The sequence below is a fragment of the Lepus europaeus genome, chromosome 9, assembly GCF_033115175.1.
Source record: "Lepus europaeus isolate LE1 chromosome 9, mLepTim1.pri, whole genome shotgun sequence".
Taxonomy (NCBI): domain Eukaryota; kingdom Metazoa; phylum Chordata; class Mammalia; order Lagomorpha; family Leporidae; genus Lepus; species Lepus europaeus.
Genome location: NC_084835.1, coordinates 26,029,280 through 26,162,846, shown reverse-complemented (window position 1 = coordinate 26,162,846; position 133,567 = coordinate 26,029,280). Strand labels below are relative to the sequence as shown.

Sequence of the window (133,567 nt, the reverse complement as noted above, 5' to 3'; positions counted from 1 at the left end):
GACATTGGCCTGCCCCAGCGACCTGCTCAGCTGCCCTCAGGAGCGTGGCTGCTTGAGGTGGGTGGTCGGCTGCTTGAGGTGGGTGGTCGGCGGCCTGAGGAAGTCTCCCTCTGGCTTGGGGTTCCCCAGGGGCAGTGAGGGGAGGCCCTCTCCCGAGTGGGCACTGGTCTGGTCCCAGCTGCTCCTCTTCTGATCCAGCTCTCTGCTTCTGGCCTGGGAAAGCAGAGGAGGGTGGCCCAAGACACTCCCCCCCCCCTTTTTTTTTTAATTGTTTAAGCTATTCTGTTTACGCCAAGCAACTATCTTGGTTTGTTTTTTTTTTAAGATTTATTTATTTTTATTTATTTGAAAGGCAGAGTTACAGAGAGACAGAGGCGCAAGGAGAGAGAGAGGGAGAGAGGTCTTTCATCCACTGGTTCACTCCCCAGATAGCTGCAACAGCCCAGGATGCACCGATTTGAAGCCAGGAGCCAGGAGCTTCTTCCGGGTCTTCTACGTGGGTACAGGGGCCCAAGGACTTGGGCCATTTTCTACTGCTTTCCCAGGCCATAGCAGAGATGGATCAGAAGTGGAGCAGCCAGGACTTGAACTGGCGCCCCTTTGGGATTCCAGCACTATAGGTGGCAGCTTCACCTGCCATACCACAGTGCCAGCCCCAGAAGGCCTTTCTCTCTCTAACACTACCTCCCAAATAAATAAAAATCTTTTTTAAAAATTTAGTAATTTATTTGAAAGACAAAGTATGGGAGACACAGATATTCCATCCCAAATGGCTACAACAGCTAGGGCTGGACCAAGGCAAACCCAGGAGCCAGGATATCTATCCAGGTCTCCCCTGTGAGTGGCAGGGACCCAAGTACCTGGGCCATCATCTGCTGCTTTCCCAGGTGCATTGGCAGGAAACTGGATCAGAAGTTGAGCAGCTGAGATTCAAACATACCTTCTTACATGGGATGCTGGCTTCACCAGCAGCGGCTTGACCCACAATGCCAGTCCTGCCCAGAGCCTTTCTGGGGCCCTGCTGAAGTCCCTGGGGTTGTAGAGAGAAGAGCAGGGACCCTCGCAAGACCCGGAGCAGCCTTGTTCTTGCCTGTCCCCAACACTGGTCCCTACCTAGGCAGGGAGACAGCGCCATGGCTCCCATGCTCCTGAGCCAACTGGGCACCTGGCATCCCCAGGAGGCAGGCCTTGGAGGAGCAGGGTGGCAGATGTAACGCCCTGCCTCCTCCCTGCACAAACCCTGTTTCTTTCCTTTGCCCAGAGACTCCCTCTCTGTGCCCGCTTAGAAGCTGCTGGGTGTGGGGGACCCACAGACTGAGCAAGCACTGAGCACCTACTAGGTGCTGGACACCACTGGGCCCTGGGGGTACCGACAGAAGATCCCTGCCTTCGGGACACTGGCCTTCCAGCAGACGAGGAAGGCCTGTACAACAAGCCATGAAGAAATTGGGGTGGTGGTAGCAGTAAAAACAATCAGTTCTACAGCTACAAGGGAAAACAGGTGGCGTACAGGCTAGGGCGGCCCCAGTGTGGGCTGCGAGGTTTGTTAACAAGGTCAGGGAAGGCTTCGTGGAGAGGGAGAGCAGGGACTTGACAGGGACGGAGGGAGGGGCCACATGAGAAGGTGGGAAAGTGCTCAGAGACAGAAGGCACAGGTGTTCAATGGCCCTGAGGCGGGAGAGTGGACGGGTTGTCCAGGCGACAGCGAGGTGGCTGGAGACAGGTCCTGTAAGACTCTGGTGGCCACTGTGTAGATGTGGCTTTGACTCCAGTGGCACCTGTGGAGGGGTCTGAGCAGAGGAGGGACCCCAGGCGTCAGGTCTGAACAGGTCTCTCCAGAGGCTGTGGGGCATGAGAGCAGTGGCAGGGCCATCAGAGAGGAGGTGGCAAGGGTTCAGGCCCAGGCCTGAGACGCTGGGGGCCAGGCAGGCTGGTGGAGGCGGAAGTGGAGGGATGAAGGGGCCAGGTGGAGATGCAGCGTGCGAGGGCCGAGTGAGGAGGCTCCGCCAGGGTCCCAGCGGGGCCAGCTGTGCGGCCGCCCCAGGAGCCACATGACTGTGCTCCGCTGGTACTAGGGGAACCAGAAATGCAAAAGAGGAGTTCCTGTTTCCAGCAGAGGTGACCAAGCCGTGGCCAGGCAGATGAAGCCCCAGCCTCCTGCCCACGCGGCTCTGCCCCTTGGGAACATGAGCACCCATAGAGCTCTGGGGCCAGGGCCCCGGGTGGCAGCCTTTGTCCTGACAGTACCCATGGGCAGGTGCACAGGAGGGAGGGGAGAATCCTCCTGGGATGTGGGAGGGCCCTGGCGTGGGGGGCAGCACAGCTGGCCCCATCTGGAGCTACCTTGAGATCAGACCTCTTGCTGACCCATGGGTGGGCTCTGGGCCTTCAGTCTGCCCTGGCCTCCCACAGGAGATGCGGGCCTCTGCGGGAGTGGAAAGAGGAAGGGGGAGGGGCTGCTTGCCACTGCCCTATGCAAATAGCCTCTGACTCAGCACGCCCCTCTGCTCCCTCCGGGGAGTGGGGGACAAGAATGAGGACACTGTTGTAAAGCTCACTTCCTCTGAGAGCTCTCACCCAGGTGTGGCTGCCCCGACCCCTGGCCAGACCCCCGAACGAGCCCCGGCTCCGGTCATGGTAGGACGGCAGCTCTCGGCTTCCTGGGGAAGGGGCAGAGGGTGGGCCTGGCAGCTGTGGGCAACAGTGGAGGGGGCTGTCACCCACGTGGCCCAGGGGACACTCAGGGGACCCTGCGGGTGTCAGAGCAGAAGACTTTCTCTGAGCCGCGAGACCCATACCTGTGTGGCGGGTGAGGGGCAGAGCCTAGGGCTCTGTCGGTGGGTAGCAGGGGCTACAGGCCCAGGGCTGCCCAGGCCCTGACCCTTTGCTGCCTGCCGCCCCTCTGATCTGTTCTGACCACAGCAGGTTTAGGGCTCTCAGTCCAGGTGAGACGGACAGAGGCTGAAAGCTGGCAGAGCCCATGGTAGCCCAGGGCCCTGGGTGGCAGCCTCATTCCTTATTGGGCAGAGGGCGGGAGGGAGAGGCTGGTGGGGGTGGGCAGAGAGGGGGTTTCAGGGTGGCTGGAGGGAAGGGATCCAGCCGCCACCTTGCTCAGGAGGACAGAGAAATGGTCCCAGAGCAGGGAGGGGCAAGAGGGCGAGAGGCCCAGCAGGCCTGAGGGCTGCTTAGCAAAGAAAGCTCCAAACGCTGGGTCTGCACCCCAGGCTTCAGCCCTGGCTCTGAGCCGCGGAGCTGGCTTGGTGATGGAGCGCACGTGCTCTCGGGCCTGGGGGGCGGGGGCGGGGGGCTGTGCAGAACAGGCGGAGGTGGAGCTGGGGCCTGGACCCTCACCCAGCCCCCTCCTCCCCACAGTGTCCCTGCGGAGGAGCCCCGCGGCCCCTGTCGCTGCTGGTGCAGGCTGCGGTGCTGGCTGCGGCCCGGGCCCTGGGCACCCTGCCTGTCTTCCTGCCCTGCGAGCTGCAGCCCCACGGCCTGGTGAACTGCGACTGGCTGTACCTGAAGTCCGTACCCCGCTTCTCGGCAGCAGCGCCCCATGGCAACGTCACTAGCCTTTCCTTGGCCTCCAACCGCATCCACCAGCTGCGCGATGCCGACTTCGCCCAGCTGTCCAGCCTGCGGCGTCTCAGCCTCCAGTGGAACTGCCCGCCAGTCAGCCTCAGCCCCATGCGCTTCTCCTGCCACATGACCATCGAGCCCAACACCTTCCTGGCCGTGCCCACCCTGGAGGACCTGAATCTGAGCTACAATGCCATCACTACGGTGCCCGCCCTGCCCAGCGCCCTCGTGAAGCTGTCCCTGAGCCACACCAACATCGTGGTACTGGACCTCACCAGGTTTGCTGGCCTGGACGCGCTCCGCTCCCTGATCCTGGACGGCAACTGCTACTACAAGAACCCCTGTGGGAAGGCCCCGGAGGTGGTCTCGGGGCCCCTGCATGGCCTGGGCAACCTCACCCACCTGTCGCTCAAGTACAACAACCTCACGCAGGTGCCCCGCGAGCTGCCGCCCAGCCTGGAGTTCCTGCTTTTGTCCTACAACCGCATTGTGCAACTGGAGCCGCGGGACCTGGCCGGGCTGAGGGCCCTGCGCGTGCTCGACGTGGGTGGGAACTGCCGGCGCTGTGACCACGCCCGCAACCCCTGTGAGGAGTGCCCCCGCCGCTCCCTCTCTCTGCACCCCGACACCTTCAGCCACCTGAGCCGTCTGGAAGGCCTGATGCTGAGGGACAGCTCCCTGCACACGCTGGACCCCAGATGGTTCCGCGGTCTGGGCAACCTCACCACGCTGGACCTGAGCGAGAACTACCTGTACTTCTGCATCACGGACACCACGGCCTTCCAGGGCCTGGCCCGGCTGCGCCGGCTCGACCTGTCCTTCAACTACCACAAGAAGGCGTCCTTTGCCCAGCTGCGGCTGGCGCCGTCGTTTGGGAGCCTGCTGTCCCTGCAGGAGCTGGACATGCACGGCATCTTCTTCCGCTCGCTCGGCGAGGGCTCGCTCCAGCCGCTGCTCCGCCTGCCCCAGCTCCGGAAGCTGCACCTGCAAGCCAACTTCATCACCCAGGCCTGGCTCGGCGTCTTCGGGGCCTTCCAGGGCCTGAGCTTCGTGGACCTGTCAGACAACCGCATCAGTGGGGCTTCCGGGCTGGCGGCCACCACGGGGGAGACAGGTGGCACGCAGCAGGTCTGGCTGCCGTCCGCGGACTGGGCTCCAGTCGCCAGAGGTGGCCGCGGCTCTGAGGACTTCATGCCCCACTGTAGCAGCCTCAACTTCACCTTGGACCTGTCCCGTAACAACCTGGTGACGATCCAGCCGGAGGTGTTCGCAGGGCTCTCGAACCTCCAGTGCCTGCGCCTGAGCCACAACAGCATCGCGCAGGTAGTCAACGGCTCGCAGTTCCTGCCGCTGACCAGCCTTCGGGTGCTGGACCTGTCCCACAACAAGGTGGACCTGTACCACGGGCGCTCATTCACGGAGCTGCCACGCCTGGAGGCCCTGGACCTCAGCCACAACAGGCAGCCCTTCAGCATGCGGGGCGTGGGCCACAACCTCAGCTTCGTGGCCCAGCTGCCCACCCTGCGCTACCTGAGCCTGGCCCACAACGGCATCAGCGGCCGTGTGTCCCCGCGGCTCTACAGCACCTCGCTGCGGGCGCTGGACTTCAGCGGCAACATCCTCAGCCGGATGTGGGCCGAGGGAGACCTCTACCTGCACTTCTTCCGAGGCCTGAGGGGCCTGCTCCGGCTGGACCTGTCCCAGAATCACCTGCACACCCTCCTGCCCAGATGGCTGGGCAGCCTCCCCAAGAGCCTGCGCCTGCTGCGGCTCCGAGACAACTCCCTGGGCTTCTTCAACTGGACGGCGCTGGCCCTCCTGCCCAACCTGGAAGCTCTGGACCTGGCAGGAAACCACCTGAAGCTGCTGGCCAACGGCAGCCTGCCCAACGGCACCCGGCTGCAGAGGCTGGACCTCAGCTGCAACAGAATCCGCTCGGTGGCCCCCGGCTTCTTTGCCCTGGCCGTGGAGCTGCGACAGCTGAACCTCAGCAACAACGCCCTCCAGACCATCCACTCGTCCTGGTTCGGGCCCCTGGCAGGTGCCCTGCAGCTGCTGGACGTGAGTGCCAACCCTCTGCACTGCACGTGTGGCGCGGCCTTCCTGGACTTCCTGCTGGAGGTGCAGGCCGCCGTGCCCGGGCTGCCCAGTGCTGTGCAGTGTGGCAGCCCGCGCCAGCTGCAGGGCCTCAGCATCTTTGCTCAGGACTTGCGCTTCTGCAAGGATGAGGCCCTCTCACGGGCCTGCTTTGGCTTCTCACTGCTGGCAGTGGCCCTGGGCCTGGCCGTGCCCATGCTGCACCACCTCTGTGGATGGGACGTCTGGTACTGCTTCTACCTGGTGCTGGCCTGGCTCCCCTGGCGGCGACAGTGGGCTGTGGACGCCCTGCCCTACGATGCCTTCGTGGTCTTCGACAAGGCAGAAAGCACTGTGGCCGACTGGGTGTACAACGAGCTGCGGGGGCAGCTGGAGGAGCGCCGTGGGCGCCGGGCGCTGCGCCTGTGCCTGGAGGAGCGGGACTGGCTGCCTGGCCAGTCGCTCATCGAGAACCTGTGGGCCTCAGTCTACGGCAGCCGCAAGACACTGTTTGTGCTGGCCCACAGCGACCGGCTCAGTGGCATCTTGCGTGCCAGCTTCCTGCTGGCCCAGCAGCGCCTGCTGGAGGAGCGCAAGGATGTGGTGGTGCTGGTGCTGCTGCACCCGCCTGCCCACCGCTCCCGCTACGTGCGGCTGCGCCAGCGCCTCTGCCGCCGCAGCGTCCTCCTCTGGCCCCGCCAGCCCAGCGGCCAGGGCAGCTTCTGGGCCCAGCTGGGCACGGCCCTGACCAGGGACAACAGCCATTTCTATAACCGGAACTTCTACCGGGGGCCCACGGCTGAATAGCTCAAGAGCCACGGCCGGGAGGGGCTGCACCTCCGCAACTCCTGACCTCCCTGCCTGGCATCCTGGCCTCTCACAGCTGCCATACAGCAGGCACTTAATAAATGCTGCCACAGGAGTGAAGGGAAAATCGTCACGGGAGCCAGGTAGCAAGAGCTTTTCCAAACAGGGCAGGTGCGGGGTGTGGTGGTGGGGATGCTGCTTGGGTTTGAGTCCCAGCTCAGCTCCTGACTCCAGCTTCCTGCTAATGCAGGCCCTGGGAGACAACCAGGTGACGACTCAAGTAGTTGGGTCCCTGCCACCCACAGGGGAGACCTAAGCTGAGTTCTCAGCTGCCGGCTTCGTTCTGGCGCAGCCCCAGGCAGTTAGGGGAATGGGTCAGTGGACGGAAGTCTCTCTTCTCGGCCTCTTTGTCTCTCAAATAAATAAACAGAGTTGGGAGGCCGCTGGGAAGCACGACTCCAGCTGCTGCCTAGGAAGGTGAACCCAGGTGCACGACTGTTGGCTTCTAGCACAGGTCACTGCCCCAAGCTCACAGACGCAAGACGCACTTCCGGAGGCCTCGCACCCCTTGAATTATGGACACCACCTCCCCGGGTCTGCAGACTCCTCCCCATCTCCCATGAGCGCCCCCCCACCTCGCCCATTTAAACCTCACGGCCTCCCTGCCTTCACTGGACCCCAACCAGAGCGATCCGAAGCGATGTCTAGTGAATCACACTTCCTAAGGCCCCCATAAAAGTCCTTCTGACCTTGGTAGTTTCTCCCTTTGAATGGGTCCACACTGCCGACAGCCACACAGCTGGCCGAGGCGTGAGTGGCACCAGAGATGGAATTCTCCAGGCGTCCATGGAGCGAAGACAGACAGGCAGCTGCCTGGGGGAGCTGCCACCGCACAGGACGGTCTGCGGGCTCACGGCAGCCTAGCTCATGGACGCCTTTTCTGGGGAGTCTGGAAGTGGTCTCCTTCCTGGAGAGCAGGGGCAGATCCTCCGCCCCTCCCTCCATGTATACACATGCACACACACACACACACGCACACATGCTCACACAGGGCCAAAGGCCAAAGCCAGTGCTCTGCTCTGCTAGTCCCAGGCACAGCTGGGTAGCCGGGCTGTCATATATTGCTCTCGGGCGCCCGTCTCCATCACCTCCTAGGCTGAAAACGACTTGAGAGCAGAGACCTTGCAGGCCTGGTTCATTTCCAGCTCCCAGCAAAGTCCCTAGATGAGGAAGCCCAGAACAGTCCTTCCAATGCCTCGGGTAACGTAAGGTGCGTCCCGGGGGACTGCGCCCTCTGGTGGCCGTGTCTTTGGGCCACCAAAGACATGAGCCTCCCTGGGGCACGGTGCTCTTGGAACCACAGGGTGAAGTCACCACCGGTCTCTGTGTTTCCACCTAGAGGTGGGAGCTGGGTCTCTGATCTGATATCAGAGGGAAGCCTCAGTGAGCGGCCTCCTGCCTACAAAGGTAGAGACTGGCTCTTGCCTCCCAAAACTGCAAGAGCTTGGGCTGGAGTCCCAGCCACATGTGACCTGGACCATGTGTGTGTTTCAAGTTTGTTTGTTTGTTTGTTTTTAATTTACTTTATTTGAGAGGTAGAGCGACAGAGAGAGGGAGCTCCCACCTGCTGGCTCACTCCTCTCCTCAAATGCCCACAATGGCCAGGGCTGGGCCGAGCTGAAGCTGAGAGACAGGAAGTCAGTCCAGGCTTTCCATGTGGGTGGCAGGGACCCAAGCACTGGAGTCTTCACCTGCTGCCTCCCAGGGTCTGCAGTTAGAAATTGGGCCATCATGTGGGACATGCAAATTCTTTTTTTTTTTTTTCCTGGACAGGCAGAGTGGATAGTAAGACAGAGAGACAGAGAGAAAGGTCTTCCTTTTTGCCGTTGGTTCACCCCCCAATGGCCACTGCGGCCAGCGCATCGTGCTGATCCGAAGCCAGGAGCCAGGTGCTTCTCCTGATCTCCCATGCGGGTGCAGGGCCCAAGCACTTGGGCCATCCTCCACTGCCTTCCCGGGCCATAGCAGAGAGCTGGCCTGGAAGAGGGGCAACCGGGAGAGAATCTGGCGCCCGGATCGGGACTAGAACCCGGTGTGCCGGCGTCGCAAGGCGGAGGATGAGCCTGTTAAGCCACGGCGCCGGCCATGGGACATGGAAATTCTAACTGCTAGGTCAAACACCTGCCCCCCCCCCCCTTTCCTACAAAGATTTATAAAATCTAGGGGACAGGTACTGTGGCTCAGCAGGTTAAGCTATTGCTTGGGCTGCCCATATCCCATGTCAGATCTCGGTTCTGTGCTTTTGATTCAGCTCCCGGCTAATGCCCCTGGGAGGCAGAAAATGATGGCCCCAGTGCTTGGGTCCCTGCACCCTCGTGGAAGACCGGGATGGAGTTCTGGGTTCCTGGCTTTGGCCTGGCCAGGCCCTGATTGTTGGGGGCATTTGGGGATTGAACCAGTGGATGGAAATCTCTCTCTCTACCTTTCAAATAAGCAAATCTTTTAAAAAGATTTGAAATTTCAGATCTTTAAAATTTGAAATTTTATATAAGGGACAGAGAGGAGAGAGGTTGCAGTTTTTGATAGGCCACATAGATTTCAGCGCACAGCTGGGAGCTCCCTGCCCACCGTGTGGAGACCGCCCATCAAGGTGTGCACCCCACAAGCGTGTATGGAGTCGTGGGTAGTGACAGGCCCGGAGCCCTGGAGGAGCATTGTCCTGGGCCGGCAGCCTGCACTGTCCCCACAGCCACACCTGCTCTTTGGCGACAGCAGAGCCAGGCCTGAGCCAGCAGGAGAGTGGAGTCAGCATGGCTGGCCCAGGCCACTTCTAGGCCTGCTGCACTCAGGAATCTGGTGGCAGGGCCGGCACTGGCTGCAGACAGCTCCCTCTGTGGCCTGGCTGTGGCCAGCTCCTGGGAAGGGCTGCTTTGTCCTCCTTCCAGGGAATAGCTATGAGACAAGTGTAGGCCATTTTCTTCTTTTAACAGTCTTCTTAGAAATAGTGTTCACTGTATTTGAAATGCAGAGAGAGACAGAGACAGAGCAAGAGCGAGATCTTGCCTCCACTGATACATTCCCCAAATGCCCACAACAGCCAGGGCCAGGCCAGGCTGAAGCTGGGAGCTGGGAACTCCATCCTGGTCTCCCACATGGGTCGCAGGGACCCAAGCACTTGGGCCATCTACTGCTGTTTTCCCAGAGTGTGAATTAGGAGGAAGCTGAAACAGGAAGTGGAAGCCTGGAGCCCCACATGGGATGTGTGTGTCTCAGGTGGTCTCACCAACTCGGCCAGACGCCCACCCCAACTTCCTGTTTCGGGCCTGGGAGCAGGGCTTCTGGCGGGTGAGGTCCCCTGCTCTCTGCCCATCTGAAAGACAGCAGGTATTATTTCCTTGAAAAGAACACAAGAGCAGTCTGCTCCCCCAGGCCAGAGTCTCAGGGTGGCCCTGAGACTGTTCTGGCAAAACCAGAGCAGGCAGCAGGGTGCTGTCCAGGGCGCCACACGTGCTCGCAGGAGGCACAACTGCCTACCCACTGGTAGCCCCAGGTGGCAACCCCCCTACCCCCACGCTCCCGGGCCTCGTGCTTTGGGGGCTTTGGGGCAGGGAAGGGCCCTTGGAGATGAAGTCTCAGGACTCGGGTAGGGGGGAGGCACATGGGGCTGGGGTTGCATGAGTGGGAGGGTCCCCGGCTCTGCACCACCCCTGCTCTCAGGGCTGGCGGGAGGAGGCAGATCCACTGCTCAGCATCAGGCAGGTGCCCGCCGGGCTCAAGGCTCTGGCCTCTGCTCTCCCAGCCTTGCCTGCCCGTTAACCCTGGAGGCAGAGGGAGAGAGCTCAGACCTGACTGTGGAGCGTGGACCCTGCCTCTGCCATTGCGGTTGTTGTGGGCAGTTTGCCTTCTAAGGAGGGTCTCGTGGCTGCTGACGGTCTTACCGCCCTGAGCCAGCTCCCATCTGATTGCCTAAGCTAAGCAGGCTCGGGCCAAATCCCACGTGGGTGCTCACCTGTCATACATCTTGGTCGGTGAGGGGGCGAGGCCAGAGCCACTTGCAGGCCACTGCTGGGACTCGCGGGCACGCGCATGAAAGGTTGGCGTGCAGGACCTGCAGCTGGTCTGGCTTCTGGGTTTCTCCCTTCACCTGGGTGGTGATCCTCCCGGGCCAGGGCTCCCTGCCCGCAGCACTGACAGCTCTGAAGGCATACAGGGTTCAACCCAAGGCACACAAAGCTGGGCCAGCCTCTGGCCACAGGAGCAGCACTAGAGCTCCTGGCAAGGCCTGTTTGGCGTTGGCCCCCAGGGCATGAGGCTTGGGAGAGCCTGAGAGGAGGAAGGCTCCATGCCAGGAGTCTGCCTGCTAAGACCCGAACACACTGTCTGCGCTGTCCCCGCAGGGCCCTGCTGGGTGATGACACTGGACAGTCTCACACCAGAGTCGCTCAGGAAAGCCCCATTTCTGGGGTCGGCACCATGGCGCAGTGGGTTAAGTCACCACCTGCCAATATCCCAATGGGTACCAGTTCTAGTCCCGGTTGCTCCTCTTCCAGTCCAGCTCTCTGCTGTGGCCCGGGGAAGGCAGTGGAGGATGGCCCAGCTGCTTGGGCCCCTGCACCCACCAGGAAGAAGCACCTGGCTCCTGGCTTCGGATCGGCACAGCTCCGGCTGTTGCGGCCATTTGGGAAGTGAACCAACGGAAGGAAGACCTTTCTCTCTGTCTCTCTCTCTCTCTCTTATTGTCTGTAATTCTACCTGTCAAGTAAATTAAAAAAAAAAAAAATGGAAAGATCTTTCAGACACTGGTTCACTCCCCACAATAGACAGGTCTGGGACAGGCCAAAACTGGAAGCCTGGAGTTCAGCTGGGGTCTCCCATGTGGGTGGCAGGGACCCCCGTCCTTGTGCCCTCACCTGCTGCCTCCCAGGGTGCACATCAGCAGGACACTGGGTGGGAAGAAGAGCTGGGGCTTGCACCCAGGCACTCCCACATAGGACGTGGGCATCCCAAGCCGCATTTTAACCTGCACCACATGCTCGCCTGCACTGACTTCTCAGTTGTAAGCAGTTCACTGGCCCCATCTTTTGACCCCAGATCCTTCTATCCCTCACTGTCCTTGTTTATTAAAATTTTTAAAATTTATTTGAAAGGCAGAGTTACAGAGAGAGAGAGAGAGAGAGAGAGAGAATCTTTTATACCCCAAACAGCTGCAAAAGTCAGGGCAGAACCAGGAGCTTCATTGAGGCCTCCACAAGGGTGCAGGGGCTCAAGCACCTGGGCCATCCTCTGTTGCTTTCCCAGGCGCATTAGCTGGGAGCTGGATTGCAAATGGAGCAGCCAGGACTTGAACCCGCGCCCCTACAGGATGCCGGCAACATGGGCGGCGGCTGACCCTGCTGTGCAGCCCCAGCCTCCCCTCTCCCCATCTCCAGGACAGAGCCGCTCAGGCCTCGCTGCCCCAGCAGGTTCCGAGGCTGGCAGAGGGAGAGTGGGTCTCCCTAAGCATTCGGGCGGGAACGGGAAGGAAAGGAGGTGGCGAGGGTCCTGGGCGTGGGAACACGCGGGACAATGGAAGGCCTGAGCGTGCCTCGGAGGCAGAGGGCTGGGAGAGCTGAGGCGTTCCCTGAGCAGGAAGGAACCGATTGGGGTTCCGAGGTGATGTGACTTCCTCCATGCCTGTGGCCTGCCTGGATGTGTGGCTTTATCTGATCGGACTGTGACTCAGCCGGGTTCTCCCGGTGCCGGTCCCACGCAAGGCGTGGACCCAGGAAGTGCAGTGCACTCCCAGGCTGCTGGGAAGGGCGTGCAATGCAAGTCTGTCCAGAGAGCAGGAAGCACAGCTGCCCTTTCCAGAGCTGCAAGCCGGGCAGCCAGGCTGGGACGCTCTGACCTCCTGCAGTGGGCTTTTCTTCAGCAAACCTAGCTGGTTTTTTTGTGTTTTTTTGACAGGCAGAGTGGACAGTGCAAGAGAGAGAGAGAGAAAGGTCTTCCTTTGCCGTTGGTTCACCCTCCAATGGCCGCCGCGGCCGGCGCATCTTGCTGATCCAAAGGCAGGAGCCAGGTGCTTCTCCTGGTCTCCCATGGGGTGCAGGGCCCAAGCACTTGGGCCATCCTCCACTGCACTCCCTGGCCACAGCAGAGAGCTGGCCTGGAAGAGGAGCAGCCGGGACAGAATCCGGCACCCCGACTGGGACTAGAACTTGGTGTGCCGGTGCCGCATAGAGGAGGATTAGCCTATTGAGCCGTGGCGCCAGTCAACCTAGCTGTTTTTCTTTCTTTTTAAAAAGATTTATGTATTTGAAAGGCTAAGTGACAGAGGAGGGAGGGAGGGAGGAAGGGGAGGAGAAGGAGGAAGAGAGAGAGAGAGAGAATGAGAATATATTGATATTCCATTGGCTGGTTCTCTCCCTAAATGACTGCAACAGCCAGGGCTGGGCCAAACTGAAACCATGAGCCCGGAACTCTATCTGGGTTTCCCATGTGGGTGCAGGGGCCCAGCCACTTGGGCCATCTTCCACTGCTTTTCCCAGGCTCGTTAGCAGGGAGCTAGATCGGAAGTGGAGCAACCAGAACTCACAGTGGCACTCTGATATGGGATGCCAGCGTGCAGGAGGTGGCTGAACCCACTGCACCACAATGCCAGCCACTACACCTGTTCTCTCTAGTTCAGTCAACCTGGGAGTCCTCACTGGGGCCCCCTTTCTTTCATTCTGCACACGCTAGCTCAGCACCTACTGCACAGCCAGGGCCTACCGGGCAGCAGGTACTGGACTGGACTTGCGGATAAAGAGACGAGCAGACAGGTCCCTGACCTCAGGGAGATGGCATTGCAACAGGATGACAGCACAAATGATGTATTCAAAGGGCAGCACAGCAGGGGCCATGCCCAGACAGGAATGCCTTGGCCACTGTATGCCCAAGGGGCTCTTGTCCTAAGGGAAGAGCTAGGAAAATCCAGACAGAAAACACAGCTCACGCTGAGGCCTGGAAGCTGGAGAGGACCTGGCTCTGCGGCCCCACTTTGGCCTGTGCAGCAGAGTGCATGAAGGAGGGCAGGTCAGGAGCGAAGCCCGTTCAGTCAGCCTGCCTGGAGCACGTGGCCTCAGCTGAGTGCAGCTGGAGGGTCCCACAGGGGAGGGACATGCTGTGTTTCTCCAAGGTCTCTGGGGGTGGAGGTAGCATGGCTGTGGAGGCCGGAGGAGGAGGGGCCCAGCCTGGGATGGGGTTTTGAGAACTCCGAGGACTTGCAAAGGTGCTGGTGGGGAACACGGTGAGAGGCCCAAGGACCCAGGGTGGCAGTCAGTGCTCCCTGCCTAATGTGGGTCAGGTGCTTATCTCATACCCAGTGGGCAGTTGTCCAGAGGGTCGTGAAAGCCCAGGACTGAGGTGGATTCCATGGGCTGGGGTCGTGAGTGTCGGGTGCAGTTCAGACAAGCCCAGTGGGCCATCAACATTCTCAGGAAGATGCAGCCAGACCAACTGGGAAGGACCAGCTTGGGAAGGAGAAGGAGTTGGCAGCCCAAGAGCCTAAAGGAGAAAGCTGTAAAAAAGCCAGGGTCGACCACCTCCAGGCCATTGAAATGCAGTGGAAGGCAGGCAGAACCAGCTGCTAGGTTTGGCAACACAGAGACTAGTGACAACAGCAGCCTCCATGGGGAACACGGAAGAGAGACCGACCAAGGAGGCTACACGGAGAAGAGGCAGGACAGAGGCGGGAGGCAGCTGGTCTGGATCTTAGAGGAGGGGAGCTTGGGTGTTTTTTTAAAAAAAAATTATTTTCATCTATGTGAAAGGAAGAGCAAGACAGAGCTCTCACTCACACATTCATTCCTCAAATGGTAACAACAGTCAGGATCAGGAACTCCATCTGCGTCTCCCATGAGGCTGGCCATCATCTGCCTCCCAGGATGCATCAGCAGGAAGCTGGATGGGACATGGACAGCTGGGACTTAAACTTGCAACCCAGCATGGCGGGTAGGCGTCCCAAGGGGCGGTCTAAGCTGCTGTGCCACGGCCCCAGCCCCAGCGTGTGTTTTTTGGGTGGAGGACGTAGCCTGCTACAGGCCAGAGAAGAAAGGAGATGGTCGTGGGAGCAGGCAGGCAGGCGGCGGTCACGGTGCGGCGCACAAAGCCCTTTACTTTGGCTGGAGGATGTGGTGAGGCAGACAGCCTGCCCCTCCTGACAGGCCTGACTTTCCCCAGAACTCCGAGGTCACGCAGGTGCAGGGCGCGCCTGGGCGGCACCAAGGGCCACACCACTCATGAGCGGAAAGCATGCAGCGAATCCGGCTGTTCCCAGGCCGTGCAGTGCTGGGGACTTGAGGCATCAGAACGGGAGGGTCGGTCGTTCCAGTGGCCTCCAACGCCATTATACAGTCTCTATTTCCCTACAATACAGGCTGAACTTAAAGGGAGGAGGAAAAAATCACCTTTGATTCAGAAGCCAACAGTGTAGAGACCCAACACTTAATCAAGAATTTATTTTCAGGACTGTTTGTATTCTAGATTAAACTTTAATTAATTCACTTCATTTATAAAGACAACTGTGGTGATTAGCTGGTAGGACGATGGCTGGGGGTCAGGTGCGGTACTGGAGGTCACGCTCAGGCCTGAGCAGACACCAGCTTGCTCATGCCTGAGAAGTAGGATTTCTCTCTCTCGCTCATCACTTCGAAATGCAGTGGCCTCCTGCAGAAGTTACACTCTGCAGAGGAATGCGGCTTCAGGTCCAGCCCCACCTGCTTCCACGTGGCCAGCAGATTCTCTGTGGGGAGCAGGTTTCAGACATTGAAGGGAGTATGAACAACAACCTGTGTCCACACAAAAGCTCGCATACGGCGTTCACGGCAGCATCACTCATGACAGGCACACAGTGGCAACCACCCCAGTACTGTGGCATAGCGGGTAATGCCACCGCCTGCAGTGCCGTCATCCCATATGGGTGCCAGATAGAGACCCGGCTGCTCCACTTCCGATCCAGCTCTCTGCTATGGCCTGGGAAAGCAGAAGATGGCCCAATTCCTTGGGCCCTTGTACCACGATGGGGACCTAGAAGAAGCTCCTGGCTTCGGATAGGCCCAGCTCCACCCTTTGAAGCCACTTGGGGAGTGAATTAGTGGATGAAAGACCTCTCTCTCTACCTCTTCCCCTCTGTAACTCTGCCTTTCAAATAAATAAATAATAAACAAATAAGTAAATAAATACAATGTAGTCAGTCCATACGACAGACTTGGCAATGACAAGAAATGCTGTGCTCACCGCCGCCATAGGGTGGGTGGACCTGAAAACCCGACACTATGAGCAAGCTGGGCGCTCACACGGAACGTCCATGGCGACCGAGGGCAGCGCGGCGGTTCACAGGGCAGGAAGGGTGAAGGGAGTGGCCACTACTGGGCTCAGGGTTGGTCTCTGAGGTGATGGTTGCATAACATGGTGACCTTACCTAAGAAGCCCTGAACTGTATACTGTGAGAGGGTGGAGCTTCTGGTACCGGAAGTATATCTCAACAGGCTGCAATAAGCAGACGTAAAAATAGAGAAAGAAACAGAAGCTAGACTAGGGCTTTCTTTCACAGGCCTTCCGGGAAAAAGCCGCTCCAGTATCATCACATGGATGCTATCTATCTATCTATCTATCTATCTATCTATCTAAAATTTTAAAGCTAGAGCAACAGAGAGATCATCCACTTCCTGCTTCACTCCCCAAATGCCCACAAACAGCTGGGGTTAGGCCAGGTCAAAGCCAGGAATTCCACCCAGGTCTCCCATGTCAGCCAGGAACCGTCGGCAGGGGGCTCTGTCAGAAGCGTGGGGTAGCTGAGACTGGGATCAGGCACCCTGAGAGGGAATGTAGGCATCCCACGTGGCAGCTGTACCTGCTGTACCACGGCGCCAGCCACACACACTGGCTCCGCTAGACTGACTGCTTCTAAGGGAAGCTGAGCAGACTTGGGAGGGCTGAGGGTGATATGCCTTTGGGGCAGGGGCAACCTGTGGCTAGAAGCCCCCTCAGCCCGAGTCTCTGCCCTTAGGCTGGACAAGGAGGTGAGGCTGGGGCAGTACAGAGCCATGAGCAGCACAAAACATGGAGCAATCACTCTCACCAGAGGGGTTTGGCGTGTGTAGTTCAAGGCCCACATGACGTCAGGGAGTACAATGGCACAGACAAGTGTGAACCAGACTCTGGAGGGCCGTGGAGACCCAGGCCTGCCACAGCTGTCACTGTGCAGGCTCAAGTCAGGGACAAGGGCACCGCGGAAACACCAGGCAGATTAGCAGGCTACCCCGGAGCTGCCCAAATGACTGCACCCCTTACAGTGAACCAAACGCTAATGTCGCTCAGAGACCTGCAGCCCCGAGGGCATGCTAAGCTACCTGGGAAAAGCAACAGCAGAGGGCACACAGCTTGGAACAGCTCCCTGGTACTCACCGAGGAAGTAGCTCATCATCTGTGGCGTGTGGTGAGGGGTGGGTGCGATGCGCAGGAGCTCCTCCCCCCGCGGCACCGTGGGGTAGTTGATGGCTTGGACATAGATGTTGTGCCGGCTCATCAGCTCGTCACAGACTGCTGTGTTTTTGGCGGCATCTGCGACCTATGTTTGATGGCAGGAGAAGGCAACATCAGAATGACATGGACCACGTTGTAGCAGATTCTGGTGAACATAGGGCCCCCAGGGCTCAGGTCGAAACCAGACTGGAGTGGTGCAGACAAGCCTGGGGGTCAGGTCAGCACTGCTGGGACACCTGCCACTTCAGCGAGGCCCAGATAGGCTGACAGGCCTCGCCTGGGAAAGCACCGCTCCTGGTCATGCCAGCTGACCTTTGTACAGGATGCAGGCGGGGCCTCAGAAGCTTCGGGGATATTTCCAGGAACCTTTTGAAGTCCCTCATTTGTGTAACCCAGCTTTGGTCATGGCAGCTGTCATCAATTATACTAACTCAGCTGTGATGACCAAGAGGCCACCACCTACGGTGGGAAAGGCAAAACATTTTGAAATTTACTAAATAGAAACTCACATTTCAAAGCTGGCAAGCTCAGACTTCTAGAACTTTCCAGATACAAACTCTGTGCTCACTCTGAAGGTTAGAGCTCTGGAGTAGGGACCACTGGTTCTAGCCCAAGGGATTCAAAGGCTTCCTTCTCACTGTGAGGTCAGCCAAAGGTGGAGTGACGGCAGAGGGCTGCCGCTGTGGCCCCCACCCCAGAACACTCGCACCTTGTCCCACCACAGCCGGGCCATTACCCGCACAGGGATGATGTGGCTCGGGCAGTGCACCACCGGGAGGCCAGCATCCATCAGCATCTGCCTCATGAGCTTGACGTTGCGCTGGTGCTGGCGGCGCAGTGCCCGCCCCTCGGCGCTCTTCAAGATCCGCACAGACTCCAGGGCTCCAGCCAGCAGCATGGGTGGCAGGGACGTAGTGAAGATGAAACCAGCTGCGTAGGACCTCACGGTATCGATCAGTGAGCTTGTGCTGGCGATGTACCCTCCTACACAGCCGAAGGCTTTGCCTGGGGGGAGACAGCACCATGTATTACAGCAAGAGCCTCTAAATGCATGTGGCGAGATGCTGCAGAGCCTTGAATTTGCTTCTCCCTGCTCCCCCTTTTTTTTTAATTTAAAAGGCAAAGATGGAGATCTATCTGCTGGTTCACTTTCCAAATGGTCACAACGACCAGGGCTGGGCCAGGATGAAGCCAGGAGCTTCTTCTGGGTCTTCCACGCAGATGCAGGGGCCCGAGTACCAGGGCCATCTTCTGCTGCTTTCCCAGGCGCACTAGCAGGGAACTGGATTGAAAATGGAGCAGCCAGGACTCGAACCAGTGCCCTTACAGGATGCTGGCACTGCTGGATGCTCTATTTTTTTTTTTTTTATTTGAGGTATACAAATTTCATGTCTTTAATGTATACAGATTTAGGAATATAGTGATACTTTCCACCCTACCCTCCCTCCCATCCACGCTCCCACCCTTCCTCCTCCTCCCTCTCCTATTCTCATTCGTATTATCTTTCACAAAGATCTATTTTCAGTTAACTTTATACTCATAAGATTGGTCCTATGCTGAGTACAGAGTTCAGCAAACAGTATCAAGAAAAACAAAAACACTGTTCCTCAGCAGAGGAGACAAGGGCTGTGAACCCACTACATCTCCTCCCCGTCTTCTCTGCTGCTTTCCCAGCTGCGTTAGCAGGAGCTGCATCCAAAGTGGATCCAGGACTGGAAGCCAGGACTGGAACTGGCACTCAGTTTGACATCTGCCAGTGTTGCAGGTGGCAGCTTAACCTGCTGTGCCACAATGCCAGCCCCAGGCTACCCATTTTTAAAGGGAAAAAGCTGAGAAAAGTGTTGAGAGAGTCTCGCCCAAATCACATGGCCAAGTCGGTGTGCGACCAGGATTCAAACGCAGGCCAGCACCCCAGTGACTAGTCCAGTGTGTCTGAACATCAAGCTGCCGCCTCTCTTCCCGACGTTTGATCCTTAGCTGCCTTCCTGCCCAGGTGAGCCGCGCTGTCAGTGGCAAAGCTCCATCTCCCCTGCTCTGTGCGCTCCGGGGTGGGCCTGAGTGGTGGTGCCCGCACCATCCTCTCACCGTGCGCGTCACTCCTGGGGCTGGAACACAACCCCGCTAAGCCACCAACTCTTTTGGTTACTTAAGTAAGCACAAAACCTGACAATGAGTGTTTGCGAGATAAATAGGAAAACTCAGAACCTGTTAGGGCTGATTAGAGCCAGACTTGTTTTTCAGGGCTGGTCAAGTCCTTCTTACGATTCTGTGTCTCAAGTTTCAGGATTAAGGCCTCCAGAAGAGCACTTGAGATCTTAACAGTGCGTCCTGCAATTCACATTGTTGCTGGGACCACGGGCAGGGCTGGGCTGGTGTGAATTCCGACAGTGGAAAATTTCAGGACCCACCTTTCCCCCCCTGCCAACAGCTGCACCTTCAAAGAGCCCAGGTCAGGAGAGCCCCTTCACGAGGCTTTCACAGCCTCGACAGCGCCCAAGGTCGCTCTTTCCCTCCTGTCCTGCCTTCCCCGGGGCAGCGCTACACCCTGGTGCTTCAGCCAACACTGCTCTACTGACTTCTGCCGGTCTACAAAAGTCCTCCCATGTGCATAACGAACATGTCCCTCTCTGTAGGGCTCTCCAAGGCAGAGACGAGGTCTAGAGTGATGACCAACCCAGATCTCACTTCTCCACACCAACTTCTGATGGAGGCCCCACTGTGTCTCCACTGGACTAAGGAAACAGAAGTGCAGGGGTCAGCACCAACCCAAGATCACAGGACAGGGAGGTAGGCCCGCAGTACTTCAGTCCAGACAGCACAGGCCCCGTCAGGACTCCCGGCAGCTGTGAAGCATCTCTTCTGTATGACGAGGGGCAGAGAAGGGCCAGGCCAGGCCAGGCGGAGACACTGCCTGTGCTCGGCAGAGCTCAGCACCTTAAAATGCCTGAGCCTAACAGCTGCTCTGGCAGAGAAACAGCACAGTTCTTTTTTCTTTTTAACTGAGGGGCACGAGTGTGGACATTCAGTTGAAAAGTTAAAGACACCTACGTCCCACGTCGGAGCTCCTGGGTTTGATTCCTGGCTGACTCTCAGTTCCAGCTTCCTGCTAATGCACACCCTGGGAGAAAGCAGAGATGGCTCAAGCTTCTGCCACCCACGTGGGAAACCTGGGTTGAGTTCCTGGCTCCCGGCTCTGGCCCCAGCCCAGCCCAGCCCAGCCTCGGCCTCAGCAGACATTTGGGGAGTGAATGCGGGTCAGAGCTCTGTGTCTCTCTCATCAATAAATAACTTAGGGGAACAAACAGAGTCAAGACTCTTGCATGGCATGCAGCTAGAGCCCCAAATACATCTGGGGTGTGCTCAGGTGGCTAAGGGATATCTCTGTAGTGTTTAGCTGTGGGACTCTAAGCTGGGTCACCACTCTCTGGGACAGAAAAACACTCAAAAAGGGGGCCGAGGCTTTATGCCTCCTCAATAGATCCCAATCCCCAGGCCATCTCTGGCCTCGTGAGGGCAGTGTGCCCCATGTACATACCAAGAGTTCCAGAAATGATGTCCATTTTTGGCATGACTCCGTCCCGATCACCAATTCCTCCACCTCGAGCCCCATACAGCCCCACTGCGTGGACCTCATCCACGAAGGTGATTGCTCCAAACTCATGGGCCACATCACACAGTTCTTCCAGGGGGCACACTGCTCCTAAGGGAGGACAGAGGCTACTCTGCAGAGCTTGCATTTCAGAAATTTCTCTTGGTTAGAGACAGAACAAAGCAACTTAACACCCTCAGGTCTTTTTTTTAATACTGGGAAGGAAATGAGCCTCCCTCAGTTTCTAAGTTATCTTGGGGTCTTCTAAGACCCTACAGCCAGAGTAGAAAACCCAGAGTCACCCAAACCTATACAATATCCACCAATTACAGAATCCTAGCAGGGAGTGAAGGGAAAATAAAATGCAAAAGCAAAATGGAACAGCTTCCCGAGCAGCGCAGGCCTGGGTCTTCATCTCAGGCCCCGCTGTGCCTCTGTTCAGACTTACCGTCCATCGAGTGCACGGTTTCAAACGCCACGATCTTGGGCAGCGCGGGGTCGGCCCGCCGCAGCAGCTCCCTGAGGTGGCCGGCGTCGTTGTGGCGGAAGATGTACTTTGGCACTCGGCTGTTGCGGATGCCCTGGATCATGGAGGCATGGTTCCCAGAATCGGAGTAGATCTCACAGCCTACCGTGACAGAAATGCTATTTATTTGCCATGAGCACCAACGACAGGTTGTTTCCTAGACAGAGACAGCATTGTCTGCCCCTGAAAATGCCCAGCAGGAAAAACACATCACGTGCCAGGTTCTTTACGACAAAATAACGGGCTTGTGCGTCTTCTCTAAGGAGGCCCAAAGGGGTGCAAAAGTCCTGTGGCAGGCAATTCATCTGCTTTTCCTCCAAAATCAATCACAAGATAACTAACAAAACCATTAAGAGATTTTTCCAAAGGGTCTTAGAACACAAAGCACACCTGGGGCCATTAGCTTAAGGATGTGACCTTTCAACTTTGGATCTTCCTGGAATCGCGTTCTAATGGAACTCATTAGGCGCAGTTAGCATTTCACACTCGACCCAAGAACAAATGTCCCAGGTGCGACCATCACCCTCACCTGAGAGGTTCTGATAAGCTTGCTTTCTTCTCAATATTCTTATTACTAAGAAACCCCCAAAGCTCTAAGGCACTCAGGCCTGGCTTCCTTACCTGGCATCATCTTAGCCAGGGTGAACAGGGTTGAGTCGTTGGCCACAAAACACGAGGAAAACAAGAGGGCCGCATCTTTCCCATGCAGATCAGCCAGCTCCCGCTCGAGATCAACGTGGAATTTACTAGTTCCAGAAATATTCCTCGTGCCACCTGCCCCAGCACCATGTTGTTTTAAAGTGTCCCTGTTTTATGAAAAACAAAACACACAGAAAATAAAGCTCATGGTTCCAGACACTGTGTGAACTGTGAACTGATCTTTCTAGGACCCAGGAGACTGGCACTTAGGTTAAGCCAGGTACTCTCACTGTGAACCTGCGGCCAGAGCTTTTCACTGACTTCACCTTCAAGCCAGGTGGGACAAGGTGTCCCACTGGGGTGATGACAGATCTGCAGGGATCATCAGAACAGTGCTCACTGTGAGGTAGGTAAGTACTTTGAACAGGCCAAGTTACTCTGTTGTGAGGTTTCCTTCCTCTGGGAAACACCATTCTTTTAAAAATATTTATGTATTTATTTGAAAGCCAGGAGACAGGCAGAGCTTCCATCTTCTGGTTCACTCCCCAGATGCCTGCAACAGCCAGGACTAGGGCAGGCCCAAGCCAGGACCTGAGAACTCCATCCAGGTCTCCCACACAGGTGGCAGAAACCCAATCACTTGAGGCATCACCATCACCTCCCAGGGTCTGCAGGAGCAGGCAGCTGGACTCTCGAGCCAGAGCCAGGAACTCAACCCAGGTACGCTAAGCGGGATGTGGGTTTCCCAGTCTTAACCACCAGGCCAAATACCCACCCTAGGAAACATGATTCTTGCTAACAACACAGCATCTTAAGAACCAGCAACCGGGGCCAGCATTGTGGCATAGTGGGTAAAGCCTCCAACTGCGACACCGGCATCCATCTGTTTATATCCTGGCTGCTCCACTTCCGATCCAGCTCCCGGTCAATGGCCTGGGAAAAGCAGCAGATGGCCCAAGCGCTCGGGATCCTGCACCCATGTGGGAGCCTCCTGGCTTCCACCTGGTTCAGCTCTAGCCACTGTGGTCACCTGGGGAGCAAACCAGCAGATGGAAGATCTTTCTGTCTCACCTCAGGCGGAGGCTCAGCCTGCTAAGCCACAGCACCAGCCCCTCTATGAACTTTTTAAAGACCCTTTGTATACATGGATTTCAACATTTTTTGCACCAAGATAAACTTCTTTTAATTCAATTTTCTGTGAACTTTTAGAAGTATCCTTGAATATCTACACTGAATCTTGGACAGGACTCTTGTTAGCAAGCCTCTGAGGGTTTGGCAAGCAACTCTCTCAAGCCCTGGCAGCCCTGGCACTCCTCCTGGGGGACATGGAGGATGGGATCTGCCAGCCTTGTTAACATGTCCCTTCGTACAGATAGAAGAGCTCGCCACATGCCCACAACGGCCAAGAGCTGAGAACTCAACCCAGTTCTCCCAAGAGGGAGGCAGGAACCCAGCCACTTGACCAACTATTACACCATTGCTTCTCAGGGCATGAGCCAGCGGGAAGCTGCAGTCAGGGGCCGAGGTGGTAACTGAATCCAGGTACTCTGATGTGGGACATAGACAACTTAACCATTAGGCTAAATGCCTGCTCCCTAACATGGCTTGTTTTCTTCCTTTTTTTTTTTTTTTTTTTTAAGATCTACCTATTTATTTGAAAGGCACAGTGAAAGAGAGGGAGAGACATAGATCTTCCACCTGCTGGTTCACTCCCCAGATGCCTGCAACAGCCAGCACTGAGCCAGTCATAAGCTAGGAGCCAGGAACTCCATCTGAGTCTCCGATACAGCTGGAATTCTACTACAGATTCAGCTACTGGACCTATCATCTGCTCAGCTCCCAGCTGTGTTAGCAGGAAGCTGATTTGGAAGATTAGCCAGGGACTCTGATATGGGATGCAGGTGTCCCAAGTGGCAGCTTAACCCAATGTGCCATAACGCCCCCACCAAACATGTCTTTGTACCTAGCTTTTCCTCAGGTGTGCTGGATTTGTATTTCTTCACCTGCATCCACCAAGGCTGTCTCTGCAAGATTTCCTGGTATTCAATGCACAGTTACTTGTGGAGTGGCAGGAAGAGCACTGGGCCCATAAGCTGGAACCCTCACTTTGAGGCTCCACCAGCACCTGCACATCATAATTTCATTAAAAGCAACCTCTGGGGTGGGCACTGTGGTGCAGCAGGTTAAGCTACCACTTGGGACACCTGCATCCCATATCCGGGTGCCTGGGACTGAGTTCTGACACCATTTCCCAACCAGCTTCCTGCTGATGTGCATGCTAGGAGGCAGCAGACGATAGTTCAAGTGCTTGGGTCCCTGCCTCCCACATGGGAAACTCAGATGGAGTTCCTGGCTCCTAGCTCCAGGCTCCCGGCTTTGGCCTGGCCCAGCCCTGGCTGTTACAGGCATATGGGGAGTAACCAGCAGATGGAAGATCTATCACTCTTTCTGATGGTTTGGTTTTCAAATAAAATTTAAAAATACACAAATAAACTTTAAAAAAAAGTGATCTGTAGGTATTTTCAAAAGTGAAGAAGAGAATTTTGCTCTGGCACATTTTGAGCTGTTGCAAGAATCCCCACACACAAGATCCAACAGCTATAAATCATCAGTGCTTTGCCAAAGAATGCCAGTGGTATCTCAAGTCGGGAGCTACTTACATAACTGCCGCACACACCCGCGGGTGGCGACTCATGCCTAGGTAGTCGTTACTGCACCAGACCGACACCTGCTTTTTGGTGATGAGAGAGTCCGAATAGTCATCTGCCATGGGGAAGATGTGTGCCCTCCGGTTCACGGTTTTAAAAACTCGGTAGGTGTGGTCATTCTTTTTCTCATCAATTTTCTTCTCAAAGAAACGATCATACTGAAAAGTGGAAACAGCTAAAAACCAAAGGAAACACAGCACAATCTAATGGTTAAGAAGCCATCTTGCTCAGAATCTGGGTTCAGTCAAAGACAGACCTGAGTTCAAATCCCAGCATGGCCACTGAGCAGCAAGGAGATTCCGGGCCAGTTACTCGGTGCCCTCACCCTGTGAGGGTAAATGAGGCCATCCACGTCAAGCACCTGGCACTGCCCGGAGGGTGGCAGGTAGGTGTGAAGAGGGAGAGGGCAGGCTACCAGTAGCACGTGCAGTCACCACAACCAAAAGCACCTGGCTGCTCAAGCGAGGGCCGTGGCTTTCAACCCTCCACTCCCTGTGCAGCTTCATGTCTGATGTACGTGTAAGTGTGAAACTCTCTCCCACATCAGTGAACGGTGATGAGACTTACATTTTGGCAAGTTATCTTGAAGAAGGTGAGACACTTTTTCGGGTCTTTGCTTTCGCATAATATCCTGGAAGTTCTTCAGCAGTCCACTGGGGTCCTCTCCATCAGTCTTCACGCTAATCACACTCGTGTTCACTGAGCCTTGGGCAACCTCTGCGACAAAAGCCAACAGGTGGCCAATGGAACTGGCATTCTCCTTTGCTGTCAAAATGGCTTACAGCCTGGTTCACTCAAAAAGCTGATCATAGCCGTTATTTGTAACTGAGTATGTCAAGCATCTCTTCTATTTTAGTTATTGTAACAATCAGCTCTTGGCACTGTTTTGTGTCTAAAGCTACCAGCCCGCTTTATTTAAATATTTGAAAAATTTTTTAAACAATGTATTTTTTTTGAAAGTCAGAGTTACAGAAGGAGAGAGAGAGGAAGAGAGAGATCTTCTATCTGCTTATTTACTTCCCGGATAGCTACAACAGCCAGCACTGGGCCAGGCTGAAGGCAGGAGCCAGGAACTTCATCTAGGTCTCTCAAGTGGGTGCAGTGGTCCAAGTACTTGGACCATCCGCTGCTGCTTTCCCAAGCCATTAGCAGGGAGCTGGATTAGAAGTTGAGCAGCCGGGACACGAACTGGCACCCATATGGGATGCCCATGTTGCAGGTGGTGGCTTTACTTGGTATGCCACAGTCCAGCCCCTACCAGCCAGCTTTAATGAACACTGAAGTTCAAAGCTTTGTAGCTGGTTGGACACATTCTCACTCTACCCAGGCCCCCTGTCCTAACCTCAGTTTTCTGCAAGGAAAATAATTTTTACTGCATCATTTTTGATGATGAGACTTTCGTGGGGTGGGTACCTTGGGTGCTATGTGGGTGCAGTCAGAGACGGAATTCAGGTTGCCACTCAAAGACCATGGGGCGCCCACAGACCTGCACTACACCACTGGGTTTTACCTTTCATCCTACCGGACTGGGGGAAGACCAAAGGGACCAAGGTAACTGGTAGCGGCTCAGGACTACAAAAGCTGGTCACATCCTACACACCTACCAGAAAGAAAGTCCCACATTTTCTAACAGTCCTCTAACTGTCTATCTGGAGGATCTTCCTCCCTGATCCTAAAAGGGAAGGTGTTTACACAAATACCATCCTAATAATAGCACAGACGCAAATCTGAGGGTCGCAGAGAGCCAAAGGCCCGCCCACCCTTCCCAGGGGCTGCCGCCTCGGCCGCTACCTTTCCTCACGGCATGCATTTCCTGCACGTCCTCCTGGAGCTCCAGGCTGGCTTTGCGGACGACACTGCTGCCCCCCTGGCTCATCTGTGCTGCCAGGAAAGGGCACTTGCTCCCAGCGCCCTGGCTCGAGGCTGGGGAGGGGTGTCCAGACGGAAGCTGTGTGCCATCTGCAGGCCGCTGGGAGCTGGCTGGAGCCTGCTGGACCTCAGCTTGGGCAGTTTTGTCTTCTGACGGAGGAAATGGAAAAAGTGAACCATCAGATCTGGTTGCACAACATACAAGAAAGCCCACTAATGTTTTTCCTCTTATTGCCCCAAAGATAAACTTTATGCTTATTCCACCCCGCAATCCAAACATAAATTTGTTTTTATTAGGTTTTGTTAATCTCACTATTTTTTTTATTTCTCACTGGAAATAATGTCCCTATAAAGACTTACTTGGCAATTCCAATTACCTCACAGCCCATGATAATAAAAAATAATAAAGGTACTATTTTCTATTTTTAGACAACTCTGAGTGCTCAAGTTGGATCATTCCCAGTAAATTCTACCCCAAGCACATTCAGCCTGTGTCAGGAGAGGACAGTGTCTCTCAGGGTGTTCGAAGTATTCACACAATTCTTTACTCACATCTTCTAAGCAGATTCTTGACAAAGAAGCCTGCTGTTGCTTAACATGAAAACTACTAACTTTCTTCTGAATAAAAGAAATTAGACTAAAATGCAGGTCTCCAGGTTGCTGTCTGATGGAGTTCCAACTACCAGTATGCTAAGAAAAAAACCACACGTATATCACCATTACCTACCTTACCTAAGTCTCATCTAAGATTTCCCATTCCCTTTAAGAAAATTTGTTCCCCTTCCTTCTAGAAAATCCTGCACATTCTGGAACACTGTTACTCAGTGGCTAGTCTTTCCTACATTGGGCAAGGTGTTGCAATGGTTTTCATTAAAATCTTCTATAAATGAAAGCAAAAAAATTTACTTTGAAGTTAATTTCATCAATTGCAAGTACAACACATATTTGTTAGAGCAAGTCTGGGAAAAGAAAAAGAGACGAGCCTTACAATTTACAAACATTTTGGCAAAAAAGACAAAGCTAATTCCTGAAACTAATCCTCCAAAGGATTAAATCCTTTCTACTTACAGAAAAAAAACAAACATTCCTTTCTTCCAAGTTCACACCCAGAAAACACACCTAACAGAAGGTAAAATATTCCCTAGGATTAAGTGAAATTGGAAAAGCTTTATCCTTTCCTGGCACACCAAATAGAAACTAAAGTCATCTACGCTCTCTTTATTACAAATAAAACAAAGGATTTATAAAAAAAATAAGGATATCTGTGTTTTAAAAAAAATTAACAAATACTATAGGTACCTAGAGTAGCCTAATTCATTTAGACAGAAAGTAAAACAGTGGTTGCCAAAGTTTCACTCTGGGAAGACAAAGTTCTGTAAGGGGTTGGTGGGCATGGCGCAATGTGAATGTACCTGCCACCACGCAACCATGCTCAAAAATGCTTGAGGTGATCAATTTTATGTTGCGTGCATTTTACAACACAATTTTTTTCAAGAAAAAAAATCACAACTTTAAAAGCCAAAGGTCAAAGGTCAAACATTTAATGAAGGAGAGGCTGGAACACAGCATGCTAATTTAATGTTTATGCAAATGAGGCACAGAGGAAACGCTGAAACGCTAAAACCAAGCCAGAAGAGACCTGTAATATGGAGCGCTGGCCAGTCTCATCTTTAAAGATGGGAAAACTGGAAGTGCCTACTTGGTGGGGTTAGGGCAACGTTACTTGAGCTACCCAGTGCCCACAGCCCAGCCCTTAGACGCACTCAGCACCGTGCGCACTGACCTGCCTCTGGCCAGTGCTGAGGCTCACGCATGCCCACCGCCCCTTCGCCGCCACTTACTCTCACTGGCCGGAGGGGTTTCTTTGATCTGCTGGCAGTGCCCCGCAGAAGTGGACAGGGCCCGAGGGGCTGGCTTGGCCCCAGCCTCCATCATCTTGGGGCAGTTTTGCGCATAGAACAACAGGGATTTGCCTGCCTTCTGCAGAAAGGCCTGGGGCACTCGAGATAAGAACGGGCAGCGGCGCACAACGGTCTCCATGTCCAGGGAGTGTGCTGGCTCCTGTAGAAAGAGGGCCGTCAACACTTGCTCATCAGGCAAACAGCACCGCAGGCTCACTGCGTTCAGGCGTCCCCTGCGGTCCACACCAAGGGTACCCGGGGATACACACCTCACTCGAAAAATGTCTAAGGACAGCGCTGATGTGGACTGGGGACTACACTCTACTCAGGCCTCCAGGCCTCCTACCCTCCCCGGCTGTACACTAAAGCACCCCCCAATGAACACTGACAGTTAATAACCAAGGGGAGGGAAGGATGAGGAACAAGTCAGGAACAGGTTCGGGAGGCCGATTCGCAGCACACACTCAGGTGCAGACGTGAGCATGGGGAAGAGGCCACGGTCATTCATTCAGGCCGGGAGGACTCGGAAAGATCTGGACTTTCTCCGGGTCCCCAGGCCCCCAAACCCAAGGACGGGGCGGCCAGCGGAGCCCTGGGTCGCTGAGGCATGGACTGCCCCGGGATCAGGCCCCACAGCCAGCACTGGACAGAACCGAGAGGAAGGGCATAAAGAGGGCGGGGGGCGTGAGGGAAGTGTCAAGGGGCTGGACGGGGTGGGGGCAGTAGGGGCTCTGAGATGGAGAGGCGGGTCCGGCGGAAGCAGGTGGTCCCCGGGGAGCTGGGGGCCCGCGGTCAGGCGGGGTCGAGAGCCCGCAAGCAAACGGAGGGGTGCGAGAAGCGAAAAGCAGCCGGCAGGAGGGGGCCGGATGGGGGGCGGAGGGGGGCCGAGGTCGCCGAACTGGCTACAGATCTGGACGGTGAGCGCCGAACCCACAGCAGCTATGACTGGGGCGGTGGGGGATGGGGTCCCAGCCGCCGGGGGAGAGGGGCCCGGGCTGGCAGGACGCGCGGGGGCTCTCAGGGCCGGCGCCGCCCCCAGAACGCGGGCCCTCACCTGCGCGGGGCACTCTGCGAGGCGGCGGGCACTCGGGCCGAGGTGTCCACACGAACGCTTGCCCTTGTCGGCGAGCAGTCTCAGGCCGCGGCTGCTGCCGCCTAATATACAGCGGCGCGGAGCGGTGCGCATGCGCCCTGGGCCCGGCCGCCCTCGCGCAGGCGCGCCCCCTCGGCAGGCTGGGCGCGGCGGGCCGGCCCCGGCGAGGAGCACGGCGGGGGCGGAGGCAGCGCGGCCGGCCTCGGCTGGCAAGTCCCGCGCTGGAGGGCCGCCGAGCGGCGAGGTCTTTTGTCCCGGCCTCGTCCCACACCCCCGCGGCCGCCTCCCCACTGACCATTGCGTCAGAACCCGGCGTTCGGCGCCGTGCGGCACGCAGGGGCAAAGTCCTAGACCGAGTGCGGCCAGGGCCAGCTGGAGACCCTGTTTTTGCCAAGTAGAAGTTTGGACATGCTGGAAGGGGTTCCCGGCCGGGTCTCAAGCAGGAGCTGCCTCGCCAGGGACTTGCTTTCGCGTCTGTCACCGAATCACCCAGAGACGGAGCGGTGCCGGCAGGCAGAGGCTGGAGAGTGGGGACCCAGCTGCAACCCATGTGTCCTGAGCTCCAGGGAAAGGGGGGGCCCAGGGCCTGCCGCACAGTTAGTGTCTGGCACGCATTCGCCCTGGTTTTGTTTTCCAGAGAGCTTGTCCAAAGTCCCTTCCTGGGCACCCAGGTGGGTGTCCGGGACTCCGTCCCAGAGTTCACTGCTGGGCCATGTCTCCTTTGAGTCCGTCTGAGACCACACCTGGAGGCAGGGCTTGGCAAACCCCCGACAGCGGCAGCCTGGCCTTCTTGCTCCACACCCTCCCCAGCCTGGCTGGCACTGGGCTGCGCTGGGCCTGTGCCAGGCTGGGAGCTGCCCTTTTCCACTCTGGGGAAAGGGTCATTCAGGTTGCTCCCTCCCCAGCGGCGGATTAATTAGAAGAGTGGAGTCCAGAGTGACGGTGACCAAGGTATGTTCAAGCACTGCCTGATCCCGCATCCAGCCCCTTGCAGGGCAGGCAGAGGAGGCATCTGGGTCTGGAAGTGACCCTGGGACTAGTCCAGTCAGGGATGAGGGCTCTGGCCCAGGAGTCCACGACAGCTCTCCCCATGGTGGTGAGCCAGGGTGAGGAGGAAAGGGGCAGCCCTTGCACTCAGACCAAGGTGCAGGTAGAAGTAGGAGCAGGCTAAGGATGATGTTGAGTGCTTTGCTTGTCTCTGGGCCTTGTTTTCTTTATCTGGGCAATGGGGTCATAATCCCAATTCTCCCTGCCACCCAGGGCCGTTGGGGTGATCGAGACAAAGCAGAGGCAGAAAAAGAATGGGACACTGGAGCTGGACGTGGTTTCCACGCGGCTCTGAATCTTATTTGGCCACGGTCTTTGGCAGGCCACAACCTCTTGGAGACTCAGTTTCCTCACTGGTAAAGCTCTCCCGGCCCTGTCACTGGTAGTTGGCAGGAAGGTCAGACGCAGTCACGGATTTCAGAGGCGTATTGTTTAAAATGACAAGCCTCCAGCCCTCCGGGAGTTTCCTGTTTAATAGAAACAAGGGTTGGGAAACAAGGCCGACTCACATGGAAAGTGAAATAGAATGTTACGAGCACTTCAGATGGAGGAGAAGGCTGGGACCAGCAGGCGCTGGAGGAGAGAGTCCCAGTCCCCCGGAAGCTTCTAGAAGAGAAGTGGATCGTGGCTGGGCACTGGGAGGCTACTGGGGCAGCTTTGAGGTTGAAAAGCCCAGGCCTTTTGGATGGGGTGGGTGGGGTGGGGTGTCAGCTTGAATAGCTGTCCTGCAGGGGTGTAGCCAGAGGATGGGACCAGAAGTCACAAAGGCCCAAGGTCATCCACAGGGCCTTCCAGTGTCAGGGCCCAAAGAACCACCCACAGGGTACTGACCAGTGCATGTTCCTGGGCCACAGTGCTTTGATCCTGACCCAGGAGTCTGCATTTAACCAGACCAGCCTTCTGGTAATGGGAGTCTGGGATTTACTGCCCGAGTGGTTCGAGGTCTGAGACCTTGATGCAAGGCTAGCGTCACAAGTTCCACTCCTCACTCTACGACTTTCTGACTGTGAGCTCTTGAGTAAGTTACCCCATGCCTGGAGCCTCTCTGTGTGTGTGTATATCTGTGAGGCCGGAGTAACAGCACCTGCCTTTCTCGTGAGTCTGGGTGGGCCCTATCCTGGCCATGCTGTGGCCCCTCTCCTGGGCTGCTGTTTCCCATCTCTGTTCTCTCCCATTTGCCTTCCTTCCCCTCTGTCTCTTCCTCTCCCTTCCCTCCTTCCTCTCTTCTCCCTTCCTGCAGAGCTTATAGTACAAACTTGTCTCATTGCCTGCCCTGGCCCCGGGCAGGGGAGCCCAACCTGCAGGAGTTCAGGCAAGGTCAAGCCTCTTTCTGGGGACGACGGCGGGGGGCTTTCCTCCCACCCACCCAGTCTGCATCACCCCCATCAGGGGCTGCTGCACAAGCTACCTGCCCAGCAGTCAAGGCAACAGGACAATGCCAACTGTTCCCCCAGAGTTGCCCCTTCCTGCCCCGGGACCAGGAGCTGTTTTTAGCAGTGCCTCTTGTGAGGGCCACGGAGCTTGGTCAGGTCCAGCTTGTTGCTGTCCTCTGGGTGGGCCTCAGCTTCTCCATCTGGCAGCCTCCGCCTCGGGGAGACTGCAGTACACCCGGGCGCCTTTGAGGGCAGAAAAACCTCCACACTGCACTGCTGATCATCAGGGTGGCCTTGGGCCGGTGGTGCTCTGTGGGGTGCCAGTGCCCTCCTCTACAGTGGCAGGTGGGAGGCTGGCTTTGGGAGTGGCCAGAGATTCTGGAAACAACTCTGCTCTGCCCTGGAGGTTCAGAGGCTTAAGCTGCAAGGTTTACAATGAAGGCCCCAGGAACCATCATATGAGATGAAATTTGGGAAGGCCCAGAGGCTCCAAGCACCTGCCTTGTCTTGCGCTGTCTTTGGAATCCCTTTCTGGCTCTGGCAGATGGTGGGCAGCCTGGGAGGGCGGCGGCAGCCTGGGCCTGGATTTGTGAAGCCAGGTGTGGGCAAGCGTGGGCTCTGGTTGTGAGGGAAGCAAGGCACTGGAACAGAGCAAAGCCATGGAATGCTGCAGGAGGCAAGGCTGAAGTGGGGTTCATAAGGAGCAGCACCCCCCATTCTAGAGAGTAGGAAATGCCCAGAGAGTCCTCCAGCCCTCACGGTCATGGAAGTCCAGACATATTCCATTTCGTCCATATTATGCTTGGCTTTGTTTGTAAATGCCTTTATTTTTAGACAAACCTATGTGACGTTTTCTTAAAAGCAATGCTTCCACTCCAAGTAAATTGTGGTCAAAATAAATGAGGAACTCAGGATGCATCAGTCCCATTTGTCTGAAGTCCCGTTGTGCGGATGACACACGGGTGACAGAGCCAAAGTCATTGCCACATTTGTCAACATTTCTCCATTTCTAAAGCACCCTTGAAGATCGGCCAGGGGGGTGACACCATTCTCCCAGTGGCTCCCCAGAGCAGCCCTGCCATCCAGACACCTGTTTTCACTCATGGAGAACTGGTCAATTTTGAAATTGACAAGGGTGGGCTCCATTTGTTCTACAGCCCTCGTGATAAAAGGCTTTCCTTTTTGTGGTCCCCGTTCTTGAAGTTTGCTTTTGACTGCTTTCACGTACTCTCTGGAGTGCATCTTGTGGGCTTCTGTGATGACGCTGGTGACCTGCTTCGTGACAGTGTCAGCACAGGTGATTGCTGTGGCTTTGGTGCCTTCTTCCTCTGGGCCTCCGAAAAAGGCCTTTACTATGGGATGAGGCGCTCAGTCAGGGGCCGAGCAGTGCCCCTGGCAGTGCCAGCCTCCGCCCTGCTGAGCAGCTTCCCCTCTGCCTCCAGGCACCACCTGGCCATGAGCTCCTGGATCTCGTGGATGTCAGGGAATACCGTGTTGTGGCTGATGTGGTCCTGGTGGAGAATTACGACGGTGGCTGCAGGGAGCTGATGATGGCACCTTCTTGGCAGGAGTCCTGAGTGGTGCTCGGGAGGAGCAGGTGGCGAAAGAACTGAGTGCATTTTGAAATGTGAGCTAGTTGTTCACGTTTAATAATTGGGAGATTTCTCGTCAAAACTCAGATTTCCAGTTCTTTGGGGAGTCAGCAGACCCCGGGCTCCTGGGCTGGCCCAGGCAGGGTGTGCTGTTTCCAGCTCCCAGCCGGCCCTTGCTTCACTGGGTCCCGAACCCTGAGGCAGTGGTACCCAAGTAATGACTGCTGCCTGTGTCCCTGTAAGCATCAGGGTGGGTTTCAACCCTACATCATTCTAGAGCCAGGGAGACCAAGACCCAGACAGGGCGGAGGGCTTGCTTGAACTCACACAGCCAGAGACACTTGGGCTGCAGGGGGCCCCAGCTATCCTGCTTCCTAGTCCCACATCTGGTGTTTGGAGGAACGTGTGGGCAGGCAGCGAGGGAAGGGCTCAGCCAGCCTTGAGGGGTGCCCTGGAAGGGTTCCCCAGGAGAATGTCCTCATCTTCCCCAGCCCAGGATATGGGTCAGGCCAGAGTGAGGCCCCTCCAAGTGTCGGCACCAGAGGCAGGCGACCGGAGCAGGCCGAGTGCTGGCTCCCCAGGGTGCGGGAACAGATGTCAGGAAAGGAGCTGTTAGGGGCTGCAGCCAGCCTGGGCAATGGTGCTAACAGAACCATGCAGAAAGGGTGCTGACGTCAGAGTTGGGGCCTGGGGTCGAGGCGATGCCACCAGGGACAGAGCAGCCAGGCTGGGAGCCCCAGTGAAGGTGAAGAGGTGGCACAAGGCGGCTGGGGAGGCTGGAGCCAGGGGAGCAGGGGAGTAGGAGGGGCGTGTGGCCGAGGTGAGCGGGGTGGACATTCAGGGTCCCTCTGCTACCAACAGTGTGGGTCTCAGCCAGGGCAGCGGCTCATCCCTCTGTGGCCCTGTATGCATTTAAAAGCTAACCCAGCACCCCTTCTGCGCAGATGTGGGGGACCTGGACCAAAAGGGGAGAGGGCTGGTGGGGAGAGTGAGCCAGGCTCAGGGTAGTGCAGGGTGGGCGGGGCCAACTGGAAGGCTGGGAAGATGACAACACGGTTGGCAAGTGCGGCACCTGGGCGGCTCTGTGTGGGTGTTTGGTCTGACGCAAAGTTATGTGTACAAACTCAGGGCCCCTCGAGGCACCCGCTCAGCTCAGTGAAGTCGTCAGCTCATATACAGGACAGAGGCTCAGAACAGTTAAGTCACTTGCCCAAGGTCACACAGCCAGCAAGTGGGGAGCATGTGCCTTCTGATCCAGTGTGTACCCCAGGGCTGGGGCTGCCTTGCGGGTCTGCAGTCTCAGTGGGGGTGTCTCCCTGCTCTAAGCAATAGGTCCAGTTTGGGCAGGCAGATGGGAGCATCAGCGAAGGAGCCTGGCCAGGGCTCTGGTCCAGTGGCCAGGCAGCCAGCTCTCAGGAGAAGTCACCTACTTCCAGCAACCTCTGGGCAGGTGGCCATGTCCTCAAGAAGCAGGACTCCTTCCAGACCCCACACCGTGGTGACGCTGCTTGTTCTTGGAGCCCTGCGCCTGGGTCAGTGACTCTGGGCCCGGCTGGAGAATACCAGAGCTCACAGCTTGGCAGGATTCCCTTGCCTGCCTTCTCCCTCCCCAGGGGATCCTGGAAGGATGAAGGGTTTTCTGCCCTGTACCTCGGAACTCAGCTCCGAGGGCTGGCAGCAGCACCTGCCCCTCCCTGCCTCCTCTTTCAGTCCTGACAGCCACTCCCTCCCTTCTGTGTTGACAGCAGTAGGGATGACAGCCACTACCTTACTGAATTCTGTCTACCATGGGCATGGCTGGGCACCTACAAAGTAGCTGCCTGCAGCCCTGCCCTCAGCCCGTGGAGACAGGGCACTGCTGGGACTCCGCTCCCAGTGTGTCCTCCATGTGCACTGTGGCCTCACTCAGGTAGCACAGCCTCTCTGAGCTTCAGTTTCCTTTTGCACACACAGAGAGAAGCATCTTCTGTGATGGTTAAATGTTAGCAAGCTGATTTCACTCTGGTTCAGCCCTCCTCTAGGCGTTGCCGTGGAGATCATCTGTGGCGTGACTAACCTCCAGGAACAGTTGACTTTAGGTAAAGGAGGTTATCCTCGATAACATGGGTGGGCGCCAGTGCGTCGGCTGATGGCCTTGAGAGCAAACACGGAGGTTCCCTGGAGCCGGAGGATTCTGCCACAGAAGCCCTGAGTCCTGCCTGAGTTCCTGATGGCCACCAGCCCTGCAGGCTCCACACTTCTCAGCCTCCACCATCAAGGTCAGCTCCTTTAGTTTTCTTTCTCTGGAGATCCCTGGCTGCACCTTCTATTTATTCATTTTAAAAAGATTTCTTTTTATTTTAGTTGAAAGGCAGAGTGATGGATGGGGAGACAGAGAGAGAAGGGGAGATGGAAAGAGAGATCTTCCATCTGCTGGTTCACTCACCAAATGCCTGCAACAGCTGAGGCTGGGCTAGGTAGAAGCCAGGAGCCAGGGACATCATCCAAGTCTCCCATGTGGTGCATGGGTGCAGGGGCCCAAACGCTTGGGCTGTCTTGTGCTGCCTTCCCAGGCACACTATCAGGGAGCTAGTTTGGAAGCAGAGCAGCCAGGACTTGAACCAGTGCTCCAATATGGTATGCAGGCTTCACAAGTGGCTGCTTGGGGGTTGGCGCTATGGTGTAGCAAGTAAAGCCGCCGTTTGCAGTGCCAATGTCCCATGCGAGTGCTGGTTCGAGTCCCAGCTGCTCCACTTCCCATCCAGCTCTCTGCTATGGCCTGGGAAAGCCATAATTGCGGCCATCTACGGAGTGAACCAGTGGATGGAAGACCTCTCTTTGCCTCTGCCTCTCTGTAACTCTTTCAAATACATAAGTAAATCTTAAAACACACACGCGCGCATGCACACACACACACACGCACACGGCTGCTTAATCCACTGTGCTACAATGCTGGCCTGTGACCGAATCTTTCACCCCAAAACATTGATGAGAGGATTCAGTGAGATGCTGCCTGTGTGCTGGGCACAGCCACTAGCGCCTGGACCCAGCGTGCAGGTGGCGCTAGCTGTGGCTACAGATGAGGGCACTGAGGCCATTGTTGCTGAGCTGGAGTAGAGTTGGAGCCAGGCCTGCCATCCCACAGCCACGCCTCCATCATGGTGTCCTAATCTTGTCCTCCTCCGTCTTGCCAGGACCCTCAGGGCAAGGTGCCCAAGGGTCTCCTGGTGGTACCCTCTCTCATGGGGTTTTCTCTGGGTTGAATTAAGGCCTCAGGCTCTGCTGGGGGAGGTAAGAGCAGAGTTGCTGTTAGGACCTCATGGTACTGAGTTAACAGGTTCTTGGGTAAGACTGTCAGGCTTGTGACCTAGCAGCATTCACCTAGAGGGTGATAGCTAAATGATGAGCCCTCATCGTGGAGATGCTCTCTCCCCTGCTTCCCTGCCTGTGGACTTAGTAAGCAAAGCCCTCTGAAGCACAGGGTGGCCATGCAGAGGCCTGCAGTGTCCAGATGCCTGAGGGCAGTGGTGCCCTGGAGCCCCTGGGAGGAGGGGCAGACACAGTCTGGCTCTGATCTTTGTCATCCCCTGGAATAGAGCCCTGTGTGGCCAGGCCTTCTTCCCATTTTTCAAGAAAAGACTCATATCCAGGTTTATGTGAGTACCTTAAATTCTCTTAGTTTGTTTTTAGCATTTGTTTATTTGAAAGGCAGAGCAGTAGAAAGAGGGAGAGACAGTGAGAGAGATCTTCCATCTGCTGGTTCACTCCCCAAATTGGGCCACAGTGGCCAGATCTGGGACAAGCTGAAGCCAGGAACCAGGAACTCCATCCTGGGACTTGGGCTGTCTTCCACTACCTCCCTGTACATTAGCAGGAAGCTGTATCAGTAGCAGTGTCGCCAGTAGCAGCTTTATCCCACTGTGCCACAATGCCATCCCCTCTTTGTTTTCTTTTTCTTTTTTTTTTTTAAGATTTGTTTATTTAATTTGAAAGGCAAAGTTACAGAGAGGCTGAGGCAGAGAGAGAAATAGAGGTCTTCCTTCTGCTGGTTCACTCCTCGGATGGCCGCAACGGCCAGAGCTACGCCAATCCGAAGCCAGGAGCCAGGAGCTTCTTCCAGGTTTCCCTCATGGGTGTAGGGACCCACGGATATGGGACATCTTCCACTGGTTTCCCAGGCCATAGCAGAGATCTGGATTGGAATTGGAGCAGCCGGGACGTGAACTGGCACCCATAAGGGATGCCGGCACTGCAGGCAGCGGCTTTACCTGCTATGCCACAGCACTGGGCCCCATCCTCTTTGTTTTCTTAATAACACAAACACATTTGAATAGATAGTATTTGCCTGTGGTAAAAAATGCAAATAGCATGACAGGCTAAACAAAAGAGATCCTGCTTACCGGGCCTCTTCCCAGACACAGAGGCTGCTCTCAAGTTCTCGTAGATCTGCCAGAAAGACCTTACTTCATTCAACAGTTATCAGCTGATCACGTGTGTGTCCAGCACTGATTAAAAAATGCTTCTTTTTATTTATGTCTTGATTTTTGTACTGCACTCTGTAGCTTACAGAGGGCTCTGTGTTAACAGAGAGCATCCGTCCCTTTTCACAACTGTGTGGCACTCCTCTGTACCGTGATGGCACACCCCCTCCTGGTTGTTTTGTGGTTTCTAGTTGTCCTACAAGCCCACCTGGATGTGCCTCCTCATAGGAGATGAGGACTTCTATGGAATATTTAGAAACAAAATCATTAAGTCAGAGGTCAAAATCTGGGGCTGGCACTATGGCCTAGCAGGTAAAGCCGCCACCTGCAGTGCTAGCATCCCATATGGGCTCCAGTTTGAGACCCAGCTGCTCCACTTCTGACCCCACTCTCTGCTATGGCCTGGAAAAGTAGTAGAAGGTGGCCTAAGTGCTTGGGCCCCTGCCCCCATGTGGGAAACCCAGAAGAAGCTCCTGGCTTCAGATCACCCAGCTCTGGCCATTGTTCCCATTTGGGGAGCTAGCCAGTGGCTGGAAGATCTCTGTGCCTCTGCCTCTGCCTCTCTGTAATGCTGCCGCTCAAATAAATAAATATATATATATATATTTTTAAAAAGTCAAACTCTTTGAATCTAATTCGATGGTTTTTTTTCCCCCTTATCCTATTGCATTTCATGTGTTCTTGTGAGTGTCCTCAGATTGCTCTAGTGAGGCGGCTCTCAGGAAATGGGTAGGTTTATTTATTCAGCAAATACTGTGTACCTAATCAATGGCCTGGTGATTACCAAGGCCCTGAGATGGCCGCCGCGAACAGGCGGCTGCGGTTCCTGCTCTCACGAGAGCCACTCCAGGGGGGCAGAAGATGTATGTAAACACAGGCTCGTGACATGCCCTTGCAAATGCGTAATCCCACGAGGTGAACGTGCACATGGTGAGCTGAGTGAGAAGAGCAGGGCCACTGTCTTTGGAGGGTGGCAGAGGCCTCTCTGAGAAGGGGACAATCAGGGCGAGTCCTGAAGGAGAAGGAACCAGCCAGCCGGAGAGGAGAGTGGAGTGGCTGGGGGACGCGGTGCCATGCTCTGGGCCACCTCCAGTTCAGATCGTTCTACTTTATAACGTGGGAGGCGAGGCTTGGGAATACCATGCCTGAGAGCCCAGGACCTAGGAGCTTTGGGCGGTGTATGATTCTTTCCACTACTGAGCAGGGAGGCCTGGGTGAGAAGCTAGGAGAGGAGGCTGGCCCCTGGAAGATGGCTCTGGGCACACTGGGCCTCTGGAGGACCAGGGAGGGGAGTGGGAAAGAGCCAGGGGGTCGCATCGTCCAAGTCCTCAGGGAAGTCAGAGTCTGGTGGCCTGGTGGGAACGTGGCAGGAGGGGCAACACAGGGCATCTGGGTTTCCCAGAGGAGACCCTGAGAGCTGGCAGCCAAGAACTAGGCCTTGTTCTGTGGACTAAGGGGCTAGAGGACAGGGCTCAACCTCAGGACTGAACTGCAATTAAGGCTGAACCTGTGCCCAAGAGTGGCTGTGCCCATCCCAGCTAGGGGGGCCTGGTGTGGGGGAGGGCAACCATAGCATTTGCCCAACCCCTAGAACCCATCCGGTCTGAGCGGTCCTGGTTGTGACACTGCTCAGGGCTTCCCCCTATCTAACGGCCACCTGCCGACTTAGCCCCAAGTTCCTCTTTGCTAGGCCACCTGTAGGGAGGCCTGCTAGATCTGTGCCTTCAGTACTCTGGCTTGCAGGGGCTGGAGGAGGTCAGCAGGGCTGCTGGCTTGCAGGTGCTTCTGAGCATCTGCTGAATAGGATGAATGAGTGATGCCTGCATGCAGGAATGAGCGGAGTGGGCAAATAATCCAGGGTTACCTGTGGATTGTGCACGTGAGTGTCTGTGGGTGGGACGGTCCTCAGGCCCTAGAGGTACGGCCGTTTGTTTGCAGGTTGTGTTAGCAAGGAGGAAAGTTGGTCAGCCCAGAGAGGGCAGGGGATCCTGAGTGAGGGCATTTACTGAGTACTGCTTGCCTGGGCATCTTTGGGAGCCTGTCCTGGGGAGACCTGCTAGTGCCCATGTCCCAACACCTTGGCACTGCACAGCCATCCCTGCACATGAAGGTCAAGGGCCCTCCCTAAAGTCCACACCATCCTCCTCAATGCCTCCCCCCTCCCATCCTGGGCCTGATCTATGGACGGTGTGTGAGTAGATCAAAACCTCTGGCCACTCTGAAGAGACCGTTCACATCTGGAGGTTCGTTTGCCACAGCAGTCTGCTGGTCACAGTCGTAGGCTCACATGCCAGATCTTCTTCCAATGCATGCACGGTGGCAGGCCCACAGGTGCACAGAGTCACAGGCAGCCTCACACACAGCCGTGTGCCCAGTCCCTCTGGTCGTAGGCCCAGCAACACACCTGCCAGTAGCCACAGGGAGCTGTGAAATCGCATTGATACAGGTGACACACAAGGATAGCCCAGGGTTGTGAGGTTGTCACAGAGGTGCACACGTGCAGTCACACACGGTGTCACACACACATGGCTGAACCGTGCAGGGCTGCAGGGTTGGGCTGCTTCACCCCCACCTCTAGCATGCCACCCACCTCCACCCAAGTACTGCCTTAGTCCCTTGGGGGTGGTATCATTGTCCCTTTCCTCGCCTGCACCCCTGATGGAGTCAGGGCTATCAGGAACCTGACTGTCCCTTTCTTTGCTGCCTCCTCCATGGTCATCCAGCTCAGGGCTGTCCCAGTGACCTTGTATGCCCCAAGACGTACCCAACTGCCCAGGGAGTAGCCCTAGAAAGGGCCCTGGGACTTTGTGCTCAAGCTGTGAGATCATAGCAACCCATCTTCTTTATGGGCCCCAGCTTCCACACCTTTTAATGAGTGCACGGACTTGGGGGTTCCAAGTCTTTTCTCTCACCTGTGATGGGCACAGATGTGATTCTGTGGCCCTTCTGGTATTTTGTAGGCTGTGTGGCTCCTGAGTCTCTAATTGAGCCACATGACCAGATGTCTCTGGCTCATCAGTGGAGCCCCAGGGAAGTTTCCTTGGGAGTAAAGGAGAGTCCAGCTATCCCTGAGGCCTCAAAGGGGTCCCTGAGGCAGCTCTGATGCTGGGATATCTGCAAGGCCAAGGGAGTGGCTGCCCAGCTTGGATGCAAGGGGCTGGCTGGACTGACCCCTGGCACCCACCCACACCTTCTGCAAGCAACTCGTTATCTGGGCCCAGAGGGTGGTTCTCGGGGCAGAAAGTCTTCTAGAGAAGTTGACTCGTGACTTGGCCTATGGTTCAGGCAGGGTGGCCACTCTGAGCGCCAGAGGTGGTGGGTTGTTCCAGGAAGCCTAACGTGCTGGTCCCTCCTCCTCCCCTTCTTGTTTCTGGATCCTCTCGGAGCCCAGGGAGTCCATGCATGAGAGGTTGTGGCCAAATGCCCCCCAGAACCTGGGGCAAGGTCAGTCTGTTTGTAAACCACCCAAGCCCAATCAGGGTCCCCATGGGGAGATTCATGGCTGCAAAGGGCAGTGGTGGAGTGGTCACTTGATATCAGGCACAGTGTAGGTGCCCAGAGAAAGGGATCTAAAATGCACCAGAAGCCATAGTCTTCCGTGCGGCCGAGGGCTATAAACGTGTTCTCTGCAAGCGAGCGTTCTACGGCCAAGTCAGTGAGAAAGCACATTATGTAATCTCGCAGGCTGAGCAAAGGTGAACCGGCTTCTTTTTTGTGGGTTTTGGCAGAGCCTTTAACAGGCGGTGTGTATGTCCAGGGTGCTTCAGCTGTGGGCGCGGGAGCCAGTAAAGTATGTCACAGCTGACCACAGCCCGCTCTTCTGTGGGGGCCGGAGGTGTCCAAAGTCCTTGTGCAATGGTGGCAAGCCTCTCCGGCACCCCCTGGGCGGGCTCCTTCCCATGCAGGTCTTGGCGTCCCGGGCCGAGGTTCCTGATCGAGTAGGGCCCCTGAGGGTCTGCATTCCTACAGTTCTCAAGTGCTGCAATCCAGGGCCGCCCGTGGAATACAGCCGATCATATCTCGGAGCAGCCAGAGCGATCTCTTTAAAGGCAAAGCTGCACGGAGGTCCCCTCGACGAGGCCCCCCGTGGCTCTGTCTCACTCAGGTCCGCACAGGTGTCCGCAAGAGGCACCTGCCTTGCTATCGGTTCACCCAGCAGTCCCCCACACAGGCCCTTACTCTTGCTGTCCCCTCTGCCTGTAATGTCCCTTCCCCAGACTTTGGCAGGGGCATCCTTTCCCTCCCTTGCCTTGGACCCTTGCTCCCCCAAGAGGTCTTCCCACCACTGGCCCCTGTTCTGCCTGGCCAGCCCCCAGCTTCCCTCTGCACTCTTGAACCTGGGCACCTCCTTGGCCTCTGCCAATCACAGGAGGCCAGGGCTCCTTCCCCAGTACCAAGCAGGGCCTCGCCCCTGGGTGAGTGTGTTGGGAGTGTTGTCATATGGGCGGAGGCCCCAGTGGAGCTGGAGTGCGGGCCTCCTCCATGCCTGAGCTGCTGGGGCCTTTACTCAGGAGGAAGCAGAGAGGAGATTTTGGGTCTGAATCTGGCGCCCTGGGAGGCTGCGGGGAGGGAGTAGAGGTGTCCAGGCCAGAATGCTAGGACATAGTCCTTTGGGCAGCCCCGCAGGCTCAGTCCCTGGCTCCACCAACCTTATCTCCCAGGCCTGGCCAAGGTACTGCATGTTCCTGCTCGGTGCGCAGGGGTCATTGCTGTGCGGATGAACTCAGCTGGCCCCACTGCCTCATGCTGACCCCGATGAGCTCATGGTGTGTCCTGCAGCAGGAACCAGAAGCTTCTGTGCTGGGGAGGACTGGGAGCAGGAGAGTTCACCCTGCTTCACCTTGCTGGCTGGCCCGAGGGTGACCCAGTGGGCAAACCAGGGGAAGGAGGTTTAGCCTGGGACTGTTGTGCCCTCAGACACATAGGTATTAAGGGGAGGGCTGGGGGTGCACATGCCTCAGGTCTGTCCCTCTGTAGGGTGCTGGTGGTGGCCTGTTGTCCCCACTGGGGTCTGTGAGATTCTGTGTCCCAAACCCTCCGCAGCCATGGCAGCGCTGGCTGCAGCCCGCGGCCTTCCCCCAGGGGTGCCAAGGCTGTGGGCGTGAGCAGCCTTGGATGTCAAGGACTGTGTGTGAATTTGTATGTGATGTCAGCGGTGGCCTTGCAAAAGTCCAAGGAATTTTCTGACGATCGAAGCTTCGATTTTGGCAGTCCTATCTCCCAGGAACCCAGCATGGCGTGCGGAGCCTCTCTCGGCTGGGCAGGCAGGCCGAAGCCCCGCAGCACCTGTCCCGGTCTTTCTGGGCATAACTGTGTAAGGGGCCCACACACAGTGCACGTGTGAGGGTGTGGAGCCGCACAGGAAGAGTCGGCCAGTCTGCCCACGGCTGCCCCCGCTGCCCTGATTTTTAAAGCTACGATTTATTCAGTTTACTGGGATTCTACTTGCACCTGTGCTTTGGGGAATTCTGGTCCCCCCAGCCCAGTGCTGCCCTGCTGCCTGGGCTGCGTCCCTGTGAAACCATTTTGCTTATTAATTTTTCCAAAAATAATAAGCTCTTTGGGCTCTTGCCACATATTCAGAGAATTCTGAATACTGGCTCAAATAGACCAGGCAACATGGTAAGTTTTAAGGATTTTATTCAGTGTGAGAAATACATAGGAGAGTGAGAGCTTTATCTAAGGGAGAAAGAAAGGTCCAGAGACTAAGCTGGGTCCATACCAAGCAGAGAGCAGGCCAGGAGCCAGCCACGTGCAGCTAGCATGCAGGCAGGAGAGCAGGGAACAGGCGGCCTGGAGACCACGCACCCTAAAGGCACGGGCAGCAAGGACAATAAAGGGCGAAAAAGGGTGGAAAAAAGGGAAGAGCCCACCGTGTTCCAGGCCTTTCCTCCATTTCCAAGGGGGCGTGGTTACATAGTGTGATTGGCAGGTGGGCATACAGGTGGGATCAGGAAGGAGCGTGAGATCACACAGTGGGTGTAGTGAAGGTGTGGTCTTCCAGCTTACAAATCTAATCAGTTTATCCTGTCTGCCTGCCCACATCACCTATGTGTGCTGATGCCATCTCCTATGGCTGAACGCCTTCTCCTGCTGCGACACCCCCCGCCCCATGTCCATGGCCCAAGCTGCACACTCGCCCCCTCCCCCACCAGGCCTTCAGCAGATCCCTCCTGTCTCACCCCAGTGCCTTGGTGTGGCCTCTGCTGCCCTTGACTCTCCGCAGTTCATTGCCACACACTCTCCACAGCCCCTATCTCTTCCCCTTTGTCCAGTGGCCAACAGACCCTGCCACCGAGGCCTGCTGGCTCCCCCCCTTCCCCTAGGGTCCCCTGACCTCAGTCCTATCCCGCAGCTCCGGGCTGCCACCCCTCTGCAAAGAGGAACAGCCCCAGGCACATCCTCTCTAGCCCCTGGCTAGACACCTGTCACACAGAGCTCTGTGCAGTCTGCCAAGCTCTGCCCATTTTCAAAACCTCCAGCCTCCCTTCCCCAACAACTCAGCCTCCAGCCCTGCTCGCAGAGCACCCCCTAAAGGGGAGCTGACAGAGCCCCTCCTGGCACCCCCAGTTTCCTGTGCTCCCCACTGCCTGCAGGCAGGGGCCACATTCCATTGCCTGGTGTTCCAGGCCATTCCCAGCTACTGTCCAGCGCCTGTGGGCAGCAAGGCTCAACAGAGGAGGCCCTGCTTCTTCTGCACAGCCAGGCCTTCTTCCTGCTGCTTCCACTGGCCGGAGGGCAGGTGCTCTACTGTCCAAAGCAGGTGTACATCTCCTTGGCCAAATTTGGCACAGGGCTGGTACGATTTGGCAGATACTCAGTCAGCCTGGTCATGGGAGGGAGGAACGGCAAGGCCAGAGCTTGCTTGATGTCATGCTGACCTTTCCAGGAGTTTGTGTAAGGAGAGCTCACTGCGTCTCATGCACAGGTGGCATGTCAGGGCCCCAGCACAGCCACAAAGCTTGGGCACGTGGCCGGGCGGCTTGTGTTGAAGTTTGAGCCAGTCCCCTCCCACTTGATATTTTCTTAAAAATTTATTTATGGATTTATCTGAAAAACAGAGCAACGGACAGAGAGAGGGAGAAACAGAGAGATCGGGAACTTCCACCTGTTGGTTCACTCTCCAAATGGCCACAACAGCCAGGCCTAGGCCAGGCTGAAGCCAGGAGCTCCATCTTGGTCTTCCACAAGAGCAGCAGAGGCCCAAGTACTTGAGCCGTTTTCTGCTGCCCTCCTGGGCACATTAGCAAGAAACTGCATCAGCGGCGGAGCAGTCAGGACCGGCACCCAGCACTGCAGTAGGGGGTGCCAGTGTCGCAGGTGGTGGCTTAAGCTGCTGCAGCACAAGGCTGGCCCCCCACTTGTCAGTTTTGCACACAGGAGCCTGACTTGCAGCTGCCAGTACCAGAGACCCCGTGCCTGAGGGCTTTCCTTGCCCAAGAACCCTGTGGGCTGTGTGTAGAGCAACTGGCAGTGCCAGGCTTCAACGTGACTGCTGAGAATGGTGGACAAGCCGCTGCCTCCTTCACCCCTCAGGTGGAAAGCCCCAGGCACACTCCATACCGGGTCCCAGAGCTCTCCAGTGGCAGCAGGCCCTGGCCACCCACGGTGCAAGCCACTTCCTAACACCCCATCACTGCTGCTTTCCCTCCTGCTGACTGCCCACTGCTCCTGGTGTTTCCCAGAATCGACTCCCAAATGAACTTACAGCCCTTGAAGCTGTTCTCAGGGTTGACCTCTGGAGGAATCCAAGCTAAGACACACAGGCCCGGGCACCTGCACAGAGTCTCTCGTGGGCACACCCCCCACATGCACACTCTACAGTCACAGCCACAGTCACACAGGCCCCTGAGTGCACACTCACAGGCACAAGCACACTTGCACACATGAGCACAGCACAGACACAGGTGCAGCGGTGCCTGGATGTGCGCAGCTGTGTACACAGTCATGCTCCTTGGGACTCCCGGGCATGTACGGAGTGGCAGGTGTGTACTCACACTCGAGCCTGGCTCAGCAGGGGAGGCAGGTGACTGACAGCAGAACACCTGCCCCAGGGAAGCAGAGGAAGGGCCACCAAGCAGGTGGGGTTCAGGGGGTGTCCTGTCTGGAGTCCTAGCCTAGCACCAGCGGTGTACTCTGAGAGCAGGGAGCCCCTGACGGGGGACAGCAAACAGCAAGTTCAGGCAGCTCTGACACAACTTGCTCTGGGAATGCATTTCAGGTTTCCTTTTTCCCAACCACAGGTAACCTTGACTTTAGCAGATGGATGTATTCGGGGGACTTCCTGGAGGAAGCAGTTGGGAGGCAAGCCTAGCCAGGCCTCTTTGTCTTCTCTTCCATCCGGCCTCCTGGCTGCCCCTCTCACGAGCCACGCGCCAGGCCTCCTTGGGGCCTTTGCCCTGCCTGTTCGCCTGCTGCTCCAGCTCTTGCCTGAGGTCAGCACTTTGCTGGACTGGGAATGCTCAGGCCTCAGCTGATCATCACCTCCTGGAGACACCCCTTCCTGCCCTGGCCCCTCTCCCTCTATTTATGTGGTGTGGGGTCACCTCCTACCTCTTCTATCGCCATGAGCTCCCTGAGGGTGGGGACTGTGCCCTGCTGGCCACTGGTGGGTGCTGGACATACGTCCCTGACTTGGCACAGAAACAGGTCACCAGTATGTATGTGCCTGAAGAATGCAGCCCCCGGGGTCAGCGGGCCTGAGCACAGAGCGTCCCTGCCACCTTCCTCAGCCATGGACTCAGGGAGGGGCTTCTTGTGGGATCAGAAGGGGGTGGTCAGATTCTACCAGTGTGTGTGCCCTGCAGCTGCGTGCCAGGGAGGGCAGAGTGGGGCTGTCCTTTCTCCCAGGACCTCCACATCAGAATCACCAGAGGGGCTTGCTGCCAGCGCAGGTTCCTGGCCCCCCACCTCCTGGCCTGCAGACCAGACTCGATGGCAGGCCTGGGGATCCGAATTTAAACAGCTCTTCTCTGGATTCTGCAGACCTGTGCCCTTGGCTGCCTGGGCATGACCCTGACTACTTGCCCTGTTGATGGCCAGCTGAGTGACCCTTCTCCATCCTTGTCTCTCAATCTGATGGATGGTGAAGGGGGCGGGACATGAAATCACTGGAACATAAACAGAGGCATCTTCCTGACTTGGACTTCACTGGTCTGTCATTAAAACATTAACCTGGGGGTGGCCATCGTGGTGCAGCAGGACGCCTGCATCCCATAGCAAGTGCCGAGACGTTATTCTGGATTTGCATCTGGGAGGCTGCAGGTGATGGCTCAAGTGCTTGGGCCTCTGCCACCCACTTGGGAGACCCTAATGGAGTCAGACCTGACTGTTTCAGCCATTTGGTGAGTGAGCCAGTGGACGAAAGATCTCTCTCTTTTCCTGTCACTCTGCCTTTCCAGTAGATGAAAAATAAATAAACTTTTTTTTTTTAATCTGAGGCTTAAAAGAATTTTTTGAACTACAGAGTAGAAATAAACTCATTTGTTTAAGATTAGCTATGAAGCAATAAAGGACTTTACAGTGTGGGGCTGGCCACTGCAAGACTCTTCCGGTCCTCGTTTTTGCTGTAGGAGGTAGAAGTCTTGAGGACCTCCCCCCCTTTTTTTTTTGACAGGCAGAGTTAGACAGTGAGAGAGAGACAGAGAGACAAAGAGAAAGGTCTTCCTTCCATTGGTTCACCCCCCAAATGGCCGCTACGGCCGGCGCTGCGCCGATCCGAAGCCAGGAGCCAGGTGCTTCCTCCTGGTCTCCCATGGGGTACAGGGCCCAAGCACTTGGGCCATCCTCCACTGCACTCCCGGGCCACAGCAGGGAGCTGGACTGGAAGAGGAGCAACCGGGACAGAATCCGGCACCCTGACCGGGACTAGAACCCTGTGTGCCGGCACTGCAGGCGGAGGATTAGCCTAGTGAGCCGCAGCGCCGGCCGAGACCCTTTTAAGTCCTGAACTTTTTTGGGGGTATGTATTTTTTGGCTGCATTAGGAGCGAGTGCCCAGCTTTGCAGGTAGACGGACTTGGATTTTAATCCTGACTGCTCACTTACGAATGCTGTGCCTCAGTTTCTCTACCAGTAAAATGGGTACAATTCTGTCCTGCTCCTGCGGTTGTGGTTAAGACTTTGTGTGGCATTGGTGTCCGGTGACTCTGCAGGAAGTGGAAGTCGTCGTTTATTGTGTTGCTGGCACTGTTCCGGGCCAGCTCTGAGCTCTGATGCAGTGCTCCGTGGCAGAGGGGAATCCCTTCTTCTCTGACCTCTTAGGCGTCGGCTCCATGTGTCTTCCCATCCTGAAATGCTCTGGGCACACAGCAAAGCCCTGCTACGGGGCACTGCAACTGTGGCCTGCATCCTGCGGCCACACTCCAGGTCCCTGAGGTTGGGCTAGCATCTCCACCCCCCTGCCCCCAGCACACACACATCCTCAGCTGGCAGTGGACACTGGACAAAGAGTTGCCATGGCTACCTTGGACTGGGTACCATGCCCCTCGCTCCCCCGTGTCCTCACCAGGAGACTGAACGCCAAGGCCTCAGAGCCCGTCCAGTCTAGAGCTACACTGGCCAATATGGTAGCCGCTGGCCACATACAGCTGTTTACATGTAGATGGAAGGAAATGTGAAGATTCTGTCCCCTACATTTGAAACGTTTGTGCTAATCCTGTGTGACCAGGGCTACCACAGTGGACAGTGCCGATGAAGCATTTCTACCATCACAGCTCTTTAACGCTGGTCCAGAGCCACGGTTCGCAGCCTTGGCTGCTGACTGCACTCAGCTGATGCCCGGCCTGCACCTGCCGAGGTCCCGATGGCAGCCGGGGCCGAGGACAGCTGCTCTGAAGCTCCGTGTTCCGTATCACTGGGGAGGGCTCCGAGCCTGGAGTGGAGGCCTCGTGTGGGGGGTGCTCCCTGCCGCCCGCTCACATGTGCGCTTGGTCTCCGTGCTTCCCGGAAACTCTTCCTGGGGCCCCGGGTCCACTGACACCACTGTGTCCAGGCATCACGCGGCAGCCCCCGTCATGCCAGTACTGTGCCAGGAGGAAGGACAGGCCTGTGCTGGATGCTTAGCCAGAGGGAGTCCCCGGTGTCCCCAGTGGGGGGTGCTTTTTACCAGAGTGGCCGTTGCCATGGAGGGGCTGCGCTGGCTGAGGACTGACATCTCTTTGGTGTTCTCCTCACCCCCTGCTGTGGGCTGCCATTACAGGGAGCGGACACTTCCAACTGTGGGTGCCACTGAGGTCCAGAATTGCTGGGGGACTCCCTGGGCAGGGCACTTTGCAGGGGTCACTCCCACAAAAGGGGGACCTGGTACCATAGCCCTAGGAGGTCTCTTTTGACTCGTCCCACCCCTAAGAAGGCACATGGGGCCACTTTGAGACCGGTCTCCAGGGACCTTGTCTGCACCTGCAGCCTGACGCTCTGGCTCTCTCCTGGCCTATCTTTCTTTCTCTGTTCCTTGGACACCCGTGTTCCGTCCCATCTCAGATCTTTGCCCAGTCTGTCCCCAGCACCCAGCACCCAGCTTGCCTCTCCTTCCCTCTCCTGCCTGCACGTGGGCCCCATTCATGCTCATGGCTCAGATGTCCTAATTACACTTGTCCCTCCCCAACCTGTCCAGCCGAGAACCGGCTCTGCCCATTGCAGACCCGATGACATTGTATGTGCTATCTGGCCATGATTCATCTATTTATTCGGCAAATATTTATGGCACCACCGCTGTGTCAGCCCCTGCTGGGTGTGGGGGCACGGTCACGGCTGTCCCCTGGAGCTTCCCTTCGGTAGAACACAACACAACAAGTCACCGGAGGAAAGTGAAGCAGAGAGAGGGAGGGCTGGATGGCATTTTAAGTAGGGGGTCAGGGGAGGTTACAGAGAAGGTGACATCTGAGCACAGCCCTGGTGATGGATCGAGCCACGTGGACACCGGCACAATAGCCAGTGCAAGAGCCATCGCTCTTCAAGACACAGGGTGGAGGCCGGTAGGGCTGGGCAGAGAGAGCTGGGGGACAGTGAGCGGAGCAGAGGCAGACAAGTGCTGACCAGGTTGTTGGAGTAGAGGACGTGTGAAGTCACATGCTTCTGTGTGACAGCTCAACATCAAGCTCTGACATGAAATGAAAGCTCATGGACTCTCCCCTCCCCCATCGTGGTAGGCAGGCATATCATTACAATTATGTTATAATTGAGAACACGGAGGTTGGAAGAGGTGGTGTGATTCCTGCTAGCTCACCCAGCTCGGAGGTGGCAAGGGGCAGGGCCCGGACTCATCCCCAGATCTGCCTGACCCTGGGAAAGCCCTGAGCAGGCCACTAGCAGGTGCAAGGCTGACTGGTGACACATGGGGCTTTCCAGGTGTAGGCTGAGCCGAGCTAGGGTAGCGGGTGTGAACCCTGTCTTTCCAGCTTCTTTCTCTGTCCTACCCTTGGGTGGCCTTGGGAAATGGGTTGGAGAGTGGTGATAGGATGACAATTTTTAAAAATGCATTTTTATTGTATTTTAAAATATTTTATAATTTATTTTAGTATTTTATAATAATTTTATTGTATTTATTTGAAAGGCAGAGTTACAGAGAGGCAGAGGCAGAGAGAGAGAGCGGTCTTCCATCTGCTGGTTCACTCCCCAGATGGCCACAATGGCCGGAGCCACGCTGATCCAAAGCCAGGAGCCAGGAGCTTCTTCTGGGTCTCCCACATGGGTGCAGGGGCTCAAGGACTTGGGCCATCTTCTACTGCTGTCCCAGGCCATAGCAGAGAGCTGGATGGGAAGTGGAGCAGCCAGGACTTGAACCAGCGCCCATATGGGATGCCGGTGCTGCAGGCAGAGGCTCAGTCCTCTGTACCGCAGTGCTGGGTCCCCTGAGAGGCTCTTGCAGGGGAACTTGCCTGTGGGCTTCGTACCAGGACACAGACCTCCCTGCTGTAGGGAAGTTTGAAGAGTTCTCCTCCAGCCCCCTGACAAATCTCCCAGTCACAAACTTGGCATTTGAGAAGCATTTTACATAGTTTCTCTAAATTCAGTTTTCTTTTCTTTTTAAGATTTATTTGTTTATTTGAAAGGCAGAGTTAGAGAGAGGCAGAGACAGAGAGAGACAGAGAGAGATCTTCCATCCGCTGGTTCACCCCCCAAATGACCACAGTGGCCGGAGCTGGACCAGTCCAAAGCCAGGAACCTAGAGCTTCCTCCAGGTCTCCCATGTGGGTGCAGGGGCCCAAGGACTTGAGTCATCCTCTACTGCTTTCCCAGGCCATAGCAGAGAGCTGGATGGGAAGTGGAGCAGCCAGGACTCAAACCGACGCCCATATGGGATGCTGGCACTGCAGACCGGGGCTTTAACCCACTGTGCCACAGCACTGGACCCATAAATTCAGTTTTCTACGGTACAAGCTTCTGTAGGCCAATGGTATTCCATAGCTAAAACCCGAAACACTACCTAACAACAATAACAAAATTCTCTAGTTTAACGGTCAGGTTTTTCTGTTTTATTTATTGTTTTTGTTTAATAAAAAGAATTATTTACTTGAAAGGCAGAGCAACAGAAAGAAAGGGAGAGAGAGAGGGAGGGAGGGAAAGAGGGAGAGAGAGAGAGGGCGAGAGAGAGAGAGAGAGAGCGAGAGCGAGCGAGCTTTTTTTTCATGTGCTGACTCATTCTCCAAATGGCCGCCACAGCTAAGTGTGGGCCAGGCTGAAGCCAGGAGCCAGGAACTCCATCCAGGTCTCCTACATGAGTGGCGGTGGCCCAGGTGGTTGGTCTTCCTCTGCTGCCTTCCTAGACATTGTCGGCAGGAAGCTGGATCAGAAGTAGAGCTGCTGCACAATACGTGCCAGTCTTCATTTATTCCGTAATGCCCACTCCCACCCCAGTGTTTGGCTGGCAGGCAACAGAACAACCAGGAAAATGTGGATGTTGGTGGGAAGTCTTGAGAACTGAACAGTATTGAAGTTTCAGTGTGAGTGAACAACTACACTTGTTTCAAGGACTTCAGTGTCTAAGTTAAATCTCCAACATAAAGGAACCAGTTCAATGCCACATCACAGAGTAGAAGGGATTAAATGGTATCTGCTTTCCTGTTTTGGCTGTTCCAGGTCTGAATGCCAGCTCCCTTCATGTATTGGTTTCAGAGTTTATTGAACCTGCCCAGAATTGCAGACCCAGGGACACACAGTCTCTGGTTCCAGTAGTGATAACCTCAGAGCATGGCCAGATTCTAATCAGTGTTGGAGTCTTGACAAGTTGGCCTGGAGAGGTGATGGAAGATTCCTGAATCTTGCAAAACATCCGGCTCAGGCCAATTGTAGATTGGGAATAAGTCCATCGTGAGGCAGAGTAGAGGAAAGATCAAGGGACAGTTCGGCGAGAAAGGACGACCCCTGGTGGCCAGGTCCTGGGACTGTCTCCTTTTTAGAAGTGTAATTTATTTATCCATCTATTTTATTATTTTATTTTTTGACAGGCAGAGTGGACAGTAGAGGGAGACAGAGAGAAAGGTCTTCATTTTTACCGTTGGTTCACCCTCCAATGGCCACCGCGGTAGGCGTGCTGCGGCTGGCGCACCGCGCTGTTCTGATGGCAGGAGCCAGGTGCTTATCCTGGTCTCCCATGGGGTGCAGGGCCCAAGCACTTGGGCCATCCTCCACTGCACTCCCGGGCCACAGCAGAGAGCTGGCCTGGAAGAGGAGCAACCAGGACAGAATCCGGTGCCCAGACCGGGACTAGAACCCGGTGTGCCAGCGCCGCAGGCGGAGGATTAGCCTAGTAAGCCGCGGTGCCGGCTGTTATTCATCTATTTTTAAGATTTATTTTATTTATTTGAAAGGCAGAGGTGAGAGAGACAGAGACACACACACAGAGAGAGAGAGAGAGAGAGAGAGAGAGAGAGAGAGATTGTTCATCCATTGGTTCACTCCCCAAATGGCCACAACAGTCAGGGCTGGGCCAGACCAAAGCCAGGAGCCAGGAGCTATATCCAGGACTCCCACGCGGGTGCAGGAGCCCAAGCACTTGGGCCATCTTCCACTGCTTTCCCGGGCCACAGCAGAGAGCTGGATCGGAAGTGGAGCAGCGAAGACCTGAACCCGGCGGCACCTGGTGGAACCTGGCGGCGCAGGTGGTGGCTTTACCTACTCCGCTACAGCGCCGGCCCCCAGAAGTATAATTTACAACAGCTTTTCAGGGTGAAGGCCGCTTGCCCGGCTGCACCACTCTCCCGGATTACAAAAGGGAAGGCGGGCCCACACAGCAGAGGCGTTTTCCTCTGAGCTCATACAAGGAACTGGGGCGAGAACTGAGACCTGAATCCAGACCTCTCCACCCTATAGTTGCGATTTCCGGTGATTCGCGTTCTTTTGGATGACAGGAGTCCTTCACGTTCGGAGGAGTGAACCACTTAGAGTTCCATAGGGGCGAGTAATTGGATCGCAATTTCTCGCGTGAAAACCCGGCCGCGAGGCAAGAAGCGCTTTAAAGCCACACAGACACAGGCCCACGCCAGTCATCCACTTCCGGGATCCTTCGGCCCGCGCTCGGAGTAGTAAACCCCGCTCGCCCCCACGGCATCTTGGGAAATGTGTTTCCACCTTCCTCCACACACGAGGGCGCGGGGCGGCTTCGGAACTACATTTCCCAGAAGACTGCGCTCCCTTACGTCATCCGGGCGCCAGGCCGGTGGGGAGAACCCTCGTCCTGGGCCTTTTAACTTTTCAGGAGGAATGAGTGGCGGCGGACAGAGGCATTTGGTGGCAGCGTCCGGGGGTTTCCTGGCCTGGTTTCTGAGGCCGTGGTTCCAGCGTTACAGTTCTAGTTGCGTCAGGGGCCAAGAAGCTGAGGGGCTTCCCCTTTAATTGCGGTGGGCGGGGCGCTGCGACGCGCCAGGCGTTGCTATTGGCGGCGGTTGGGGGCGCGGAAACTGAACCGGCCGCAACGGCCTAGCACTCCGCCTCCGGCTTCTCCGGCGCCGGCGGCCGCGCCAGCCCTGCCATGGCCGCGCCCAGCCTGGTGAGTCCCCGCTAGCGACCGCCCGGTCCTTCGTCTCCACTCCAGGCTGTTGGGAGCCTGGCCTGCCGGAGCGACGACTGCGAGAGGGGGGCCGGGTTCCGGGACGATCTTCTCCAGTCTGTTTACCGTCTGCGGGGGCGCTGGGTGGGCACCTACCGGGGGCCCTGTGCCGGGCTCTGGAGCGAACAGAAGCCCTGCCTCCAGGGTCTGCATCTTCGCGAGGCTCGACTCCGGTGTGATCCGGGGCCGGGCGGCTGGATGGAGTGTTGTTGAAGGTGCTCTCCACCTCCGCGGGTGTGGACAGCTGGCTCTTGGGGTGCGTGGGACGGCCCAGGCCTGCAGTATGACCACAGAGGAGCTCTCCAGAGCCGGTCTTGCTGAGAGAGGTCTTCAGATGGGCCTGCCCTCTGGCTGGGTAGTAGCCTGTAGCTCCCTTAAGCGTCCAAAGACTTGGTAGAGGGCTCAGAGTAGGATCCAGACCTGTTGACTTCTAATCGGATGCTCTTACTACGTCGACCCCATATATAAACCACCTTGGGGGAGAGGAAGCCTGGCGGGCAGGTTGCTGCAGAGGGAGACTTGACGGGCGGATGAACTTGGCTCTGCCCGTGAGCCGAGAGGTGAGCTCTCTTACCCGTGTTCAGAGAGGCTCTGGGGAGGGCAGGAGGCGGAATGGAGCCGCTGTGGTTCTGTTGGAGGCCCTTCACCCGCTGCCACTCCCTCTGCTGTTGAAAGGGGACTCATGCCAGGTGTTTCAGCGGGTGGAGCTTGCACAGGGCTGCCTGGGGCCTTTGTGCTTCAGCCCTGTGGAGCCGTGGTGGCTTTGTTCTGTGTCAGGGACTTTGTTTCCCAAGAGGAGTCTTCGCTGGGCTCCCTGGACCACCCCAGATGCTTCTTAGAGGTTTCTCATGCTTGGGCTGGGGGCACGTCTGATCCTTCATGTGCTGAGACACAAGCCACTGCTGGCTGGTAGTGTCCCTGGAATAGCCTCTCCATTGTCTCCCCAAGGCCCTATTGTTTGTTTCTCTGATGGTGGGTAGATTGTGCCACCACCCCCAGCCTGTCCAGCTTCCTGGCTGGTCCAAGTAGGTGCAAGTGTGTAAGATCCAATTCTTGGGGTGGGAGGTGCTAAAAGGCTCTCATTTTCTGTCTTTAGACATTCTTTTTTCTTTTAAAGATTTATTTATTTGTTTGAGAGGCAGAGTTACAGAGAGAGGGAGAGATGGAGAGAGATCTTCCATCCTCTGATTCATTCCTCAGATGGCTGCAATGTCCGGAGCTGGGCTGATTCAAAGTCAGGAGCCAGGAGCTTTCTCCTGGTCTCCCACGTGGATGCAGGGGCTCAAGCAGTTGGGCCATCTTCTACTCCTTTCCCAGGTCATAAGCAGGGAGCTGATTGGAAGAGGAATAGCCAGGACTCGAACTGGTGCCCATTTGAAATGCCAGCGCTGTAAGCGGAGGCTTGGTCCACTATACCACAGTGCTGGCCCCTCTAGGCTTTTTTAAAAAAATGATTTTCTTGAGTTACTACCCATGTGCCGTAAAACTCAGGTTTGAAAGTATACAGGCCGGCGCCGTGGCTCAATAGGCTAATCCTCCACCTGCGGTGCTGGCACACCGGGTTCTAGTCCCAGTCGGGGCACCGGATTCTGTCCTGGTTGCCACTCTTCCAGGCCAGCTCTCTGCTGTGGCCCGGGAGTGCAGTGGAGGATGGCCCAAGTGCTTGGGCCCTGCACCCCATGGGAGACCAGGAGAAGCACCTGGCTTCTGGCTTCGGATCAGTGCGGTGTGCCGGCCACAGCGTGCTGGCCGCGGCGGCCATTGGAGGGTGAACCAACGGCAAAGGAAGACCTTTCTCTCTGTCTCTCTCTCACTGTCCACTCTGCCTGTCAAAAAAATATATATATAAAATAAAATAAAAATAAAAAATAAATAATAAAAAAAGAAAGTATACAAGGCAGTGCTTGAGTACACGCATGGTGTCGTACCGCCATCTTCACTGTGTGGTGCTGGAGAAGCCCCGAGCTCCGTGGCAGTCACTTTCCTTCCCGCGACGCCCTCTCCGCAGCTCCTGACCACCGCTAGTCTCCTTTCTGTCTCTGAGGATTCAGCTGCGACAGATGGAGTGGAAGCAGGGCCTTCGCGTCTGGCATCTTTCACTCAGTGGTGTGTTTTCAGGCTCACACGGTGGCAGCCCCACTCAGGGCCTGGCTGTTGTTGGAGACTGAGCGATATTCCATCCCGTCCCACGCTTGATTGGTTCAGTCGCCTGCTGATGGGCACTTGGGCTAGTATGAACGATGCTGCTGTGAACATTTGTGTATAGTTATTTTTTTTGTGTATAGCTTTTTTTTGTGAAAAGATTTTTTTTAATTTAAAAATTTTATATATATATATATATATTTTTTTTTTTTACAGGCAGAGTGGATAGTGAGAGAGAGAGAGAAAGGTCTTCCTTTTTGCCGTTGGTTCACCCTCCAATGGCTGGCGCATCGCAGTGATCCGAAGCCAGGAGCCAGGTGCTTATCCTGGTCTCCCATGCAGGTGCAGGGCCCAAGGACTTGGGCCATCCTCCACTGCCTTCCCGGGCCATAGAAGAGAGCTGGCCTGGAAGAGGGGCAACCGGGATAGAATCTGGCGCCCCAACCAGGACTAGAACCCGGTGTGCCAGCGCCGCAAGGCGGAGGATTAGCCTGTTAAGCCACGGTGCCGGCCTTGTGAAAAGATTTTAAAGATTGATTTATGTATTTATGTGACAGGCAGAGTGACAGAGATCTTCCATCCTGTGGTTCACTTCCCAAATGTCCACAGTGGCTGGGATTGGTCCAGGCCAAAGGCAGCAGCCTGGAACTCCATCCCAGTCTCCCATCAGGGTGATAGAGACCCAACTATTTTGCCCTCCCAGGCGCATTAACAGAGAGCTGGGTTGGAAGTGGAGCAGCAGGGACTGGAACCCGTGCCCATATGGGATGTCAGCACTGTAGGCCACAGCTTAATCTCTTGCACCACAGCGCCGGCCCCTCGGCCAAGTTTTATAGTTTTCACTGTATGAATCTTGTGCTTTTCCTTGTTAAATTACTGCTGAATGTTTTTCTTGTATTGTGATGGTATTGTTTTATTTTTTTGGATTACTCATTGCTAGTGTATGTAAAGAAATACAGTTGGTTTTTCTGTATTAATTTTGTATCCTACAGCCTTGCTGAACTGGTTACTCTAAAGGTTTTTAGCTGTCTGCAAGGTCACACCTTGAGCATTTTAACCCCTCCTGACTGTTGTGGAAGAGTCTTGGCCCCAGGGAAGCCCCTTCCTCACCTAGGCTTCTCACACAGACGCTGGCTCTCCCCCAGGAGGACCCCTCGCTGGAGAGGCATTTTAAGGGCCACCGAGATGCAGTTACCTGTGTGGACTTCAGTCCCAACATGAAGCAGCTGGGTAAGAGGAGGCGTCTCACCCCAGACAGGAGCCAGGCTCTGAGCTGTGCAGGCCGAGCTCCTAGCTGGGAAACGTGGTGTGGGGGGAGCAGAGTGTGGCCAAGGTGCAGGTGCTTTGCGTACACCTGCACTGTGCTTCCACCTGCCGGCTCTCTGGGTGCTGGCCTCCGTGTGCACTGGAGTATGAGGTTAGGGGCTTGCCAGGCTCAGCTGCCTCTTGAGTCTGTCCTGTGGAGTGGGCCCTGAGCAGCGGCCCCTTTCCCTTGAGGTTTTTGTTTTTTTAAGATGTTAAAATTTATTTGAAAGGCAGAATTAGAGAGGGAGAGAGAGACACAGAGAGATCTTTTATCCGCTGGTTCACTTCCCAAATGGCTGCAACAGCCAGCTCTTGGCCAGACTGAAGCCAGGAGTCAGGAGCTTCTTCTGGGTCTCCCGCATGGCTGCAGGGGCCCAAGTACTTGGGCCATTTTCTGCTGCTTTCCTAGGCACATTAGCAGGGAGCTGAATTGGAAGTAGAGCAGCCGGGACTCAAACTGGCACACGAATGGATGCTGGCTCACAGATGGTGGCTTTACCTGTTGTGTCAGAATGCCAGCCCCCAAGTCTTTTTTTTTTTTTTTTAATTATTTATTGTTTGATTGGTTTTAATCTACTTGAAAGGCAGAGCAACAGAGAGAGAGAGAGCGCTGTCTTTTGGTTTACTTCTGCTGGTTTACTTATTAAATGCCCACAATAGCAGGAACTGGGCCAGGCTGGAGCCAAGAGCCCAGGACTCCATCCAGGTCTCCCACATAGGGGCAGGGCCCCAAGCACTTGAGCCATCTTCCGCTGCCTCTCGGGATGCACTTGCAGGAAGCCAGATTGGAAATGAAGGAACTGGAACTCATGGCACTGGGGTGTGGGATTGTGGGTGTCTCAGATGGTGGCTCCACTTGCTGGGCCCCAACGCCCATCCCTTCCTTGAGCTGCCCCCAGTGACGCAGCACACCTGGTTGTAGACCTGAGCTGGGCCCCGTGCTCCTGCTCAGTGCCGCCTTGCCTGGTCGCCTGGGAGTCCATGCACTGCTTTGTGCCACAGCTTTCCTGTTCCCACAGTGGAGGCTCAGCCCTTCGTCCTGTCATCAAAGTCCTGCCAGACGACTGGCCTCATCATAGGCTGCAGGTTAGGGAAGCGGAAGTCCTTTACCATTTGTTTTGAGGACCTCCTTTGGGCCCTCTGCATGCTCAAAGGCCCATTGGGTGGCCTGGCTCTCCAGTGTCGGGGGGACTTGCTCTCTAGTACCCTTGTGGTGTGTCCGGGGGTCACCTCAGCCCCATGGGGAGGAGGTTTTTGGAGCCCTGGGTTGAACCCAGGACTGGCACGTGAAGGGCCCCTTTATGGCTGGGTCCTGTGTGGGCCTGCTGCTTGGAGAACTGCGGCCGCGGGCTCTCCAGCTCCCCGTGGCTGTCCCTGCAAGGGTGGGCTGCCCTTTTTGTGGGCTCTGAGCAAGGTGGAGCTGGACCTGCTGCTCCCCCTTCGGCCCCAGCGTCCTGGCTCGGGCCCCACCGGAGCCGAAGGTCAAAGCATCCCCCGCTCTCCTCAGCCAGTGGCTCCATGGACTCGTGCCTCATGGTCTGGCACATGAAGCCCCAGTCACGGGCCTACCGCTTCGCTGGCCACAAGGACGCCGTCACCTGTGTGAACTTCTCCCCCTCGGGACACCTGCTCGCTTCAGGCTCCCGTGACAAGACCGTCCGCATCTGGGTACCCAACGTGTGAGTTTCAGCCTTTGAGGGGCTCGCTGGAGTCTGTGATCCTGGTGCCAGAGCTGCCTGCACCCACGTCCTCTGTCCTGGCTCTGGACTGGTCCCAGTGGGACATCTATCCTGGTCCAAGGAGGTGTCGTCAGGGGCTGGAGCCTCGGCTAGGGCTTCAGCTGGGGTCCCCTGCCAGGGTCAGGAGAGAGCCCCCTGGGAGGCCCTCAGCCATTCTTGCTTGCACACGGGTGGGCTGGGGGGGGCGTTGGCCTCTCCTGTGGAGGCCTGGGCTGGCTCCGGGAGGCTGCCTGAGGGTAGGCAGAGCTTCGAGGGACCTGCTCGTTCCCAGCAGGAGTCCCTGACCTGGCTGCCTCTCCTCACAGCAAAGGTGAGTCGACTGTGTTCCGTGCCCACACGGCCACTGTGAGGAGCGTCCACTTCTGCAGTGACGGCCAGTCCCTCGTGACGGCCTCTGATGACAAGACTGTCAAGGTGTGGTCAACTCACCGCCAGAGGTTTCTGTTCTCCTTGAGCCAGCACATCAACTGGGTCCGCTGTGCCAGGTGAGCCTGGCCCTGCCTGGAGACCTCTGGGGGGACCTGGGCGTGGGGCGCTGGGGGGCTGCTGAGTGCCAGCTGTGGCCTCTCGGCAAGTTATGTAGCTGCTCTTCAGTGTTCCTGAGTCCGATTTCCTCGTCTGCGAAGATGGAGCCGGTCCTGGTTCCGGCTGCGTGTGCTGTTGAGACACTTCACCGGGCCGACGTGTGAAAGCACCGGGCAGGCTTGCCTGCTTTCCCTTGGGCTGCTCTTCCCAGCATTGAATTTGGCTCCAGAGCAGCCAGTTGCAGTCTGGGCTTTGAAGGGGCATGGCGTGGCTGCTGGCCCTCCACTTGGTGTGGGAGTGGGTGCTGTGCGGCTGGGACAGGTGGCCCGGGGCCTTTTGGACACCTCTGGCCTGTTCGGTTCTTTCCAACAGAGCCTGCTCACGTGTCCCATCCTGTGCTCCAGAGGAAGGGTTTGGGTGTGGCCAGAGGCTGCCGGGAAGTCCCCGGGGGTCAGCTCGGGACTGCCAGGCCATGTTCTGGGGGCCTCTAAGTGACTTGTTCTCTAGGGCACCTCCATTCCTTTACCCTGTGGTCTCATGATCAGAGTGCTGAGAACAGAGGGGCCAGGCCAGCAAACCGGCAGTCACTGGGCCTTTGGTCCCTGGAACCTCCATGCCTGTTTGGTGGCAGATGGTGCTTTGGCTCTCCTGCAGGACCTGGGAGCAAGCTAATGACACTCAAGGGGACTTTTCTCCATGGTCACACAATCATAGCGCCATGGGCACCAGTGCTGGAGCTGTGTGTACGTCGTGCCACTCTGTGCTTGCTGGGAGATAGGCGCTCTTCGTGTCTGTCTCACAGGGTGGAAGCTCCTTGTGCAGACACACTCGGGGTCCGAGCAGGGCATGTAACCCCAGGCAGTTCCTGGGCCCTGTGGCAGGCGTGCAGGGAAGGACGGCCGTGGAAGATGGTGTGTGGTGCCCAGGACATCTGTTAACCGGCAGTGTGACTTGTGCCCTGTCTGGCTCAGGTTCTCCCCTGATGGGCGGCTCATCGTGTCTGCCAGTGATGACAAGACTGTCAAGCTGTGGGACAGAAGCAGCCGGGAGTGTGTCCACTCCTACTGTGAGCATGGCGGGTGAGTCCCAGCTCCAGCCTCATGCAGCTGCCCCAGTACAGAGCACAGACCCGGCATGGGGAGGCCCAGTGACCCTCAGGGCCAGTGCCCTGAGGCCCCCAGCAAGCTTCCCTCTGCAGCTCCCTGTTGTGTACCTCTGCATCTTTATTTGGGTGGGCAGTTCGGCCCCGACTCCATCCCACAAAGTGGCGGGGGGGATGCTCAGCCTCAAGCCCCGCACTTCTTCACTTCCTAGTTCTCCGAATTGTACCGTGTGTCTGTGAGCCATTGACCTGGGTCCCCCAGGTGCGTTTTGAAGCTCCTTAGGTGTGTTAGCTGTGGTGGTGCCTTTAGGAGTGAAGGCCTCATCCAGTGAGGGAGGAGCTGCACTGGAGGAGGGCTTCACCTGTTCCAGGACTCTCAGTGGATCCCTCCCTCCTTAGGCTGGGAGCCACAGGCAAGGGCTCCTCCTGAGTGCATGCCTGGTACTAGCCTGAGTATCAAGTAGGTGTGCATTGGAGGCCTTAGGCCTGTCTCCTTAAGCCAGGTGGGCCAGCGGCCCTGTGCCCTGCTGGACTGTCTCACCTGAACTTCAGCTGGTAGGACCTGCCCTGTAGCCGGCCCTGGCAAGGGTACCAGCTCCAGCTCTGAAAACCCCCGGCACAGCCTGGCTAGCCTGGGGTCTGAAGACAGCTTTCTCTACTTGGGTTTAAAAACTGGTGGTGGTGCTCGGCTCCTGCTGGTGGTGCTCGGTTCCTGCTGGGCCACCTTAGCTGACTGGGCGTCTGCTCTCACAGTCTGCTTGTTTCCCTTTGACCAAGTGAAGAGCAGGGCTGGGAGGGGATGTTCTGTGCTCAGAGAGCAGCATAAGCAGACATGCAGGGGTGGACTGTTCTGGACACTTTGGGTCCATCCCAAGACCAGGCAGGCCTCCCGTGGTGCACAGTGGTCCCTGTCTTTCCAGCTTTGTCACCTACGTGGACTTCCACCCCAGCGGTACCTGCATTGCTGCGGCCGGCATGGACAACACAGTGAAGGTGTGGGACGTGCGGACTCACCGGCTGTTGCAGCATTATCAGTGTGAGTCTGAATCAGCTCCTGGGCCCATGAGAAGCCAAGGAGGGACCGTGCTGGTGCTGGCACTGGGTTCAGCGCTGCGCTGCTTTACACGCTCCTGAGGGCGGCCTTGGGCGGGGAGGCGTCCCGGGTCTGCGGGATCTTCACTGCTGGGCACTCCGTGGTGTGGCTGTCCTGGTTTGGAACCTTGGCCGGGAGGAAGCATGCTGCTCCCTGGCTTCACCAAGCCCTTTGGTGCCCATCTGTGAGGCGGCACAGTCACATACATGGCAGGGCCACACGGGGAGTCCTCAGTGGGTCTCTGGCCAGGGCTCCTTGAAGGCCACTGCTCAGGGCTCTCCATGTCACTTGCCTGTCCCTGTGACGGGGTCTTGCCTTCCAGGGCTAAGATAACAAGCCTTGATCTGTGGTGAAGGGGGCAGAGCTGCCAGGAGAAGTCAGCGAGGATGGGAGTTTGGCCACCTCTGGCCCTTTGGTGTCCTGCTCAGATAACATGGGCCACATAGAGGGTTCATTCAACCAGGAGCCAAGTGCAGGATCCAGACCTGCAGCTGTGCATCTTGACCTAACGCTGGTCCTTGACAGTCAGGGCAGTGGGCGGTTGACATGAGGACAGTGAGGCTCCAGGGGTGAGGGCAGACGTGACAGTTGGGATGCACTCGCTGAAGGCGTTAGGAGTGGAATGGGTCTGAGAGCAGCATGACTGGGCAGGGCCATGTGAGCCCTTGGTTCTGGGCCTGGGGCTCAGGAGGCACTGGGAGTTGTGGAGGAGGCACAGGAGGGCCAAGACTAGGAGGGAAGCCGAGCTGGAGTTGTCTGAAGAACTGTGGGCGTCGACTTGGGACTGAATTTGAAGTGCGAGGGCTCATGTCCGCAATCTACACGAGCTGGACATAGGTGCGAGGCTTGGGCTTGGAGCTGCCCCAACACCCCCCAAAAGCCCTTGCGAGCTGGCTCTCAGCTGTTTGAGGATGGTACTTTGTTGGGGCACTCAGGGTGAGTGGACCTCCCAGGAAGCGGCAGAACAGGTCTGGAAAAGCAACACGGCTGGGGAGGGTCTCTGCAGTCAGCTCTGGCAGTCTCGGGCTGTGATGCTGGGACAGAGAGGGCCGTTCTCACAGGTGCTGTTGGTAGCTAATGATTGTTGCATGTCAAAAACTGAAGGGGTGGGGACTGGTGTTGTGTAGTAAGTACAGCTGCTGTTTGCCATGCCTATGTTCCATATGGGCACCAGTTTGTATCCCAGCTGCTCCACATGCAATCCAGCTCCCTGCTAATGCACCTGAGAAAAGCAGCGGAAGATGGCCTAAGTGCCTGGGCCCCTGGGACCTACACGGGAGACCTAGAAGAAGCTCTTGGCTTTGGCCTGGCCCAACCCTGGCTGTTCTGGCCATTTGGGAAGTGAACCAGTGGATGGAAGATCTGTCTGTCTCTCTTTCTGTAACTCTTTCAAATAAATAAATCTAAAAAAAAAAAGAAAAGAAAAGAAAAAAGAAAAGAGAGAGAGAACTGAGGGAGTGCTGGCAGAGAATGGGACCAAGGCACAATGTTTGTGGTGGTGTCTTTTCATCCTGTTGTCAGTCGGGGTTGGTCTAAACCTGGAGTACCGTGAAAAGCCACCAGATGGCAGTAGCCGGCCACTAGAACCAGTTATTTCCTGCACAGGGAGCCCTGGGGTTTGTCACTGATGCACTTTCAGACAGAGGCTTCGAGAATAGAGCAGCAGTGGGGTCTGCCATCCACTTGGAGGCCACAGCTCTCTCTCCCCCTTCTTGCTTCGATGCTTTGCTTTTGCTCTAGGCCAGCCCTGATTAAGGTCTGGGGGGTTGGGGGAGGGCTTGGACAGAGATGGGGGGGTTGATGAGGTAGTGCAGTGGTCATGAGGGCAGGCTCTGTGTCCTTTCAGTAAAGAGGATGGTAATAGGGCTTTGTCGTGGGGGTTGTGAGATGGAGAATGTGTGTGGGGAGATGCGGGGTGTGTGGTCTGTCCCACATCAGTCTTGACATTGTGAGGAGAGGGTCTCCGTGTAACTCTGAGAGGGCGTGGGCCCATCGCTAATAGACCAGGAGCCTCACCCTGCTGCTCACCGCTCACAGCAGCAGGTTCCCGTTGGTGGGCCTTGAATCCTGTCTGTGGCTCAGGGTCGCAAAGATGTGGCTCGACTGACACACTGGGACGGGGCCCATCACCTGAGGAATAAACAGGTGGAGGACAGCAGTCTTGAGAGCCTGCAAGGGTGAGGGCTGGTGTGCCCCGTTGACTGTTAGGTGCGTTGTGTATGCCCAATGTCGGTGTGAGTAGGAGGGCTTAGACCCAGGGGACGGATTGTGCAGACCGAGTAGAGACAGGCACTGACCTTGTGGAGGTGGAGGGACCAGGGGGCCCCAGCATCTGGGCTGTGAGTAGGATTGGCCCCTGCCACTGAGGAGGCACAGAGGGACCAGGGGCACAAAGCCTCCAGAGGAAGGGGTATGAGCTGAGGGCTGAGGTGGGGTGTGTGGAGGTGAGCCCTGTCTCATGGAGAAGGTGGGTGCCAGGGAGAGGGCCCCGTGCTCCTGCAGGGAAAGGGCCGGACCATGGGCCGGGTGGAGCCCGGGGACGGCAGGGCTGGGAGGTGTGGGTGGACTCAGACGAGCACCAGGGCCGAGTCCTGTGTGGAACTGGGTGTGTGCTGCTGGCAGGCTCTGCCCAGAGGCTCAGTCCGCTCCTCCTGCTGTCCTTGCCTCTTGGGGCAGAGCCCTTCGTGGGCCGGCCGCCTCCCGTTCCTCAGCGGCAGAGGCGAGGAGCACCTGTACCCACACCAGGTCCCCTCTGAGCTTATCGCCAATGCCCTGGCACATGTGCTTATTCTCAGGAGAGCAAACCCACGTGTGGCCCCCAGGCCCACCCTCAGGGCTCTGCGCTGGGCTGCTCTGAGCTCACCGGGCAGAGGGCTCGCACCTCTTACCTTCCTGTTGGAGGAGGAAACTGCCTGGGTCTGCTTCCATCCAGGGGCTCCCCAGAGAGCTCCATGGCTAAACCCCTTTGCTGAGGGGCCCCCTCTAGGGGTGTGATGGGATCTCTTTGGAGGCTGATTCCCCAGGAAGCACTTGCAGCCCTCAGGCAGCTCCTGGTCTATTTTCTGTCCCTGACCCCTAAGAAACCCAGGGAAAGTTTGTAAGGGCACATTGATGCCTCCTGTCTCTGCTGGTGGCTCTGGGCGGGCACCAGGCACTGTGAGTGGCCTTCAGGTGGCCAAGGCTGGGGGGCTTTCCTAGGAGGATTTGCAGACGGGCTAGCCTGCCTGTGTCCAGCTGCCCCATGGGTGCACTTTCTAGAGGCCACTTCCTGTCCCTGAGTGGGCTGTCGGGGCTGAGGCCTGCCTGGGACCCTGGGCCCCAGCAGGCAGCTGGGCCTGTTTGCCACACGCGGCCAGCACAGAGTGCCTTAGCTGCAGCCTGCCACTGTGGGGAGCAGTTCTCACTTCCTAGCTCCTCAAGGAGTGGATGGGCTGGTGGAGCTGGGGGCGCCGGTCTGCGTGGAGCTGGGCCAGGCTCCATATGCTGCGAGCCCACGTTACGACTGTTCAGACATCTGAGCAGCAGCCCCCGCCCCGGACCCAGAATGTGCCTTGTCCGTAGGCACATGACAGGCCTGGGGCAGCAAGGCAGGGCCACTCTCCGTGGTCCACAGGCCCACACCTGGGAGCTACGCAGCTGGGTCGCCACCTCAGAGTCCCTGCACTTGGCGTTCCGCCCACTGTCCCGTGTCGGGTTCCTTGCACTGGGGCAGCCCCAGTCATTGGGTTCCTGAGGGCCCTGGGAGAGGTTGTGTCCTTGGCTGGCTGGCAGCAAGGCCTGACTTGTGCATCCCAAGTCATCTTTTTTTTTTTTTTTTTGACAGGCAGAGTGGACAGTGAGAGAGAGAGAGACAGAGAGAAAGGTCTTCCTTTGCCGTTGGTTCACCCTCTAATGGCCGCCGCGGTAGCGTGCTGTGGCCGGCGCACCGTGCTGTTCCGATGGCAGGAGCCAGGTGCTTATCCTGGTCTCCCATGGGGTGCAGAGCCCAAACACTTGGGCCATCCTCCACTGCACTCCCTGGCCACAGCAGAGAGCTGGCCTGGAAGAGGGGCAACCGGGACAGGATCGGTGCCCTGACCGGGACTAGAACCCGGTGTGCCGGCGCCGCAAGGCGGAGGATTAGCCTGTTGAGCCACGGCGCCGGCCCAAGTCATCTTTCTGCGTGTCCTTGGCATGCCCTGCACTCCTGCCCCACGCAGACCTGGGCATGCGGGTTTTCGGGGTTAGCAGGGAGCAGGGCGGGCCTGCGTCTTTTCCTCGGTGTTTGGAGACTGAAAGGGTTGTTCTGGATGCACTGCCCCGTCCCCCCAGATGTGGCCCCTGTCTTGGCTTTCCCCATCATCCTGAACTGGACGTTTGCATAGCATGAACAAAATGCCTTTGTCTTGGATCCTACAGCCACTGAGTCACTTGTAATCCCGGTGGTGCCACGAGAAGCCCCCCTGGGCTCTTTGAGGTGAGCTGACCCCTTTGTAGCAGGGAGTGGGGTGTGGGGCTCAGCTCTGGCCTGATCTTCCCATGAAGATAACCTCCTACTTGGGCACCTAGGCTTTCTCCAGGCCCCTTGGCCAGCTTGGAGCCCACTGGGCAGGGGGCTCAGGTTTGCCCAGGGCCTCTTTATGCAGGCAGTGTGGGCATTTGAATTGCTGGTACTCAGGTACTCTCCTTAGGCCACCTGCCACCCACGCTGGGACCTGTGTGTTCTTGGTGTTTGGGGGCAGGGCTGTGGCAGCCTTGTGCTGCTTTCCTTGGATTCCTGGTGAGCTGTGCAAGTTTGATGTTGGTGTCTCTCACCCAGAGGTGGGGCTCTCTCTCTTGGGAGTGGTTGGGATGTAATAGCCAGGAGGTCACAGCTGCCACTCGAACGGCCTCTGTGTCCTTACTGCTATGGATCCACCAGGAAGGCCTGTGGAAGAGTGGGTCACTGTTGGACAGTCGTTGCGCAGGACATCGAGACGGGAGGCTCCCACCCCGGGGCAGCCTGTGCTGGGGGCACTGTCATGCAGGGCCCCTCCCCACCCCTTCCTCAGTTGCAGGGAGGCAGGAGAGTGAAGGCGGTGTGGCTGATGCACAAGGCAGGGGAGCAAGTGGGCGAGGCAGGTTGGTCCTGGTGTCCAGGACAAAGCCTGGCCAGGCCTCTTCTGAGGTGTCCACCCCACCTAGGAGGCCTTTGGTATTGCTGACATTTCTTGGGGAGTGGACTTCTGTTGCCCTTCCTCTGGGGGAGACCCTCCCCTGCATGGGCCCAGCCAGGAGCTGGGGCCTCCCTGGGCTGCTTGTGTGCTCTTCTCCTGCTCACCCTCCTGCCACAGTGCTCCTCTGTCAGCCTCGACTCCAGGGGAGATGGGGCGCCCGTCACCCCGGCACAGGCTGCCAGACTGCAGAGCAGGACGAGGGTGCCTTCCCCGGAGCTCAGAGAGGCCCGTGGGCCAGGGGTGAGGTCACTCCTGTTAAGTCGTTGTCGGTGTGGTGAGGTCAGTGCTGTGGGCTGTCTCTCAAGGCTGGCCTGGGGTTGAGGGGTCGGCGTGGCAGGACTGCCCGGACAGGTCATTCTGCCTCCTTCCCCCGTGTTCCCTGGCCGGTGTGGGCCAGCATCACTGGTGCCCAGAGCCTGGGGCACAACCATGTCTCTGCTTGGGCTCTGTGTGTTGGCGCCAGCCTGAGGTGCCTGCGGGACCCAGCCGGGCCGGGCCTGGCCTCCTGCCTCCCTGAGCAGAACGTACTTGGGGGGGAGAAATAGAGCTGATCTTACCCATCCCTTAGCTCTGCCTTTGAGGTGACTGCATTCCGGGGGTTCTAAAATACATTCCAGAAGGATGCGGAGTAGGGATGAGAAGCCCCGATCCTGGCCTCCCCTGTAAGCCCTGCTCTCGGTCTGCAGCTTCCGTCCGCGTGCTCTCTGGCTCTGCAGCGTGTATGTCTTCACACATGGGCGGTGACCGTCACACTCGGCTTTGTTCCTGCTGTTTGTGGTGCCCGCTGGCTGCCGCAGCTGGGGTTGGTTATGGCTTTTTTCCTCGCTCTCTCTAACTCTCATTTTGATAAAGGTAGGGGGTGCTGGGCCCTGTGCCCATTGCCCTTGGTGATCCTCAGTGTGGGGACGCCCTGTGCTTCCTGAGCGCTCCCTCCTGCCCCGGCCGCTCCTCTGCCAGCTTCATGGCAGGTGGGGGTGGGGGCAGCCACGGGTCCTCTGTACTCCACCACCTCCAGGACCGACTGCAGAGACCCCGTCGGCCCCCTCCAGGCTGCCTGCTGGGGTTGCTGGCACCTGGAGGGTGTTGTTCAGATATAAATATCGTTGTTACATAAAGCTTGGCTGAGTCCCCTAAGTGTGCTTGGGAACAGGGCTCTGCACTCCCCGGCACACCGGCGCTGCAGCTGAGCTGGCACGGGAGGGCCCCGTGTGCCCTCCTGGGCTTTGCTGGAACTGTCTCCTGGTGGCTGTGTTGACGGGTCCTCCCTGTGCCAGGGTGAGGTACAGTTTTTGAGTCTGCCCTTCTGTTTGTGTCCGTGTTGACTCTAGCGCTTGGGGTTCCCTTCTCCCCCCGCCCACACCTGTGGCAATGGCACAAGGCACCAGGGTGCCCCCGTAGCAACTCCGAGAGTCTGCGGTCCTGCCGGTCCATGCATTGGCCTTGGAGTTGCTCCATCCTCGTGGGTACTGCCTGGGTCTGGCCCACCTCCACCAGCTCCACAAGAACAGGTGCTCAGCCCTGAGGAGAGGCTGTGTCCCTCCCAGGGCTCAGGACATGCGGCCTAAGCACCTGCCCATCACCCGCTTTCTCACTGGGTGCCAGGTGCTAAGCCAGGAGCCAGGGATTCAACACGGCCTCATGGGTCTCATGGGAGACCCAGTTATGGGTCAGGCACTGCACATAAATGTGAACAGTGAGCAGAAGGGGGCACCACGAGGACAAATGAAGGGAGAGTCCCAGTGAAGAGATCAGGAGAAGCTTCCTGGAGGAGGTGGCTCTAAGTGTAGACTTGAGGTCATGGAAAGAGGAGGCCAGAGTGTCCCAGGCCCGTTGGGAACAGAGGTATAAAGTTACCATGGCTGGGTGTCCGGGCCCTGAAGCCTGAGGGACGCCAGGGCAGATAGTGGGACTTGGACTGGGGCCCTGGGAAAAGGAGAGTCACGGATGGGGCAAGTCAAGTGACAGGACCTGGGGTTGCGTGGGACCTGGGGACCGAGGTGAGGGACATCCATGGGGGCCTCGGGGTCCGCAGCTCAGTGGTGTAGAGGCCTCTTGAGCATAAGCTGGCAGCATGCCCACGGTGCCCCTGCCTGCCAGGGGCAGGCCTGCACATGGAGAGCCTGAGGCCCAGTGCAGTGGACGAGGGAGGGGGTGGGCTGGGGAAGCTGCGATCAGACCCGGTCCTGAGTGGTTCCTGAGACTGTTGAAACCATCTGCTTACCTGCCTCCTACACAGGGCAGTGGCATCCTCTGGGCATGGTGAGGGTTCAGTTCTCCATTTGATCTCCCTCACGTAACTGTGCAGCACAGGCAGCTCTCTGTCCTGCGCCAGCAGCACTGCTCGGCGTCGTGGGAGAGGGAGAGGAAGGCGCGCTCGCTCTCACTTGCACATTGCTCTCTGCCTGCTCTTGGCTCTGGATGAGCCTTCTCCCACCTTTTGTCATGCGCTTCTCCTGGGAAATCCTGTGGGACTCCCCACAACTCACAACTCTGCTGTGCAGCGGCCCCTCTGGCCCGGCCCCCCCGGGCCTGAGCCCAGCCTCGGCCCCAGTTGCTTGTCTCAGGCCTGGGCTGTGACTCTGGGCCTCCCAGGCAGCGCCTGACTGTTGTCCTTCTCTCAGTGCACAGTGCGGCCGTGAACGCCCTCTCCTTCCACCCCAAGGGAAACTTCCTGATCACAGCCTCCAGCGACTCAACCCTGAAGATCCTGGACCTGATGGAGGGCCGGCTGCTCTACACACTCCACGGGCACCAGGTGAGGCGACCGTCTGGCGTGAGCAGCGTGGACTGGGGTGCAGGGCTGGGCTTCCCCCCAGGGGGAATTCTTTGTGGTTCTGTCACAGCCTGGGCAGTGGAACAAGAGGCAGGGATGGGCTTGCCAGCTGGGAGATGGATGGAGGCCTTTCCCTGTGCTGTGGGCAGTTCACTGGGCCTGGGAGGGAACATGGGCATGAAATTAGAGGCGTGGGGGCGGTGCTGGGGGGCTGAATGGAGTTTTTCCCCTAATGGCCTCCCCGTCCCTGTGGTTGGCAGAGCCATGGAATGCGTGTGAGTTACCTCGGGGTTTGGGAATGGGCAGATATGGATGCCTTTAAAGACAGACCACAGGTGTTTTGCAGAGGCCAGGGATAAAGGGAAACCTGTAGATGAGTTGTTTGGGAGTTCCTGGCATTGAGTCAAAGCGCCCAGTAAGTACCCTGGACTCCCTGGGTGGGCAGTGGCCATCACGCAGGTCTCTGTGGGCCAGCTCTGGAGGCTGGGCAGTAGGCAGCTCTCTTCAGCAGCTGGCCTGGAGTCTCCTGTTGGGACATTGTCAACACGCACAAGTAGGGCAGATTTTAGGTTTGTTACCTTCTCTATCTCTGAGCAGGAGGCAGGCTAAACAGAGGGCAGGGTTGGCCCTTGGGGGCTGTGGGAGGCCCTGGGGGTGTGCATGTATCGGGCCTGCAACCAGGTGTGGGGTGTCAGGCCCAGCGCTCTCTGAGCTGTTGTTCAGGCTCTCACTGCCATCTGAGTTAGGGCACACGGAGGGCATTTGGCATGGTTGGTGAGTGGGACATGGGCCTTTTCTTCTGTTTTCATGGCTGGCTCAGCTTTGGGTGACCTTATCTTCCCTGTCAGATAGCCCATGTTCAGGATCAACAGGCTGGACACAGCCAGGTGTACTGTGTGCTGGGCCTGGGTGACTCCTGGTCCTGGTGTCAGCCTGTAGGGCCCTCCTCTATTGGCCTTGAGCGTGGCAATTATTTCAGTTCTCGTGGAGCCAGTTCATCATAACCAGGAAGCCATTCGAAAACCATGTGAATACTGTGACCACTCTTGCTGCCCCAACGAGAAAAAAAGCAAACCTGAGAAGCAGCGCACAGACAGGAGCATGTTGAGTGGTCACCCAGGCCTTTTTCTCTTGCTGTGAGTGTTCTTTCAACAGCTGACTCCCTTCTTAGCCTGAGAACATCTGAGTGTGGCATCTCAAATGTCACTCCCAGTGCCCTGGCATGGCATCCAGTGCACAGAGGCAAACTTATTGACACTGTCCTCCCCGGGGAGTGATGTGGTCATGAGCGGGAGCCGTGCATGCTCCATGGAATTGCTGGGTCGCTCCTTCACAGTACCCAAAGGCAGAGAGAAGAAAGAAGCGAGCTGACCTCTGCTCATTCTGTCTGTCCATCGATTGCCCCTCAGCTCACCGATCTGGGCACCAGGCATAGGAAATGGATGCGCTGATCCCACCTCCAGGAGTTCTTGGCCTGGGAGGCAGAGGACTGGGGAGGCAGCAGAGCTGAAGGCAGGGTGAGATGCGTTAGGAGACCCAGAGGTATGAGGCACTTGGACGGTGGAGTGAGGGTGGGCAGGCCCTGCCTTCATCTCCCAGGGTGCAGCTCACATGTAGTAGGTGGGAGTCAGGGTTTGAGGCTCAAAGGATTTTCTGTTCTCAACCCCCCAAGCTCCCCATCAAATACAGAAACTTAGGGTTTGTTTGCCATAGTTTTAAGGGGCCCTTCATTCTGGGATACCTGGGGGTCGGAGCCCTTGGGCCTGACTTGCTCAGGGTTCTGCAGGCAGGGGCTGCACTGACTCTGCCCTGTCCCTCGCCTCTTTCCGGAGGATGCTGGTCCTCTCCTTGTTTTCTTTAAGCCCCAGGGTGAGACTACCGTGTGCTCCCAGCTGGTGGGGCAGCTGTGCTGGGTTCTCTAGCAGGCCGTGGTTGAAAAATCTCCAGTGTGGTCAGATAGGCCCAGTTCCCTTGCCCTCCCATGGTGTGGAGTTGCTGCCTTGAAAGGGCTTTCTTTTGGGGTTACTTTAAAAAAAAAAAGATTTATTTGAAAGGCAGAATTAGAGAATGAATTTTTTTAAAAAACTTTTTTTTTTTTTTTTTTTTTTTTTTGGACAGGCAGAGTTAGACAGTGAGAGAGAGAGACAGAGAGAAAGGTCTTCCTTTACCGTTGGCTCACCCCCTAAATGGCTGCTACGGCCGGCGCGCTGCACCGATCCGAAGCCAGGAGCCAGGTGCTTCTCCTGGTCTCCCATGCGGGTACGGGGCCCAAGCACTTGGGCCATCCTCTACTGCACTCCCGGGCCACAGCAGAGAGCTGGACTGGAAGAGGAGCAACCGGGACAGAATCCGGCGCCGCAACCTGGACTAGAACCCGGGGTGCCAGCACTGCAGGCGGAGGATTAGCCTAGTGAGCCGTGGTGCCAGCCTAAAAAACTTTTAAAATTCTTATTTTTTTAATATATTTATTTCTAAAAATTTTATTTATTTGAGAGGGAAAGTTACAGACAGAGAGAGGCAGAGACAGAGAAAGGTCTTTCAAATGCTGGTTCACTCTCCAAATGGCCACAACTGCTGGAGCTGGGCAAATATGAAGCCAGGAGCTTCTTCTGGGTCTCCCACGTGGGTACAAGTGCCCAAACACTTGGGCCATCTTTCACTGCTTTCTCAGGCCACTAGCAGAGAACTGGGTCAGAAGAGGAGTAGCCGGGACACGAACTGGCACCCATATGGCATGCCGGCGCCGTGAGCAGAAGCTTAGTTTACTACGCCACAGTACCGGCTCCCGAGAGAACGATCTTTAGTCCTCTAGTTGACTCCTTAAATGACTGCAACAACCAGGGCTGGGCCAGGCAGAAGCTAGGAGCCAGGCACTCTATTCGGCTCTCTCACATGGGTACAGGGTTCCAAGCACTTGAGCGTTCTTCTGCAGTCCCCAGGCACACTAACAGGGACCTGGATAAGAAGTGGAGCAGCAGGGCCTCGAACTGGCACTCATCTGGGATGCCAGTGTCACAACTTGCTGCACCCTTCTTTTACGGTACTTATTAATGACATGGAAGTAGCATATTGTTGAAAAGTCCAATTTGGGGGCTGATGTGGGTGTGTGAACGTGGGAGCACTTGAGGGACAGGGCTGCTTGAGAAAGAGCTTTACATTCCCCGTGCAAGGCTCAGCTTGTCCTCCTGGCTGTGTCCCTGGGTTTGGGGTGATTCCGAGTCAGCTGATGTTGGCTTCCTAAGGGAGGTCAGTGCAGGTGAGCAGCGTCACTGTGGGCGGTTGTTTAAAATATAGAGCCTGCCAGCCAGACCGAACACCTAGTGCCTGTAGAGTCTCCATGGTCAGGAGCAGGCCTGCTTATCCCTTTCTAAGAGGATAGGTCCCTGGAGATGGACCTGGGCTGTCACCTGTGGCTCATGAGAGTTTGCGAGATGCTCTCGGGCATGTTTGGCTCAGCTCCAAGAAGAGTTCTTTTATAACCATGCTGACTCTTTGGGGTCATGCCATGCCTCTGCTGAGCCCCAGGAGAGGTCCTGGCTGGGGCTGTGTCACAAGAGACTGACCCTTCCCCAGTTGGCGGCCAGAGCTGCACCCAGATGCTCTGTGGCGGTGTGTAGTCCTTGCGGGCTCCCTGCTTGTAGGGTCCATGCCCTGCTTGTCCTTGTAGGAAGGTGTGCAGCCTTTGTGACTTGAGCTTTCGCATCCTGTCCTAGGAGGCGGTGCTGTAGGAGGGGCTGGTGCCCACGTGTCTGACTGAGCACAGCGGCTGCCCGCACTTCCTCGATGGTGGACTGAGCAGCCCCAGTGCCCCTTGAGTGGGTCTCAGCCCCGGGGAATTCTGTCCCACAGAGAGGGAAGATGGCACATTTGAAGCATGTAGATTCTAGGTAGTGAAACCAAGAGAGCAGCCATGGCCTCTTGCCTCTTTGAGGGCAGAGCTGGGACAAGTGCCTACGTCTGTGTAGTTTCCACCACACTCATGTCCCACACAGGGCTTTTCAAATCCAAGTTGTGATTTCTTTCTTGTTTTTAGATCACTGGTCTGGGTACGATGCCAGCAGGCCTCTTGGTCACCTGTGTCCTACGGAGCCTTGCTGCTGCATGACCCTGTTCTGGTCCACAGGAGGGAACCTCATGACACTTTGAACTTAGAAGACATCCTTGTGGTCGTCTCCAGGCACTGTCCTGCGAGAGCCGCGAGGTAGCACCACCAAACTGTTTGGCCGGTGGGGCAGCAACCCCCTTGTGCTTTTTCTGTACCTATGAGAAGTGGACAGTGTAAGCTGGGGAAGAAGCCAAAAAAGCCCTTGCCTGGGAGACTGGGGCTCTGGGGCCAGGGGAAATGCCTCCGTCCTTGATGTGGGCAGGGCTGAGTGAGCCCCTCAGGGGAAATATGAGGGAGGCTCAGGCTGAAAAAGGAGGGTCAGGGCAGCAGTGCTATCTGGTTCGAGGCCACAGTCACCCTGATGTGCCTTTCAGTTGTCTCCCAAGGCACAGGAAGTGTCAGGACAGAGGGACTTGCCAAGTGCCGGGCTATGATCAGGATCACCCTGCACAGCCTCTGGGTCTCTTGGGCCAGACCTGGGTGCTGGCCTTAGGGCAGTGCCCCAGCCAAGGAATAGGACCACATGAACAACTGGTGGTTCTGTGGTGTATTGGCCACACTTTCCAGTATTTTGACAGGCTCATTCTATGGGGCAAGAGGGTTGTCTTAGTCCATTTCATGCTGAGGTAACTAAATACCTGAGAATGAGTAATTTGTAAAGAACAGAGATTTCTTTTCTTTCTTTTTTTTTTTTTTTAAAGATTTATTTATTTGAAAGTCAGAGTTACACAGAGAGAGAAGGAGAGGCAAAGAGAGTCTTCCATCCGCTGGTTCACTCCCTAGATGGCCGCAACGGCTGGAGCTGCGCCAATCCACAGCCAGGAGCCAGGAGCTTTTTTGGGTCTCCCCCACATGGGTGCAGGGACCCAAGGACTTGGGCCATCCTCTACTGTTTTCCCAGGCCCTAGCAGGTAGCTGGATAGGAAGTGGAGCAGCTGAGACTTGAACCAGTGCTGATATGGAATGCTGGCACTGTAGGCGGTGGCTTTATCTGCTGTGCCTCAGCGCCAGCCCCTAGAGATTTTCTTTCAGTTCTGGAGGCTGGGAAATCCAAGATCAAGCACAGACATCTGGTGAGGGCTGCTGCCTGCTTCCAGGATGGTGCCTTGTTGCTGTGTCCCGGGCGGTCCTGTGGAAAAGGGCACCAAACTCTCTGTGCAGCCCTTGTATGAGGGCACCTCATCCCATTCAGGAGGACAGGGCCCTCCCGACTCAGTCACCTCCCAGAGGCCACAGCTCCCAAGACTGTTGTATTGGGGATTCAGCTTCGGCATGAACTTTGGAGGAGACAAAACCATTCAGACCACAGCAGGGGTCGTGGTTCCGAGTTTTGTTGCGGGCCTGAAGACTGCTGAGCTTCGCTCCTGCAGTCCTGGTTTTGGGAATTTGAGTTACAAGAGGGGAAACAGGGAGAGAGGCTGACAGTCTCCTCTGTGTGCCCATCAGTGGTTAGGTCAGCCTTCAGGAGCAGGACTGGGGGGTTCAGCGCTGTGGGTGCCATACTCTGGGGACAGCTCTGGGCTGCAGCTGGGGCCCACGTGGCTTCTCGGAAGCTTCTGTGGGGTGTATGTTGTTGAGTGATTTGGGGGTGGCCCAGAGAGCTAGGCAGGCTCTGCTGTGGCTGGTGTCATGGGCTGGCTGCAGATTTCCCAGTGCAACCCTGAGAGCTAGGCAGGCTCTGCTGTGGCTGGTGCCATGGGCTGGCTGCAGATTTCCCAGTGCACCCCTGAGCAGACACGGGCTCCTTTGCCAGGGCAGTGAGGGCAGGACAGGTGGAGCAAGGAGCCTGTTGGGCTGAGAGGTAGGTGGCCTGCCCTCTCTGACCTGAATCTGCTCATCCTAGATGGAGAGTGGACAGCTGGGGCTGTTCAGCTGGCCCGGATGTGGCACACTGTCCCCCTTCCTCGGCCTTCACCCCAGGAATGCCCAGGTGCTGGAACATGTTTGGGTGGGCAGAGTTCACAAGGCCTTGTGTGCCGGGCAGTAATACTCACCTTTATAAGGGAAACCCCAGTATTTCAGGGAATAAGTAAACACCTACTTGTTTCTGGTTTTGGAAAACTATGGGTGTTCTCCCATCATTTTCAGCCCAGACAGCTGATCTGTAGGAGGAAACGTCCTGGGCCCTGGGCTAAGATCGTTCTGGCTCTGCCTCTCTCTGGGTGATGTAGGGCAAGGCTGAGCTCCCTTCCTCACCTGTGAGCCCAACATCTCCTTCTCTGCCTCAGGAGAGGAGGCCGCGTCCAGTGCTCGGGCTCAGCCATAGTGGCTCCTCCCAGACGGTAGTCCGTCTCCACCATGGCTCTGGGGAAGTGAGCCCAGGCTGTGTTAAGTGAGAGCACGTTAAAAGGCTGTTACAGGTTCTTGCTGTGGGCGTGGCCCTGACGCCGAGCTGGTGGAGAGGGTGGGCAGTCACTGTTAGGAAGAGAAGTCCATGGGTGTCAGATGACTTATTGACCGCACTGATGGGCAGGAACGTGACTGTCAGCCTCTCCCCACTTCCCCTCTTCCCGTACACTCACAGAGTCTCAGTGGTTCCTCTGGCTTTTTATTTTGCCTGGGACTATAGTTGACTATCCCAGAACACCTTATTTTGGCTTCTCTTGTCATGTAGCTCCTGAAACCAGCCTGAGGTGGGTTGAGGCCACTCCCCTGACCCAACAGCATTTGTCCCCGCCAGCTGCCCTTAGTGGATTTGCCTTGCCAAGTGCTTTGGTCTGCAGGTCATTTGCAGCGCCCTTTGCTAACCCTGTCCATCCCATCATCCTTTCAAGGGCCCAGCTCCTGGACGGCAGACCCAGGGCCTCAGGAAACCTGCGTGGTGGCCCTGGCTGGCGGGGCTGCCAGTGCCAAGTGTGAGGCTCAGGGCATCTTCCACGATGGTGACAATTAAGAAGGAGAAAGGGGAGTCCCTGCCTCCTGCTGGTGTCAGAGCTGCAGAGGAGCCTCACTGTCCCGTCACACCCCCTCGTTTTGCAGATGGCACATGGCAGGGAGAGGAAAGTGCCTTCCCAACGGCCACAGTTGTCACGCGAGGCCTTGTGCCCCAAGGGAGGCCCCCACAGTTCTTGGTGGCAGAAGTGGGGACAATGTGCTGGAAACGCAGGTTTACTTTTCTGTAGTTTCTGAAACAGAATCTTGAGCTGTGCTCTCTTGGCTGAAATCCCCTAGAGCTATTTGGGAGAGGGTGGTGGGCGGGCTGTGGGTGGGGAGTTAAATCTGGTGTTTGTGGCTGCGCAGTTGGGGTGCGTGTCGCAGTAGAGTGACTGAGCTGCACGTGGTTCCGCGTGCCCCAGCTGGCCCCCAGTGCGGGCGAGCAGCCCTGGCCACAGATCCAGACCTGCACGAGGTGGCGAGAACGTACAGGCTTAGAGTGCAGTGCTCACACATGTTTGCATGCCGGGCCCTAGGCTGGAGGGAGGGAAGTGGCAACAGAGGCACTCGTCCTGGAGGGAGGGAGGCAGCAGTGCGACAGTGGCCTAATGTGTGGGCCGCTCCGGGGAAGGACACTGTCACATGTACCTCACCTCCCTGGTTTCTTCAGGTACTCTGCCGCCCTGGCCAGTCCTTTCTTTTTGGAGGGATATTTTGATAAACTTGGATCATAGCAGGATTATATATGGATGATTGGGTACCTCCTGCGAAAGCTGGGGGAACTCTACTCTGAGTGACCCCGGTGGCCCCTGCCAGCATCCCAGAGCAGAGGTGTCCTCGGAGGTGTCTTCGGCCAGGGTCCAGAAAGAGCTTCAGGTTCCCCAGGCAGCAGCTCCTGCTCATAGGCTGCTCCTTGTCCACTGGGTTGTGGTGGCTCCGTGGACTGCCATTGGACCCAAGGGCCCAGCCACAGCAGGTGTTGGTGAGCACGTGCGGGAGTCTCCCAGGTGTGGAGGAGGATGTGGAAGAGAGTCCCGTGGGCTGGGTTGCAGTTTCTCTGCCTGAGCACAGGGGTCAGAGGCCAAGGCACCCACGCCAGCTGTGTCTCAGATCTCCGTGGTCTGTCCCTGTTTGACAGCCACACTGCTTTTGCCTCTGACTCCTGGGGTATGGCCTGACAGTCGAGTTTGTTCGCCAGCAGACAGTGTATATGAGACTGGTGAAAAACGTTCCACCGCTCTTGGAAGTTTGTATGTTGGGCGCCTGGCAGGCCTGTACCAGGATAATGTTGTGGGCATAACCGCCAGGGGCCAGGCTTGCAGGGGTCTTGGTGAGTCAGGCAGGAGGTGAGGAGTGTGGAGAGGTATAGAGAAGCTGCTGGGGACAGGGAAGCGAGCAACCCGTGACGCTAATCTAATCACTGTGCACTCCTTTGTTTTGCTTTTCTCCCCCCCGTTTTTCCATGAATGTGTTGCTATATGAAGAAACTGGGCAGTGGGGGTCTCTTGGGTCTGGCATTTGGCAGGGGAGAGGCATTGTATGGTGAAAGGAATGGGTGTGGTCCAGCCAAGCTCAAGGGAGAGCAGGGTGCGAGGAGAGGCTGTGGCCAGGGTTCATGGTTGGTTAAATAGGATCCTCTCACAAGACTCCGGCTGACCTGTCAGGGGAGAACGAGGTCCTAGTCGAGTCCATGAAGCAGGCATACCACTTGGCCTGGCCTGGAGGCAGACAGCAACCAGGACTGCTGGCAGGCAGGCACCTCTGGCCATCTGAGCTGTTGGAATCCATGCTGCTGAGGCCCAGCCAAGAGCTGCTGCCGAGAGTCACGCTCTAGAGTCACTGTGGAGGTATCCAGGGCGGGCCTGGCCTGCGGGAAGCAGCAGCTTGGCAGCATCCCTGCCCCCAGCCTTTGTCCTCTTGCACAAGAGAGATTAATCAGAGGACTAAGTCACCATGAGGATAGAACATGCGTCCCATCTGATTGCTGACAATGATGAGACCTTGGAGAAGGCATTTGGTGCAGCAGTTAACACGCCTCTTGAGATGCCCACATTCCATGTCAGAGTACCTGGGTTCTGAACCCAGTCCTGACGCCACTTTCAACTCCAGCTTTCTGCTGATGCACACCCTGGGATGCAGGCAGATAACGTCTCAAGTGCTTGGATCCCTGCCAGCCATGTGGGAGACCTGGATTGGGACCCGGACTGTGGGGGGGCATAAACCAGCAGAGGAGAGGTCTTTCTCTGCCTCGCAAATAAAATTAAGTCATAAAAATTATATTTAAAAAAGAGCTTTCCCGTGCCTCCACGATTGGAAATATTCTGATATACTTCCCATTAACTAATGGGCTAAAGAAGAAATTGCAGTGGAAACGAAACATTCGGAAGTGAATGACAGTGCAGATGTTGCATACTGGGAACTTACGGGATCCATCTGAAGTGGTCATCAGAGGAAAATTTGTAGGCTTAAATGAATCTTTTAAAAACCTTCCCCCCCCCCCCCACAGGCAGAGTTAGACAGTGAGAGAGACAGAAAGGTCTTCCTTTTCCGTTGGCTCACCCCCCAAATGGTTGCTACAGCTGACGTACTGCGCCAATCTGAAGCCAGGAGCTTCCTCCTGGTCTCTCACGCGGGTGCAGGGCCCAAAGACTTGGGCCATCCTCCACTGCCTTCCCGGGCTACAACAGAGAGCTGGCCTGGAAGAGGGGCAACCGGGACAGAATCCGGCACCCCAACTGGGACTAGAACCCAGGGTGCCGGCGCCGCAGGCGGAGGATTAGCCAAGTGAGCTGCGGCACTGGCCTAAAAACTTTTTGTTTTCATTTTATTTGAAAGGCAGATAGAGATTGGTCTTCCCATCTCTGCTGGTTCACTCCCCAAATGCCCACAGTAGGTAGGACTGGGCCAGGCCAGAGCCAGGAGCTAGAACTTTATCCAGGTATCCCACTTGGGTGGCAGGGGCTCAAACACTTGGGCCATCTTCCGCTGCTTTTTCCAGGCCATTAGCAGGGAGCTGGACTGGAAATGGAGCAGCTGGAACTTGAACTGGTGTCCATATGGGATGCTGGTGCTGCTGACAGTGGCTTAACGTGCTGTGCAACAATACTGGCCCCAAGGGGCCCATTGTTTTTGACATTCCATGTACTGTAATCCTTCCCTTTTCTCTGTTCCCTAGTTTTTCCTCAAAGTGAAAATAACTTTGCTTTTTTAAAACTGTTTTATTGTGGGAGTGCCATATACTAACTGTATAGTGAATATAGAAAATGACAGATTCCTAGAATTAAGTAAAAGTACCTAAAATTGCGCCCCTCCCTTAAGCCCTGTTAACCCTTCGGGGACTGTCCACTTAGAAGGGTGTCTGAGTGCCACCTGCCCTACCACCCTGCCCTGCTCAGCCACTGCACATGCAGCCAGCGTTCCGCGAGTGGGGCCACGCAGCCTGCCGTGTCTGACACCTGGCACTTCACGCTCGGCGATGTTATTGGGCAGTTCCCTGTAGGGAAAGCAGATCTACTTGATCCTGGTGGATGGTGGTGGCCTAGAGTTCCCAGGCTCCTGGAGATGGGGCCTGCCCAGGCCCTTTTGGCTCCCCCCTGCATGGAGAAGGCAGGTGACAAGCAGGCACAGTCTGCAGGTTTTGCCTTTGTGCCCTCTCAGACCTGTTCCCCTCCCTGGGCCACCTCTCCCTGAAGAGGAGTAAATGCAGATTATGTGGGTCAGTGTGGGTGAAGTGCTCAGGGCCAGCCCCAGGGGCTAGCTTTCTCACTGACACCTCTGAGAAGGGGAGCCGTGGGTAGAGCCCCAAAATGTGGGCGGCTTGTCACCTGACCTACCTGAGTGGCTCCTGTCAGCCTGCCTGTCTTCTCCTGCAGGCAGAAGCTATCTTGCCCTGCGGCTGGCCGAAACCCTGACTGGCCTCCTCCGATCCGTGGTTCGCCTGTGGCTGTGTTGCTCTTGAACAGCTGGGGTGATCGCCACTGCCTGTGATGGCCTGGAGGAACTAAGGTGGCCTTGGTAAGAGTGGCCAGGAGAGAACCTCTGGTGTCTGCTTCAGCTGGGCCTGGCCGCAGTCACAGTCTGTGGCAAGGAGGAGGTCCTGATGCTGTGCTAAGCTAGGTTCCTGCTCTGCATCTTTCTGGAATGGATTTCAGCTGTGTGGGGAAGAACCAGGAGATTAAGTGCCTTGTCCCCCAAGCCTGGATGTGCTCATGGCCCTCAGGTGCTTGGGCCCCTGTTCCGCTCCAGGTGGTCATGCAGGCCTTCTGCACTTGGGCAGCCAGAACAGGCTGGTCCTCCCCCAAGGCCTGAAAGTGATGTGCGTGTTAGAGGGACGTTGCTCTGCTGCCCAGGCACCTTCCATAACCCCTCCCTGGCATCCTTGTACCTGGGCCCCCAACCATGCCCTGTCTCTCAAGCCATTAGCTCCTATTTGGGACTTCCACTTCTCCAGTCGGCAGCAGGGCTCTGGGGCCTGGGTCAGAGGGACTGGGTTTTGGTCCCACTGCCGTGGCCTGTGACTGCTCAGTGCATCTTTCGGACTCCAACTTCTCATTGAGGATGTGAGGACGTTGATGCCAGCGCAGCAGGGCTGCCGGCAGGGACTGCCCTGTTCTCTCATCTCTGCCCACCCTGCTCCCACGGCCTGGTCTTGGTCCTGTTGTGGTGCCTGGGAACAGAGGTCTCAGCAGCGGTGCTTGAACGTGGCACACGCAGGCTCCTTGGCTAGGGGCGGGGAGGCCTGCAGCCGATTGGCCTCTGTCCTTTACCCACTGCTGCTGTCATTCAGGAATGGTCTCTTCCCGTGCACTTAGAATCCAGAGTAACCTTTGGTGCTTGCTCTTGTTTGCTCTGCCAGGGTCCGGTCACCACTGTTGCCTTTTCAAGAACAGGAGAGTATTTTGCATCTGGAGGTTCTGATGAACAAGTAAGTAACAAATGGCTGAGGGCTCTGGGCTGATACTGCTCAGAAGTGGACAGAAGGCTGGAGGCTGTCCTGGGGATGAGCCATGTCTCCTTGGTGGCTTTCTCCTTGATGGCCATGAATTGCTTGGTGGCTTTCAGTGACCGTGAAGGCCCTGATGGAGCTTGGGTTGAGGGTGCTCAGATCCAGAGTCCTCATCACCCCAGAGTGGGTTTCTTATAGGTGCTGACCATGTGGCAGCATCTCAGGGCCCCCGCTGCTGAAACCAGCATGGGTCGGCAGGAGTCTGGGCTCTCACTGCCATGGAAAAGCTGAAGTTTTTTCCTAATTCTAAACAGTTAATAAGTATTAGATTTTTTAAAAAGAAGGTTTATTTTTATTTATTTGAAAGGAAGAGGGAGAAACAGAGAGAGAGGGAGAGATATCTTCTGTCTGCTAGTTCATTCCCCAGATGGCTGCGATGGTTGGAGCTGGGCTGATCCAAAACCAGGAACCAGAAGCTAGGCCCAAGGACCTGGGCCATCCTCTGCTGCTTTCTCAGGCACATTAGCAGAGAGCTGGATCGGAAGTGGAGCAGCTGGGACTCGAACTGGCATCCATATGGGATGCCAGCACTACAGGCAGAGACCTAGACTATGCCACAGCACCAGCCCCTAATTATTAGATCTTAAATATAGCGTGCTACTGTGTCCAGTGCAATAAGAATTTCATTTCATGCTTGTGATAGCCCTGTGGGGCAGGCTCTGTTGTCTCCCTTCTGCGGCTGAGGAATCAGTCCCAACAAATGCAGGGCAGGGACAGGGTACCAGGGTTCATCTGACTTTATTTATTTATTTGTTAAATTTTTATTTACTTTTATGTATTTGAAAGGCAGAGTCACACCAAGAGAGACAGAGAGGGAAACAGGGAGACAAAGATCTTCCTCCCACTGGTTCACTCTTCAAATGCCCACAACAGCCAGGGCTGGGAGAGGCTGGATCCAGAAGCCCAGAACTTTATCAGTGTCTCCCACATGGGAGGCAGGGACCCAAGCCCTTGAGCCATCTTCTACTGCCTTCTAGCCTATGAGCATTAACCGAAAGCTGGCTTGGAAATGGAGTAGCCAGGATTCAAACTGGCACTCTTGTGTGGAAGGCAGGTGTCCCGAGCAGCAGCTTGATCCACTGTGCCACATGCCTGCCCCTCATTGACTTTAGAGAGCTGTGCCTCTGGCCTGGGAGCCTCTACTCCAGTATCTGCTGCCCTTTGCTCCCCAGCCCACTGTACATCCTTGGGAGGGGTGTCAGAGAGGACACAGTGAGGAGGTGCTCTCCTGCCTCATCACCCTGTGCTCCTGGCCAGACTGCTAAACGGTGACCTATCTCCCAGCAGGCACTGCAAGACCAGAGCTTCCAGGGGTCTGTCTGCAGCTGGCAGCCTCTGGAGCATCGGTGGTGCCTCCTGAGGCCGGAGGAAGGCCGGCTGCTCTGAGGAGTGTCGCTGAGCGCAGTCATGCCATTGACACCTGGCCCCTGCACAGCTCCCGCGCACAGGCTGCAGGAGTCCCATCAGCCCTCCATGAGCCCTGGCCCCGGCCAAACATCAATTTCCATCACATCTCTGCCAGTAAAGCAGAGGGTGGTTGGAGGCTCCTTGACCACAGCCTGGAAAAGAGGCAGCAGGTGTTTTCTCACCGCAGCACCCGTCCTTATGCTAGCAGACGAGGGAGGAGGAAGGCACGGGGACCCCTGAGCCTGGCCGTGGAGCCCGGCTTATGGCTTAGAAGGCAGGGAATGGTACAGTAAGTAGTGTGTGGTAAAATAAATCCCCGTAGTACCAGAGCAGCCTGGCAGAAAAGAGGGCTTCTACCCAGTCTGGTACCTCCTCAGACAGCCACTGCCAGCTTTTTTTTTTTTTTTAAATGTTTTTTATTTTTATTTATGAGGTAGTAAGCAAAGAGAAATGCTTCTATCCACTGGTTCACTCCCCTAATTGCCACAATGGCCAGAACTGGTCAAGGCCAAAGCCAGGAGGCCAGGACTCCATCCTGGTCTCTCACATGGGCAGCAGGAACCCAAGCACCTGGGCCATCTCCTGCTGCCTTCCCTGGTGCCTTTGCCAGAAGCTGGGTTGGAAGCAGGGAAGCTGGGCCTCAGACACATGCTTCAGTGTGCAATGCTGCTGTTGTAGGGTGCTGCACCGCGGCGGGGGCCCCTGCTGCCGTTGGAAGTCTGCTCTGAGAGCCCATATAGAGGCATGTCGACATAATCTCTTCACTAACCACTTGACTCCTAGGAGTGTCTTCAGCAGTCATATTTGCACAGTTACACAAGGACCCACTAAACACACACTGTGTGTAAGGTGACGGATGAGAGCACCCGGCTGCCCATCTGTCTGGGTTCAGGAATCAGCAGAGCTGCTCGGGCAGTGGACAGGAGCCTCCCAGAGAACCAGGCTCACTGCTGTGTTTGACAGGGCTGTTCCCCTTGGGTCTCTTGGGTACCCAGGCCCTTAGTGCCTAGAAGCACACAGCTGTATGTGGTGATAGCCTCCAGCAGGGGGCGCTGTCGCTCCCCAGCAGAGCAGCACCCTCTGCTTTTGCATGGACTTTGGAGTGGGACATGTTTTTTCTGGCTGAGCTAAGCCTTGGGATAACGGGCTTGTTGCCGAGTGCTCCCTGGGTGCCAGTGTGTGTGCCAAGGTGTCTGGTGAGTCTCACAGCAGCCCTGTCTATGGAAGCTAGAACCATCCCCTTTTCCCAGATGGGGGAATTGAGGCATACGGCTTAAGGCCCTTGCCTGGGGCTGCACAGGAGGGGTAGAGCCAGGATCCTAAAACCCTCTCCCTGCTCTGTGGTCTGGCCTGCAATGCATGTGTTAACCCTAGTCCCAGTGTAACAAGCCAGGAGCATCTGCTTTGTGGGGAAACAGATGATGAACACGGCAATGGGACAGATGGATGAAGTAGCTTCAGGCCCTGAGGATACGACACCCGTGCCTGGTGGCGCTGCACAGTGATGCCCGTCCCTGTGGCACTTCCAGGTCCTCTTGAGGCCCAAGAGCCCACTTCCCAGGGAGATGGGGCAGACCCCAGTGTGGAGCTGAGATGTCAGGTAGGGACCACTGTCCCTCCATGGCCTGCAGCTGTGGGGGTGGCCGCTGGGCCAGTTTTCTCAAAGAAAGGAACTGACAAGGGCTTTTCTTCCCCTCATCCTGAGTGCTTGTCTTGGCAGGTAATGGTTTGGAAGAGTAACTTTGATGCTGCTGATTATGGAGAAGCCACAAAAGTACAGAGGCCCCCAGCCACGCTGGCCAGCTCTGCCAGGACTTTGGTAAGTGGTTTGGTGGGTGAGTCCTGAGCCTTGGGACTCTGGGGTGATTATAGAGACAAGAGGGGTGCCAGAGACTTAGACCAATCAGGGGAAGAGACCCCAGTCAGAGCCCGTCATCCCCCCAATGTGCCCTGGACTCTTGTGGTGTTTAGTTTCCAATCTTGAATGAGCATGTAAGACCCTGAGAGGAACTTGGAGCAAGTTGCCAGTCACTTAGCACCTTGTTCACCCAGCAGCAATGTTCCCTGGCACGTTCTGCTGCTGCATAGAGGCCTCAGGAATCAGAGGACCTCTCCCGTACTGAGCCCTGGGCGCGGGCCTCAAGTGTGGGGTTCCTAGAGGGTGCAGGGCCTAAAGCCACAGCTGGGCCCAATGGCAGAGGGCCTGGCCCTGTTCTCACTTCTTCTTCTTTTTTTTTTTTTTTTAAACCATGGAGAGGAAGTTCCTTAGCCAAGAACCATTTTTAGTATCTTTGTTGGTAAAAGGGCCTTCAGTGTTTCTAAATTAACATATTTAATATTTTTGACAGATATTTGAGGAAAATTTGATAACTGATGTAGTCTTATTAAATAAAGAGTTTACAGCTTTGGCTGAAACAAGAGGTAAAAATAAGCTTGTGAGAGCCCCAGGGTCTTAAATAGCCATGGGCTGTTTAAATCTCTCCTCTCTGGAGCTTAGAGACTGTGCCTCCCCCACAGGCGGAAACTGGCCTGGACAACAGGAAGCAGCTCGCCCAAGGCCCCCAGCAAGTCAAGGCTGGGCTGAGAATAGAAGCAGGAAGCCTCCTGAGTCCATAGTGGGGCTTTCTGTGGCTCCAGCACATGGACATCCCCTTCCCCATACACCCACACTCGCTCTGCTCTCTGTGCTGGGGCTGCCTCTGGGAATAGGTTGGTTGAGGTTTATAGTTTCTCTTTTGGTTTTTTAATTAAAAAAAAAAAAGAGTTTTTTTTAAATGTATTTATTTGAAAGGCAGAGAGAGAGACAGAGGGATCAAATTCCCATAATAGCTAAGTCTGACACAGGCTGAGGCCAGGAGCCAGGGTCTGGTCTCTCACATAGGTGCAGGGGCCATCATCTGCTATATTCCCAGGTGCATTAGCCTGATATTTTGGCCAGGAGCTGGATCAGAAGCAGAGTCGCTGGGACTTGAACTGGTACTCTGATATAGGATGCCAGCTTTGCAAGTGGTGACATAACCCGCTGTGCTACAATGTCGGCTCCAGTTTAGTTTTTCTTCCAAGGGTAGCCGCCCTGGCCTGCCTCCTGGCTTGGAGGCTTTGTTCTCTGCACTTGGATTTGTCAGAGGGTGACTGAGTTGCACGATGGTCTGCTTGCTGCCAGTTCATCTTCCACCTAGAAAGGCATTTCCAAACCACAGGGTTGGGGACCTCTGCAAGGCAGCCTGACCTCTGGACTCCCTGCCCTCTCCTCTTTGGCACTTAGGGTGAGCCAGGCATGGCCAAGGCCCTTGACATATGCTGCCCTCTTTGTTCCTTGTCAGAATAATAGAGTAAAGTCACGGCTCCGGTCTCAGAAGAGACATTTGGGGCTTACAGACTGGGCAGCCTCCCTGAGCAGGGCTGATTACCTGGAAACTGCAGGAGGCCCCCGAGGGCAGAGGTGCACTGCCGTCTGCCTGCTGAGTCTGGTTAGCTTCCACCGGCCTGACCAGGGTGATCCCGCGTGCTTGGTTGAGCTGTCTCTCGCTCTTCAGTCCTGGCTCGGAGATGGGATTGGCTTCCTGAGCTGTGGGGCCTGGTAGTCAGGACGAAGGCATGTGGAGCAGGCAACATCATTAGGACAGGATGGTGTGTGACTGGGCGAACCACTTGCCAAGACTCAGGGCAGCCACTGGTCCACACTCTACCTTCAGGACCATGTTAGAGCTGTTGTCATGTAGGGCCCAAACGGGAACCGGCTCAGAACCCTGGCTGTGTGAGCCCAGGCAAAGCACCCTTCATCCCAAGCCTCTGTTTCCACAGTGGGTCCTGAGTACCCCAGAGACAGGCTGTGAGGACCAGCTATAACGTACATGAGCTGCACTTCCCCACACAGCGACTCATTAATCTTCCAGTTGTTCTTAGGGGAAATGGGTTATTTGTCATTGTCCCTTGGGGACTTTGAGAGGACACACGGGTCCTCTTCCAGGCCCATGCCCTCACTAACAGATGCATACCCTGTGGTGCACACTGGCAGGGCTCCTCTGTTCTTGGGACTCCTGGGCCAAGAGGAGCACCAGGCTCTTTGTGGGTTTGGTTTCTTGTGGTAAAATGTATATAGTAGGCCGGTGCTGTGGCTCACTAGGCTAATCCTCCGCCTGCAGTGCTGGCATCCCGGGTTCTAGTTCCAGTTGGGGTGCTGGATTCTGTCCCGGTTGCTCCTTTTCCAGTCCAGCTCTCTGCTGTGGCCCGGGAAGGCAGTGGAGGATGGCCCAAGTGCTTGGGCCCTGCACCCGCTTGGGAGACCAGGAGGAAGCACCTGACTCCTGGCTTTGGATCGGTGCAATGCGCCGGCTGTAGCAACGATTTTGGGGGTGAACCAATGGAAGGAAGACCTTTTCTCTGTCTCTGTCTCTCTCTCTCACTGTCTAACTCTGCCTGCCAAAAAAATAAAAATAAAAAATAATGTATATAGTATAAGATTGACCATGTTAGCTACTGATAGGTGTACAGCATGGTGGCATGAAGTATATGCACGTTGGTGGTTGTTGTGCGCCGTGCGCTATCACCATCCATCTCTAGAACTTTTCACCCTCACAGACTGAGAGCTCGTGTTTGTGACCCTATGCTGTGGTTAGGTTTTCTCCTGAGACAGGAAGGGGAGCTGATGGGCGTGTTCTCGCCCTTCCTGTCAAGGACTTCTCTGGCACAGACTCCATGTCTGGCCAGGGTGTTTCAGCTCCCTAGGGAGCCAGGAACACAGCAGCTGTGTCCGTGGAGCACCCCCCCCCCCCACCTCTGCTCACACCACCCTTCCAGGAACCCAGGCTTGCTTGACCTGGGCCCTGCTTATATTTTGGACCGATCATTCGTTGTTGTTGGAGCTGCTGTGTGCCCTGTGAGATGTTTAGCAGCATCCCTGGCCTCTGCCCCCCAGGTGCTGGAAGCACGCTGCCCCCTTCCAGCTGTGATAACTCAAACTGCCTTCAGACGTTGAAAATGACACCGGGACGGGGGTGGGCATGAGAATCACTTGGATACAAAGCTGGCCTCGCAGTGAGGGAGTGGATGTGGCTGGCACTGGCTGCTGAGCAGTGAGGGGTCTGGACAGAGGCTGAGGACCCGCCGTTCTAGCCCACTTGTGTGTGTAGACTCTGCTCAGTCGGGTCAGCAGCTGTGGCTGGGTTTCTAACAGAAGCTTGTTTTGTAGGAATGTTTGGTGCCAGATCTGGAGTCTTCTAGAAGTGGTTATAACAGCAACAGCAAAGGCCTTTTGCCTTTAGCAACTTAGTTTTCTTTACTTAAACTTGGAGTGTGTTCCTTCCCTTCCTGCCCGGAGGTTTCCCTGGCTCTGAGATAAAATCTGGAGAGTGGTTTGGGGCTGACCAGCGTGGCATGACTTCTCGGAGAGCCTGGGAATGCTGCAGCCATGCCCAGGAGCTCACGCGTCTCATGGCTTCCTGTGCCTTCAGCGCCATCCGCTCGCTAGGCTGTAGGCTCTGAGGCTGCCTGAAGTGCTCTGAGCACTGAGGGGCTTGAGGAAGCCCAGTGGCTGAATGTGGCTGTTGGATTCCGGACCACTTGCCCGTTCTGGTGTGGCAGCTGAAAGCCAGGGGGGCAGGCCCAGCACAGGGCCTCGGCAGGGCTGGCCTGGGAGCCTGTGGCGGTCCCTCGGCCCTGGAAAAGCCCCTGCCCGTGACCCCTCCTCTGTCTGCTGCATTTCAACGCTGAGCTCTTGGAACGGAGGCTGTCCTTGAGCCCACTCTGCACAGAGCACTGCTCACTGCAGAGCTATTTTCAACCTCTGGTTGAAATTCACAGCTTATTTTTAGGCACATTTCATGTTGAAAAGCAAAAGCCATTTCCCAGCCATTCAGAATGAGAATAATGGGTTCCATTTTCCCTCTATTCTTGGCTGAGTTGTGCATGAGGAGGGATTTCAAGGCTTGTGGCTGGGGAACCTTCTGTGTTTGGAAAGCTGCAGATGGAGGATTCCAGGCCACGTTCTGGGCCGAGGGTGGGCAGAGAGCTCTGTGTGCTGCCCATGAGCTGCTGTGGGCTAGAGGACGGTTGGAGGGGCCCTTGAGGGCAGATGACTGCCTAGCACAGGGACTTGAGTCGGGGCAAGGGATGTGTCTGCAGGGGTCTGAGCTCAGCAGTGTTCCCTGCTACATCCTGGCCTTCTCACCCTGCCTGCCCGGATCCCTCCTCATGCTGTCTGGCATAAGGACCCCTGTGTCTTAGCTGACCTTGGATTTGGCACCTGTCCAAGCCCCAGCCACCACAGGACCGATTTCTGCCTCAGCCCCAGGAGCAGTTGTAAGCCAGTGCTAAATAGCAAGGATGCATTCATCTGGATTTACTCGTTTTCACCTTCCCTCCAAGTGGCCAAGGGCCCTGTGCGCACTGGGAAGGGAAGTTGTGCTGGGTGCGGTGGGAGGGGTGGAACACAGAGTTCGAGGTAATTCAATGAAACCAAAAAAACCCACTTCCTGAGCCCTCAGGTTGGCTGCCGTCCTGTTCAGACATTAACCTTGGGGTTTGTCTCCATTTACCCGTCACAGTCTCACTCTAAAGAGGGACACTCACCTGTGGCTTCTGGCCAGCCCATGTTTGAATTTTGCCCATACCTTGCTGGGCTGGGACCCTGGGCAAGGGACGGGCCCTCCGTGAGACCTAGCTTCCTCTTCTGTCAGATGGGGAGACGGGCCCTCCTCGCGAGAGTTCCTGCGTGGAACGTGCCAAGCAGCACTGGGCACCATGCCTAGCACAGGGCAAGTGCTCGCCCAGCTGTAGCTATTTTTAAATTATTCCTTTTCTCTCTTCTGTCCCACAGACAGCCAGTCCAGGTGACTGTGTGTTCCAAACCTGCCGTGGTGAGGGACAGCAGGCAAGGTGGGGACAGTTCTGCTCGGGGTGGTTTTGCGTGTTGAGGTGTCTCTGCAGGCCAGTGAGGTTCTTCACCCCTTGCAGGTGTTAGTTATGCTTCTCGATGACCAACGCAGCAGGAAAGCAAACCTACAGAGCAGGGTGGAAACAAAGCTGCTTTCCTCTCCCCGGCACCCAGCCCTACCACCCCATGACTCCTCAGGGCACCATGCCCGGGACCCCCAGAGTCTCAGTGCTAAAACCGCTGCCTGGAAGATGGGCCCCAAGCCTGAGGCCCGCTCTGTGGAAGGACACTGTTTCTTCTTCCTGGCTTCTCTGTCCCGAGGGTGAAGCCCTGGCACCCCCAGCCCAGCTGCCGTCTCTGCTTTGGGCACTGCCACAGGGACGGGCTGCACTTAGGGCATGCCGGGGCCCTGATTCCTGGCCTGGAGGTTTGTAGCACAGATCTTGTCCCCTGCTGAGGACCTGGGGGTCCTGGGTGCCTGCAGTGGTTGCTTGAGAGCTGGATTCTCACTCCACGTGCCTTGGGTCAGGAGTCAGAGGCTTGGGAATGGGAAAGAGAAGGGCCCCATTTCCCTGCCCATGGTTCATTTGGGCTGCTGTTATAAAATGCCATAGACTAGGTAGCTTATAAACCTATAGGCGTTTGTTTTCCAAGTTCTCGAGGCAGAGCCGTCCAAGCAAGGCACTGACAGCCTCGTTGTCTGCTAACGGCCTGTTTCCTGGTCTGGCTCTGTCCTTGCTTGGTGAAGGGCATCTTCTGTGGGGACACTAATCTCAGTCATCAGGGCTCCCCCATCCTGACCTAATGACCTCCCAGAGGCCCCACCTCCTCATCCTGTTACCTCATGGGTTAGGGTTCTGGTGTATGAATCTGGGGGGACACAAGTGTCCAGACAATGGCCGATTTGTTTCCTCGCTGGGGAGAGCATGGAGGACTCGGGTCTCCATTGGGAACACATTTCTGGCCTGGTGTTTGCTTTCAGTGGATTCGAGGTGGTGCTTAGCAGCAGGGGTGTTGTGGTGGCTTAGAGCAGGTGTGAACCCCAGATTTGTGCACCTTAGAGAGGAGCACCTTCCTTCTCCATTTGATCTCAATTCTGGCTCCCAGTTTTTTCAAGACTGTTAAGAGGGATAGAGGTGGAGTGCTGGATTTCCATCTGCTGCTAGTCAGGCGGAAGATGATGCTAAGCAGCCACACAACCTAGACGGCTGGCTGCATGGTGGCCGCCCTCCCCGGTCAGGGCGTTCCCAGGGGCTTGGCGTGCACTCTGGCTGAACAGCTGCTGTGGGAACGGGAGTGTTGGGAGAAGCAGGAGAGCAGACCCTCTCCCTTAGGGCACCATTCTGCCCAGTTTGGATGTTGTGAGACCTTATAGGACCCGGGCATTGTGGGGTGACTTGGAAATGATGGAGATTTTGTTTTCATGTTTTTTGGGGACTTACCAGGTGGTACAGCTCTTGGGTGCAGCTCGCAGGAGAAAATTTACTCCTGTCCCCTGTGCCACACAGAGGAGGAGCCTGAGCTAGAGGGCACCTGCTCGTGAGTAGCCTGGGTCCCCGTCCAGCCCAGGACCCTAGGATTGAGGTGCAGCAAAACTAAGAGAACCTGGAGAAGAACAAGAGGGACTCTTCCCATTTCTCAATGGGAGAAAGGAACACAACATTCTCAGCCCCTGGGTCAGAAATCTGGGCCTCCCTTGGTGAGTGTGCGTGTGTGTGTGTGTGCACGTGCGTACACATACCTAGACCCCTTGCAGCGCTCCTCAGGGGCCCCTGGTGTTCATAGTCCCAGCACCTTGGGTCGAGTTTGATTCTCCACCACCCATCCCTGTTATCCCTACATTCCTGTTCTGTGGGTCATCTCTAGAATACATGGGCTGTCCTGGGGCTGGACACAGGGCATTGGATGTCAGGGCACCTGGCTGGCCGGACACCTTCCTGGGAAGAGGACAGGAATCCTTCAAGAATGGCTGCCCTGGAAAGGATTCTGCCCCACTAGCAAGATGGAAGATAGCAGAAACTTGTGGCACTGGGAGCCACGCTAAGATCTTGGTTGGCAGTGAGAGCTACACTGCCCCGTGTGTTGGTCTGAGCCGTGGCTGGCGGCCAGCCCACTTTGGCATGTCCCTCCTGTAACCTCAGGCAGGCCGTGTTGACACTTCCCCACCAGTGTGCATTGCGTGCTTTGGGCATTTTCCGTTTCATGGCTCCTTCTGCAGAAGAGCATCCCTGACAGCCTTTGCTGCTTGAGGAGCAGAGTCCCGCAGGCCAGTTGCCTTACTTCCCGCTCAGCGTGCATTTGACCACTTTGCCTGGATGGAAGTCCTGGAAAGTGTTCTGGGTTTCTTGGTTTCAGTGGGAAGAAAAGGATGTGAGAAATAAAGAAGACTGCTTATTTGTTATCAAAGTACAATTTTTAAGAAAGTTGCCTGCTCGCAGTAGGGGGTCCTTGGACGGTAGCTGGGGGCAATGCAGCTGGGCAAGATCCAAGAGCACCAAGGATTCCAGTGCTCCTCCTGCCACGGGGCCCACCCAGGCCTGGGGCAGGACCCTGTCTCCTTTTCCTCCCAGAGGCCACCCCTGACTGTGCTGCCAGGCGCGATGAATAATAACGGTTCCCTGCAAGGGAGGAGCTGCCTGTGACAAGCCCGAGGACAGTGTTTGCGGAACCCCATCAGGAGATGTTGGCTGGGGAAGAGACCAGCACTCACAGTGGTTCTCGCACACTCACCCTCTGGGTCTGGGCCCCATCCGCAGGTTATCTGACTCAGTGGGGAATTTGTATTTCTGACAAAGTCCTAGGGGCCTGATTTGAGAACCACCAGTCTGTGTGAAAAGCCTGGCCCGTTTGACCTTGGCATCAGGGAAGAAGAGAGCCTGAATCTTGAGAGATGATTGGAGAATCCGTGTCCCTCTGAGCCCGCAGTAGTCCGCTGCTTCCCAGAAGAGGACAAGGGTGTGGCCGTGGTTCTGCTCTCTGTGCAGTGCTGAAAGACATGTCAGTGCTGCCCATGGACCGTTTAAACCAAAAGGCACCTGCCAGGCTCTGTTCAAAACCAGGCAGGCAGCCATGGTTACTCCCAGCTAAGGATGTGAGTAAAAAGGAAGACGGAACTTGCTGCAGCCCTGCCACGGGTCTCTGCTGGGTCTGTCATCCCATCGCAGCCCCTTTCCTACCTGTTCCCACTGCTGCCATTAATCTGTTTGCCCTTTCTTGAGTCCACATTCTCTGGCCACCTGTCCCTGCATTGTCCTTGCTGTCTCTCCTGCTGTCTGTGTCCTCCAAAGACTCTGCTGGACTTTAGGCTGGCTGATAGCTGAGTCTGACACCTGAGCAGCAGACAGCCAGGGTGTCTGTGTCTCAGTATTCAGTGCCTACAGGTGGCAAGAGTGGGACAAGCCCTGAAACAGCAGTGACAGGGGCTGATGGTGATTTCCTGTCACTGGAAAATCCCCATCTTGTCCACAAGCAAGTAGTTCCCTGTCCAGGGGAGAGTTGCATTATGGGAGGAAGGAGGCCTGTTGAATGGGAGGTGTGTTCTCCGACATCCAGAGCAAGGCATGTTAAGACAGTCACAGCATCAGGAGGATGGAGGAGGGCGACTCAGGAATCCAGACCTTAGGTCCAGCTCGGTGTGCGTTGGGACACAGCTGGCATGTAAACCTGGCCACACACATCCCTTGGAGAGCTGTGTCACCTCTTTGAAGAGTCCCAGAACTACTTGGGGGTTTCCTTTCCCCTGGAAACAAAGCTTAGTTTCCAGGTTCTTGACGATTCTACATCTGCATGTGAAGAGACGAGTCTGGATGGGAGGACAGAGGACAGAGGGGTCTCCACATTGGGAGCTTTGCTGCGAGGCACATGGGAGCCGGGCACAGCCAGGCTGCATGCCACTTAGCACCTGTCATTTCAGCCATGGGGGCCCCTGCTGTGACACTGCCATCTTGCTGGTGGCACTGCCGAGCCATCTGCAGCTCGTCAGCCCACGCTGACGGGTCGTTCTACACAAGATCCCACAGGGCCCCAGAAGAGCCTCGCACCGGTTGTGTGGTGCAAAACGGGCAGACAAAAATTGAGGCCTTTGGCCTGTGAGATGCTCTCCTTTTTAATTTCCCCCTTTGTTCCATTCCATTTTTTAAGCCCAGAAACCTGAAAGTACAAGACTTGAGCCACACGTAGAGATGTCTATTGCTTAATCTGACCGTGATTCTCTGGGCCACTGTCCCCTGTTCCCAGTGAAGTTACATTTATCCTTTCAGTCTCTTTCCAAACGGCACCTCTTCTACGCAGCCCTCCTGGAAGCCAGCAGACTGAGTTCCTCCTTCCCCTCCTATCTCGAGTAGAAGCACCCTGCTCCCTGGAGTGGCCCCTCTCTCGTTGCCAGTTATTTACAGGTCTAACTTGTCTCCCGGGTGGCGGGGCCTCTGCTCTGCCCATGGTGTCCAGCATGTGCCTGGGGCCTGGAATGCCAGGAGGACATGTGCCTTGCTGCTGCGAGGCTGCAGGCAGGCTGTGACTCTCCTGTGGGCATTCCTGAAGGTCCCAGACTAAATGCAGGAAGCCGGTTTTTGTCCTCATCTGTCAGTTCGGCAGCACGCGGCATGGAGTGATAGGGGCAGTGATCGGGCAACAGAGGGAGGCAGAAGCTGCGTGCCTGGACTCGAGTTTGAGAACTTCTTTCCATTTTAAATGGAAAAAAACCCTTTGCAGTTTATATTTTCCAGATTGGATAGCAGCATTGCCCATGTGGTGTAAGGGTGTTGGATAGTGCCTGTGTTTATGTTCTTATTGGTTACCATGGAAAAAAATCAGAATAGATGGTTTCCATGGAGATTATCTTACAATTCGTTTCTTTGAAGGCCTGGACATTGCTGCAGGGTTTACTGAATACTCTCGATGCCATCAGAGGCTTTCTCTGTGGCAGCGCCAAAGCTGGTCAGAACCTTGCTTGGACCCAGACAGGGCCATCTGCCTTCTGATCTTGTGCTCAGCTTCCTGTCGGGGTCCCCTCGCCTGGCCTCAGCCACACAGCTCATTCCAGTCATTGGGAAGCTCTCTTTTCTTTTTAATTAAAACAAAACAAAAACCTTTGTATTGTGGAAATTTTCAAGCTGGCACAAAGACTAGGACAATGTAACAAGTCCCCATGTGCCCCTCATCTCACTTCAATATTTTGCCAGTCTTTATTTTATCTGTCTACCCTCCACATTTTTTAGAAGAGTTAAGAGTATTTTTAATCCCAGATACATCATTATACCCTAAATAAGGACTTTTCTTAGTTATGTAATAGCAACCTTATCACACCCAGCAAAATTAATAATTCCCTCATATCAAATTCCTAGTCCATCTTCACATTTTTCCACCTGTGTCCAGATCATTGTTTAGTGCTTTTTGTTCAAATCAGGATGTGGGGAGTGTTGAAAAAAATCACACATCCCCTACTGCTGCCATAGTTCTGGCATTGTTGAGGACTCTGGCCTGGGATAGGGGCAGCTTCCGGCTCACACTGCCCTCCCACCGTCCTCAGGGAGAGCCTGGTGTAGGAGCTTCTGTTTCCTTCCTGGAGACGTGTTGGGCTGGTGGGCCACTGCCCGCTGTCCTGGACAGCCATCCACTGGGGGGCGCTGGCCCTCTTTGAAGCCTGCGGGGGAGGGTGATGTGACCTTGATTCACAGCTGCTGTCGGTAACTTCATCTTCCAGGAAAGGAGAGCCTGGGAGACCCTCTGGGGCACATAGCCTCCCAGGATTCCTCCCCGGAAGCCTGGGGCCCCTAGCGAAGGCTGTGGCCCTCTGAGGCTTGCTGCCTCCGCGGCCTGGGCTGAGCCAGTCCTGGTGATCTGTCTTGGCAGGCTTTGCTGGTGTCCTGTGATGCTGCACAAAATATGAATTACCGAGCTTGGGAGTACTGCCCGGGGTGTGGTTGGTGGCTCCAACACTCTCCATTGAACTAAGTGCAAGCAGGGTTTAAAATAGCCAGCCTTTGTTCCCCGAGGTTTTAAAAATTCAACTCCAGTAGTTACAATGAGCTGTCTTCAAGTGGATCTATAAATAAACCGCTACTGTTCCTCTTTGTCACCGAGAGCTTCAGCGTCTTCCAGAGATGCCGGCTCTGCCGCTCGTCTTTATTAGATGCCTCTCATCTGGGGGGCAGCTGCAGCCATCAGCAAGTGAGGCTGACACACAGGGTTCATAATGACAGCAACACACTCCCTTTTGCTTTTGAAGATTAATGTATTTGAAAGAGGAACAGAGATAGAAGGCAAGACAGAGATAGAGATCTCCCATCTGCTAGTTTACTCCCCCATTAACCCCAACAGCCAGGGCTGGGCCAAGCCAAATCCAGGAGCCTGGAACTCCATCCAAGGGCTTGGGCCATCATCCACTGCCTTCCCAGACGCATTAACAGGAAGCTGGATTAGAAGCAGAGAACTAGGCGCCGCGGCTCACTAGGCTAATCCTCCACCTGTGGCACCGGCACCCCAGGTTGGGGCGCTGGTTCTGTCCTGGTTGCTCCTCTTCCAGTCCAGCTCTCTGCTGTGGCCTGGGAAGGCTGTGGAGGATGGCCCAAGTGCTTGGGCCCTGCACCCCCATGGGAGACCAGGAGGAAGCTCCTGGCTTCGGATCGCGTTGGCCATAACGGTCATTTGGGGGGTGAACCAACGGAAGGAAGACCTTTCTCTCTGTTTTTCTCTCTCTCAATGGCTAACTCTGCCTGTCCAAAACAAAAAAAGAAATTCATAACCTGGTCTAGCGGTTAAGAAGCTGACCGAGAGGCCGGTGTCGCATACAGGAGTGCCTGGGTTTGATGCTAGGCCCTGGTTCCAGCTCCTGACTCCAGCTTCCTGTTAATGCAGACTCTGGGAGGCAGCAGTAATGGCTCAAGTGATTGGGTTCCCGCTACCTGTGTGGGGAGAACTGGGTTGGGTTCCCAACTCCTGGATTCAGCCTGGCCCAGGCGTTTGTGGAATGCACCAGTGGATAGGAGATCTCTGTTTGTCTCTCAAAAATTTAACAAATAATTATAACTTGAACCCAATCATGTGAAACATCAGATAGACTCAAATTGAGGGACATTTGACAAAGCAACCAAAATTCTGTAGAAGTGTGAAGCTCAGAAAGACAAGGGAGGACTGAGGAACTGACGCAGATTGCAAGTGGATAAATAAGTACTGAAGTGCGACATGTGGGTGGACGTTTGGTGTAGCACCTAGGACGTCACTCGGGACCCCCGCATCCCGTGTTGGACTGTCTGGGTTTGGTGAAGGCCCCGTTTTCAGTTCCGGCTTCCTGTAACGTCCACCCCGGGAGGCAGCAGTGATGACTCACTAGCTAGGTTCCTGCCTCCGCTGTGGGAACCTGGATGGAGTTCATAGCTCCTGGCTTTGGTCTGGCCCAGCCCTGCCTGTTGTAGATATTTGGAGGGGGTGAACCAGAGAATGGCAGATGTAGGTTTCTGGGTCTCTGCCTTTCAGAAAAATACATACATGTACACACAAATGCATGCATGCAGCATGAAATCCTAGGCGCTCTTCGAAACATGGGGTCAGGAGACGTGGTAGAAGTGCTGCTGAGCACCAGTGCAGCCCCGCCTTTAGCTGATGGTGTTTTCCCGTGTTAATTTCTGGTCTGATCAGCGTCTCATTGTTATGTAAGATGTTAACACTGGGAGGGGATATATGGAAATTCTCTGTACTATTTTTTGCAACTTTTCTCCAAGTCTAAAATTAGTTCAAAGCAGTTTAATTTAAAAAGAAAAGGAAAAAAAAAAAAAACTGCAGTCAATACTAGGGCTTTATCAGAATCCTTGATTTTCTCCCTCTCCAGGTACCTGGGTTTAGGTTTTTGCTGTGGGGTGGGGGGCCACTTCTGGCTCCAGGTAGAGAGCAGGTAGCCCTACAGTACTCTGCGCCAGCCGGTACTGGGCCCTTGGGATGTTTGTGGAACTGAACTGAGCTAGAGCTGCCCAGAGAGAGCATGTGCGTATGCGGAGGGGTCACTCCGACACAGGTGTTGGTCCCCAGCGTGGCCCCACAGGGTGGCATCGTCTGCTCGTCTGTGTCGTCCTTTGTGAAGCTGCTGCTGCGACATGTCTGCTCCAGAAGCTCCAGGGTGGACTGACAGGAATGTGGACCTGGCCGGGGTGGGCGACCTCCCCCTAAGGCTTCCATGGGACTCCGCCTCCCATCCCGCCTACCCTGACCCTTCTTTGTGTGCGTTCTGCTGGCTGTGGTAGGCATGAGGACCTGGAGAGCTTCAGCCCTGAAGGTGTAGGAATTGCTTTCCTACAGGGTCCCAGGCCCCTTCAGTGAAGAGGCCTGGGGACCTCCTCCGTGCCGCCTTGCTGCGCGAAGGGCATGAGTGCTTGTGTCTCCCGACCTCCACCAGCTGGAGATGCCTTAGCCTTCCGCTTCCAGTGTCCTCACATTCCCATCTCCTTCCCACGTCCGTCAGTAAGACAGACCTGTCAGCTCCACTGTGTCTCCTGGACGCATATTCGGACACTGATCGGATTGCCACTGCCAGCCCACCAAGGCAGCCTTTCCCTCTTGTGTGTGGGGAGCACTTGGAAACCCTTGGAGAGTGAGGCAAGAGGCTTAGCAGATTGCTAGGAGTTGAGCCTCAGAGTGGCTGTCCCAGCTCTAGAGTGGGGCCTTGGTGTGAGGAGAGTAGGGCTTCCTGGTCTGGGCATTCAAACTCACCCACGTGCCCATAGGCCAGTGAACAACACAGGTATAACATGATGACCAGGGTACCTGTGTCCTGCCTTGAAGGGGTGCCGTGAGAGGAGAGCACGCACCACACTGCCCAGTGTCCTGGGCCCCCAGCACTGGGGGCAGGCACGAGGAGCCCTCGGCTTCCATGTCAGACCCACCCTTCAACTCCTGCACAACTCTTAGTCCAGAGAACCCCATATTGGTTTCTGATCGGAGTCGAGGTGGTTTTGAGACCTGGTGGTGATGTATAGTTGTAGAGGGCCTGATTTGGTTCAGAGGCTGCCATGTGTCGGTCCTTGGGCCCAGCCTCCCTGTGTCCTGAGGCTCTGGGCATTCACAGATGAGCCAGCACCGTGCCGTCATCAGAGCCCGGCGTGGGGAGTGTGCCCAGGCGCTATGTGGCTCACACTCCAGACGCTAGCCAGCGGCAGTAACCAGACCCTGTACTCCTGCTCAGCCTGGTTTGGAGGAACGTTGGCAAGACTGCCAAACAATTAGACGATTTCAAGAAACCAAAATTCCTCTGGGGTTCAGGGCTATGTTTAGAACCAGAAGTTTCCTCTCTTGCTAGATTCCAGGCCAGAACCCTAAATTATAGGGCAAGTGAGGTTGTAGTGTATCTGATCTGCAAATATGGATAATGAATATGGTACCAGGTTTCTTTTTGAGCTTTTTTTTTTTTTTTTAAAAAAAGATTTTTTGTTTTTATGTATTTATTTGAAAGGCAGAGTTACAGGGAGAGGAAATCTACCCGCTGGTTCCCTCCCCAGATGGCTACAACTGCTAGAGCTTATCCAGTTCAAAGCAGGAGCATCTCCCCGTGGCAGGGGCCCAAACACTCAGGCCATCCTCCACCACTTTGCCAGGTGCACGTAAACAGGGACCTGGGTTGGAAGTGGAACAGCCAGGACTCGAACTGGTGCTCACGTGGGATACTGGTGTCACGGGTGGTAGCTTAAACTGCTGTTGAGCTTTGATTTGCAAAAATGGCCCTGCCTTTTCCAACTTGAGAAGTTGGACGTGAGGCGGAGCCCAGGTGAGCTCTGTGCTGTTGTGTGCTTCCCTTTGCTGGGCCAGGTTTTGCAGAATGGATGCCTGTTAGCGTTTCATGATGGCAGGCTGTCGAAACCAAGGGCCTGAGATCAGGACCAGGAAGCTTCTGTTTCCTCACTTAGCAGATGGCTGTGTGGTAATCAGTTGAAAAGATTTAGTCCTAGGTTGTTTTCCTTCTTCCAGTTTTGCCCTCAGCCCTGCTTTGGAAACATGGTGATGTGCTTTGGTGTGTTTAGGTGGACAGTGGCCAGACAGGCTGCCTACCTGGGTCTGTATAAGAAAGTCACCCAGGGAGACAGTCAAGCTCTTGGCCCCAGTTCACCTGCTTCTTCCCTCCCTGGCCTAACTCAAGTCATAGACCAGGTCTTGGACCCTTTTGTCCATTTTCAGTTTCAGGAGCAGGCCAGGTCCAGTGTTAGAGATGAAAAGGAGAAATTTCCACCTTGAGCAGGTGTTAATAATTTCCACCTTGAGCAGGTCCACTCTGCCTACCGGTAGAGCTGTCCGGTCAGCTCACAGTGTCTTATGGTCAAGTTCCGGCCACTGCTGGCTGCTGGCTGGCCATGTGCAGACCTTGCTCCCAGCTCGGGCTGTGGATGGACCCTGAGCCCCTGAGGCCTGGGAAACTGCGGCTCCGTCAGATTCCACGGGGCAGATTGAAGCTTTGGGGATTGAGCTGCACTGAAACATGACCGTCTAGCTTTCTGCATTTGGCAGCTGACTCCCAGACCCATGGTGGACCTCAGGGGCCTGACCTGCAGTCTTCAGCCTTGGGTTTGGCCTGTTGATCACACCCCGTGGAGAGGTGGTCATTTTCACCTTGTGTGCAGAGTGTCAGTGCTGGATAGGTCATGCTCCTGCGAGCGTTGCAGTTGCATGTTTTTTTGACCAACCTTTACAACTTGCAGATAATAGTATTTATTATTTTTAAAAGCAAACAATCCTATAACTTGAATTTTTAAAAAAATGTATTTGAGAGACAGAGAGAGAGAAAGCGTGTGAGCATGAGAGAGCAAGCAGTCCCATCTTCTGGTTTACTCCCCAAACTCCTCTGACACCTGTGGTTGGGTCAAAGCTGAAGCTGGGAGCTGAGGATTCACTCCAGGTCTCCTGTGGGTGACAGGGACATAACCACTCGAGCCATCACTGCCACCTTCCAGGATCTACATTAGCAGGGAACTGGAGTCAAGAGTAAGGTGGGCACCAAACCCAGACACTCTGCTATGGGACATGGGATCTTAACCCAGTGTCTTAGCCACTTGGCCAAATGCCTGTCCCAATTCTGTACATTTTGACAAACAGATACAGTCATGTAACCACCATCAAGATAAGGAAGATTTCCATCATTCCAGAAACTTCTCTATGCTGCTTTGTAGTCAGTCCACTTGTTTTACCTCCAGTCCCAGCAACCACTAATTTGCTTTCTGTCACTATCAAAGGTTTGTAGTGTTTGAAATTTGGTATAAATGGAATTATATAGGCATGTAGTCTTTTCAGTCTGGTTTCTTTCACTCAGCCCAATTATTTTGCGATTGGCCTGTGTTGTTAACATATCCATGTTTCACTATTCTTTACTGCTATGTGAATGGAGGTACCACAGCTTGTTTATTGGTAAACATTTGGGTTATTTTGGGATTTTGTCCATTACAAATAAAACTGCTGTGCATTTTCAAATACACGTTTTTCTATGGGCATTTGCTTTTTATTTTCTTGGTAAGTATCGAGGAGTGAAGAAGTAGCTGGGGCCTATGTAGGAAGGTATTTAACCTTTTAACTGCCCAACTGTTTTCAAAAGTGGTCAACCCATCTTGCATTTGCCACAAAAGTGGATGAGAGTTCCACTTTCTCCACCTCTTTGCCAACACATGGTATGTGTTTTTAACTTTAGACCATTCTAGTAGGCATATAGTGCTATCCCACTATGGTTTTTAACTTGCATTTCCCTAATTACTCATAATGTAGAGTATCTGTTTATGTGCTTATTTGCCATTTTTATATTTTCTTTGATAATTGTTCAGATTTTTGCCTGGGCATTTTTTTTTTAAAGATTTATTTTATTTATTTCAAAGACAGAGTCACAGAGAGAGGTAAAGACAGAGAAGCAGGGAGGTCTTCCATCTGCTGGTTCACTCCTCAGTTGGCTGTAACTGCCAGAGCTGCAACAATCCGAAGCCAGGAGCCTCCTCCAGGTCTCCCACGCGGGTGCAGGGGCCCAAGGACTTGGGCCATCTACTACTGCTATCCCAGGCTATAACAGAGCTGGATCGGAAGAGGAGCAGCTGGGACTAGAACCAGTGCCCACATGGGATGCTGGTGCCCCAGGCCAGCACTTCAACCCACTGCGCGACGGCGCCGGCCTTGCTTTGGGTATATTCTATTTAGATTAGGTTTTTGTCATTATTGAGTTTCTGAAGTTTTTTTTTTTTGTATATTCTAGATATAAGTCCTTTACCAGATATGTGATTTGCAAATATTTGCTTCTAGTCTGTGATTTGTGTTTTCATTTTCTTTTTTTTTTCAAATGTATTATGAAAGACAGACAGAAAGAAACATCATCCATTCACTGATTCACTTCCCAAATGCCTACAACAGCCAAGGGTGGGCCAGACTGAAGCAAGGAAACAGGAACTCCATCTGTGTCTCCCATGTGAATGGTAGGGACCCAGGTACTTGAGGCTTCTTGCACTGCTTTCCCAGGTGCACTAGCAGGAAACTGGATTAGAAACAGAGGAGCCAGGACTTGAACTGGTGCCCATGGGCTGCCAGCACTGCAAGCAGAGGCTTAACCTGTTGTGCCATAATGTCCACCCCTCTTTTCATTTCTCTCTCTCTCTCTGTTTTTTTTTTTTTTTTTGACAGGCAGAGTGGACAGTGAGAGAGAGAGAGACAGAGAGAAAGAAAGGTCTTCCTTTTGCCGTTGGTTCACCCTCCAATGGCCGCCGTGGCCGTTGCGCTGCGGCCGGCGCACCGCGCTGGTCCGATGGCAGGAGCCAGGTGCTTCTCCTGGTCTCCCATGGGGTGCAGGGCCCAAGGACTTGGGCCATCCTCCACTGCACTCCTGGGCCATAGCAGAGAGCTGGCCTGGAAGAGGGGCAACCAGGACAGAATCCGGCTCCCCGACCGGGACTAGAACCCAGTGTGCCAGTGCCGCAAGGCGGAGGATTAGCCTGTTGAGCCGCGGCGCCGGCCTTCTTTTTTTTTTTTTTTTAAGCTTGATTGATTTATTTGAAAGAGTTACAGAGAGAGCAAGAGGGAGAGAGAATGATAGCTCTCCCATCTGCTGGTTCACTCCCCAAGAAGCTGCAACGGCCGGGGCTGGGCCAGTCCAGAGCCAGGAGCCAGGAGTTTCTTCCAGGTCTCCCACGTGGGTGCAGAGGTCCAAGCACTTAGGCCGTCCTCAGCAGCTTTCCCACGTCATTATCACGGAGCTAGATGGGAAGTAGAGCAGCTGGGACTCCAACCAGTGCCCATATGGAATCCTGGTATTGCAGGTGGTAGTGTAACCTACATTTTCTAAACAGTGTGTCTTTCATAAAGCAAAAATTGTAAATTTTGATGTTCATTTTATCAGTTTTTTCTTCTACGAATAACGCTTTGAGTGTTGTATCTAGGGAATCTTTGCCTGTTCCAGAGTTACAAAGATTTTTGCTGGAAGGCCCTACTGAACCTAGATTTCAGACTTCGGGCCTCTACATCTGTGAGAGGATTGATTTCTGTGGTTTTTTTAAGCCACCAAGGATAGCCCCAGAAAACTAATAACAGACGTTCCTGGTGGTTTTTGGTATGTGCACTATGGGAAAGGTAATGGCCAAGAATTGTTTTAATAAAATGAAAGGTACCAAACTATAGATCTAAGACAGAGAAATGACAAATACGCTGGAGGAAAAAGAAAAATAAAAACCCTAGGTGAATTCAAATTTCTGAAAGCCATATATTAAGAGAAAATGTTGAAGATAGCCAGAGGAAAAAGACACATTATTTACAGTGGTTTAAAAGTAAGAATTATAGGGCTGGCGCCGCGGCTCCATAGGCTAATCCTCTACCTGTGGCACCGGCATCCCGGGTTCTAGTCCCGGTCGGGGCGCTGGATTCTGTCCCGGTTGCTCCTCTTCCAGGCCAGCCCTCTGCTGTGGCCCGGGAGTGCAGTGGAGGATGGCCCAAGTGCTTGGGCCCTGCACCCGCATGGGAGACCAGGAAAGGCACCTGGCTCAGTGTGGTGCACCGGCCGTAGCAGCCATTGGAGGGTGAACCAACAGTAAAGGAAGACCTTTCTCTCTGTCTCTCTCTCTCTCTCTCACTGTCCACTCTGCCTGTCAAAAAAAAAAAAAAAAGAAGAAGAAGAAGTAAGAATTATAGAAGAATTCTCATATAAAACTATATAAACCAAATGACATTGAAATAACATCTTTTTTTTAAAGATTTATTTATTCACTTGAAAGTCAGAGTTATATGGGAGGGGGGTCTTCTATCTGCTGGTTTGCTCCCCAGTTGGCCCCAACAGCTGGAGCTGAAGCTAGGAGCCAGGAGCTTCTTCCAGGTCTCCCACACAGGTGCTGGGGCCCAAGGACTTGGGCCATCTTCTACTGCTTTCCCAGGCCATAGCAGAGAGCTGGATCGGAAATGGAGCAGGCAGGACTCAAACCAGCGCCCACGTGGGATGCCAGCACTACAGGCGGCAGCTTTACCTGCTACGCCACAGTGCCGGCCCCTGGAGTAACATCTTTAACGTATTGAAAGATGGGGCTGGTGTTGTAGCATAGCAAGTAAAGCTGCTGCCTGTGATGCCAGCATCCCATATGGGCACCAGTTTGAGTCCTGCCTGCTCCACTTTCCATCCAGCTCCCTGCTAATGTGCCTAGGAAAGCAGCAGAAGATGGCCCAAGTCCTTGAGCCAGTCCCTGCCACTTGCCACCCATGTGGGAGAATGGAAGAAGCTCCTGGCTCCTGGCTTCAGACCCACCCAGCTCTGGTTGTTGTAGCCATCTGGGAAGTGAACCAACAGATGGATGATCTCTCTGTCTGTCTCTCCCTCTTTCTCTCTCTGCAACTTACTTTCTCTTTCTCTTTCTTTCTTTCTTTCTTTCACCGGGACAGAATCCGGCTCCCCAACCGGGACTAGAACCCGGTGTGCCGGCACCACTAGGCGGAGGATTAGCCTGTTGAGCCACGGCGCCGGCCGTTCTTTTTTTTTTCTTTTTTTTTTTTAATTTCATTTATTTGAAAGAGTTAGAGAAGGAGAGGCAGAGAGAGAGAAAGAGAGGTCTGCCATCCTTTGGTTCACCCCCCAAATAACCGCAATGGCTGGAGCTGAACCAATCCAAAGCAAGGAGCCAGGAGCCTCCTCCGGGTCTCCCACATGGGTGCAGGGGCCCAAGGACCTGGGCCATCCTCCACTGCTTTCCCAGGCCATAGCAGAGAGCTGGATCGGAAGCGGAGTAGCCGGGACTCGAACCGGTGCGCATATGGGATGCCAGCGCTGCAGGCCGCAGCTTTAACCTGCTGCACCATAGCGCCAGCCCCTAACTATACCTTTCAAATAAATAAATAAAATTTTTTTTAAAAAAAAGGAAAGGAAAAAAATCTGCCAATCCAAAATTCTGTACTCAGCGAAAGTATATTTTAGAAATGAAGGGGAAGGAAAGACTTTTTTTTTTTTTTAGACAGAAGCTGGAAAATTCATTACCAGCAAACTTACTTTGTAAGAAATGTCTCCTCTCTCCTCTGGGATTCCATTCCACGTGTGCCAGTTTGATGCTGTCTCCTAGCTTGTAGCTGCTCTGTTCTGTGTTTCATTTCCTTTAAGGGCAGTGATATGTTGTCAGCTGGGCTGTGCCTGTCAAAGCCATTCTTTATCTCTATTACCGAGTTTCTAATTTCTGGTGTTTCCATTTGACTTTGTGGAAATTCCCTTTTGGTTCCTGTGTGTTATTCAGTAGAATTGTCAACATACAAATCTACTGTTTTAAATTCTGGGCCTGATAGTGCTGACACGCAGGCCCTCTAAACCTGATTCTACTTACTGCTTTGTCGCTTGACTGTGTTTTTGTCTTTAATTTCCTTGCCCTCTGTGTGGCTTTTAATCTGATTGGAAGCCAGACATGTAGTTTAGGACAGTGGAGTGGTAACTCGTCAGCCTTGCCAGCTGGGCTCAGTCTGGTGTTCCTGGGTGCTGGCGTCGGAGAGTGCTTCTCCAGTGTTCTTGCCCCGCTCTCTGCTTCCAGCTTCCCTGTGTGGCTTCCCTCGTGCTCTGTTCCATGCCGTTAGGCAACTGCCACTTGGTACTTGTCAGCTTTGTTGTGGGGAGCAGAAAGAGGAGGTCTTCTGTCGACCTGATCCACTTGCAGCCTTGGGCAGGCCCTGTGTCCCTGGGTCACAGAAGTGGGGCCTTCTCAGTAGTGCTGCCCCGTCTCAGCCATGAGACCTCAGAGATCTTGGCTCAAGATGGTTCTTGCTTCTCCCCCGAGGACACAGTGGTTTTTATCGCTGCTCTTCCCCTAGTACCCTTGTGATTTGAGCTTCAGGTGAGAAGGGTCCTGGCCAGGCTCCCTGCCTTTTCCTTGTCCACTCTTGTCCTGTAGGCCTGCACCCTGTGCGTGGATTTCTCCCATCAACTGTACCTCCTCATCTTTCTCACGAGCGCCCCATGGCAGGCTGTGGATAACCTGGAGGCGCAAGCTCCCCGGTGTCTGTGGCCTCCGAGGATTCTGCACTCTTCCCCCAGCCCATGCTGTCTCCCAGTTTAGTAAAATTCAACAATTCATCTTCTTACTCTTGTGTACGGCACCCTCTGTGCCTCTTCTTCCTGTGCTTTGCCCCAAGTGGGCCATGGGCGATGTTCATTTCCTCTTTTCCTTGGAAGCGCCTGTCTTCCCTTAGATTCCAGGCTGATTGGTTGCCCTGTGACCCCTGCTCACTGACGTATGAAAAGGCGTGATTCTTTTAGTCTTTCTTGTTTGGTTGAAGTGAACACTCCCTAGCTGTCTATGTCCTAGTCAGAGGCTTGTTCTCTATTACACTTGCATCTTGATGAAAGGGTGAGACCGGAGTCAGCCCAGAGATGAGGGAAGAAGGCAGCCCCAGCTGGGCTGGTTTCTTGTCCCAAGAAAGACCTACAAGCCATTCTATTTTTTTTTTTTAAAGATTTATTTATTTATTTAAAAATCAGAGTTACACAGACAGAGAAGGAGAGGCAGAGAGAGGTCTTCCATCCGCTGGTTCACTCCATAACTGGCCGCAGCAGCCAGAGCTGCACTGTTTTCCTAGCCACAACAGTGAGCTGGATCAGAAGTGGAGCAGCTGGAACCCGAACCAGTGCCCATATGGGATGACTGCACCACAGGTGGCGGCTTATCCATTATGCCACAGCGCCAGCCCCTACAAGCCATCCTGTTTTGTTCTTTAATGATGGTTTATGGGCTGGCTCCCCATGTGTCTGGGTGGCTGGGCATTGACCTCAGATGTTTCGGCCACTCCTGTGCCAAGTGCTGAGGTCCCAGTGGCGTGTGATAGGCAGGCGGCAAAGCAAACAGAAACTGAGGCAGGTAACATGGTGACCTGCTGTTGTGAGAGCCAGCATCCCACACCAGGGCGGTGTGGAGGAGACATTTGGAGGCCCCAAGTGAGATTTCCACAAAACTAAAGAGATTCGTCCTTGAGGTTCATCCTTGTTTTTGTTGTGGGATTAAGATGTTTCTGTTTGGAGCAAGCGAGAAGTCGCTGGCTTGGTGTGGATCCGCCTGGGGGTGCTGGGGGCATGTACCTGTGTGCCCCCACAGAGCTCCTAGGACCCTGGGTGCTTGGGCGTACAAACCGCTGCTGTGACTTTCCTGTGAACGTTGTCGGGTGCTTTTGCCACCGTCATTCCCCAAGGCCCTGGCACAGCGTCTCTTCCCACTCCTGGCGTTGTTTTCTAATCTCTGCTTTCTTGTTTATTTGCCACGTCTCTGGGAGATGCCACTGCTCTGGAAGGCGGGGCACAGGGGAGCGGCAGCAGCGCTGTGGGGGGCGGGGCCGCTGGCCCTTTGCCAGAGTGCGGATTTTGGGAGGTTTCATCGCACAGGAATTCACCGTGGTGGGCTTGGCCCTTTGAGGGGCCGCCAAGTGTTCAGGAGGCCTCCTCTGTTTCAGCTCTGTGCCAGGCGTGGCGGGGGAGTGATGTGAAACGTATCAGACCCAGGAGCTCCAGGACGAGTTACTTCACCCCTCTGAGCCCAGGTGTGCCCCTCTGAGAGATGAGGTTGGTGTGCCAGGCAGGAGGGCCATTGTCGTAGGTCCGAGTGAGATGTCATTGATGAGGACACGGAGGCGCAGGTGAGCCATGGTGATTGCCAGGCTGCTGGCAAGTTCACTGTTGCCGTGTCTTCTGCTGAGAGCGGGCAAGGAGGCGGAGAAATGCCTGGGGCATTCCTGCAAGCAGAAGCTAGGTCCCCTCAGAGTGCTTTCCTGCGCAAGCCCCGTTCCGTTCCGTTGTGATAAAATGAAAAGAGCACATGAAAGCGTGGGGGGTGGGAGAGTGTGGTAGTTCCTGCATCTCCCTTCTAAAGGCCACCCACGCCCAGGGCTCTGTGTCCTCTGTCCTTGGCGCCCCAGAGCTGGCTCGGCTCTGGCTCAGAAGGAGCGTGTCTGTTGTGGCAGTCGGCGTGCTCACCACACGCCCACGCACTGCCCTCTCTGTGCCAAGAAGCACAGCTCAGCACTGTCAGTTTCTGGGCCGTTCTGCAGAAACAGAATTTCCATTCCTTCCATCTTGGGCAGCTGGCAGCACCAGTTGGGCCCACTCTGCAAGGATGCCCCTGTTGAGCCAGAAGGGACGCCTGGCCCACCCCCTCCCTCCAGTGGCCTTTCCCGGAGGAGCTGTGGGACCTGTTGTCCAGGGGAAGAGTGTCCCTGTCTGGAAGTGGGATCCCCTGGAAGCTGTGAGCGAATGTTTCGCAGAAAGGCTGCTGGTGACCTCAGATAAGCACTTCTCACAGCCCAGCTTTTGGAGGGCTGGCCCTGTGAGCCTTCCCATTCTACAGATGAGGAAGCAGAGGTCCAGAGAAGCTTGGCCTCTTGCCCACTGCCACCCAGCCAGTCAGGGGTGGAGCCTGGATTTTAGTCAAGGCCCGTGTGCGTCGCGATCTTTTCAGCTGCACCCTGCTGTGTCTCCTGACGGAGCTTCCTGGCTCTGGGACTCACTGCGGTGGGCTGAAGGCTGTCCTAGCAAGGCTGGTGGGCTCCTGGAGTGTGTCCTTCTGGGTGGGCACTGGAATCTGAACGGCAGCAATTCCTGGTGAATTGGAAGAGCCCAGCCCTCCTGACTAAGGTCTTGCAGAGCGGCCGCAGCACCCAGCAGGCTTACTGCTGATGGGCACGTGGACATAGTGCCACTCCTGTCTCAGGAACACCCCTCTGGCTGGGTCTCATGTTCAAGCTCTCCCTTAGCCAACCAGGCCGGCATGTTTCCAAGTTCAAATCCATGTGCCCTTGACAGTTTGTGATCCGTGACATTAGAACACTTTCTGATAAATGAAAACATGCAGGTGGGGTCCTCATGCCCTCATGGCCCTCCTCTGCTGCTTGGGATTATTCCTTTCAAAGACTCTGTGCCCATCTAGGACAAAGCATCTTCCCAGGACTGGGCTGCTGTAGCCTGGTCCAAGGGAGGGCAGGCTCAGCAGAGGTGCAGGCCAGGCTGCAGGCAGCTCAGCGTTATCAAAGCCAGGGGCTGGATGGGTGCATGGGCATCCTACATGAGCCCCAGTCATAGCCAGTGGACTCCAGTGGCCATGGCACTAGGAGTGGGAGGCTGCTAGGTGGAGTAGCCTTGGCTTTCTGATAAGTGAGAAATTGGTGAGCTTTGACACCCCCCCCCCAATGGCCTGGTTTTGTAGAGCATAGAGTGTTGAGGGCAGGCAGAGAGCAGGTGCCCTCAACCTTGCCTTAGAGATGCAGTACCCAGGGAAACCGGGAAGAGACAGGTAGTTCCTGATTAGGAGTAGGGGGTTGCAAGGGAAGGGAAGGACAGGATGTTTAGCACAGGGAGAAGGGTGGATGAGGGCATCTTCAGCAGGCAGTGCCCCATGAGCTGGGCACAGGGTGCAGAGGCAGGAGAGGAGCTACAGCAGGAGGCAGGTCCATTGGCTATCTGGGTTTGGGCCTTGGAGTTTCTCTGAAAGGCAGCAGAGAGCCTGGGAGGATTGGTGACGCTGGGGAGTGAGGTGGTAACAGCAGCAATGCCCATCAGTAAGGCAGTGGTCAGAAACCCTGAGCCCAGAGTGTGGCAGCATCCATGGATCTCTGAGGCTCTGGGGCTGGCCGCGAGCGTGAGCCATCGCTGAGCATGGTGTTCCCACAGGCACCTATAGCTGCAGGTGAAGCCTTTGTGTGCCAAATGGGTGCTGACTTTTCTGAGTTTGGGGCCGAAGGCAGAAACACCAAGCCTGTCACATTCCTGGAGCCGTGTCTGAAGCAGCCCAGTGGATTCTGACTGGGACAGAATTTGGCTGGGTCAGTCACACAGAAACCTTTGTTTTTGCAGGAGATCTGGGTCACGGCAGGGTCGGAATATTCCCCCACCAGTTCTGGGCTACAGCTGCTGGGCCCTGAAAGGGGGTTAGGGAAGCTTTGGGGATGGGGGTTGGAGTTTAGCTGACGTAAGGGCCGAGCAGGGCCTTGGTGTCTCTGGACTCACAGAGATGCCTGCTGGAGGGTGCGAGCTGTGTGAAGTCAGGATACACCCGGCCTCCTGGAGGGCCTCTGAGAGCAAGCTGAGAGCATTCGTGGGCCCAACTGCTGAGCCCCTCTGACTGGCCAGACTCGTAGCCTCTGCTCAGAAGGGTGGGCTTGTGACCTGGATGTGGGAACACTGCCAGCGTCGCTGCTTCTTCCTGCCTCTTGTCTGAGTTTCTTGATTTTCCATTTAATCTTCTGGAGAGGCTGCTCCTTTCTCGGTGTTTCCTCAAGCACAGTCTAGGCTAAGGATCTCTTCTCTGCGTCTTCAGCCAGAAGGGGATTTCCCCATCCCATCAGCCAGAGGCAGGAGTCTGGAGTCGGTGCAGAGCCAGCCCCAGGAGCCCCTCAGCGTGCCGCAGACGCTGACCAGTACCTTGGAGCACATCGTGAGCCAGCTGGACGTCCTTACCCAGGTAGGCCGCCGTGTGAGCTCACCCAATTGCCTGCGCTGGTCTGACATTTGGAGCATTTGAAGTTGGCTAGCACAAGCTGGGTTCATTTTTTAAAAAGATTTATTTTATTTATTTGAGAGGCAGAGTTATAGACAGAGAGAGGGAGAGACAGAGAGAAAGGTTTTCCACCCACTGGTTCACTCCCCAAATGGCCACAATGGTTGGACCTGAGCCAATATTGAAGCTGGGGACTCGGAGCTTCTTCCAGGTCTCCCACTTGTGTGCAGGGGACCAAGCACTTGGACCATCTTCTGCTGCTTTCCCAGGCCATTAGCAGAGAGCTGGATCAAAAGTAGAGCAGGGGCCAACACTGTGGTGCAGCGGGTTAAAGCCCTGGCCTGCAGTGCCAGCGTCCCATGGGGCGCCGGTTCAATCCCAGCTATTCCACTTCTGATCCAGCTCTGTGCTATGGCCTGGAAAAGCAGTACAAAATGGCCCAAGTCCTTGGGCCCTTGTATCCTTGTGGGAGACCCAGAGGAAGCTCTTGGCTCCTGGCTTCAGATCAGCTCAGCTCTGGCCATTGCAGTCATTTGGGGAGTAAACCAACAGATGGAAGACCTCTTAACTCTCTCTCTCTCTCTCTCTCTTTCTTTCTCTCTGGCTCTACTTCTTTCTGTAACTCTGCCTTTCAAATAAATAAAATAAATCTTAAAAAAAAAAAAAAAAGAAGAAGAAGAAGTGGAGCAGCTGGGACTCAAACCAGTGTCCATATGGGATGCTGGTGCTACAGGCAGAGGCTTAACTTACTACACCATGGCACTGTCCCCAGAAGCTGGGTTCTTAAAAATGTAATATAATGGACCAGTTCTTCAGCCCAGATAAATGAAATAATCAGACCTGCCTTAGAACTCTGGCTTTCAGAGCCCTGGCTGGAACGGGCTACTTGACTCAAATCACCCAATGCCCATCTTTCCTTAATATGCCCACCCGGAGCTGGCCTGGGCCACAGCTTTGAAAGAAACTGTGTGTTGGTCCATTCATGCGACTCTTGGCTGGGTGGCCCCTCCAGGGACATGGCAGGAACTGCAAGCAGCAAGTTGAGACTTGGAGAGCCCAGCCTCTGGGTTTGAGTTGGGCACCTCTCCTTACCCTCTGTGTGACCTTGGAGGAAACCCCTCGTGTGCTCCTCTGTCCTATGCAGGTGGTCATGGACTCTGCCTCCCAGGTTCGTGGTGAGGATTTAGGAGTGTGTGACTCTAGATGTTGGCTGTGGCCCTGACCGCCGTCATCAGCGAGGTGGATATGGGCCCTGTGCTCCAGGGCAGATGTGGGCAGCTGGCTTCTCGGTCTTGTAGCACAGAGGCTTCAGTAAGAGCCTTGGTGAGAGGTGGCAGCTGCCATGGGGTCTGCTGCACACAGTGCCCCAGCATCCAAGGTGTGCCATAGTCACCCAGCTGGGGCTGCACCCCTGAAGGAAGCACACATGTAGGGAATAGCTGGGTGTCAGAGACTGGGAGGTTGCAGAACACCCAGGCGCGGCTCCCGGCCATTTCTGGAAGCCAGCTAACCCTTGAGAAGGAGCATATGCTCAGAGAGATGTGAGCAACATGCAAAGACTTCAAAAATAGCCCACTTCAAACCTGCCACAAACTGCCTAATGTTCTTCACAGCCTCATCAAGTGAGATGAGGGAGGTGGAATTAATTAGAACTTTATAGGATAAAATTGGAAATCAAGTCTGAGAAGATGGCTAAAAATAGCTTCATTGGCTCCCGAGGAGTATAGCATAAAACATTTCCTGTCGCCACGTCTAGGGGGTGCGCATGGAGGGCTGATGTGTTAGCAGTTCCGAGCAGGATAGTAATCTCACAGACACACACAGAACACAGGATGAGGGAGGGCTCACCCATGGCCTGTGGCCATGTGTCTGCATGTTGCAGGTGCCCTTTTCCCGCCTCACACCGTTCAGCCCCTGCACAAGTCCACACAGCTGTCTATCCCTGCCCAGGGTCACATGCCCTGCATAGCCGACTGTGTCTGTGTGTTCTCGATGGCTCAGTGGGTCCTCAGGAGACTTGGATTCTGAGGGTAAAACCGCAGTTGAGGCCTATTTTGCAGTGGTGTATTTGTGTTCATCTGGCCTTGCTCTCTTTGGTCTTGGTCTTCAGTAGTTTTCCGGGCCCTACTTCCTCTTTTGGACTGGAGGCACTCGCTGGGGTGTTCCAGCCATAGCCCACTGGAAGGTTGAAATCAGGCCCCACTCTGATGGTCCACACTGATCCAGCCCCGCTGAGGCCTGCAGCTAGGCAACCCCCGCCATCCTTCCAGGTGACCTGTGCAGCTGGGCTCCCTCCTCAATCTGTGGATATTGGCTGTGGGTGCCCCTTCCCTCACCCCTCCACCTAAGTGTGCTCTCAGCCCCCCAACAGCGACTTCTGCTTCAGAGCCATCCATCTGAATCCTGCTGTTCTCTGTGCCGCCCTGCCCAGCCCTTCCCTCCAGCGGAGGAAATCCACTTCTAGTGGCTGCTAAGAGGGAAACTGCCCTCTGGGTCCTTCAGGCCTCCGTCCTGCGGGCACTGTGGCGGGCAGTGGCCAGGGATGTTTACCGAATGAGTCACGGAGCCGTCAGTCCCCGGGTGATGTGAGTGGCATACCCCTGGCTCCCTGCTCAGCAGGGCTGGGTGTGGCCCCCGCAGCACCAGCAGAACACTGGGGACCTGATCTCAGACCCTCCAGGGCAATCCTGCAGCAGAACACTGGGGACCTGATCTCAGACCCTCCAGGGCAATCCCACAGCAGCACCTCTGTGCGACGCAGAGGCCGGCGGCCAAGAGGCTTAGTGGCCCATGCGGAAGTGTGGCTCAGAGCTGAGCTGGCTTCACCATAGCCTAGTCCTGGGCAAGTCCTCGACCCGCTCTCTGCCTCACTTTCCAAATCTGGACCCCAGCTGAGAAGGAGCCACTTCATAAGCCTCCTGGGAGCATTCAGTGTGTCCGGCCACGTGAGGCTCGTGGAACAGAGCCTGGCAGTGCACTGTGCTGCGCCTGCTGCTGCCACTGTCGTGATCTAAGACCGGTGCTGGGGAGACGGGGCCGCACTGGGGGGTCTCCAGGAGGGCGCCATTCCCCACTGCCTCGTTGAGCTAGACCTTCCTTGTCCAGGAGAGCCACTCCTTGGCCCTCAGAGCAGAGGGGCAGGTTCCTCCCATGCAGACACATCCCCTAAGCCCTTCTTGGTCCAGGGAGGGGGGTGTGTGGGAGTGGTGGCGGTCCTGCATAGACCCAGTTCCACCCTCGGGAAGTCCCCAAGACTGAATCTGCCACTGTCAGAGCAGGCCCCCAAGGAGTAGTGGGTCAGGTAGGAGCCTATGGTGCCAGGTCACAGAGGCTGCAGGTGCTCTGGCATCGGGGAACAGAAGCAGTAGCCTAGAACTTTGGGCTTCATCAGTGGGACACTGAGCAGTGTGGAGTCGGGCCTGATCCACGTGCAGGATGTGGGGTGGAGTGGAGACAGAGAGGCTGGGACGTGGGCAAGAGCAGCATTGTCATGGCCCTGCCCCCAGGAAGCAGCTTCTGCAGTTGCCCTGCCTTGTGTTCAGTGTAGAGCCAGTTTTCCCTGTAGAAAGAAGGAAGGGGTGATGGGAAAGCAGTGCCGTGGCTGGCCCTTGCTGAGCCTCCTGGTGTCCTGAGCAAGCACGTAGGTAGGTGGCTTTCGCTAGTCCTTCCAGGGCAAGAAGAAATCAAAGCATTGTTGGAGGTTGTGTAGCATACAAAACCCAATCCTAGAACTCCCGAGTACTAAATGCCTTAAAAAAAGACACACATAGAAATACCTTTTTAATAAAATGTGTACTTATTTTTAAAGACTGTTTATATAGGCAAAAGAGGTTTTGGGGTAGTCTTGCAGGGTATGTGGCCCTTTGCCCTGCTTCTGCCTGTCGCTGCCCTCCTGAGCAGGTGCAGTCTACAACCATCCTGGCCTCTTAGGTCTCCTGCATGTTGTGTTAGTTGGGAAGTCCTCAGTGCGGGGATTCCATCCTCCTGATGCACATCTGACGCCTACATCTCTCCAGGCACTTTCTTTTGCAGCCCTCACTTGACCCTCCCACCTGGTGCCTGGCACCAAGCCTCATGCCAGGTGTAGAAGCTTAATAATGGCTTAATGCCATCAAGGCCCCGTCCACCTTGTTCCAGCGCCGGGATCCACCCAGCCCGAGGCTGCTCCTGTAAGCCAGGTGTCCCTGCTCTCAGCCATGGTAAGTCAGCTTCCCAGCCTCCCTTGCCAGATAGCTTTGGTGGAGTTAGGGGTGGCTTCATCAAGAAGTCCTTCTGCAAACCAAACTTGACCTTCCCGAAAGGGCTCAGTGATGACAGAACCTAGCAGGCTGGGCCCCTGAGGTCAGCAGCCGGAGAGCATACACCTCCTTCCCTGGCCCACTGTAGTGTGGGAGAGACCCCCATACGCATGTGTGGTTGGTTGAGGCTTCCCAGGTGCCTCTGCTGAACTCCTCAGGCAGCTCCCAGTTGAGGCCACATTCTGAGCAGCCAGGGTTTGTTCAGCTTCACCCATCTCCACCAGCTGTGGGAGCAATGGTTCCCCTTGGGTTTCAGGGATGCTCTGTTTACCCAGGCAGCTGCCTGCCCATCAGTCTGGGTGCACCTGCCCTCCTGGATTGGAGGGCCAGCTCCACTAATTGTCACATGCCTGACTTTGGGCAGGTGACGTGGCTCCCAGAGCCCGAGAACCTGCCTTGTGGATGCAGAGCACCTCCGTGAAGCTCTGGTTAACTGGGTGTGCTAGCCTAGGGCCAGTGGTGTGGCGATACACAGTGGTGAGTCCACGGGTTCTCCAGGGGCCAGTGAGGGGAAGCATGGGAGTGGCAGGAATCTGGGTGCCCCAGGCCTCTCTGACGGCTGCACTTGAGTCCCTGGAATGCTCTTGAGCAGCCTTTGGCCCTCCTGTGGCTAGCAGGGCAGGAGGGGAGTGGGGAGAGAAAGAAGACCCAGGAAGTGCTGGGAGCACGAGAGTGCACTGCGGTGGGCGGGTGGTGCTGGGGCATCAGGGGCCAAGCGTGGAACTCTTCACAGGCATGTGCTTCTGGCGACATGTTAACTTTGAATCAAGTTAACATAGTTTGTGGGGGAAATCTATTTCCTAACAATGCAATTCACATTTTTCTTTGGAGGTCTTTTTGGTCCTCAAAATGCCTTGGGAATTCTCAGGAGCTGAGGTCAGGAGTGTGTGTGCTGTGCCTCCCTCAAGGTGCCGGGCCTCTGCTGTGAGCCTGCCTTGAGCCCAGCCCTTTCTCTGCCTCTTCTGCAGAGAACAAGTGCCTGTGCCGTGGCTGCCTGGGGGCCGCTCACCGGCTGGGCCCTCCAGGACTTCTCTTCTGAGAACTGGCTCAACGAGGCCCGGGGGTCCAGAGAAACCCACATCAATACAAGTCCCAGCTGCTCTGAGCCAGCTTTTCTTCTTCCTGCCTTTCTCTAGAGGAGAGGGTCTAGGCGCTGCCCTTCTGTGTCTCCTAGGGTGGGCAGCAGAGCTCAGTGTTGCAAACAGGGCCATAACCTCTTTCGGGGCCATATCTCCAGGCCCGCCAGCGGGAATGGGCTGTTGGTGGGTATCCAGGCAGAGGCTCTTTCCCCTCGTGCTCTTGTGGGGGTGCTGCTGAGTGGTCTGGGGTCCCTTTCATAGATGGTGGAGAACTAGGCAGCCAGCTGAGGCCGTTCTCAGCAATAGCACTGCTGCAGGAGTGCCCCTCCTCTCGGCTCCCTCACCTCCTTCATGGACTCCGTGTGACACAGGTTTGCGTGGTGTCTGCAGGCTGCAGAGTGTGGAGCTCTGGATGGTGACCCATGAGCGTGGAGGCTGCTGGGAGGGGCCTGGCACAGACCCAGCCAGCAGCGTGCTGGTTTTGCCTCAGAAGCCCACAGCAAAGTTATTTTTGACTCCAGTTTCACATCTTGGTGCTTTTTAAAAATACCGAGCCTTGAAATTCCTGCTCCAACTGTTTTTTATGGCGCCCAGGGCTTCAGGCTGGCCACAGCAGTGCTGTGATGTCATGTGCAGGGTCCTGTGACTCACAGAGGCTGCTGGGCCCTGGGGTTTGGAGATGCATACAGTGGGAAGCAGCCCACCCGGCCCTGCTGGCCTGGGCCCCTTTGGGGTTGAGTTGATTCAAAGTCCAGGTCACTGAGCCCTGCTGCCTAACTGAACAGCTGATGAGTTTGCCTCTTTGCTTTGGGGCAGTAGAGAGAAACAGCCCGTTTGCTTTGAGGACCCAGCCTCCTCCCTACCCCGCGGTCCTGGAAGTTCCCTGTTAGATGGGCTGCTCAGGTGGGGCATCTAGTTCCACACTGGCGGGGGGAGGTGAGAATGCTGGGGCCTGACGGGGGGCCCTGTGCCCTGTCCTGGGCAGGCCCGCTGTTGCTTTCTGCCCTTCTTCCTTGTTGGGAAGGTAGAGAGTAAAAGTCTCCCCTGCATGTACAGGGCTTTTGCTGCTGCGCTCCCAGCAAGGGTCCCACAGGTGCTTGCTGTTTGCTTCTACACAGCTGAGCCCTCTTTCGCATCAGCACATTTAGCCACCTCGTGTACTTGGTCCAGATAAGTTAACCACCCTTCTCTGTGTACTATAAAGGGCTAAAGTCAAGTAGAAGACAAGTCCCACCACTTGGGGTCGGGAGACAAGCGATTTGTTTTCTTGGGGAACAAGGATTCAAGCTCCTGTCTGGTCTGTGCCAAGGATACACTGAGACCCTGACTCCAGCCAGTTGTGGGGCAACTGGGGAGGAACATCAGTGTAGGCCCCGGCTCCTCCTCGGCTCCACCGTTCTTGGCATCTTACTCACCGGCTCCTCTGGCTCTGCAAACCCAGAGGGGTCGGGAGAGGCTGAGTACCAAGTCGGGGCCAGTGCCGGCCTCCCTCATGGTGTGCAGCCTGCTAGCAACGCTCAGAAACAGGGCAAGTTCATGTTTGTCATTGCGTGGGGGGCCGGGTGGCAGCTCCCACGGGGGTCTGGCAGGAAACTCTTGTTTTCCATCTTCAGTGCCGTCTGCGGTTGTGATGAAAAGCACCCCTCCCCCAACGGAGCTGCACATTGAAGGCTCTTGCCTGCCAGATGGGCTGGGCAATGGCTGTGGTTACCTCTGGAGCCTGGGAATGTTCACGGTCGGTCATATGAGATTCCTTCTGTGAGGCTCTGAGCAGGCCTGGAGGCGGGGGGAGGGCGGTGAGGATGAGGCCCACGCAGGGCCGACTCATTCAGCCTGACTCTCGGCTTGCTCTGCGAGGAGGGGAGGAGGGGACTGCAGGTGATTTGCTCTTGCTCCTCTGGGGATCCAAGGAAGGGTCAAGCAAGAGGACAGAAGAGGGCCAGCAAGTGTGATGACAGGCTGCCCGCCACAGGCCTGCACAGCTGTGCTCAACTAGGCCTCAGCCGACTGGCACCTGGCAGTGTCCCCAGTGAAGTGCCTGCAACAGGGCCAGGGGACGCTTCCCTTCTCTTGCTCTGCAGTGAGCCGCGGGCCTGCTCGTACCACGCACACACACCCTCATCATACCGCAGCAGCCACAGCTCTGGAGAGGAGAGAAAGCAGAAAGAAGCCATGAACTTGGAGGCCTGCCATTGGAGAAGCAATTCTGACACCCTTGGGAGCCCCCCAGAATGGCACAGTGTCAGGCCACCACCAGCACCCCCTCTGCAGCAGCCCCAGTGGGGCTGTGAGACCCCGCCGCTGGCGATCTGCACCTTTCTACTGAAAGGTTGCCAGGCCTCCAGCAAGCTGCCGGGCAGTCTCCCTGGCCCGGCCTAATCATGTTTTGTCTGGTCTTAGTCAAGAGACTGCTCCGTGTGGATCGCTGCGGGAGTGAGCCTTTGAAGGAATGGGAGGCAGAAGGGGGCCTAGGTCCACACCTAGCTCGCCCTATTTGGACTTGTCATGGGGGCTGCCCGGTCAGGCTCTTGGTTTCCCCAGAGGCCTGCACGTGCCTGGTGAGGAATGTGATAGAACCCAGGCTGGTGTCAGCAGGACTGTGCCTCAGGTCCTCTCTTTGGTGTGAACAGCATCCTTTGGGTCCCAGAAGCACCCAGTTTTATGAATGGTGATGACGGGCCACTTTTTCTAGCTTCTCCTTTGGGGATGGTAGTGATACGGGAAAAGCTGTGTTTATTTGAAAGGAGCTGCTGCAGAGCCGTGAGGAAGGTAAATTCTCCAAGATTCCTTAATCCGGCAGCTAATCCACGGATAGAAAGCAGCGCTTCCCCTACTTCCCAAAGAGAGCTAAGCCTCTGGAGAGGTGGGGGTGGGGATGTGAAAGTGCCAGAGAAATCCTATATCCCTGAGCTAATGCAATCCAGAGGGGCTGGGGGAGGCAAAGCTTGTTTTGTGTCGTTTCCTTAGGCAGGCTGTGGCTGGAGAGTGTGGATAGGCAGACAATGGCTGAGCCCCATATTGGGAGGAATTTCTGTAGACACTGGCTTGTGTGGATCAGCTGGGTGACTTCCTGGTTGGACTTCAGCACAGAGGGGACCTCCATTCCTGCCCTCTGAGTTCCAGGCCTCAGTGCTTTGGCATTGGCAGATCACGCCTGAGGTGGGAAGGGGAGGAACCAGCTGCTTCCTTGCCTCTCGCCCCTGTCCACCCCCACTTCCTGCTGAAGTCAGGAGGCTTCCTTCCGCCAAGGGCAGCTTGGAAGAGATGGGGGAAGGAGGTTGGCCCCTCCTGCCTGCCCCTGCATGCCCCTCACACCTGCCACAGCCAAGGCCCAAGCTCAGGGGAGTGTTCCTCACTGGCCAGGCTGGCTCATCCCCAGAGCACAGCTGTCCTTTGGCCTCCAACACTCAGAGTGGGGCATCTGTCCACCCAGCACTCAGTGTGTGTCTCCTGTGTGTCAGGCACTGTCTGAGAGCAGCAGTTATCAAAAAAACAAGACAAAACGCCCACCCTGGTGGTGCTGCCAGCAGGCTACCTGAGGGCTGGCACTTGCTCCCTCTGGCCTGAAGGCCCCTGTGCCCAGACTATTGGGCACTGGGCAGTGGCTAGGACCTAAAGGCAGAGGTGTGGGTAGGGGGAAGGACTGGAGTTGGACCAGCAATCTCCGTTCCCAAGGTGCTGGGCTGGCCCCTCCAGCCCCCAATCACCCCAGCACGTATCCAGGGGTACCATCAGCAAGGCATGACCTTCCATGTATGCACATGGTATGTGTGTGCGTGCTCACACACACAGACATACACACACACACACACCAGGAAACAAAGCAGAGTGGGGCCTGCTCAGGGCCCAGCAGCCTTACGTTGTTTTGATAGCTCACAAGACCCCACAGCAAAGAGAGTCCCCTTTTATTGCATCTGTTTTAGATCTTTAGGATCTGAGTGAAGTCAAAACCATGCTACAGGGGAGATTAATTCCACATTTTCCATGTTTGCAGTGAAACCCAAGGAAAGTTAGATGTCTGTGCAGCATAGTTGAGACCAGGGCGGGTGCCAATGGCCAGCCCCAGGATGTTCCCCTGGCATGGCACAAGTGCCCCTAGTGCTGTGGCAGGGCAGCTGCCAGGGCAGTGGGGACCTCCCCTACCCCTGAGCACTCTGGCCTCTGTGTTGGGGGTGAAGGCGGCTGGAGAAGCTCTGGCCCTCCAAGAAGACCTCCTGGGGGAGCCCACATCAACCACAATCCTGGAAGTGATTAAAAGGAACTTGCTGTCACGGGATAGCTTTATGCAGCAGCCAGACCACCGTGTGCCCTGATGGCTCAGACTCTCCTAGGTCTGGCCACAGGCTGACCTCCCTGATGCCCCACCTGTGCCCAGGGCTTCCTCCCGCAAGCCAGGGTGTGGCCAGGGCAGCAGCTGGGGGAGTCACATTGCCCGCAGTGTACTCTGTTCCAGCCTGGCCCAGAGCATGTGTTGTGTAGATGTCTCCTGTTTTTTGAAATGAATATTCTAGTAACTCTGGGAGAGATGGGTTTTACAAGCAAAATGCATCTTAGGCAGGTAGCTTGCCAAGGCCACTCAGCAAGGGAGTAGTCAAGTTCAGATTCAAACCCAGACCACACAGCTCTGCAGCCTGTGCTCTTAGTGCACAGGCCAGAGGTTCCCCGGGCGTCCCTCTGACAGTGTTTTCTGGGGACACACACGTGTGCTACAGCCACAGCGCCCTGCGAGGAGAGGAAGGCTGGCACTGGAGTCCTGGGCCTGGCGTGAGAAGAGCTGGAGCAGGCCTTGGCTAGCCAGGGTTTGGGAAGTGAGAGAGTGGTGACGGGTAGCATGGGCCTGGAGTGCCACATGACTGCCACACTAAGGAGCCGGGCCTTCGTTCCTGAGTTCTTGGACAGGAAAGGGACAAGCAGAAGTGGGGAGAGCAGGGGTGAAGGGACTTAGGAGTAGGGTGGGGGGAGTCACCAGGAAGCCGGGGTGTGAAGAACAAGCAGGAGGTGAACCCAGAGTGCCAAGAGGGAAGGCCCTGGCACCTCTGGCTCTGACCGGGTGCTCAGGAGAGCTGCAGTGCCCCTCACTACTGCAGCCCCAGCCTAGGCAGAGTGCTTGGTGCGCTCATGGCTGGATGCTGGCTCACTCTCTGCACCTGTCAGTCTGGCCCAGCCACTGTGCACTTCCATGACACCTGTCTTTCAGCTCAAGGTAGAGGCTCAGGAGTGAACCTCCACTGTAGAGACCAACAGCACTTATGTCAGAGGGCCCAGGCACCACCTAGGGCTGTGCTGAGAGCCAGCGGAGACATGAGGAGGCACCTTGGCCAGGATGAGTTGGGGCTGCTGGGAAGAAGGGCTGGCCTGGCCGGGTGGGAGTGGTGGTTGTGGAGCAGCCTTGAGCGAGGCCCAGGCAGATGGAGGTATTTGTGAGGGTCCAGCCAGATCTCTACAAGCCACAGGTGGAATGATTGGCAGTCCCCCTGGTTCTCTCTCCCACTGAAGTACCACTCACTGTCAGTGATGCTGGAACAGCTTGGCCGAAAGCCAGCCAGACGGGACTGGTGCTGCAGCCTGGGAGCCAGGCTCCCTGGTTTGACATGTGGGAGGCCGGCGGATGTGGGGGTCCTTGTTATTGGATGCCCCCGAGGCGAGTCATGAGGGCCCCAGAGGTTGCAGGGTTTTGTAGAGGTGGTGGCTCCAGCTCCGTGAAAGCAGTCTTCAGCAAAGGTAGTGGCTGCAGTGGCTGTGGGGGGAGGAGCAGCTACAGGAAGGGACCTGGCTCCCGCTGCGCCCTTGGTCTGTGTTCTGAAGTGCTGGTTCACTCCTCTGGGCCTTACTGCTTGTCTACCAGGAGCCTGTGCTCAGTTCTTGGCCAGGCCTCTTCTCCCGGAGTTCATTCTGGAACCCGCATTCTCCAAACTGGCCTCAGGCATGTCAGAGCACTGTGCATCTTGCCAGGAGCCTGGCTGCAGCCTGGCTGGGAGCTTGGTGAGACAATGCTGGGGATGGAGGCTTCCCCTGTTCCTGCCCTCTCTAGCTGAGCGTCCTGGGGCCCCTTCCCCACTTTGCCTTGTGGCTGCTGTAGCTCTCTCTCCCTGTTCAACCACGCCAGACCAAACCACACTGGGCTGCCTCAAGGCCTTTGTACCTGCTGCACCTTGTACTTGATGGGTATTTCTGTGAGCCCGTCTCGTAACGTTCTTCAGAGAACTTCCTGTCAGAGCTGGTGCTTTCCTTCCCAGGACTGCCAGCCCTGGCACAGCCCCCCAGCCCCTGAGCCACACCAGGGGCTGGACTACATACGCTCAGCCACATCCAGCCGATGCTGTGGCTATTTTATCTTCTTCCCAAACACAAAGTGAAAAGGAGGATGAAAAAGGACACAGATGAGAATTGAAAGAAAAGAGCTGAGTTTTAAAATGCAGTACAAGCCCCTTCATGAGGAAGCCAGGCCGGGAGAAAGGTGAGCGGGGCTGAAAGAATGGGAGGTCAGACTGAGGAAGCAGGGAGGCTGGGCAGCAGGTGGTCAGTAGCGGGAAGGAGAGACGAGGAAAGACCTGAGCCTGCCCCGCCCAGGAAGAACAGGTGCCAGCGGGAATGTGGGCTGCAGGATTGGTGTCACCCGTGGGGCACAGGGGAGCCTTGTTTGTTCTGAGCACGGGGGACTCATCGTGTCCAGGAGTACCTGGCTCTTCTTTCCCCGTGCAAGGCCAGAGAAGATCTCCCCTGGACCTGCGCAGAGCCTGTAAGGGGGTCCTGGCCACCTGCCCCTTGTCGGCTGTGGGTCATGGTGAGACCCTGCAAACCCACTCTGGCCTTTGCTGTTGTCCCGAGTGCCTGAGTCCCTATCACACGAGACAGGAGCTGAGGCTCTCCCCTTCTTCGCCTCAGAGGCCAATAGATGCACAAACCCAGGCTGTCTGCTGTGCAGGGCTCCTGAGCTGGCTTTGCCATTCTGAGTCATTGGTGGACATGGGAGACTTTGTGGGAGCCCTGAGCCCAGAGCTTTGGGGCCATTGTTCGACATCCAAGCACTCAATGCCGGCAGAGAGAAAGGCACTGGGGATGGTGAGGTCAGAGTGGGGCTACTGTCGAAGTGTCCCCAGTGTTGTGTTCCTCTTGCTTTTGGAGTTATGGGGCCCACTGCTAGGTATGTCTCCAAGGACTGGCATTTCAGTGCTACTTCTTTGGGCATCACTACAGTTTTTAGGGGGCTAAAAATAAAAGCCTGTCACTTTAAAAGTCAGTTCTTTTTATACAGTGCTCAGAAAGCCCTCAGGATGTTACAGAGAACGTCTTACACTTGAACTGTGAGTAAGAGAAGACACACTCGGAGACACCTGCCCCTTTAGTGTGGTCCCAACAAGAGACGGATCGCTGGGTGTCCCTTCCCTGAGCGGGAAAGTTGGCATCAGAATAGAAGGCTGTGGTTGGCCTCCTCTCCCTGGGGTATCATCACTGGCCAGTTTGAGAGTCAGGCTGGAGACCCTGTGTGTGGCCCCAGCTCCTAGCCCACCATGGCAGCTCCGCGCTTGCTTTTGGTCCCTAGCACCTCTGCCGATCCTCCCTGTCAGTTCCCCACCGTGTCGCCCGCTGCAGAGCCAGGCTGCCTCCTGGGTTGGGGGTGCAGGGAGAGGGGGCATTCAGTGGCCGCACTGACACCATCCTGAGCCCCAGGGCCTCTCAGCTCACCTGCACCTGATCCTCTTCTGTATTCAGGGGAGTGTGGCTTTTTGCCCCATAACGAGGATGAGCGCAGACATACAGAACACTTGTGCTGCTGGCTTGGGCTTCTTCCCAAACTGGCCAGCCTTCCGGGCCCTCCCGTGCAGGGCCTGTCGCAGCCTGCGCCCGCGGCCTCAGCACATGGTTCCTGGCTGTCTCTTTCCGTTTACTTTCCTCCCTAGCTCCCCCGATCCTGGGCCGTCATCACCCCCTCTTGTTCTCCCTCGTTTCGCCCTCTCCTCCCCATAGCCACATGGCTGCTCCCAGGTCATCCCCATGTGGCAGCCAGGGGTCATGCCCCTCAGCCTAGGACCCCAGCACCCCTGCTGCCCTGAGGGTGATGACAAAGCCACCCTGCATGGCTTGCTGGGCCCAGCCGCATCTTTTCCCTCCTTCACAGCCCCTCGCCCTAGGGCCTTTGTATACACTGTTCTTTTGGCACCGGTACTGTTCTTTTGGCACCGGTACTGGTACTTGTCCCGCCTGCTGAAGTCCCCCTCAGCCTTTGCTCATTCGCCACATCCTCAGGGCCTCCTTCCCCATCCCCCACCCCCCACCCCGTTCTCCCCAGATAGTCCGCTGGTCTGTGATGGCTTAGCACTGCCTCCTTCATCCAGTGTGCACCCTGTGGGCCTGGGCCTGTTGTCACCTGGGCCAGCAGTGTTAGGCCAGCTCCGGGAGGTGCTCAGTGAGGGGCAGAGGGCGTGAGGAGAGTCGAGGCCACAGTGTGCAGGCTTTACTTCAACGTGGAGCCCCTGGCACAGCTACTCCACCGAGCTGTGGGAGCCGGCCAGCAGCCGTGGGGGAGCCGGTCATCACAGCCACACAGCGTCACAGAAATGGGCAGTATGGAGAAACAGTGGGATGCGTTTGATGGCAAACGGTATGTCAAGGGCCAGAGTGCTGGTGTGAAGGGCAGTGGCTTCCAGAAAACTGGTGGCAACAGAGCAGAAGAAGGTGGTTCCAAATCAAGCCCCCAGGGGACAGGCGCGCCTTGTGGAGCCTTAGCAGAGCACCAGACAAAGGCAGAAGGGTCTTTCTTCCTACTTGTCTGTTCAGAGGTTCTTACTCTTTTTATCCCTATCATTTATCCTTTTTGTGGTGTGAATGAATTATTCTTTGACTTCTGTAATAAACCCACATGTTTGGCTAGACCAGAGACTGCTCTCCAGGGGGAGGGGTTCCAGAGCTCTGAGAGTGCCTGATGGTGACCCTGGGCATCCCTTCCCGCCATGATCTGGAGGCTGGGAGCTGCTTCCTAAGATCCGGAGGGGCTGGGCCTGGTGTCCTAAGTCTGGGCAGGAGATAGGTGCTGCTCAGGTGTGGGGAACCGCAGGCTGGCCACCTGTGAGAACCACCTCATCTGCATAGCTTGCAGCAATCTGTCAACCACAAGGCCTACGAAAACAACCAGGTGAAACAGAATGGACTCTGCATAAACAAGGAAGAACCAGGTGAAACAGATGACCTGAGACTATACGCGCCCTTTCATCTGATTGGACGATATCAGCATAAAGGGACATTGGGATCTGGGCGGGGGCGCGGCTGCTACTGCTGGCGGCCGCCGCCGCGGCCCCTCCTCTTCTTTTCTCCTCTCCCCACTTTCCTTTTACCCCCACAAGTAAAAGTTCCTTGAGAACCGATGAACAGTGACCGTGTCGTGACTACATTGGACCCTCGCAGGCGAGGGTCCGACAAATGGTGCCGTGACTCGGATAGTCGGACCAGTCACTGGAAGCAGGAAAGAAAAAATTAGAACATGTGGAAAACACGGGAATCTGGGCGGTGAAGTCTAGGAGGATTGGTACCGGGAAAAAACTAGAACGTGTGGAAAACACGGGAATCTAGGCGGTGAAGTCTAGGAGGATTGGTACCGGGAAAAAACTAGAACGTGTGGAAAACACGGGAATCTAGGCGGTAAAGTCTAGGGTTGGTACCGGGAAAAAAGGAATTCCTCGACAACCAAGTTGTCTTTTAAAGTAGCGGGGACGCCCGTGAAAGCAGCTGCTGTAAAGCGGTGAGTTAGAACAGGAACAATGGCGAGGGTCCGACACTCAGGAGCACGGGGGCCTGGGAGGGTCTCCCCAAGCTGCTTGAGTCTGCGCATCGGGGCTGCAGATTGAGGGGTGCGGGGATAAGCAGATGTCCTGAGGCCACATGACCAGCAGCCCTCAGGCATGGCCAGAGGTGCGTGGAGGGAGACGCAAGAAGGCCAGGCCTCTCCTGTGTGTGTGCGGGGGACAAGACACAGGCTCCCCGTGCTTAAACTTGTGCTTTGGAGCCAAACCACTGGGCTTCACTGCCCAGCTTTGTCATTTCTAAACTGTATTTAGGCAAGTCAGTTAACCTCACTGTGCCTTACTTTCTTCATTTCTTGTCTTCAAAGATTTATTTGTTTATTTTGAAAGTCGGGGGGGGTGGTGGCAAGGGAGAGAAATCAGATATATTGGGCCATCCTCTGCTGCTTTCCCAGGCCATTAGCAGCAGGTGAATCGGAAGTGGAGCAGCTGGGACACCAGCCAGCGCCCATATGGGATGCTGGCATACAGGTAGCAGCTTCACCTGCTACGCCACGGTACCAGCCCCTGTGCCTTACTTTCTCTTTTGGAGAGATGGAGGCAATGAAAGCCCAACCTGAAGGGTTGTGGAAGTGGTGGGCATGTGTGGGTGCTCCATGAGTGTCAGCTGCCAAAGAAGCCCAGGGCCAGAGTGCGGGGAGTCATGGGGGTGACCCGCAGAGCCCGGTCCCGCCAGCAGGTCTCCCTCCGGTGCAGGCTGCGCACCCCGACTGCAGAGAGGACTCAGGGATCAGCAGACAGGAGGGGCCTCACTCTCAAAGACTCTGGGCCCTAGAAAGAAGGCATTTTGGGAGATGGACATCTCTCCTGGTCACTTTGTCCACACAGGTCCATCCAGCAGCAGAATCCTGCACTCCCAACCCTTTCTTCAGCTTCCCTTGTGCTAAAAAGACCAGGGGCCCGTGGACACCTGGGTCAGGCAGGAGGGTTTCCTTCTTCGGCCCCTAGCCCAGCCTGCTCCTCCTGCAAGACTTTTTTTTTTTTTTAATGTTTATTTATTTTCATCTACTTGAAAGGCAGAGAGAGAAAGACCAATCTTCCATCTGCTCTTCACTCCCCTATGTGCCTACAATAGCTAGAACTGGGCCAGGCCAAAGCCAGGAGTCAGGAATTCTATCTGGGTCTCCCAAGTGGATAGCAGGGACCCAGTACTGTAACCATCACTTGCTGCCTCCCAGGGTGCATTAGCAGGGAATTGGATGGGAAACTGAGTAGCCAGAACTTGAACCAGGCACTCCAGTATGGGACGCCGGTGTCCCAAGCAGTGGCTTTAACACTTGCCCCTCCTTAGGGACTTCCCGAGAACCTAGAACCAGACCTCTGGCCTCTGCTCCACTGGACAGTGCAAAGTGAGGGGCAATGGGAGTCAAGGGTCTATGTGGAAGGTCAGTTCTCATTTACCCTTGATAAAGCAAAATCAAGGCTGCAGGGCTGACTGTGGACCCAGAAAGACCACAGGAATGTCTGCCTTTGGAGGGCTTTCGTGGCCCTCCAGAACAAGGGTGGCTTTGTCCCTGGGCCTCAGAAGGACAGGCCCTGTGTGGCAAGAGAATCCCTAGGGTTGGACCAGAGTGGGAGGTGGTAGGCTGCCAGGCCAGGCCGGGCTGGGCCGGGCCGGGCCCCTGCATGGGTCTGGGCAGTGGGAGGGAATGGTGGCAGCTTCTGTCGTCTGGACACTGAGACAGCACATGTTTACCCAGTCCTACTGGGTGCCTGGTGCTAGTGTGGGCACGTGCTCACCCTTCATTGCTCTGAACTGACAGCTGAATATCACACATAATGCAAACTAGGCCACATGAGGTGGCCTAAACTAGTTTTTGCCAAGGGTGTCCTCATGGACCCTGCATGCTGTGCCAGGTACCCTCTTCCCTCCTCCTCTAGGCTACAGCCCGGGCAGACCCCTGCAGGTGGCCTGCCAGCCCTACACCTGACTGCACCAGCAGCCCTGCACCTGTCTGACAGTTGCTACCTGGATGCTGCAGTGTGGGCCTCTTGGTCACTGGGGAGACCACTTTCTGGGAGAGGGGAGGCCCCTTGGCAAAATTCCAGACCATATTCCAGGTTTCAGCCTTCCCATGAGGGGTAGCCATTTGCTGTGCAAAGGAGGCCCCATAGCTTATCAGAGTGGGATTGATAGGAAAAATCTGTGAAGCTGAGTATGCCAGGCATAGTACCCCCAAAGCATCACCTCTCCCAGGTACCCTCCCAGCTCAGAGAGGGCTGGGCCAGATCCAGCATGGCCGGGGAGTGCCTCCTTGGCAGAGTGGGTTTGGAGGCAGGAAGGACAGGGGAAGCAGAGACCAAAGAGAGACAAGTCTCCAGAGCTTGGCTGGGGACAGAAATGCAGGTGCAAGGGGTGGTGGGCATTGGCCTGTACATGCTGACGTGCCCTAGCTGGGCCGGCCCCTCTGCTCAGGGCTACTTGTACAGTCGGTGATGTGTTTCCGGAGGAATTTCCTGTCAACAGACCTGGCGGCCACATTCCCACTCAGCTGGAGGATGGGCCCCTGGCGGGACTGAGTGGAGGCACCCAGTGTCGAGTGGGCCCAGCACCTCACACATGTTTTTTTGGGCCCTCTGTCTCCATGTCTGCAAATTGGGTTCCTGTGAAACAGCTCTTTAAAAAAAAGAGGAAAAGGCCGGCGCCGCGGCTCACTAGGCTAATCCTCCGCCTTGCGGCGCCGGCACACCGGGTTCTAGTCCCGGTCGGGGCACCGATCCTGTCCCGGTTGCCCCTCTTCCAGGCCAGCTCTCTGCTGTGGCCAGGGAGTGCAGTGGAGGATGGCCCAAGTCCTTGGGCCCTGCACCCCATGGGAGACCAGGATAAGCACCTGGCTCCTGCCATCGGATCAGCGCGGTGCGCCGGCCGCAGCGCGCTACCGCGGCGGCCATTGGAGGGTGAACCAACGGCAAAAGGAAGACCTTTCTCTCTGTCTCTCTCTCACTATCCACTCTGCCTGTCAAAAATTAAAAAAAAAATTAAAAAAAAAAGAGGAAAAGCAGCAGGCTTGACTCCCCACTGTGGCCTTGGGTCCAGGGCCATCGGAAAGTCTGGGTAAAGAATGCTTTGAGCTCTCTCTGAGTCTCGTGGCAGCAGTGGAAACTTCCAGCAATGCTGCGCCGGAGGCTGTTTGCACCGCCACGTTCCCAGCTGCAGGCCCCCTCCCCACTGGCTTGCCCACACAGGGGGACGTGGCCGGCTCTTTCGACTCTGCCTCTCAGGGTGCAGTGACCTTCCCAAGGTCTATCCTGTGCCCAGCGCATTGAGAAGGGGCCAGGCGCCAGGTGGGGCACCTCCCTGGCAGTGGACATCTTGGTGAGAACTCAGCAGCCTTAGAGGGGAAGCTGCCTCCCACAGTGTTTCAAGAAACTACGTGTACAACCAGACAAGGCTCAGAGCCTTCCCCGAGCCCCAGGGACCAGGGCAAAACTTCTTGGGAAAGCCCACGGAGGCCATTATCTGCCCCCTTTTGATGCCTGTAGGCTGCTGAGGTCATGGTGGCTTTGCCCCGTGGCTGGCGTGGGCCTGGCCTGCAGTGGACACTCAGCAACCCCTGATGAGGAAAGGGAGGTGACGAGTAGAGCTGCCGTCATGCCCAGGGTGGGCGCGTGATTGCAGGGCAGGCGTGGAAGCAGGCCGGCTCCCAGACCCTGCTGCTCACTTGCTGACGCTCTGTCCAAAACCACGGGAATTGAGCAGGTTTTCCCTGCGTGCCTAGGAGCCAGGTCTGCACTTCATGAGCCATGGCCCTGGCCCATGAAGTGTGGGAGTCACTACTCGGGACATTTGGCAGGCCATGTGGCCAGCCCCCATGCTTGGCTTGGTGAGGGGAGCAAGGGCGAAGTTTCAGGAAGGCCACAGGACGACAAACATGGTCCAAGCTGCGTGAGAACTGGACACTGTGCCAAGTTTCTCATGCTGTGAGCTCCGCGCCATCCTTCCCACTTACAGAGAAGAAAGGGGGCTCGGAGGCCCCCGTGCAGCGCATTCCTGCAGTGGTCCTCACGGGACTCCAGCAGAGACCCTCCTGGGCTCAGGGGCTTCCCCTTTCAGCCCCTGCCCCCTGCCAGTCTGTGAAGTTCCTCCACGTGAAGCCAGGAAGGGCCTGAGTTGTGAGCAGGATGCAGGTGGATTGCCTTTACTTGTCATGGACCTGCAGTGCAGATGGTTAACGCTCTCCAGTAGTTTACAGACAGAGCCTGGCCAACTGGAAGCTGGTTCTGCTCCAGAACTCCTGCCTAAATGCCAGCCGCCAGGGCTGGGCCTTCCTGACCCCTTGGTCTGTCTTGGGGAATGACTAGAGGCAGTGCTGCCTGCCCTCTGCTCTCCCTTACTGTGCTCGCTCCCTGCCCACAAGCATGAGATCCTCCATCTGGAGCCAGGAATGGACTGGAAGGCAAGGGGCCGGCCAGAACTCCTGGCGTGTGGGCAGTGGGCAGAGGCAGGCAAGTGGGGCAGCCCAGGGCCTCTGTCCCCTGCCCCTGACCGCCACGTGTTTTGCAGACAGTCTCCATCCTGGAGCAGCGGCTGACACTGACGGAAGACAAGCTGAAGCAGTGTCTGGAGAACCAGCAGCTAATCATGCACAGAACGACACCATGATCGCGGGACCAAGAATCAGGAGCGCAGTCGATTTGGGGGGTGGCAGGCCAGGGGTTTGTACCACGGGACTTGGGTAAATAAAGGATTCAACTCTGTGGGAATCACATCTGTCCCCCAGCCCGAGGGCTTATGCAGTTCCGGCCCCAGCTTGCTCTTTGCACCTGGACCAGGCCTGCCCCTGGTCCCCACGACAAGGATGCTTGAGACCAGCCTGCCAGCATCGGATTCAGTTTAATATGAAGGAGTTGTTAGTGTTTGCTGCCTCTGGTCCTCAGTGCCTGGCTTCCTACTCACCTTGCCTTTCCCACCATGGCATGGGTTAGAAGCCGACTGCCCATTGGTTGGAAGCACCAGGAGTTTTCTCTGAATCTGTCAGAAGGTCCGAGTGGGCACATCTGAGTCGGGTTTGCCCAGGCCCTCTGGGGTGGGTGGTGACTGCAGTGACCTTGATTTCCATTCTGCACATGTGCGCTGGGGACTGGTGGCTTCCTTCTCCCTGCTGGCAGGAGGGCAGGAGTCTGACAATTAAACCTGACTTGACTGATCTTGTTGCAGGAATGGCTTGTTCTGTCGAGACCTCATTAGTCTTCCCGTCCTCAGGGCTCCTAAAGGGAGAATGAAAATGGTGCCTGGGGAAGGCCCTGCTGGGCTTGCCTTTGAGGTCACGCACCCTTGTGGGCAGCGGCTAGAGGAGTGGGGAGCCAGGATCCTGCGGATCACCCACCTCCCTCTGGCTGGCCCCACAGTTCCATTTGCTCTGTGCATGTTCTCCATATGTCTGCGGCCTTCGGCGGCTCAGGACTCAGCTGTCGGGAGGTTTTACCCTCAAGTATACCTGCCCTGCCTGTGGGCTGGGGGTGGTGTTCCGTCTCCCCAGGAGCTGTCAGGACCACGTGGTTAATGGTTCCCAGCCTTGGCTGTTTCCAAGTAGGAGCAGAGCCTTTCTGCCCAAGAGCTTGTGCTGAGGTGGGGGCAGCCTGCACTGGGGGGAGAGCTGCACTCCGGCCTCGACGCTGCCTGTCACCAGAGTGACCTCAGCACTATGACTTACCCTCTGTGCCTCTCCTGCGTTCCCCGTGTATGAGGTTGTAACGATAGCCACTCTCGCTGGCTGCGAGGTTGTGCCGTGCCCATGCCAGGTCTAGTGAGGAGCAGGTGCTCAAGGGAAGCCTACTGTGCGCCCCCCTCCCCCCGCCTCCCCAGCAGTCCCACTAGGATGACAGAGCTTGCTGTCAGTGGCACGATTCCATTGTGCTGTAGGTGGGGAAGATGCCCTGGGGACCTGCTGCAGTTCTCCCAGGTGGCCTTGGCAGCTGCCTGGCCTGGCCTGGTAGGCAGGGCTCTCGGCTGCCTCGGGGGCAGTGAGTTCCCGTCGCTGGAGGCTTTTCAGGAGACTGGGCACCAGCTCCAGGGATGCAGTGTGCGGGGCCAGTCTGGCCGTCGCTCTCATGCTGGGCCTCCTCCCACTGACTGGCCACCATCTGCCTGTCGTTGCTTCCAGACTCGACTTGGAGCTGCCAGCTAGTGGGTCTCTGATGATCTGAGCAGCCAGCCCAGGCCAGGGTCATCTCCAGTGACAATGCTAGCCCTTTGCTGGGGGCAGTGGGAAACGCATGGGTCTCCAAGGCCTACAGCAGCCCTTGCTCACAGGCCAGGATAGCCACCACCTCCATCTTGGGTTTACACAGGGATCAAGTTTGGCTCTCTGAAATCTGCCTTTTTCTTCATGGGGGAGTGTGGAGTTGAGGGAAGTGGTCTGAGGTGGTGTGGGACTTGCCCTTGGCCACCAGTGGACATCCGTTCTCAGATGCAAACAGCTGGGAGGGGCACCCATTCCCTCCTCCTGAGGACAGCCCTGGGGTGTTAGCACTGGGCCAGCTGGATGTGGGCTCTGCAGAGGGAGGGAGGCAGGCCAGAGCCACACTTGCACAGGCCACGGGCTTCTGGGGAGGCTGTCCCAGGGTGGCCCAGCCCTCCCCCTGTTGGATTTGGGGACGATAGTTCTTGGAATGTGGTGCCTGACTTTCAAACAGCACGAAGGCCCGCCTCCCCGGGGCCTGGAGTCAGTGTGTCACCATGCCTGGGGCAGAGCTGTGGGGAGGCCCAGTTCTCCCACAGCGGTGCCTTTTCTTGTTCCTGTGAGGCCCAACACGGGGCGGGGGGGTGGTCGCAGGCAGCCCCATGGGGAAGTGGGCAGAGTCCTGGGGAGCCGTGCTCACTCTGGGTACTGCTCGCCCGTGAAGACACTGCAGGACCCCTGAGTTGGACGCCGGCCGGCCGGCCAGGAGCAGGCAGAACTCAGGAGGAGGCCTCACAAGAAGGGGCTTTTCTTGTGTTGTCTCCCAAGTGGCACTCGCTGCCAGCCCTCCCCTCGCTCCCCTGTGCTGGGGCTGCTACCAATCCCCTGCGCTCCCTGCCAAGCACAAAGCAGCCCTTCTGGAATCGCAGGTGCCTCAGCTCAGCCGTCATCTCTCCTAATTTTGGATTTCGGTAACAGTGCCCAAAAAACCCCACTGCAGATCTCTTCCCCTCTCCTTTGTTTCAGTCTGTTAGGAAGAGGTTCCTTTGTCAGGAAGTGCATCCCAGCGGCAACCCCACTTGCCAACCCCCGCCCCTTCATGTTCTCGTGAAATGAAAGAGCAGGGGTCTGCGATGTCCCCCAGCTTCCCTTTGTCAGCTTCTTGGGGTTCCAGAGATGCCCCTGGACACCCCTGCCAGGCAGCCCCCAGGACCCCACCCTGACGCATGGCAAGCCCCCCTGCCCCCATCCCTGAGTCACCACACCCAGGAGTGCCTGACGGAGACCCAGGTGGCACGGCCAGCACAGGAGAACCCTGCTACCCGCCGTCCCAGCACAGTCCTGGGTCCCAGGAGAACCCTGCTACCCGCCATCCCAGCACAGTCCTGGGTCCCAG

At 56.0% G+C, this 133,567-nt stretch overlaps 3 protein-coding genes across 7 annotated transcripts; 2 read left to right on the top strand and 1 right to left on the bottom strand.

Annotated features, from left to right (window-relative positions):
* The first annotated feature begins 1,953 nt into the window (after positions 1-1,953).
* Positions 1,954-6,459, top strand: TLR9 (toll like receptor 9). The gene is made up of 2 exons (XM_062199961.1): positions 1,954-1,992; positions 3,373-6,459. The coding sequence occupies exons 1-2, from the start codon at positions 1,954-1,956 to the stop codon at positions 6,457-6,459; spliced, it is 3,126 nt and encodes a 1,041-aa protein (XP_062055945.1).
* An 8,490-nt stretch (positions 6,460-14,949) lies between these two features.
* ALAS1 (5'-aminolevulinate synthase 1) lies at positions 14,950-29,364 on the bottom strand. Its single transcript, XM_062201020.1, has 11 exons — positions 29,249-29,364; positions 28,135-28,354; positions 26,216-26,443; positions 24,992-25,141; positions 24,377-24,599; positions 21,699-21,883; positions 21,000-21,179; positions 20,498-20,662; positions 17,699-17,967; positions 16,885-17,047; positions 14,950-15,220 (listed from the first exon to the last, which is right to left on the bottom strand). The coding sequence occupies exons 2-11, from the start codon at positions 28,331-28,333 to the stop codon at positions 15,060-15,062; spliced, it is 1,923 nt and encodes a 640-aa protein (XP_062057004.1). The 5' UTR covers positions 28,334-28,354; positions 29,249-29,364; the 3' UTR covers positions 14,950-15,059.
* A 24,280-nt stretch (positions 29,365-53,644) lies between these two features.
* POC1A (POC1 centriolar protein A) lies at positions 53,645-130,747 on the top strand. 5 transcript variants are annotated; one of them, XM_062201016.1, is made up of 11 exons: positions 53,645-53,746; positions 57,094-57,178; positions 58,761-58,932; positions 59,298-59,477; positions 60,489-60,596; positions 61,540-61,655; positions 69,529-69,662; positions 81,515-81,583; positions 84,792-84,890; positions 110,696-110,839; positions 130,554-130,747. In XM_062201016.1, the coding sequence occupies exons 1-11, from the start codon at positions 53,729-53,731 to the stop codon at positions 130,650-130,652; spliced, it is 1,224 nt and encodes a 407-aa protein (XP_062057000.1). In that variant the 5' UTR covers positions 53,645-53,728; the 3' UTR covers positions 130,653-130,747. The 5 variants fall into 5 exon arrangements, with proteins under 5 accessions (XP_062057000.1, XP_062057001.1, XP_062057003.1 ...); XM_062201017.1 differs by having other exon boundaries at positions 53,659-53,746; positions 57,076-57,178; positions 130,558-130,747; XM_062201015.1 differs by having other exon boundaries at positions 53,661-53,746; positions 57,076-57,178.
* Positions 130,748-133,567: the final 2,820 nt, after the last annotated feature.

Bases quoted from the DNA above. Each gene is read 5' to 3' on its own strand.
- TLR9 (XM_062199961.1), top strand. From the start codon at position 1,954: ATGAAGGGGCCAGGTGGAGATGCAGCGTGCGAGGGCCGA. The intron at 1,993-3,372 runs GTGAGGAGGCTC...TCCTCCCCACAG, and splicing joins ATGCAGCGTGCGAGGGCCGA to TGTCCCTGCGGAGGAGCCCC.
- ALAS1 (XM_062201020.1), bottom strand. From the start codon at position 28,333: ATGGAGACCGTTGTGCGCCGCTGCCCGTTCTTATCTCGAGTGCCCCAG. The intron at 21,884-24,376 runs GTAAGTAGCTCC...TTCATAAAACAG, and splicing joins CGGGTGTGTGCGGCAGTTAT to GGACACTTTAAAACAACATG. The intron at 21,180-21,698 runs GTAAGGAAGCCA...CTGTCACGGTAG, and splicing joins CCTGGCTAAGATGATGCCAG to GCTGTGAGATCTACTCCGAT.
- POC1A (XM_062201015.1), top strand. The intron at 60,597-61,539 runs GTGAGTCCCAGC...CTGTCTTTCCAG, and splicing joins TCCTACTGTGAGCATGGCGG to CTTTGTCACCTACGTGGACT. The intron at 81,584-84,791 runs GTAAGTAACAAA...TTGTCTTGGCAG, and splicing joins CTGGAGGTTCTGATGAACAA to GTAATGGTTTGGAAGAGTAA.